The sequence below is a fragment of the Bubalus bubalis genome, chromosome 17 (genome assembly GCF_019923935.1).
Source record: "Bubalus bubalis isolate 160015118507 breed Murrah chromosome 17, NDDB_SH_1, whole genome shotgun sequence".
NCBI classification, from domain to species: Eukaryota; Metazoa; Chordata; class Mammalia; order Artiodactyla; family Bovidae; genus Bubalus; species Bubalus bubalis.
In genome coordinates, this window is record NC_059173.1 from 21,761,723 (window position 1) to 21,871,387 (window position 109,665).

The 109,665-nt window shown below is 46.8% G+C and overlaps 3 protein-coding genes and 6 non-coding genes across 12 annotated transcripts; 3 read left to right on the forward strand and 6 right to left on the reverse strand.

Moving 5' to 3' along the window:
* Positions 1 to 6,015: 6,015 nt before the first annotated feature.
* Positions 6,016 to 9,452, reverse strand: UBC (ubiquitin C). Its single transcript, XM_006049999.3, has 2 exons — positions 9,296 to 9,452; positions 6,016 to 8,373 (listed from the first exon to the last, which is right to left on the reverse strand). The coding sequence occupies exon 2, from the start codon at positions 8,368 to 8,370 to the stop codon at positions 6,070 to 6,072; it is 2,301 nt and encodes a 766-aa protein (XP_006050061.3). The 5' UTR covers positions 8,371 to 8,373; positions 9,296 to 9,452; the 3' UTR covers positions 6,016 to 6,069.
* A 6,624-nt stretch (positions 9,453 to 16,076) lies between these two features.
* Positions 16,077 to 16,148, reverse strand: TRNAA-UGC. Its single transcript has one exon. It is a non-coding gene; the product is annotated as a tRNA-Ala (tRNA).
* Positions 16,149 to 20,455: 4,307 nt separating this feature from the next.
* On the reverse strand, positions 20,456 to 20,527 carry TRNAD-GUC. Its single transcript has one exon. It is a non-coding gene; the product is annotated as a tRNA-Asp (tRNA).
* Positions 20,528 to 21,036: 509 nt separating this feature from the next.
* Positions 21,037 to 21,109, reverse strand: TRNAF-GAA. The gene has a single exon. It is a non-coding gene; the product is annotated as a tRNA-Phe (tRNA).
* A 2,252-nt stretch (positions 21,110 to 23,361) lies between these two features.
* Positions 23,362 to 23,433, reverse strand: TRNAD-GUC. Its single transcript has one exon. It is a non-coding gene; the product is annotated as a tRNA-Asp (tRNA).
* Positions 23,434 to 23,695: 262 nt separating this feature from the next.
* On the forward strand, positions 23,696 to 23,767 carry TRNAA-UGC. Its single transcript has one exon. It is a non-coding gene; the product is annotated as a tRNA-Ala (tRNA).
* A 4,918-nt stretch (positions 23,768 to 28,685) lies between these two features.
* Positions 28,686 to 59,790, reverse strand: DHX37 (DEAH-box helicase 37). 3 transcript variants are annotated; one of them, XM_006050000.4, is made up of 27 exons: positions 59,564 to 59,788; positions 56,368 to 56,537; positions 53,340 to 53,452; positions 51,714 to 52,056; positions 48,690 to 48,838; positions 47,755 to 47,847; positions 46,478 to 46,574; positions 45,473 to 45,586; positions 42,183 to 42,284; positions 41,884 to 41,998; positions 41,184 to 41,279; positions 40,897 to 40,979; positions 39,930 to 40,077; positions 39,394 to 39,470; positions 38,836 to 39,068; positions 36,907 to 37,018; positions 35,332 to 35,438; positions 35,053 to 35,241; positions 34,468 to 34,592; positions 34,257 to 34,373; positions 32,840 to 33,012; positions 31,780 to 31,894; positions 31,519 to 31,656; positions 31,227 to 31,321; positions 31,060 to 31,133; positions 29,338 to 29,435; positions 28,686 to 29,182 (listed from the first exon to the last, which is right to left on the reverse strand). In XM_006050000.4, the coding sequence occupies exons 1-27, from the start codon at positions 59,667 to 59,669 to the stop codon at positions 29,097 to 29,099; spliced, it is 3,468 nt and encodes a 1,155-aa protein (XP_006050062.3). In that variant the 5' UTR covers positions 59,670 to 59,788; the 3' UTR covers positions 28,686 to 29,096. The 3 variants fall into 3 exon arrangements, 2 of the variants coding, with proteins under 2 accessions (XP_006050062.3, XP_044786225.2); XM_044930290.2 differs by having other exon boundaries at positions 42,183 to 42,332; XR_006545582.2 differs by having other exon boundaries at positions 29,144 to 29,182; positions 31,227 to 31,335; positions 42,183 to 42,332; positions 59,564 to 59,790.
* On the forward strand, positions 42,577 to 42,649 carry TRNAR-UCU. The gene has a single exon. It is a non-coding gene; the product is annotated as a tRNA-Arg (tRNA).
* A 3,418-nt stretch (positions 59,791 to 63,208) lies between the features above and the next one.
* Positions 63,209 to 84,698, forward strand: LOC102389942 (BRI3 binding protein). Of its 2 annotated transcripts, XM_025267813.2 has the most exons (4): positions 63,209 to 63,564; positions 75,690 to 75,792; positions 83,404 to 83,487; positions 83,887 to 84,698. In XM_025267813.2, exons 1-4 carry the CDS (start codon positions 63,361 to 63,363, stop codon positions 84,306 to 84,308), a joined length of 813 nt encoding a protein of 270 aa, XP_025123598.2. In that variant the 5' UTR covers positions 63,209 to 63,360; the 3' UTR covers positions 84,309 to 84,698. The 2 variants fall into 2 exon arrangements, with proteins under 2 accessions (XP_025123598.2, XP_025123599.2); XM_025267814.2 differs by lacking the exon at positions 83,404 to 83,487 and having other exon boundaries at positions 63,212 to 63,564.
* Positions 84,699 to 109,665: the final 24,967 nt, after the last annotated feature.

Below are 109,665 nucleotides of genomic sequence, written 5' to 3' on the forward strand. Positions count from 1 at the left end.
TTGACTTTCATTTATCTACACCAAAGAGTTATGCCTGTGACTTCCCTGAAGCTGTTCATTCTCCTAAATGCGTGACCTGGCTGACTATTCCTGAGGCCCAGAGCTTGCTGCAATGGCTCCACCACCCAGCCCAGCAAGGAGGTAAAATGCTTCTTCTTGGAACTGGACCCGTATTCAGACATTTTAGGTTCTTAGCACTGAGAGCCAAGGTCAGAGCAATAAAACAGAAAAAGCCTCAATCTTCATGGTGCTTCCACGGGGATCTGAGAGCACAATGGTTAAGAGTGGGCAATTCCACTCCTGGGTCTATATCTGAAAAAACCAAAGACACTAATTCAAAAAGATACACACACCCCAATGTTCATAGCAGCTTTACAATGGCCAAAATACGGAAGCAACCTAAGTGCCCATCAACTGATGAATGGATCAAGATGTGGTATACTATATATATACAATGGAATGCTCTTCAGCCATAAAAGCAATGAAATAATGCCATTTGCAATTACATGGATGAACTTGGAGGGCATTGTGCTAAGTGAAATAAGTCAGACAAAGACAAACACTGTATGTTATCACTTATATGTGGAATCTAAAAAAATATAACAAACTAATGAATAAAATCAAAAAGAGGCAGATTCACAGATACAGAGAACAAATTAGTGGTTACCAGTAGGGAGGGAAGGGAGGAAGAATATGTGGATGATAAGAGAGGTACAAACTATTGGGTATAAGACAGGCTCAAGGACGTATTGTATAACACAGGGAATATAGCCAATATTTCATAATTATAAATGGGAACCTTTAAAAATTGCATAAACATTTAAAAATACCAAAAAAGTCAGTATAAATATGTAACAGGAAAAAAAAAAAAGAGCATGGAACTGGAGCCAGACTGTCTGGTGCCCTCCCTTTACCTCCTATGCCTCAGTTTCTGCATCAATAAAATCTGGAACACATTTCTTGTCTTCCAATTTGCCTTTGCCGCAGAGTCACTAAGAAGTTTCAGATTGAGGGACTTTCTTGATGGTTCAGCAGTTAAGACATCCTTTTCCAATGCAGGGTGTGCGGGTTCAATCCTTGGTTGTGGAACTAAGATTCCTCACACCTCATAACCAAAAACAACAAAATGAAATAAAACAGAAGCAGTATTGTAACAAATCAATATACTTTAAAAATGGTCCATATCATAAAAAGCTTTTAAAGAAAATTTCAGATTGAAGTGAGCCCAGTGCATGGTGAGGACTGAGTTATCAGTATCCTAACAGGTAGGGGATCTTACCAGACATTCAACTGGTGACTTGGCAATGAGAGAGTGGATTCTTAACCACTGGACCACCAAGGAATTTCCCTTCTCTTAATCTAGAACAACCCTATGCTTTTTTTCCAAAGACAGACTTTGAAGAACCAGGCCAGCTGACTTAATAAATGTCTCCCATTCTGGATTTGTCTGTTTTCTCATGCATGTGGACCATTCTGAAAGATATATAATAGAACACATTTACTGTCTTCAAATTTGCACATCTCCACCTTTCATCTTATCATTTCAGCTAGTACCTCTTCCATGTCTTCTTGTTCCAGCCAAAGCCTTAATCTCTTCTTTCCATCCATCCAGTCCCTCCCAATGAGGAGGAGTGGGCAGGGAGTGTGGAGGGATCAGCATTTCCTTTAAAGCCTGTATGACAAGTCTGTTCTGCATTGTATATTACCCTGTAGGAAGTCCACTTACCAGTTCCCCTTTCCTGGTATTTTTGGGGGTTTCTGAGGAATACTTATACTTTCCACAAGTCTGTGCTGATAGTCACTTGTTTCTCTGCCAGCCTCCTGCCCCAGGAAATTCTGCCAGTGACCTCTTGCCATCCTATATGTGGCTTCTCTGAGAAGCTACTTAATCTCTCTGTGCTGTCCCAGGAACCCAGCTCTTTCCTCACCACAGCCAAGGATAAAGATTTTAAGTCAGAGATAGGGTAATGGTGGTATATTAGGAAAAGGGAACAGCTGGAATGAAACAAAGTGGAAAATGTCAGAGAGCATATGGAAAAAAAGAAAGTGACCAGCAGTTAAGAGAAGCAGGCAGAAGAGTATTTTAAGGGGTCAGACCTGATGAGATGCTGTAAGAAACGGAGTCTATGTTGAATAACAGCTACGTTAGATGCTGTGGAATCATTCCAGCTGAAATCGAAAAAGAGATGGCTTCAGGACTGGCAGAAAAAGGATAAAGTAAAAGGAAATGGAAGAACAGTAAGTTAACTTTTACTGATGAGTAAGCAACCTTCTGAGAAATAGAGAAGTATTAAAAGCACAAATTGCCTGGCCAACCACAACCGCTTGAGGGCGTTGCAAGCTACATGACTAAACCAAAAATCTGTCCCCGTAGCTCCCTCTTCCGGCAGATAGGCGCTACACACTAAGGATGATATCACTTTAAAAAGCGCTTGCCAATCAATACACATACCTCTGTGAGAACCGTATTTATAATAATGCGACGAGGATTTTGTTGTGCTTTCAGACAAAAAAAGGAGTATTAAAAAATATGAGCCACTCATTTTTCTTCGGCTTTATTCAACATTCACATGATCGCATCTATGTAACTGAATCTTTCAGTTCAGTTCAGTCGCTCAGTCGTGTCCGACTCTTTGCGACCCCATGAATCGCAGCACGCCAGGCCTCCCTGTCCATCACCAACTCCCGGAGTTCACTCAAACTCACGTCCATTGAGTCGGTGATGCCATCCAGCCATCTCATCCTCTGTCGTCTCCTTCTCCTCCTGCCCCCAATCCATCCCAGCATCACAGTCTTTTCCAATGAGTCAGCTCTTTGCATGAGGTGGCCAAAGTGCTGGAGTTTCAGCTTTGGCATCATTCCTTCCAATGAACACCCAGGGCTGATCTCCTTTAGGATGGACTGGTTGGATCTCCTTGCAATCCAAGCTCTCAGGAGTCTTCCTCAACACCACAGGTCAAAAGCATCAATTCTTTGGTGCTCAGCTTTCTTCCCAGTCCAACTCTCACATTCCATACATGACCACAGGAAAAACCATAGCCTTGACTAGACAACCTTTGTTGGCAAAGTAATGTCTTTGCTTTTCAATATGCTATCTAGGTTTTACATAGTATTAACTCATGTGTGAAACCTCACTTTGGGGTACTTTTGGATTTAGCAATCATCCAACTTTCAGAAACTGAACAAGTCTAACATTTCTGTTCTCTAACTAGAGACTAGATCCCTTGATATTAGAAATGCTTCTCATTCATCACCTTATCATTATTGTTCCCCACAAGCTTATATTTGTTGGAGAGTCCTGTAAATATTCACTGGGGATTGTGTTGCTCTTGTGGTCTTTGAGAAAATTACATGAAAAGTGTATTTTTCCTTTATACAGAATGAAAGGATGTAAGAGCTCTATCAAACTATAAAAGATATAAAGTGAAAAAGCATGGTGCAAGAGACTGTAAACCAGTTTATACCTTTTGTGTATACAGTGTGTGTATATATATATATATACACACACACAATTATACACATTTCCCTGTGTATAAAGAGAAATTAGTAGTTGCTTGTTGTACATGCATGGGGAAACTCTGAAAGTATATATATATACTAGGGCAGGTGGAGAACTGGGAGAAAAAAGTGGAAGATCTTGCACTATATACTGTTTATATATCTATAACACATGCAAGTATTATTTACTCAAAAAAGTAGGAAAAAATGACAATGGTATTTATAAAACTGTTGACTGATTTTTAAATTATCACCAAGAACTTCATTAAATAGAAATCTTGATTTTATACTGTCCAAGTATTAGCATGTGAAAAATACATGTATAAGGATATACTTCACCAGGATCTTAACAGCAAAAACCTAGAAATAAATGTTGGTGGGCAGGTTAAGTAAATCATAGGGCATCTATACAATTGAATACTAGAATATTAAATAGAATGACAGCAATATTGATATGCTGTCACAGAAAGATGTCCACAATTGCCTAGTTAAAAAAATAGCTGAGAAACACTGTGAATGGTCCTACTTGTATTTGTACACATGTATACATATATATGCATATACGTATTTACTACACAGGAGTCCAAAATACCACCAAACTTTTAGTTATCCCTAGCAGACTTCCCTGACAATCCAGTGGTTACAATTCTCTGCTTCCACTTCAGGGGGCACAGGTTCAACCCCTAGTTGAGGAAGTAAGATTCCCACATGCTGGAGTGGTCCAAAAAATGTCATTAACTGCTAAGATGTAGGTAACTAGTCAAGAATCCGACTGCCAACACAGGAGACATGGATCCCCTGGAGTAGGAAACGACAACCCACGCCAGTGTTCTTGCCTGGAAAGTTGCATGACAAGACTGGCAGGCTTCAGTCCATGGGTTTGCAGAGTCTGACACAACTGAGCACACACACACACTTTGGGACTTACATGGGCTACCTTTGACTTTGTAAAACACGTGCGTAAACATTTTAACTATAAACAATAAGAGGCAAATATACCAATTTCCACCCGCCCCCCCAATAAGCTTATATGGAACTTTCAGTTTCTACATCAATTTTAATGTTTGCACTAACCTGTACTTGTTTTTCGAAACTTTTCAAGTATTTACATTTGTGATGAGCAATTTCCTTCATTAAACTTGACAGGAGCCACTGTGTTCTTCCATCTCTACAGTAAGCATCCCCACCCTGCAATACCCACATAGCTTTATTAGACTTATGCTTTATTGCTCCAGAGCCAGGACCCTTCCAACTGCAGTGCACGTGTCCCAGTGAAATGACCCAGCCCCACCTTCTCCAGTGCTAACTAGCCATTGACACACTCATACTTGAAGACAAAGAACTCATCATTTCATAACACTGATGGAGGAATCGTGCAAAACCTATCCCACAGAATGGCCATTTTCAAGATGCTATTAAAGTTTCCCCCCTAGTTATAACCACTCATTTTCAATGAGTAACACAACTATACAAAACCTATTCACATAGTGACTAGATGTGGTTACAGGTCTATTCATATTGACCAGATTCACATAGCTGACTGATGTGTGAAGTTCCACATATCCTTGTCATGTTGCTTCTTGACCTATGTATTCATTTGTATGGGTGAGTCATGGAAATCCAATGAAATATACACGCATACATGACAAGTGAAAAACCTCAAGTAATGAATTTGCCTAAGATTTACAAATTTACCAAATGGCATTTCTTGTCCCCCATACCTAGGCCTTACTTGGCTATCTCAGTAACACAAATTTTTCTCTGCACAGATTCTACATGTGCATACCCTATATGTGGGAGAGTGGAAGAGAAATTGGAGTAAATTTGTTCTTTGGAGTAAACAACCTCTTAAACTCCTTCAATGTGTCTGATTTCAGCAGTGCCTACCCACCCGCTCCTTCCACCTTTCAAAAACCTTTGGCTCTCGTTATGACTTAAAAGTATACTAACAGCACCTATTTGGTGAATGTCACTACTATAGAACACCAAGAGCCAACTGCTTCACCCAGCACAATTAAGCTGTATATAAATAAAATCTTAACACAGCAAAAATGACAGTAGCTTTAATTACTAAATCCCAAACTTTCTAGCATGAAGTCTAATGAGATTATGCCACATCTTTTTCAAAAATCTGGTCAAACGATTTTCTAGGCACCTCAAGGTGAACCTGCAACTATGTACTAAAGGTGATTTTTCTGCAGGCTCTCTTCCACCATTCCCACCCTCTTTTTAATACCATCTCCCTGCTGGTATTCCAGAAACTTTCCCACTCTTAAGCACAACTCCCAAACGTGTGCTTTTAAAAATCAGTAGCTTATAAGTAAATCTACCTATGAGTGTACATATAGAGAATTCTAACTACAACCTCCAAATTTTTTATTTATACTCACTCACTACAGTTCTAATTAAGGCCATGTTTTCTTGACATTTCTTACCTCCAGGTTACTACTAAAACATCTGGTAGACCAAAAACCTTGAACTCTAACCCATCCCTAACTAAATAAATAAATTACACTATTTGGAATGCAACAACTTTATTGAAAGAAAAGTGCAATGTAATTTATCGAAAGCTTAAAAGGGAGAACTTAAAACACCTCCCCTTAAGCGCAGGACCAAGTGCAGAGTGGACTCTTTCTGGATGTTGTAGTCAGACAGGGTGCGGCCATCTTCCAGCTGTTTCCCGGCAAAGATCAGCCTCTGCTGGTCTGGGGGGATGCCCTCTTTGTCTTGGATCTTGGCCTTGACGTTCTCGATGGTGTCACTGGGCTCCACCTCCAGGGTGATGGTCTTGCCGGTCAAGGTCTTCACAAAGATCTGCATCCCACCTCTGAGGCGGAGGACCAGGTGCAGAGTGGACTCCTTCTGGATGTTGTAGTCAGACAGGGTGCGGCCATCTTCCAGCTGTTTCCCGGCAAAGATCAGCCTCTGCTGGTCTGGGGGGATGCCCTCTTTGTCTTGGATTTTGGCCTTGACGTTCTCGATGGTGTCACTGGGCTCCACCTCCAGGGTGATGGTCTTGCCGGTCAAGGTCTTCACGAAGATCTGCATCCCACCTCTGAGGCGGAGGACCAGGTGCAGAGTGGACTCTTTCTGGATATTGTAGTCAGACAGGGTGCGCCCATCTTCCAGCTGTTTCCCGGCAAAGATCAGCCTCTGCTGGTCTGGGGGGATGCCCTCTTTGTCTTGGATCTTGGCCTTGACGTTCTCGATGGTGTCACTGGGCTCCACCTCCAGGGTGATGGTCTTGCCGGTCAAGGTCTTCACGAAGATCTGCATCCCACCTCTGAGGCGGAGGACCAGGTGCAGAGTGGACTCCTTCTGGATGTTGTAGTCAGACAGGGTGCGCCCATCTTCCAGCTGTTTCCCGGCAAAGATCAGCCTCTGCTGGTCTGGGGGGATGCCCTCTTTGTCTTGGATCTTGGCCTTGACGTTCTCGATGGTGTCACTGGGCTCCACCTCCAGGGTGATGGTCTTGCCGGTCAAGGTCTTCACGAAGATCTGCATCCCACCTCTGAGGCGGAGGACCAGGTGCAGAGTGGACTCCTTCTGGATGTTGTAGTCAGACAGGGTGCGGCCATCTTCCAGCTGTTTCCCGGCAAAGATCAGCCTCTGCTGGTCTGGGGGGATGCCCTCTTTGTCTTGGATCTTGGCCTTGACGTTCTCGATGGTGTCACTGGGCTCCACCTCCAGGGTGATGGTCTTGCCGGTCAAGGTCTTCACAAAGATCTGCATCCCACCTCTGAGGCGGAGGACCAGGTGCAGAGTGGACTCCTTCTGGATGTTGTAGTCAGACAGGGTGCGCCCATCTTCCAGCTGTTTCCCGGCAAAGATCAGCCTCTGCTGGTCTGGGGGGATGCCCTCTTTGTCTTGGATCTTGGCCTTGACGTTCTCGATGGTGTCACTGGGCTCCACCTCCAGGGTGATGGTCTTGCCGGTCAAGGTCTTCACGAAGATCTGCATCCCACCTCTGAGGCGGAGGACCAGGTGCAGAGTGGACTCCTTCTGGATGTTGTAGTCAGACAGGGTGCGCCCATCTTCCAGCTGTTTCCCGGCAAAGATCAGCCTCTGCTGGTCTGGGGGGATGCCCTCTTTGTCTTGGATCTTGGCCTTGACGTTCTCAATGGTGTCACTGGGCTCCACCTCCAGGGTGATGGTCTTGCCGGTCAAGGTCTTCACGAAAATCTGCATCCCACCTCTGAGGCGGAGGACCAGGTGCAGAGTGGACTCTTTCTGGATATTGTAGTCAGACAGGGTGCGCCCATCTTCCAGCTGTTTCCCGGCAAAGATCAGCCTCTGCTGGTCTGGGGGGATGCCCTCTTTGTCTTGGATCTTGGCCTTGACGTTCTCGATGGTGTCACTGGGCTCCACCTCCAGGGTGATGGTCTTGCCGGTCAAGGTCTTCACGAAGATCTGCATCCCACCTCTGAGGCGGAGGACCAGGTGCAGAGTGGACTCTTTCTGGATGTTGTAGTCAGACAGGGTGCGGCCATCTTCCAGCTGTTTCCCGGCAAAGATCAGCCTCTGCTGGTCTGGGGGGATGCCCTCTTTGTCTTGGATCTTGGCCTTGACGTTCTCGATGGTGTCACTGGGCTCCACCTCCAGGGTGATGGTCTTGCCGGTCAAGGTCTTCACGAAGATCTGCATCCCACCTCTGAGGCGGAGGACCAGGTGCAGAGTGGACTCTTTCTGGATGTTGTAGTCAGACAGGGTGCGGCCATCTTCCAGCTGTTTCCCGGCAAAGATCAGCCTCTGCTGGTCTGGGGGGATGCCTTCTTTTTCTTGTATCTTCCCCTTGACATTCTCGATGGTGTCACTGGGCTCCACCTCCAGAGTGATGGTTTTACCAGTGAGGGTCTTCACAAAGATCTGCATTGTCTGTTGGAACAAAAAAGTAACACAAAAAAGAGCCCCACCATTTAGCAGTTAATTCACGGCTCAACCAACGCCTAATGTTAAAAACTTCACTACGTACCAGCCAAACAACTAACTTGCCCAACAACTCACAAGCTTAACAAGCTCAAAAACAGTTTCAGGTACTTGAGAGAAAAGCAGGGAAGCCTGACCCAAATCAATTCATGGGCCTCACTTATCCTCCCCCCTCACTGGATGTCTGTCCTTTGTCAACACTGCAGCGTCCACCCCAGGCCCAAACCCTGTGTCCCAAGACGAGTAAACACGTCCCCACATACACGACGAGAGATGGCCCCACCCTAGATTATGAGCCCACAGAAGGGCTGATGTCTCCTAACTGCGGTGGCCAGCGCGTCCCCTCCCCCATCGCGGGCGTAGGACGGCTCAGTGGCGTCTGCAGTAAGTAGCCCCCGAAAGACAAGAAAGCTTGTCGTGCTGTAGCCCACAGGCTTGCAGAGTAGGACACGACTGAGCGACTGAACACCACCACCACCACTGCGACAGGAAATCGAGTAGTCGCACCTGTCAAACCGTGACCTAATATTCGACTCCCTCACACGTCACCCAACCCGCGTCCCACAGAAAGCTGAATCCCGCCGCCATGGAGAGATCACGGGCCTCTCGCGTTCACTTGACACTCACAGTCCCTTCCCCACCCCCCATCCTCGCGTCCCACCTCAGAACCAGCTTCAGAGCCTGCCTTCTCCCACTGAGAGATCAGGAACGGCCGCCATTTTGCCCCGTTCCTACCCCTCAGGGCCACCCTGCTGCTCGCGCGCCCGGGGGAACTGTAGGCCCCGTATGCCCCTCGGCCCGCGGTGGGCCGGTGAACCACCCGCGTCCCCAGCGGCTGCGCGGCCGCAAGACCCCCGGGACCCCTCCTCACCAATTAGTGGTGGTGGCAGCAGCGAACACAGAAGAACGAAAACTGAACTCCCGGTCCGGACGCAACTGCCTGCGCCACACCCGGGGCTTCCTTATATAGTCATGGGTAACCCCACCCCCCCCATGGATTCTTCCGCAAAAAGCCAGGAAGGGACTACTTTTCGCAGGCCTCCCACCCTCTAAAGAGAAAAGCAGTCCCCAAGAATCGACTCATTCTTCTCTTAAGATGCTCTCTTATGAAGACTGGGGCTTTGGGACCGATTCTGCTAGGGAGCGGGCGGCCGTCCTGAGCGGCCGAGCGGAGGGATCAGCTCGTTCGTTGAACAGTAGACAACGGAAGCAGCCGGACCTCGATTTGCCCGGAAGTAGGCGGGGAGCGGCAGGCGCGAAAACCCGGCACGGATTTATCTGGGCGTCCGGAATGGGCTGTCCAGCCAACCGGACCCGTTGCCCCCTCCTCTCAGACCGGACGGGCCCCGCCGTTCGCGAGACCCGCCCTAGGCGGACAGTGGTCCCGTCAAGCGCCTCACGCCAAGCCAGGGTCCGGATCCCCAGGCGCGGACGCCTCCCTGCCCCTCCCCCCACCTCGCGAATAAAGAGGGGTCTTTATTCTGGATCTACTTTAGACAACGACAGTATTTCCCTAACCCCCTTATCTTCAGCCCGTCGCGAGGCCTCCCCCGGGGTCCAGCCCCCAACTTATGGCGGCCGAGCCCGTCCCCCACCGGGCGGGCACCGGGACAAGGTGAATGACTCGGCAAATATCAGGGCTATGGTCTAAAGCCCGCCTCAGACAGGTCGTCAGAACCCTCAGGAATTCCTCCGAACAGGAATGAAAAATAAGTTTCCAAGGGAGAAATCCCTATGGCGGGTGTACATTGAATTTTGAAAAGAAAAGCACAAATTCCACACAGCTGTGTAAAACTCTTTGAGCTGGACCTGGAAGCTGATAGAACTTTCCAGATTGCTCTTTAGGCTTCCTGGTTTGTGCTTCATTTGTAAACAGGGAGGCGTCAGGATTTGAATTCTGTTGATATTTATTTGAACTCAGAAATCAAAAATCAAACCTGTTTAAGCCCAAGACTTTAAAAAGATATTAATTGAATCTAAGTCCTGTTTATTCCTGGGGGTGAAATTAATATCCCAAACATAAAACTTAATTCTATAGGCAAATTTCATTTGGGTAAAAGGATTACGATTTTTTTTTGTTTTTTATGACAATGTATTTTGTGATTGATTTCTATGTCATTTCTGTAGCAGATTTTTAAACGTATTTAAACCATATGAATATGATGAAACCTTAAAACACTTTAACATGTTTACATGAAATTTACAGTGAAAAATCTTCCTCCTGTCTGCAATTCCCCAGCTACTGTTCTTTCTGGACTCTTCTAGAATATTTCCTATTTCTATAAATGAGAGGAGAGTGTTTTTAAGTTTTTACCACTAACGCCTTCAAAAATATATGTATATAGAAAAAGAGGCAACCAACTAAAATATTCTGCCGTTAGGAAAAGACTGCATTCCTGCATTACATAATTTAAAGATTATACATAAAATGGGAATAAAAACAAAACTGGTATATATTTTCTTTGGTAATCCATATATATGTAGTTACGAAAAAGATTCAAGCAGTTTTCTAAACAGCCTGTGTCAATTTTTAACATTTTTCAGGATGAGTTTATTACTGGGAAGTTAAAATGTCACTTTTCATGTTAGTAGACCCTAGGGACTAAGAGACAAAGTTGGTGATTAAATAGTTAATCCCCTAAGGGGTTATAAGAGGAAAGAGTAAGGGAGATCCTTATAAATTAAGGGGTCTTTCACTCAAGAAAGCAGCTATACTTAACCACGAGAGCAAGCAGGCTTTCTCAGCAATAAAACCATGCAACAGAAGCATCAGGCAGGCCCCCAAACCAATGAAACAATGGTAGAATGAGACCCCATCCTGCCCACTGAGCTCAATAACATTGATTCCTAGGACATGCTCCTCTGGGCACACTAAAAAAATATAAAGAAAGGGTGACATTATACTGAAACCTGACATGTTTTACCATTTTTAGTATATGTTACCACCTTTTTTTGCTCATCTCTATCATGCCATGACCATCCTGACTCGACCACGTAGGGATAAGAAAACTACACTGCCCAATATGGAGGAGGAACTGATGATGGAAGCTTTATGTCTATGTGAGAATGAGGAAGATGGTTTTCTCCCCCTCCCCAATTTTCTTTTGATTATAAAACTGTAGCCCACTAAGTACCTGGCGTGCAGCACCTCTCACCCAGCCACTTGTAAGCCTTACAATCATCTTAGTCTAATAATTCACTTTTTATTTATCACTTTGCCTCTCACCAAATTTTTTTCTGTACTGAAACTTACAGAACTGGAGCTCCTTGGAGCCCCTTCTCCCTGCAAACCACATTTCTGTGGTTTCACAATGACTTCTAATACATATTTCTGTGAAAGGTATTTCTAAATTTTTGGAAAGGGGATTTAAAGGAACAAAACATTGAGGCTCTAAGTTTTTGTTTTTGTTCCCTCCCTGCCAGGCTCCCTAAATTTCAGAAAGAAATTTACAGAGGAACAAAAAGGTGAGGTTCTTTCTCAGATGACCAGGCCTGGCTTCAAACCACACCCTGTTTGCTTTGGGCTGTTCCTTTGCTGCAAGCCTTGTGATTCATGCTGTTTAAAGCCTGAGTCACAAATTTCTTTTAGAATCCAAAAGGTACAGAGAAAAACAGGCCTGACTTCAAAGACATGGGAGGAAAGAAGGATAAAGAGGAGAGAGAAGAGAGGCTCAAAGGAGGGGGAGGGGAGGGGAGGGGGGAATAGGTCAAGGGTTATCTCCAAAGAGAAAACTATATTCTTATGAACTGAAAACACGGATGTTGCTCTATCAGAAGAGTTCTCTGCAATACCCTTGCAGTCTCTAATTTAAGTCTAATTGTGGGTTTGGTTGAAGCAAATAGAAATAAAAATTTGCCCAAGGTCTAGCCCTGAGGTAAGAGGGAGGGGAGAGAAAAATGACCTCTCCAAAGACAGGTGGCTGCCATTTCTCCAGAGCGGTAGTTTTCAACCATGAGAGATTTGGCCCCTGGGTGGACATTTGACAATGTCTAGAGACCTTTTTTTTTTTTGGCCCAGCCCTAGGCTTGTAGCATCTCAGTTCTCCAACCAGGGATTGAAACCAGGCCACAGCAGTGAAAGCACAAGTTCTAACCACTGGACTTCCAGGGAATTCGCAGGAGCCATTTTTGGTGGTCACACTATGCTACTGAGGTTGAGGGGTGCCCCTGATATCTAGTGAGAAAGGCCAGGGATGCTGCTAAACAATCTGCAGTGAACATTCCCCCACAATACAGAATTAACTTGGCCCCCAGTGTCAGTAATCCACTGTGTTGACAAACCGTGCTCTACAGAGGATTATTGTTGTTGTTGTTACAACTGCTTTTCTTTTTGCTGAGAAGGGCTCCCAAGATTTAAATGTCCCACTTGGATTCAGTAATCCAAGTCACGCTCCTAAAATCCCCTGACCTAGAAAGCAATGTGCTAGAACATGCCAGAAGCAGGATGAGTCACTGGATCCATTTTCAGTTTCTTCCACCCACTTATCCGTCCTTTGCAAGCACCCCAGAAAGGATTGCTTCAGAGCTGGCACCAATGGAAGAGTGACAGAGGCCCAGCAACAAGGCAGAATTGGCAGGCAGGCACGAGCATGTGATGAGCTGAGCTCACAAAGGGCCTGGGTGTTGGGCTGCAGGAGATTGGACTGCCTGCCTTTCCTCCTTTCCCCAACAGATTCAGTTCCCCTTGAAGGTCACAACACTGTATGGGACTTAACTCAGCATCATGAGAATGTCCACAAAATAACCAACAAACATTTTCCTCCCAAGAGAGAGGGTGAAATCAGAGAGCTAGATGGGAAAGTTTTGCCTTGCAGTGCCATCAGTTATATAACCATAAAAGGAAGTCAAGGAAACCTGCTGCTTGGGGAAAAAAAAGAAGCCCTAGAGACTCTGTTCCTTTCCCTGCATACATGTGTGTATTTGCATTGTGTGGGCAGAACACAATCTTGCCCAGCTTCAAAACAACCCATTTCATAACCCACCAGTGAGAAAATCATACTGAAGTTCCAGTCCCCAATTTTGCCTAGTATAGGAATGTTAAGCAGTTAGTTAACTTATTGGGTCTTTGCTTTGTTTTGTGTTTTAATTTGTCGTTTTTAGATTGTGGCAAAATACACACAAAATATATCCTCTTAACCACTTTTAAGTGTACAAGTCAGTAGTGTTAAGTATATTGTAGGGGAGGAAAAATTATTTTCCTTTTACCCTTCTGAGTTCTTAGCCAAAACACCTGTAAAACGAAAGATTTAGCAAGAGATATTAAAGACAAAAAAACAATAGTTTATTAACATGCACACCTCGTGTATGTTAGGGAGATACTCCAGAGGGAAAATGTGTCACTCAGAGAGGAGACTTTAGAATTTAGGCTTACATACCATTTTAACAGGCTTCCCAGGTGTCTCGGATGGTAAAGAATCTGCCAGCAGTGCTGGAGACCGGAGTTTGATCCCTGGGTCAGGAGAATCACCTGGAGAAGGCAATGACAACCCATTTCAGTATCCTTGCCTGGAGAATTCCATTCAAGAGGAGCCTGAGAGGCTACAGTCCATGCGGTCCCAAAGCAACTAACACACGCACATCCTCTTAATATAGAAAGGTCTCTTAAGGGAGAGTAAATGATTTTTACTGGGAGAACAGAAGACTAGATAGAGATATGATAGTTTGTGACAAATTTCAGTGTCATTTTAGTCTCTCCTATGTCAAAAGCCAATCTTCTCTGGTTAGTTAAACTCTTGGTAAGAGGATCTAGGACCACTGAGTTCCTTTTGAAGGATCTGTGTTTGGGCAGATAAGGGGAGTTCAGTGAAAACCTTGCTTTGCTGTTTTTCAAGTGCCAATAGCTCAAAATAATATCAAAGGAACATATTTTCGGGTGGTATATTCTGCTACCCTTCAATTTTCAGTTCACGTGCAACCATCACCACCATCTGTCTCCACTCTTCATCTTGCAAGACTGAAACTCCGTACTCATTAAACACTAACGCTAATCCTTCACGCCCAATCCTTGGCCACCATCATTCCTTCTGTCTCCATGAATTTGACTGGTTTTTTGTTTGTTTTTTACTCCTGGCAGAGTGTACGCAGGGATGTTAGTTCCCTGACCAGGGTTGAAACCCCTGTCCCCTGCAGTGGAAGGATGGAGTCTTACCCAGAGGACCATAAGGGCAGTCCCATGAATGTGGCTACTTTTGGTACCTCAGAAAAAGGGCTTTGATTTTTTTTAAATTGTGAAACCAGATCTAATGATTGGAAAACATTTTTTTCCCCAAAGATTCAAGACATCTTTTCTAGAAAGCTCCATTTCCCAGCACAAGCCTTGTTCTTTCTTCCTTATGGTGTTTTTTTCTTTATCATTGTGCCATTAGAAATATTTAATCATAAGATACACAATAAAACAGAAGCATATGATTCATTTTGTGTGAGGTCTGATAACTTTAATCTCAACTTTTTTTTTATCTCTTAAAACCTTGTTGACATTTAGGGAGAAATAACCTTCATGGAATTTCCTTACAAAGAGAAGCTGTCACTGGTATTTCACGCCCCAACTGGTGAGTCATTTCATGATTTCAGTTTCATCTCAAAACATGAGGGCTGTGCAGAGTCAGATCCCACCAGCTCTAAGCTGAGCTGTTCTTATGATTTAAAATATGAGGTCAGATCAAATGAGAGAAAGGATTTGATGGCTGACAAATTCGTTATTACTGCAAAGAACTGCCAACCCCACAGAGTGCAACAGGATCCCTTCTTTTAATAAAATAGCTTTTATTTTTAATGATAAAATACAGTGTACAAATATAGGTTGAAAAGGTTTGTGCACCACAGCCATTCATGCATTCATCTGTGGCCTGTTAGGGAGGAAGCGGGAAGCAAAATGCCACCTCCTCGAACTGCTGGTTTCCTTTTGGGTGGCTGCCTTTGAAAAATGGTTGTTACTGAGAGCAGAAAAAAGGGCAAAGGCCAGCACAATTGCTCAGAACTTTGAAGGACTTCCAAGCTTGCCGTCTCACGGCCTGGAATGAGTCACCAGGCCTCTAACTGCAGTCAAATGCCAGGAAGCAGGGGTAAACTCCCTAAATGACTGTTCTCACTTTTGCCGTGGTTTCAGTCATCACCTTAGGTTTTGCCTTGACATGTTTCTTGTAACTGTTTCCTTTTGCCTCTTCTAACAAAATTACTTTGGGAGTGTTAGGGAGTTAAGCAAGGGGAGGTCACATCTATTGTAAAAATCTCATTTTCACGTAGTGACTGGAGGAGTAATCAGTTCAGTCCCTCAGTCCTGTCCAACTCTTTGCGACCCCATGGACTGCAGGACGCCAGACTTCCCTGTCCTTCACCATCTCCCAGAGTTTGCTCAAACTCATGTCCATTGAGTCCGTGATGCCATCCAACCATCTCGTCCTCTGTCATCCCCTTATCCTCCTGCCTTCAGTCATTCCCAGCATCAGGGTCTTTTCTAATGAGTCAATTTTTCGCATCAAGTGGCCAAAGTATTGGAGTTTCAGCATCAGTCCTTCAAATGAATATTCAGGGCTGATCCTTTAGGATTGACTGTAATACTGCCTGTTATAATCACGTCTGAGGTGTTTGTATGGTGAACACCTGCATAACTTGAAGTAAAAGGAAATCACGAAAAAGAAAAAAGGAAACTGTCGTGGAGATGCCGGGGATCGAACCCGGGGCCTCATACATGCAAAGCATGCGCTCTACCACTGAGCTACATCCCCCTCCCTCCTTAATGTGGCTTCCGTAATTCTCTGCTATAGTCTATTCTTTAGATCTTTTTTTTTTTTTCAAATAAACGTTTGTATATTTATATGGGTGTTCCAGTTTAGCAAAAACAAACCAAAATAAATCCAGACTTGACTTTTATGTTTCTGAACTAGGCCTGTGGTTCATAGCTCTGCAGCCAAAATTCTGATACCGGCACCAAGGAACAAAGGGAGACAGACCTATTCGTGAATGTTGCTCCTCACAATCAGAAAAGAAGGAAAGGAAAATAAAGAGTTTCTTTCCAACGAATAAGGACTTGCCCCCACTGTACCCCCACCCAGAAATCTCTGGTTTCTTGTTCTTTACAATCATTCCAACTTTCGGTGACTTATATTTTTATCTATGTATAACTGAAAAAGAATATATATATGTATGACCAAATCACTTTGCTATACATTTGAAACTAACACAGCACTGTAAATTAACTATACTTCGATGAAAATGGAGTGTCCTTCAAGTCAACAAGTTGCCATTCACCGGTTAGGTGAGAGACAAGGAGAATGCAGAAAACTGAGGCTTCTTCACCTTTTCCCACCAGCACTTGAGATTTCCTGGCAGAAAGAGTCACAATGATGTGCAGAACACACCTGAAAATACCCTGCTACCTCAGTCCTCAACTGATCATCTCTCTTCAAGTCTGTGGATACCTGAACCTCTTCACAGCAAAGTCCAAATGACCTGGTACCCAGGACACTGGAGCCAGCAGCTGTGATTTCATTACCTTACCTCTCTGGGCCTCCTCTGTGAAATGGATATTTGAATAGTAACTACTTCATAGAGTGATTGTGACCATTGAATGAGTTACACAGAGAAGGTTGATCTTTTTAATTATTTTTTCATTTTTATTTTTATTTTGACTCCAGAAACAATTTGTATTGGGTTATAGCCAATTGACAATGTTGTGTTAGTTTCCGGTGAACAGTGAAGGGAGGCCACCTTACATGTACCCATTCTCCCCCAAAGTTCCCTCCCGTCCAGGCCGGCACATAACATTGAAGAGAGCTCCATGTGCTGTACAATAGGCTTTTGATTGTTATCCATTTAAAATATATACTGTGTACATGACCTTCCCAAACTCCCTAACTATCCCTTCCCTGTGGCAACCATGAGTTCATTTTCTAAGTTTGAATCTCTTTCTGTTCTGTGAGTAAGTTCACTTGTATCATTTCTTTTTATATTCCACATATAAGGGATGTCAAATGACATGTCTCCTTCACACAGAGAAGGTTTAAAACAGTGCCTGGTAGAAGACCCGTACCCTAAAATGCCAGTTCTCATTATTAAAAATGCTGTTATATGAACTCCAGCAAAGGCCTATTGCTTTGCATAATCACCCCATGTGTGGACTGATGCTTTGCTGATGCTGTTTGGTGAAACAGAGAAAGAACAGGAGGGCACTGGGGTGAGGTGTGGAATGGAGCTCTGTAGAAAGCCATCGTCTGACCTTATTCCCGTAGCTCAAGGGGACAACCACAAGAGCGACCTTACCTGCAGAATGGAAGAGGATGATGGCTTAGGCGGAGGTATTCTGGACCTGGCTTGGAAGCCAGTTGAGGGGTTGTAGGAGAAGGCAATGGCACCCCACTCCAGTACTCTTTTTTTTTTTTTTTTAAACTTGACATAATTGTATTAGTTTTGCCAAACATCAAAATGAATCCGCCACAGGTATACATGTGTTCCCCATCGTGAACCCTCCTCCCTCCTCCCTCCCCATACCATCCCTCTGGGTCGTCCCAGTGCACCAGCCCCAAGCATCCAGTATCGTGCATCGAACCTGGACTGGCAACTCGTTTCATACATGATATTATACATGTTTCAATGCCATTCTCCCAAATCTTCCCACCCTCTCCCTCTCCCACAGAGTCCATAAGACTGTTCTATACATCAGTGTCTCTTTTGCTGTCTCGAACACAGGTTTATTGTTACCATCTTTCTAAATTCCATATATATGCGTTAGTATACTGTATTGGTGTTTTTCTTTCTGGCTTACTTCACTCTGTATAATAGGCTCCAGTTTCATCCACCTCATTAGAACTGATTCAAATGTATTCTTTTTAATGGCTGAGTTATACTCCATTGTGTATATGTACCATAGCTTTCTTATCCATTCATCTGCTGATGGACATCTAGGTTGCTTCCATGTCCTGGCTATTTTAAACAGTGCTGCGATGAACATTGGGGTACACGTGTCTCTTTCCCTTCTGGTTTCCTCAGTGTGTATGCCCAGCAGTGGGATTGCTGGATCATAAGGCAGTTCTATTTTCAGTTTTTTAAGGAATCTCCACACTGTTCTCCATAGTGGCTGTACTAGTTTGCATTCCCACCAACAGTGTAAGAGGGTTCCCTTTTCTCCACACCCTCTCCAGCATTTATTACTTGTAGACTTTTGGATCGCAGCCATTCTGACTGGTGTGAAATGGTACCTCATAGTGGTTTTGATTTGCATTTCTCTGATAATGAGTCTCCAGTACTCTTGTCTGGAAAATCCCATGGACGGAGGAGCCTGGTAGGCTGCAGTCCATGAGGTTGCTAAGAGTCGGACATGACTGAGCGACTTTACTTTAACTTTTCACTTTCATGCACTGGAGAAGGAAATGGCAACCCACTCCAGTATTGTTGCCTGGAGAATCCCAGGGACGGGGGAGCCTGGTGGACTGCCATCTGTGGGGTCACACAGAGTCAGACATGACAGGCAACTTAGCAGCAGCAGCAGTCAGTTCAGTAGGTGTCCCTGAGTGCTCTGCTCCAGACAAGCCCTATCACGTTTCCTCTCTGTGTAAAACTTAGAATCAAATCCATACTCCTAACTGTGGCCTTTAAGGCTCTCAGTGATCTGGCATCTCCGTGATCTGGCATCTGGGGGCCCCTGCCCCGCCAGTATCCCTCCCTTACTCCCCTCCTCCTCTCTGGGAGAACTCTAGCCACACACCTGTCTTTGCTGTTCCTCAGGCAGATCAGACTCCCTGCACCTCAGGGCGTTTGCACTTGCCATTCTCTTGGCTTGGAAAGCAGATACAATCATGATCATCTTTTTCTCACTGTCAGGGTCCTCAGAAAGGCCTTCCTGACTACCTCTCTGAAAGGATCTGTGGGGACATCCCTGGCGGTCCAGTCCTTAAGACTTTGCCCTCCTACTTCAGGGGGGTGAGTTCGATCTCTGGTCGAGGCAATAAGATGCCTCCTGATGTGCTGGTGGCCAAAAAAAAATTTTTTTTAGGTTTTTAATAAAGGCACCCATGAATCCTTTGCATTCACTTTGATTTGTTTTGTTTTTCTTCATAGTATATATCCGTCTCAGTACCTGTTTTTACACTGTTTGTTTATCGTCTGTGTCCCTGACTTGGTAGGTTCATGAGAGCGGAGCCTCCTCTGTCTTGCTTTCTGCTCTAACTTCTGTGCCATGAACAGTGCCTGACCGACAACTACTCAGTAGATAGTCATAGAATTAGCGTGGGGGAAAAAAAATGAACAGACAAATAAATGAATGAAGACTAGGAGCCTGGGGAGAATGATAGCTATATTTAAAAAGTTCAGTCTGCAAGTGAATTAAGACGAGAAAACAGTTCGGTTTAGAGTCACTCTGTTTCAAATCCATTAACATTTTCTGAAGGCCAACCTCTGGGCCGGCGCAAGACCTAAGAAGATGAAATATTTGCAGCAGAGTGAGCATCTTCTCGGAGAAGGCAATGGCACCCCACTCCGGTACGCTTGCCTGGAAAATCCCATGGACGGAGGAGTCTGGTAGGCTGCAGTCCATGGGGTCGCTAAGAGTGGGACACGACTGAGCGACTTCACTTTCACTTTACGCTTTCATGCATTGGAGAAGGAAATGGCAACGCACTCCAATGTTCTTGCCTGGAGAATCCCAGGGACGGGGGAGCCTGGTGGGCTGCCGTCTGTGGGGTCGCACAGAGTCGGACACGACGAAGCGACTTAGCAGCAGCAGAGCATCTTCTGGTTTTAGAGGGAAACAGTTTTATTTGGGGAAACCATTATATAAACCAAACACTTGATAGCCGCGTTGTGGCATGCCGGAAATGGAAAATTCCGCTTCAATGTGAGAACTTTTTCTTGTAACCAAGGGAAGAAGTGAGGGCGCTCGTGGGTGACTGTGACCAAGTAATAAGACAACCCCCCGACCAAATCTCGCTTGCTTGCCAGGTTTATATTTTTAGAGAAGAGTAAGGAATTTTTATGAAAGTCGAAGAAGTGACTTGAAAGAGAAATGAAAATAAAATACAGGCGATAGAAAATAAGCTGCCTCCCCGTCGGGGAATCGAACCCCGGTCTCCCGCGTGACAGGCGGGGATACTCACCACTATACTAACGAGGACTAGCTCTAGCAATAGCTTTTCAGCTCAGCCCTTAAAGGTATACTTGGAGTTCCTTAGCGTTCCTTAACTAGTGACATGTTCTAAACGGTTAAATATCTCATCTTTTCTTACAAAATACAAAAAGGCAAAGTTCCACTTCATTTAATTCCGTCTTAAAGAGTCCGTTTCCTCCTCGGCTCATGATTTAGTCGCGAGGGTTCTGAGAACAGAAATTAATAAGCAGCAAAAAATAACCCGCAAAAAGTAACCAACAGACGTCAATAAACGTCTAACAGAGGTAGTTTATGAAATGAAAGAAATGGAGTCAAGTAATTCTTGGACTTGGATTTTTCCAGTCGGAGAAGTGCGAGGAAGTTCCCATATCGTCTGGCTTCCCTTTGATAGTACTCGAAGCTGTTTTAAACAAAGAAAATGAAATCCTTTTATTAATTCGAAAGAATCATTTCGTCTTGTGTTCCTTCGATACAAGAGGAAGGGGGGGTGGGGGGGGCGGAAAAACAAACATCGCTGCCGAAACCCGGGATCGAACCAGGGACCTTTAGATCTTCAGTCTAACGCTCTCCCAACTGAGCTATTTCGGCTACTGGCGGCGTTAGGTTGCATTTCTTCCCTCCTCGTGATCTAAGGGCCCGCGTCATCGACCAGGAGATCCCCTGCTGGGGGACCTGGATCAGCTGGAATGCACGCATTTCAGGATTGCCCCGCACCTACCCCCTCTCGTCCTTCAAGGTCGTCGCTTCCGAGAAGCTTTCCCTGATCACGCCTCCCACCACTACCCCAGCCCTGTATAGTTGACTATTAGCCTAGGTACTGTTTTCCTTGTCCATCATCTGTGGCTTCCCTTCCCCAGCTAGAATGACAGATCCATGACGGGCAGAGGAGTCATCAGCCTCGGTCACTGCTGTATCGCTTAAGGCCGACAACAGTGCCAGGCACTTAATAGGTGCCTAAAAATATTAGTTGAATCTTACCTTTCTCAGAGTTCCGCTTTCTCAGGATCTCTTCTCTGAGCAAAAGAGTAAGGTCTCCCCTTGGGTGCAGCTCCCGGAGCAGCCCAAGGCACAGCAAGGATGCTGACCACGCCAAGGCGTGGGGATGCCCTATGGGCCAGATTGTGGCTTTCTCGCGGCAGTAAGTGACTCAAATCCAGACTCTAAGCATAGCCACCTCACCCGTGACACCTGCTCAGCTTAAAGGCACCAAGAAATCAGCAGGTCTGCATCCAGGTTCGGCTCTCCCTGCTTCCCTGCCCTCTGGGAGATGGGTGGGTGGGGAGTACTGTTTGGGAGAGGTTGAGCAAGTGGGTAGGTCCTTCATGATGTGAAGTCTTTTAATAAGTGTTTGCGAAGCACTTAATATCTATGTGATCCAGTCACAAATACGGTAACAAAATAGCTCCTTGTGATAGGAATGTTAAGAAGCAAAATAAATGGTAGTGAGGGGGTGGAATACCTGGTTATGGGGGCAGTAAGAGGAAGGGAATGCTGGGAAGACTTGGAGAATGAAGAGCCCGCTGAGGAAGAGCCTCTGGGGTAGAGGCAACAGCTGATGCAAAGGCCCTGGGGCTGAAAGAGTCCGGCTATTTGTAGGAATGGAAAGGAAGCCAGTATGGAAGAGGCAAAGAGGGTGAGGGGGCAGAAGGTAGGAGGCAAGAAGAAAGAAGTGGACAGAGGCCAGGTCTTGCCCGCCTTGAAGGCCATGGTAAAGGGTTTGTACTTTCTTCTGTGTGGGAAAGCCTCTGGGGATAGAGTGATATTATTTATGTCTTAAAGTCTCCCTTGGCTTTCTTGTGGAGAATGGACAGGAGGGACTCAAGTGGCAGCAAGGAGACCAGTGAGATGCTGACAGCTCAGAATAAACAATACACCAAAGCAGCATCTCTAGAATTCCTTCAGGAGAGAGGGGATATGGCAGGAGACCCTACTGCTGCTTTTCACGAAAGCATAGTAGTGTATCAACTTGATAAAAATCCAGTATGGAAGAAAGGAAGGAAGGAAGGGAAGGAGAGTGAAAAAATTCACGGAAGTACAGAATTTTGGAAAGGCAGAGTCACTCCCACCTTATCCCAGTTTCCCCAGAAGTAACCAGTGTCTAGACCAGATTGTGATTTATGTGAGCTTAGACAAGTTACTGGACCCTTTCTCTGTGCCTGCATTTGATCTGTTTAATATCATAAACTGACCCCCACCGGACTTGCTGTGAGGACTAAATGAGTGCACACCTACTAAGCGCTTCTGCATACTATCCTGTACACGATAGGAGCTATATACTGTGCGCTCTAGTTGTCATTAATTGTGACCAGATCAGAAATGTAACTAAGACGACATTGCTAATCAACTATACTTCAATATAAGATTTTGTTAAAATTTTATCCAGATTTATTAAGATATAATTATTTAACATTGTGTAAATTTATGGTGTCCAATATGATTAGATACATTTATATAGTCGGAAATTAACCACAGTACAGTTTTTCATTATCTGACACAATAACCATTTCTTTTTTTTGGTCATGATAGCATGTGAAATCTGTTCTCTGAGCAATTTTCATTTTAAACTATAGTCATAATGATGTGTTAAAATAAATTTTCTTAAACATACAAATATGAATACACTCACTGCAAATTTATTCTTACATAAAAGAGAGCTTATGCTACCTCTGGTTGAGTACCAAGCCCTTTTCGCTATGTTCTTGGGGCCACGGACATTCTTCGAGATTTACACGTGCTGGTCACAAATGGGATTAGCATGGTTTCGTTTAATTTACCTGTATGTCGTACAGTGTTTAAGAAGACCTTTTGGAGATTTTAGTGAATTAAAACATCTTGTTAGCCTCCCCGTCGGGGAATCGAACCCCGGTCTCCCGCGTGACAGGCGGGGATACTCACCACTATACTAACGAGGATGCAACTTATTCGATATTCTCCAGCCGGACCCATAAAGAAATACTCTTCTTCCGCTGCCACATCTACTCCGCGCTACGATCTCCACCCGCTCAGTGCTGGGCGTCCCTGGCTAGTGGGCTCCCCGGGATGTGGACCTATTTGAATTGGTAAAGGCACTCACGGACTGAATTCTGAGTGTCCAGAACGAACGCAATGTTTGGGAAAAGAGGAGAAAATGCGATTTTCTATATCCTCATTCCAAGAACAGAGTATTCGAGGAAAGGGGATGTAGCTCAGTGGTAGAGCGCATGCTTTGCATGTATGAGGCCCCGGGTTCAATCCCCGGCATCTCCACATTTTCTTTCTCTGTTGTTTTTTTTTTTAACCACCTCCTCTGGATCAGTCACACAGCAAACCAGGAAAGGGGACCTAAATTCTCCGTACCATCTGACTTAAGAAGTGGGCTTCATTGGAGAGGGCTGCTGCTGCTAAGTTGCTTCAGTCGTGTCCGACTCTGTGCGACACCATAGACGGCAGCCCACCAGGCTCCGCCGTCCCTGGGATTCTCCAGGCAAGAACACTGGAGTGGGTTGCCATTTCCTTCTCCAATGCATGAAAGTGAAAAGTCATGTCTGACTCTTCGCGACCCCATGGACTACCAGGCTCCTCCGTCTATGGGATTTTCCAGGCAAGAGTACTGGAGTGGGGTGCCATTGCCTTCTCCATTGGAGAGGGCAGTACTAGTCAAATGCCCCTGGTCTCAATCACAGATGCCCCTGTCCTCTCCCCTGAAGATTCCCATTCAGGTCAGCAGGGAGCCTGCGGTTTTAAACTAACACTCCTAGTGATTCGGGTCATCAAGCAGTTAGAAAACACTAACTTTCTAAGGAGGGCTTTGCAACTGGCCATTCATTCATTCAAGGACTCCTAAGCACCTAGTGCAAAGAAAAGTGGACACACTGAGCACCTACTGTGTGCTCCGGTAGTATCAATTACCCTTGTATCCCCAGATACGGCATGCAAGATTTCACACCCCTCCCAGACTTGGTATTCCAGTTTAGGAAGCTAGCAATAAGCAAGGAGCAGTGAATCTTATGAAGACAGTAATAGTGATGACATGGAGACAAAAGGGGGAGGATGTGGGAGCTGTCATAGATAAAGTGTGTGTGGCCAGACACTGTCTGCAGAAACAGAGGGCATAGCAGATGCAAAGGCCCTGAGGTTGAGAGCAGTGGGGGATGGAATTTGCCTTCAGTGAATGAGAGTAGGAGAGAGTTCACTTCCACTGTATAATTGTAAGGGATTTGATTTAGGTCATATCTGAATGGCCTAGTGGTTTTCCCTACTTTCTTCAATTTAAGTCTGAATTTTGCAATAAGGAGTTCATGATCTGAGCCACAGTCAGATCCCAGTCTTGTTTTTCTTGACTTTGTAGAGCTTCTCTTGGCTCCTGTGGGTAAAGAATCCATCTGTGTGCAATGCAGGAGAAGCAGGCAGACATGAGATGGGTCCCCAGGTCAGAAAGATCTCCTGGAGGAGGGCATGGCAACACACTCCTGTATTCTTGCCTGGAGAATCTCATGGACGGAGGAGCCTGGTGGGCTACAATTCATAGGGTTGCAAAGAGTCAGACAAAAAAAAAAAAGAGTCAGACATGACTGAAGTGAGTGACTATGCATAGAACTTCTCTACCTTTGGCTGCAAAGAATATAATCAATCTGATTTTGGTATTGACCATCTGGTGATGTCCATGTGTAGAGTCCTCTCTTGTGTTGTTGGAAGAAGGTATTTCTTATTGACCAGTGTGTTCTCTTGGCAAAATTATGCTAGCCTTGGCCTTGCTTCATTTTGTATTCCAAGGCCAAACTTGCTGGTTACTCCAGGTATTGCTTGACTTTCTACTTTTGCATTCCATTCCCCTATGATGAAAAGAGGATTTTTTCTTGGTGTTAGTTCTAGAAGATCCTGTAGGTCTTCATAGAACCATTCAACTGCAGCTTCTTCAGCATTAGTAGTTGGAGCATAGACTTGGATTACTGTGATATTAAATGCTTTGCTTTGAAAACAAACCGAGATCGTTCTGTTGTTTTTGAGATTGCACCAAAAACTGCATTTTGAACTCTTTTGTTGATTATGAGGCCTACTCCATTTCTTCTAAGGATCCTTGCCCACAGTAATAGATATAATAATCATCCACTATTTGTCACAGTGGAATTGACAAATAGTTTCAAGGGATTAGCTCTGATAGAGTGGCTGAAGAACCATAGACAGAGGTTCATAACATTGCACAGGAGGCAGTGATCAAAACAATCCCCAAGAAATAGAAATGCAAAAAGGCAAATTGGCTGTCTGATGGGGCCTTACAAATAGCTGAGAAAAGAAGAGAAGTGAAAGGCAAAGGAGAAAAGAAAAGATATAGCCATCTGAATGCAGAGTTTCAAAGAATAGCAAGGAGAGATAAGAAAGCCTTCCTAAGTGAACAATGCAAAGAAATAGAGGAAAACAACAGAATGGGAAAGACGAGAATACTGGAATGGGTTGTCATTTCCTTCTCCAAGGACAAGAAAGTTAGAGATACCAAGGGAACATTTCATGCAAAGATAGGCACAATAAAGGATAGAAATGGTATGGACCTAGTAGAAACAGAAGAGATTAAGAAGAGGTGGCAAGAATACACAGAACTAAACAAAAAAGATCTTAATGACCCAGATCACCACGATGGTATGATCATTCACTTAGAGTCAGACATCCTGGAGTGATAAGTCAAATGGGCCTTAGGAAGCATCACTACAAACAAAGCTAGTGGAGGTGATGGAATTCCAGCTGAGCTATTTCAAGTCCTAAAAGATGATGCTGTTAAAATGTTGCACTCAATATGCCAACAAATTTGGAAAACTCAGCAGTGGCCACAGAACTGGAAAAGGTCATTTTTCATTTCGATCCCAAAGAAGGGCAATGCCAAAGAATGTTCAAACTATCGCATAATTGCACTCATTTCACATGCTAGCAAGGTCATGTTCAAAATCCTCCAAGCTAGGCTTCAACAGTATATGAACAGAGAACTTGTAAAGGCAGAGGAACCAGAGATCAAATTGCCAACATCAGTTGCATCATAGAGAAAGCAAGAGAACTCCAGAAAAACATCTACTTCTGCTTCATTGACTATGTTAAACCCTTTGACTGTATGGGTCACAACAAACTGTGGAAAATTCTTCGAGATGGGAATACCAGACCACTTTACCTGCCTCTTGAGAAATCTGTATGCAGGTCAGGAAGCAACAATTACAACTAGACATGGAATAACAGACTGTTTCCAAATTGGGAAAGGAGTACGTCAGGGCTGCATATTGTCATCCTGCTTATTTAACTTGTATGCAGAATACATCATGAGAAATGCTGGCCTGGATAAAGCACAAGCTGGAATCAAGACTGTCGGGAGAAATATCAATAACCTGATATGTAGATGACATTACCCTTATGACAGAGAGCAAAGAGGAACTAAAGAGCCTCATGATGAAGGTGAAAGAGGAGAGTGGAAAGCTGGCTTAAAACTCAACATTCAATAAAACAAAGATCATGGCATCTGGTCCCATCACTTCATGGCAAATAGATGCGGAAACAATGGAAACAGTGACAGACTTTATTTTCTTGGGCTCCAAAATCACCGTGAATGGTGACAGTAGTCATGAAATTAAAACACTTGTTCCTCGGAAGGAAAGCTATGACAAACCTAGACAGCATATTACAAAGTGGAGATATCCATATAGTCAAAGCTCTAGTTTTTCCAGTAGTCATGTATGAATGTGAAAGTTGGACCATAAAGAAGGCTGAGTGCCAAAGAATTGATGTTTTCAAACTGTAGTGTTGGAGAAGACTCTTGAGAGTCCCTTGGACTGCAAGATCAAACCAGTCGATTTCAAAGGAAATCAGTCCTGAGTATACTTTGGAAGGACTGATGCTGAAGCTGAAACTCCAATACTTTGGCCACCTGATACGAAGAACTGACTCATTGGAAAAGACCCTGATGCTGGGAAAGATTGAGGGCAGGAGGAGAAGGGGACGACAGAGGATGAGATGGTTGATGGCATCACCTACTCGATGGACATGAGTTTGAGCAAGCTCCAGGAGATGGTGAAAGACAGGGGAAGTCTGGCATGTCTGTGACCCATTGGGTCACAGAGACTTGGACACAGCTGAGCGACTAAACAACAGAAGAGGGTTGACTCTTCCAACACACTGAAAGACCTGTTGCAGGGGAAGAATGTGATATGTTTTAAATGGCTCCCTCTGGCTGCCATGTGGAAAATTGATCATAGTTGGGCAGAGGGGACCTGAGACCAGCCAGGAAGCCACTGCCACGGCCAAGTGGGAGCTGGTGGTGGCATCCTGGCAGTGGAGGTGGGGGTGGCCCAGTAGTGGAAGTGGAGAGAGCAAGGGGCAGATCCTGGAAGTGAACCAAGAGACAGACCTGGCAGATGGCTTAGATGTGGGCAGAGGAGTAGAGACCTCCTGGTTGGGGAACACTAGGGCCATGCTCGGAGAAGGCAGTGGCACCCCACTCCGGTACTCTTGCCTGGAAAATCCCATGGATGGAGGAGCCTGGTAGGCTGCAGTCCATGGGGTCGCGAAGAGTCAGACATGACTGAGCGACTTCACTTTCACTTTTCACTTTCATGCACTGCAGAAGGAAATGGCAACCCACTCCAGTGTTCTTGCCTGGAGAATCCCAGGGACGGCGGAGCCTGGTGGGCTGCCATCTGTGGGGTCGTACAGAGTCGGACACGACTGAAGTGACTTAGCAGGGCCATGCTGTGGAGAAAGTGAATAGCTTTGGAAATATTAACCCCCATGTATCTTGGTTGTTTTGTCTTATGTATATATATTATGGAATGTATGTGTTTATTTTTTGGCTGCACTGCAAGTCTTGCAGGATCTTAGTTCCCTGACCAGAGATCAAACCTGGGGCCCAGCAGTGAAAGTGCAGAGTGCTAACCACTGAACCACCAGGAAATTCCCGAATTTATGTGTTTCTATTAGTGCAAGTTGATTCAGGGCAAAAACCTAAGTAAAAGAAAAATGATCAACTTCTATAGGCTCACTGTGCCCTGTATCACCACTAAGACGTTTGTGAGCATTTACCCAGACTAGTTTCCACATGTGTGCATGCATGTGTTGAGTGTATAAGCACGCGCAGGCAGGATGTTCCCAGGCCCCTCCCCCCCGCCCCCACCAATTTGGAGATTCACCAAAAGAACTCACTAGATTCAGTATATAGCTGTTGTCAGTTAGGATTTATTACACAGCAATGTAGACGGCGGGGAGCTGACCCCGCCAGCTCCACAGGAGCCAGCTGGAGCCCTGGGGGCCCTCCCTGGCTGCGGCAGGGGAGGGGCTTGCACCATACCGGCAGGGAACAAAGAGCCCTGCTGCTCTACAAGGGACTAATGTAGTCCACAGAGCATGTTTAAAACGGGACCAGCGTGGGAGATAAAACCATTATCCATTTTGTAATAAACAGTTAAAAAAGTCACCCTGGGTTGGACTGCCCAGGATGGCAGCAAGTTGTGCCCAGGATTGAGCCAAGAGGGTGTCCCAGGGCTCCACCTGTTTCCTGGGTGCAGTCTGGATTCAGGGCGGCCACAGTGGACCCTGATGGCTGCCAGGCCCCCTTGGCCTGCACGCATCAGTGGTCACGGGTGGGTGGCCAGGCTTTCTCAACATCAGCGTGCACGGCCTGTGGGAGCCACTCAAGGTACTCAGTCAGCAGGTCTGCAGAGAAGAGAGGGAGGGCGGTCAGAGTGGCTCTGTGCCTGCCCGCCAGTTGCAGGGCAGACCCTCCCACCAGCCCCAGGTCCCCTGGGTGGCCCCATCCCATCTTCCCCCCAACCCTCTTGCTGTGGGACACCTGCCCTGATCAGGCTCACATTTGGGGTTTTTGCTCCAAGCCACCAGCAAGGCATCTCGGCAGTTGGCTTTCTTGGCAACAAGGGCTCTCAGGAGGCTCTCTGTCCTGGGCTGCAGCCTGTGGATGGGATGCAGGACATGGAGCATCTTGAAGTCCACTGCCAGGCCAGCCCTGCCCATGAGGTCTCCTTCCCTCCATCTCACTAGGGGTGCCGGGTGGATGAAAGGATCTAGACTCCATCACCTCCTACCACTTGCCTCTGATCCACCCACCCAGGCTGCTTCTGTACTTGCTGCTCATCCCATTTAGAACCTTCCTCCAGACCTCTGCCTCCCTCACAGCCCTGCCTCCCCTGAACCTACTCAGTCAGGCTTTCCTTTTCTTTCCCTGCCCGGTGCCTCATTCCCATGTCCTGCTCTGTCCCTTCATGGCTGGGCCACCACCTGCCCCTTGTACTAGTTGTTCAACCTCCCTGCACTGGAACATCGCACAGGACATGGTCGTGGCTCGATCCCAGCATGAGAACACCGCCGGCACAGAGTGGATGCTCAAAACCAAGTGCTGGTGAATGACCTAGTAGGCAGGGGCTCCTGGAACAGCCCCATCCTGAATCCCCGGGGGGTGCAGGTGTGTGTGCCTCAGGCCCCTTGCCTGGTCTGGGGTGCCAGCCTCAGGAAGAAGGAGGCAGCTTCTTTGGACTGGTCCATGGGCAGAAAGAAGAAAAAGACAGGAGTGTGTGTGCTTAGTCGCTCAGTCGTGTCTGACTGCGACCCCATGGACTACAGCTGGCCAGGCTCCTCTGTCCATGGGGATTCTCCAGGCAAGAATGCTGGAGTGGGTTGCTATTCCCTTCTCCAACGGATCTTCCCAACCTAGGGATCAAACCCAGGTTTCCTGCTTTGCAGGCGGATTCTTTATCATCTGAGCCACCAGGGAAGCCTTGAGAGAGGAGCAGGCAAAAGCAGAGACCAGGAGGAAGGGCAGGAGTAAGATGATGGGTGGGATCGGGGTGGCTTCATGCTCAGTGGGCAGAAGCCCCCAGGGGCACAGGTGTACTGGGTGCCTCCTGCTCAGACCTGGCAGCTCTATAATAGGCTGACTTGTTTAGTCATTAAGTCGTGTCTGACTCTCTGCAACCCCATGAACTGAAGCCCACTGGGTTCCTCTACCCATGGGATTCTCCAGGCAAGATTACTGAAGAGGGTTGCCATTTCCCTCTCCAGGAAATCTTCCCGACCCAGGGACTGTCTCCAGCATTGCAGGCAGATTCTTTACCACTGAGCCATCTGGGAAGCAAACAGGTTGGCTAGTATCTCCCCCAAAGACCATGTCTGCCTAGAACCTCAGTATGTAACCTTATTTGGAAAGAAGGTCTTTGCAGATGTAATTAAAACAAGGTCAAATGGGAGAGAGTGGACCCTGGATCTGATAACCTGAGAAGACACAGAGACGAGGGAAAGCCATGGGAAGAGAGAGGGAGAGACCAGAGGAATGTGGTGGCCAAGGAGTGCCTGGAACCACGAGGGGTGGGAAGAGGCCAGGAGGATCCTCCTCTGGAGCCTTCAGAGGGAGCACAGCCCTGCTGACATCCCAACTTTGAACTTCTAACCTCCAGGATTATGAGAGAATACACGTCTGCTGCTTTAAGCCCCTCAGTGGGTAGGGATCTGTTATGGCAGCCCCAAGACACAGCTCCTCCACCACCACCTGCCTGCTCCGATGCTCCCAGGGAAGCCCATACCTGGCCCATGTCTTCAGCATCGTGCTGGGGCTGGACAGCAAACAGCCCTTGTATGAGGCCAGCTTGGGGAAGACCTGGGGAGAGATCACAGGATGGTGGGGAATCCAGGGCTCATATCCTGCCCATGGTGCCAAGGAAGAGGCCAAGGGAGTTGCTGGGCTGCCTACCTGCCCCTCCAGCAGAACCCGGGCAAAGTGTTTGTAGCAGTCAAGGCCTTCTGGAAAATCCACCTGGACAGCCGGGAGCGGCCAGCCAACGCGATCTGGAGCACAGGAGCTGGTGAGCGAGGGGCCGCGATGGATCCCCATGGCTCTCCGCTCAGTCCCATCCCCACCCATCTGCAGGGTCCTGCAGCCTGGGATGACACTGCCCAGGACGCAGACACTTCCCAGGGCACACAGGATGGGGAACCACGTGTCCACTGGAGCCCAAGGGCACTGGGAAGTCACCCTGACTCACAGAACACGCTGGCCCGGTGACACAGCATCCGGCCCTTCTCGGGGCAGTAGGCGGGGGGCGGCTCCTCCAGGGGCTTGTCAAACTGGCAGTAAGAAGGCAGCAGGACCGGGATCCACTGCATGTCCACGGTCGATACACCTGGGGGCCCGGAAGATAGGGATGAGGTCTCAGCAAGGGGCTTGTGGGCTCTCCCCACACAGGTCCGGTGACACAGCTCACCAGAGCAAGGGGGTCAGGTGAGGGTCCAGCCAGTTGCACTACCTTTCATGTACATCTTAGTGGTCTCCACGATCTCCTGGTAGACCACAAACTCAGGGAGCTCCTTGAAGAGCACAGAACTGGGGTGGATGAAGACAGGGTCGTCGAGGAGGGGGGTCTGCAAGAGAGATGGTAGGTGGGTATGAGTTTGGGAGATACATGAGCAGCGAGTGAGGCTGACCCCTGTGAATTCAGTTACATCCTCGGCCAGAAAAGCAGGACAGCATCCATCAAACGACAAATGGCTATACCAGCAGGGTGTGTCCACTGATGGAGCGGGTAGCCTGCTGGGAGAGGTACAGACACAGGCCACAGTTATGACCCGCCCAAAATGGGAGACTGAGCTAAAAAAGTCAGTGTGAAAGGCCACACAGGGCAGGATCCCATTCATGGGAAACGTGTTAGAACAGCAAATCCATGTAGACGGAAAGCAGACTCAAGGGGTGTGGATACACCTGTGGTGGATTCATGTTGATGTATGGCAAAACCAATACAATATTGTAAAGTAATTAGCCTCCAATTAAAATAAATAAATTTAAATTAAAAAAAAAAGGGGGGGTGTGGAGATTCAGGGAAAATGTGGAGTGATACAGTGATGGGTACAGGGTGTCTTTTTTGGGGTGATAAAAATGTTTTGAAATTAACTATGGTAAAAAAAAAAAAAAAAAGAAATTAACTATGGTAATGGTTACACAACTCTGTGAATAGACCAGAAACCTCTGAATTGTACATTTTACAGTGGCGAGTATGGGATGTGCTTTCTGTCTCTGTTCAATGAAGCTGGGGGGAAGCTCACGCCCAAAGGGAGAAGCGGCTGCATTGTCATTTTACCTTGGTCCTAGGTGGGAACTTTCCCAGGGACGGTGGGACCAGTGACCAAGGACGAGAGGCCCACCCAGAGCCAAGGGTCCCCCCAGCTGCTGCTCACAGGCATCCTGACACTGTCCAGAGCCAGGGGTCTTAAGTGCCCAGGCTGCTAGGACACGAGACAGATGGGAGGATGAGCAGGGCAGGGGCCCTGGGCACGACTGCCCTGCTGGCCATTCCCGGGCCAGTGGCAAACCTTGTAGGCGTTCTTCCACTTGTCGTCTACCAGGTCCTCGCTCTGGACTTTGCGGGCCAGGTGGTCACCCAGGCCGGCTGTCACAATCTGCCGCAGGTAGGTCACCTGGTTCTCGTTAGGCGGCTGCATCTTAGGGTCCACGAAGAGCCCGGCCTCAGGGCACATGGTGTTGACTGAGAAGGGAGCCAGGTGTCAGTACAGCCGGGCCCGGGGCTGGCTCTGCCTGGCCTCAGCCACTTGTGTATCTAGGCCCCTGTGCACAGAGGTTGCCGGGAGACAAGGCCCCCAGTGGGACAGAAACAGCTGCTCACACGTCTGCTCCTTCCTTGGGACAAAACCCCAGTTTCCTTGTGGGCAGCAGACTATGCTGAGACAGCCTGCACTCGCCTCCCTGTCAGCCTCGGGGCAGGGAGCACACCCACCCAGGAGACCCAGTGCACGAGCCATGCTCTCTGAGGACAATGTGGAGACAGACCATCTCTCCCGAGTGCCCTGTGCTGCAGGGCCCTGGCGTGAGACCCAGGGCGAGGCTTCCTCCTTCCACATAAGAAGGATCTGAAGCCCACTGTGCAGCAGGGAGGAGATGGGGCTTTGGGCCTTGCTGTTTGCATGCGAGGGAGCAGAAGGGTGAAAACAAGAAGGACCAGGAAGGCAGGAGGGAAGAGTGGGCTTGTGGATCTTAGTTCCCTGACCAGGGATGGAACCTGTGCCCCTTGCAGCAGAAGCCCCAAGTCCTAACTGCTGGACTGCCAGGGAATTCCAGGGCTTTCTGTTATGAGGTTTGCAATGTAAATCTGTCTTCTCTAGAAAACCTTCAGTGAAACCCAAGTTGTTTAACTTAAAAAAGAAAGAAGGAAAAAAGGGGAAGGAAGCAGATCCCTGGGCTGGACAAAGATCTGCCACCCACGCCAGGCCCTGATGTGGCTTCAAACAGGTCTGGTCCTCACTGTTCAGACTAAAGGGGGGTGGAAAGTGGAGGGCTGAACCACCACCTGCTCCCCAACTTCAACAAGAGGGGCCCCTTCCACTGCTGGAGAAACAAACCAGGATTGGACCCTACTTGAGAGTAGAGACCCCTGGATGTGGCCACTGGGCAGGTGCAGCCAGCAGCTGGTCCACACTAGACCTGGGACAGAGGGCAATGAGAGAGACATCATCAAGGAAAAGATGAGATTGACAGACAACCTGATGAGAGACAGTCCAGTATCACTGCCCTGCTCGTGTGTGTGTCCTCAGAGGATCACAGAAGTGCCGCACACTACAGTAAATTTTACTGAATATGTGAATCCGCAAATACTGAATCTATGCATAAGGAGAACCGACTATATGTAGATGACATTGCTCAGAATGTCAACAGGGTCAAGTTCTCTGCCGGGTGTTGCCCAAGGATGGGAGGAGGCCGGAGGGTGGGGGGTACCTGCGGTGGTCAGCTGGCCCCGCAGGCGCCGGATCTCCATCATGGCCTTGTACCGCAGTCCGTTGGCCTCGCAGAACTGGGGTGAGCAGCCTGAGTACTCGCAGGCTCCCACGGCGCCTGTGCAAAGAGGAGGGGAGCGCTTGCTTGCTGCCCCACCCCGCCCTCCCACCCTCCCCACCACCCCCAGGCCACGCCCACGTTGGGCACTCACCCAGCAGTACCATGAGGTCTCCAAGCTTCAGAGAAGCTCCTTGCCCTGCCCAGATCCTCTTCATCTGAGCCACGCGGGCCCGCTTGCCCTTCAGTCTGGCGAGCTCCTCGTCACTGGCGGCTGGCCTACGAGCACACGCCACTTGGGCTTTTTGCCCTGATGCTTGGGCCATAGGGGCAGGGGACCTGCCAGTTACTCAGAGCGGGCCCAGAAAATGCCTGGTGGGGTCTCTGATCACCATGATCGTGGTCTTGGGAACTCCCTGGAGGACCAGTGGTTATGACTCTAGGTTTCCACTGCAGGGGGCACAGGTTCGTTCAATCCCTGGTCAGGCAACTAAGATCCTACAAGCCTTGTGGCAGGGCAAAAATAAAAAACAAACCACACACCCCCTTCCCCCCAACCCAGAGATCTGTAAAGACTGGAACACTGGCAGGGAGCAGGGAGAATGCAGATTTCATATAAGACCACTCACTGAGTCAGTTATGTCCCAGGAGGCTGGATTTCACAGCATTGCTCAGCCCATGGTGGGCTCCCCCAACCCACGCACCCCGATCCCTGAATGCCCGTCCCACAGCCCCCAACCTGTCCAGCTCTTCGAACAGCTCCCGGACGGTCATGGCGGCCACAATGGTGATGGCGTAGGGCAGGCAGCCATGTTGCCTGCTTAGCGCCAGCATCTTGGCATAGCGTGGCGCCACAGGGAACGTGGCCATGGTCCTGCCCAGCTCGGTGATGGGGCAGCTCAGCCGGGACCTCTGCAGCTGCTTCACCCTGGAGGATGGAGGGTCACCTCGGAGAGGGGTCAGAGCCGAGAATGGGGCAGGAGCTGGGCTCCCTGCTTCCCTCAAGTCCCTCCCCTACCTTTCTGTTTTTGGGGGAGCCTGCAGGGCACCCAGTGCAATCAGCAGCTCCTCAGCAGCCATGAGGGCCTCCATGGAGGGGGGTGTCGGAAAGGGGAAGTTGATGACCTAGGACACAGGGAGCCGTGGTGGGAGACATGTGAATGCAGTGGAGGGCTGGAGGAGGGGGCGAGGGCAGGTCTGGCAAGGGGATGGGGCTCCCACTGCCTACCCTCCAAGCACCACTCATGCTCAGAACATGGGACATGGGGGCCTGGGCACACTCAAAGTCCCTGTGCCAGGGGAACTCCAAAGGCCCTCTTTGTTCATTCAGTCACATCATCTCTTACCCAAGAGCATGTACTGAGCACTTCGTGTGCACCAGGGGCTGTTCCTGGTGACAGAGGTTGATAAAACAAGACAAGGGCTGAACTGGGATATTGGGATTGACATGGAAACACTACTGATACTATGCATAAAATAGCTAACTAACAAAAACCTACTGTATAGCAGAGGGAGGGAATTCTACTCAGTGCTCTGTGGTGACCTAAATGGGAAGGAAATCCAAGCAAGACGGGAGATACATATACATATAGTTGATTCACTTTGCTGTACAGCAGAAATAAACACAGCACTGTAAAGCAACTACACGCCAATAAAAACAAAATGAAAAAAATAATAAAAACAAGACAAGGGCTCTGGCCCCACTGAGCTTTCATTCCAGATGAACAGTGAGTATACACGTGAATCAACAGTCTCACGGAGAAAATGTGCCCAGACAATGAGATGATCAGGGAACAGAGAGTGACCAGCCTCAGGGATCGCCTGAGGGTTGCTTAGAAAGAGTGACCAAGTCAAAACCAGTGTTCAGATAAATAGTTGTACACAAATGTTCAAGGCAGCATTAGTTGTAGGGGCCAAAAGGTGAGAACAACCCAAATGTCCATCAACAGGTTCTTTGACAGTGAAAAAAAAAAACCCAAACATACTAATGTAATGAAAAGCATGATCCTCTCTTTTATGATGTTATCTTACTGTGAACTGAATTGATTGATAAATGAATTTTAAATTGGCTAAAACAAACAAACAAAAATCCACAACGTTGACTGAAAGAAGTCAGATAAGAAAGAATAAGTATCAAAGGATTCTATTTTTATGAAATGTCCAAAATGTAAATTCCACAGAGATTAAAAAGTAGACTCATGGTTGCCAGGGGCTTAAGGGAGGAAGGCTTGGGAGTGACAGCTGATGGGGAGGGGGTTTCTCTGCCTACACCACCCCTCTGGGAGCAGGGGAGAGGCGAGTGACCCTTCCCCTAGAGGACCAAGTGGGCAGAACATCCCTTGAGCCGCAAGGTCACTGACCGCCCTCTCCTCAGAAGGCACAGTACTGGGAAGGTGGGGGTCTCACAAGAGACCACCAGGGAGGGGCTGGGTGAGCACCACAAGGCTCAGCTCTCAGGGCCACAGGGAATGGGGAACAGCCCGGGAAAGGGGAACAGACCATGAGGGGGCTCAGGCTGCCCCAAAACACCAGCCTGAACCCTGGGACAATGGCAGGTCAGTGGCATGAGGGCAGGGCTGTGGCTACAACTGACCTTTTCGATGTTGAGAGCTTTCATCTGAAGGATCAAATCCTCCACCGGCCTCCGGGTGATTTCAGGAGGGGGGTACTTCTCAAAGTCACCGAAAACTGCAGATGAGTAGAGTCTGAGCAGAGGGAAGTATCAGAGATTTTAAAAAAAGGAAGTAAAAAAAGAGACTCAGCCAAACTACCTGGGGTTGAATCTTGACTCCACCACCTTACTAGGCAAGGTATGTACCCTCTTCCTGCCTCACTTGCCTTACCTGTGAGATGGGCTAACACAGCAGCTACCCCATCGAGACTGGGAAAGATACTTTATTATTTAAAATTATTATTCATTTATTTGGCTGCGGCGTGCAACATGTGGGATCCTAGTTCCCTGAGCAGGGATCGAACCTGCGGCCCCTGCACGGGGAGCGTGGTGTCACCACTGAACCACCAGCGAAGTCCCCAGTGAAGGTACTTTAGGTGTCACACAGAGTGTTTACAACTGTGCCTGGCACATGGCACTCAACTACTTTATTTCTTACTACTTTTCTTTGCATAGTTTCTCAATTTTCTTTCTTTTTTTTTTGTATTTTAAAGCAAGGTTGAAAAGAACGGTGTAGTTAGTTATTGGAAAAAAAAAAACCAAAAACCCAGCACATAAACTGGGAGAAAATTATCTGCCAATGATACCTCTGACAAGGATCTAACATCAGGATCATCAGGGAATACTTACAACTCACCAATCAAAACACAAACATGACTGAAAAATACACAACACGTACAAATGGCCTATAAGCATGTGAAAAGATGCTCACTGTCATTAGAGAAATGCAAACCAAGACCACTGCGAGATACCACCTTGTACTTTCATTTTCATGAAGTGGAAAATAGCAAGCATTGGAGAGACGTGGAGAAATTAGAACCTTCACACACTGCTGGTGGGAATATAAAATGGGGTGCCTGCTGTGGAAACAGTCTGGCGTGTTCCTCAAAATGTCAGAATCACCACATAACTGTGAGATTCTACTCCCTAGGTATTTACCCGAGAGACATGGAAACAGACATTCAAATACTTGTACATGAGTGTTCACAGCGGCACCATTCACAAGGGCCAAAATGTGGACGCAGTCCAAGTGTCTATCAGCTGATGAACAGGCATGGGAAATGTGGGCCATCCAATGTGCAACAGAATGTCGTTCTGCCATTAAAAGTAACGAAGCACTGACACAGGCTGTGGACGAACCTTGAAAACATGATGTGGGGTGAAAGAAGTCACATACAAAAGGTGACATACCGTCTGATTTCCTTTACAGGAAATGTCCGGAATGATCAGATCCATACAGGCAGGAAGGAGATAGTGGTTGCCAGATCCTGGGGGGTGGGGATGGTAGGGAGGTGTGGGGAGAAACTGATTACTGGGTATTGGGTTTCTTTTGCAGTGATGAGAATATGTGAAAGTGAATAGTAGTGGGACTTCTCTGGTGGTCCAGTGCCTAAGGCTCCACATTCCCAGTACAGGGGGCCCAGGTTCATTCTCTGGTCAGGGAACTACATCCGACACGCCACAACTAAGACCCGGAACAGCAAAATAAATAAATAAATAAAAATACACTTTTTTAAAAAAGAAAATTAATAATGGTGATGGTTGTACAACTCTGAATATATTAAAATCCACAGAATTGCACATTTCAAAATGGTGAGCTTTATGCCATGGGAATCTGATGTCAATAAAGCTATTAATAAAATAAAAACAAAGGTGCTAATAAACACAGGGCCTGCTATCAGTAGCGGAATAATGAATAATGCAAGTGCCTGAAAGCCAACAGGAAAGGGTGTGTAAACCCCAAGGAAGGACACAGTCTCCAGTGGGACATGGGACCCCCTTTCCCCGGACGAGGGTGGGTGACCACTGCACAGTAGCCCAAGGACACTGGGGGGCGCCAGGGAGCCCCACCTGTAGCAGTGGCCAGGCTCTGTCCGGCCCGCGCGGCCTGCCCGCTGATCAGCTGAGGCCTGGGAGACCCAGGTGACGCGGAAGGAGGACACGCCAGTGACACGGTCGTAGTGCCGCTTCTTGACCTTTCCACAGTCTACCACGTACTTGATGCCTGGGATGGTCAGGGACGTCTCGGCTACGTTGGTGGCCACGACACAGAGCCGTGTCCCCTCTGGGGGAGGTTGGAAGACCTAGGATGGACGGGAGGGTGGCAGCAAGAAAACTGATCACTGTCTTGCCAGTCAGGGAAGAAATCATGGGACTGAGGTCAGAGGAAGTCAGCAGGAAGGGCAGGGCCCAGAGGTGACGAGGTTGATAGGTTCTCTCCTTGCCTACAGCCACTGCTCCCAAACTGAACGTGGGCATGCTCTCCAAGTAGGAGACCCCAAGACCCTTTCAAAAGCCTGGAGTGTTGATCTAACAGCTGATGGGGAGGTGACCCAGGGCCTGACCCGCCCCCATCTCAACGTCCTAGGAACCCCTGCTGGGCATCCATCCCAGAGCCCACCCGGTTACCTGCGCCTGCTTCTCCGGGGCCAGCAGCGAGTACAGAGGGAGCACGTGGAGGGGGAGCGAGGCATCTGGCTGCTCACCTGCAGGGGCAGCAGAGGTCGGCTGTATCTTGTGCCCCCAGCTACTGGCACCCCTGCCTGCTCTGCCAGAGAGGCTCCCCTGCAGCTCCACTGCCAGGGCTCAACCCCGGGCACTGGCAGAGAGGGTGGGCACACTGCATTCTCTCCTCGGGAAAGCCCCCAGTCCTGCATGGGGATCCCTAAGGGCTTGATCTCAGCCCCTCTGACCCCCGACTGCCTGCAAAGCCAAGCCTGGGAGCGTCGCCCCCATGACAACCAGCACAAGAGCTATTTGAAGGCCTCCTCTGTGCTCCGTGGTTTCAGGAGCTCAGGAGACAGCAAAGGGTGGAGCAGGCAGAAACCCCAGCTCCCCTGCGGGTCATCCCCAGGGATGATTCCTCGCTCGATCCCAGCCCGTGCAGCAGGAACCAGCGGCCTGGGGCTCAACAGGCAGTGAGCCGAGTCCCTGCCAGGTCCCACCTCCGTCCGCTCCGTGGTCCCCTAAGTCCAGGTCCAGGTCGGAGCCCAGGGCCTCCTCCTCCTCGTCGTCCATTTCTGCCTCCCTATCCTCATCGCCTTCGCCCGCTGGCAGCACCGAGTAACTGTCCAAGCTGATCTGGGGCAGCGTCTATGGTAAACAAGACATCAGTATAGAGGGCTGCAGGTGGAGATTGGTGTCGCGAGCAGAGTCCGAGGCCACATGACCCCAGGCTGGTCACATACTACCCCTGCCTCAGTGTCATCTGGGAGTCAGGGGTGGTCACAGGACTGCTTGCAGGGCTGCCCTGAGGATGCAGAGCTAACACACGTGAAGCCCTGAGACCGCTGCCTAGCACGGTGTAGAAGCAATAGTGAAGTCGTGCAAATGCCCTGGGGGTGAAAGCCCCCAGTGCCCGGCCCGCCCACCCCCAGCTCTCCAGCAAACCCCAAGGGCTGCTTTCTCTGTCCCACCCATCCTGGGCATTTCTGCAGGCCCTGCTCAAGGCCCCAGGGCTGGGCCTTCCAGAAGCTTCCTCCCAGCCCCCAGCATAGGGAGCCTGGAATGTGAAATCCCAGCCCACCCTCCAGCCCCTGAAGCGGTACCAGCCAACCACTCTCTCTTCAGCAAGAAGGTTCTAGATCCCTGCTGCCCAACAAGGTCACCAGCAGCCCTGGGGGCCCACTGGGCACCCGAAAAGTATCTAAAATGACCAAGGAATTGAATCTTAATTTTATTTGGGGTTTTTTCTGGCTATGCTGTGTGGATTGCAGGATCTTAGCTTCCTGATCAGGGATTGAACCCAGGCTCTCAGTAGTTAAAATACTGAATCCCAACCACTGAATCACCAGGGAACGCCCTTATGTAGTTTTAATTAACTTTACATCTGTGCAGGTGCACTGGGCTGGTGCCTACCACGCGGACAAGGCAGCTTCAGAGCCTGGGCTGCCTTTTCTGGCCTCTACGTACCATGGCCTGGGCCTTCTTCGCCCGTGCCCGTGACTTCTTAAACCTCCTTGTTTCTTCTACTGAATCTCTTTGATCGTCCTTTTCTGGGAAAAGATGAACCAATTAGGAAGAAAGATATCTCCAGGCTCATGCCAGGTAAGCAGGATCCATCATTCACTGTCCAGGGTCATTGATCACCATTCACAGGGAAGGGAGGGCAAGCAAGGGACTGGCTCCTTTAGGGAGGCTTCAAAGGCCAGGCCGCCTGCCCCCAGCCTCTTCGGTGATGGGCTTGCACTTGGGGTTACCTGGGGGCCTGTGTCTGGTGAGGGGGAAGGCTCTTCTCAGCCTGCGGCACAGCGCGTGCACCTCCGCCTGCCCCGTGAGGAACACCAGGATGCCGCCTGCAGGAAGAACCAGACCCGCCGTGACCCACTTGTTCACGTGGCAGACGTGGCCTTGGTGATGACCGTGTGCCAGGCCCTCATCTGAGAGCTGGGGCGCAAGGAAGCGCTGGTCAAATCAAGGCTGCAGAGGCCCACACGAGCAACGGGATGAGCTGGGACGAGGAGCTAAACCTATACCATGGAAACAGGCATTGAATCCCTGGACATGAGCACTGGGAAAGCAGGTCTACTCCCAGGAAGTGGGCGCAACCCAAGTATCCATCACCTGGTAAATGGATAAATGGAACTACCAGAGTATGTGCCATGGGGATGTGGCAAGAACTGTGAGGGCGGGGGTCAGGAGGGACACTCAGGTGAAACACACCTGTCCACTTGCTCCGTATCTGTGGGGACAAAAGGCACTCACAGCCCCACTGTCTGGTTAGTCCCTGAAGCCTCGCTATCCTTGGGGCAGAACAAGGCAGGGCAGGTGCAGTGAGTGCCCCGGGACCACTGCAGACACTGAGGTACAGAGAGGCCAAGTGCTACCCCGAGCCCCCACTGCCTGCACCTCCGGGTCTGGAAGGGGAGGACCCCTCGCCCCACCCCGCCAGGGTCTCACCTGCGGGCAGCATGCGATGGATCTTGCAGACCTTCCGGAAGCACTCCCCACTGTAGTCTTCCAGTGGCGTCCGCTTGTTGAAGTGCACTGTCACCGGGAACTGCCGGGACTCGACCTACCGGGAGGCACTGGGTTGGGGGTGGGGGATGACCTGAGCCAGGCCTGAGCCCTCCCCCTTCCTTGAACTCTGACCATGAAGGCTGCTACCATCCCAACCCACAGGCAACCCCAAGCTCTGCTGTGGCTGACAGAGGGGCCCTCCTCCCCCGGCAGCCCTCAGACCCTGGCCTGGATGGTACCTTGATGACCGGGGGTGGCTGGGTGAAGAGCCGCTGGTTCTGGGTGAAGTCCTCCACTCGCAGCGTGGCCGACATGATGAGCAGCTTCAGCGGTAGGTGCCTCTGGGGAACGAGAGACCGGGGACCCACGGCCACCCGGGGCCAGGAACACTGACGGTGGGGTCAGGGGAGACTTCTGCCCTCTGGGGAACAAGAGACCGGGGACCCACGGCCACCTGGGGCCAGGAAAACTGACGGCAGGGTCGGGGGAGACTTCTGCCCTCCTGGTCTCATCTCCAGCCCCACAAACCTGCTCCTCAGCCCCTCTTCTGGATGCCAAAGATCCAAGAAAAAGTTGAAGTGGATGGTAGTGGCCTGTTAAAGGAGCCCTTAAGATTCCCCCCCATGAGGGACTTCCCTGGCAGTCCAGTGGTTAGGACTCAGCACTTCTACTGCTGAGGACCAGGGTTCAATCCCTGGTCGGGGAACTAAGCAGTGTGTCATGGGGAAAAAACAAAGGCTTAAAAAAAAAGATTCCCGAGTAAGCTCTGATGACGTTATGCGAGACAGGAGGGCTGAGCTTGGGGTCCACCCCACACACGGGAACAGTGGGTATGGCTGCTGTCAGTCCCCGCCCGACATCATGACTGTCTGTCTGTCCCCAAAATGGACAAGGAGGCGCAGCCTGACTCAGGGATGGGTGCAGTGGGTGTGCCTGGTTTTCAGCCTTTTCAGCAGCACCTGCTGTGCCCTTCATGGTGGGCTCTGCTCTCAAGCCCGTGGAAGCTGTCTCCTGAAGCTTGTAAACTGCAAACCCCGGAAGTTCAGTGTCTTTGGTAAACAAAAGCCAAGGTGAGAGGCACAGTGCAGACCAAAGGTTCTGCCTCCTCCCCAACACAACCTCCCCTGTCTGGCCCCACCGCATGCACCTCTATGACCCCATGCGTCTCCTGTTCTTCCCACCTCACTCGCTCCGCTTTGCCACCCTCAGCTGCCTGACCATCCTCAACGCACAAATCAAAACCACAGTGAGATGCTGCTAGAATGGTTGAGGACTAAAAACATGCAAAATGTCAAGTGTGGGTGAGGATGTGGAAGGCAGCCTGTACACTGTGGGCGAGAACACGGGAGGCGTGACCACTGCAGAAGCCAGTCTGGAGTGGCTCAGATGATTACATGAGGAGCCCCTGTGGGACCCAGCAACCCTGCCCCTGGGACAGGCCCAAGAGAAAGGAAACACGGCCCTTAGACAGACATTCACAAGAGATGGAAAGTGGGAAGAGCCCAAGTCTCCAACGGTAGATGAATGGGTATATGAAATGTGGTCCAGCCACACAATAGATGATGATTCGGCCATAAAAAGGAATGAAGCACTGACACACGTGACAATGGGGATAAACTCTGAAAACGTGCTAAGTGAAAGAAGCCAACCACAGAAGGCCACATGCTGGGACCGCCCTGGTGGTCCAGTGGCCAAGACTCTGCTCCCAATGCAGGGGGTCTGGGTTTGGACCCTGATCAGAGAACTGGATCCTGCACACGGCAACCAAGATCAGAGATCTTGCATGCCACAACTATGACCTGGCGCAGCCAAATAAATAAATTAAAAAAAAACACACATACTGTGTGATTTCATTTATGTGAAACATATGGAATAGATAAATCCACAGAGATGGGAAATAGACTATGGATACCTTGAGATGGGAGAGTGGGGGAGGACCATGGAGATAGCTAACAGGTTTCTTTTCAGGGTGATGAAAATATTTTAAAGTTGACTGCAGTGATGGCATATAACTCTGAATATGCTAAACCCACTGAATTGCACACATTAAATGCATCAATTACATAAAGTTAACAAAAAAACCCCCAAATGAAAACCCGACACAAGCCCTACACCTGCCCCAGGGCCTTTGCACCTGCTTTTCTTGACATTTATAATCTCCTCCTCTCAGCAGCTGCTTCTCACTCCTTCCCTTCCTCCAACCCCCTACTCAAAGGCCACACTCTCTGTGAGTCTCATCACACTACCAACCCTCTACCTTCTGCCTGATTTTGCTCCCTCTTCCTGGTTTTGTCCACCGGGAATTCACAGGCTTCTGAGTGGCTTACTGCCAACTGCCTTCACTAAAATGGAAACCCCATGAGGGCAGGAACCTGTTTTGTTCACTGAGAGCTGATCGGTGCCTGGCACACAGCACACACAGAACTGATGTCTGATGACATCAGCAAAGGAGGAAGGCACGTGGGGTGAAGTCTGGGGGAACCAGGCGCAGCCTTCCAGAGCCCTCTCCTGGGCGGTCACACAGGACATGCTTCATTCCCCCAGCAATGAGTTGTGATAACACGTATGACTGTCCTCTACCAGGATGCCTGTAGACACTCAGCGCCCAGGGTTCTTCGTTGGGGGTTGGTCACGTGGGCACTCTCTGCCTGGTACCTGCCAAATTCTAGACTCCCTGAAGGAAAGCAGTTGTCAGCATGAACTGTGTAGTTTGTACAGACAGTCCAGGCCCAGGGAGCCCCTTTTATCCATCAGGGAGAGGTGGGAGCCCCCCTGAAATCCAGGATCCCAGATACCAGCCAGGGACATTTGTAGGGACAGCAGCCTCGTCATCTAAGAAGGGGGTATAAAAAAGCATCAACTTCTCAGTGGGACTGGTGGGAACTGTTCCATGGCACCCCATCCTAGCACAGCATCCCTTTGACGACCATCCCTGCCCAATCGAGGGATGGGGCAGGTGGAGGGAAAAATTGACCCCAAGCTGGGCGCAGGGTGTCTCACAGCACATGGAGTATATGGGCTTGGTGGCTGGCCCCACCAGTTCTGTGGATTTCAAAGACCTGGCTGGTGTCTTAAAGCCAGATGCAATGGGGTCTGGCTAAGTGCATGCATGCTCAATCATGTCCAGCTCTTTGTAGCCCCATGGACTATAGCCCGCCAGGCTCCTCTGTCCATTGAATACTGGAGTGGGTTGCCATTTCTTTCTCCAAAGGATCATCCTGACCCAGGGATCAAACCTGCATCTCCTGCACTGGCAAGTGGGTTCTTTACCACTCAGCCAGTCAGGAAGCCCACAGTGTCGCCTGGCCCACCATGAACTCTTTGCTTGAGCCTCTTGCTCTGACAGAGGGAAAAGTAACAGATGACGAGGAGGCTGAACCTAGGGTTGGAATCTGTTTATACCAAGACCCAGAGCCCCGGCTCCTGGCCTGGAGGAGGCTGTTCTAGGAGACCCTCTCACGGCAGCAGTCCGGGTGTGGATGGGCGTGGGCTGAGTGGGCCTCGGGGTCCCCCGGCACCTCCTGCCTACCTTCTCCCGGAGACACACGATGCGGGACAGGAGGCCGATGAGGATGTCAGTGTACACGCTCCTCTCGTGGGCCTCGTCGATGATCACCACCTTGTACTTCAGCAGCAGGAAGTCCTAGGGAGGAGTGGGGAGGAGGTCCAGGGATGAGGACGGCCACCTGGGCTGGAGCACCCCAGGATGAGTGTGCCTCCCAAAGCACCCACTCAATGAACCCCTTTGGTAGCTGGCATGGATTCAAGAGCACTTGGCCTGCAGGGGGTCGTCGCCTATGACCCCAGGCCTATTTCTTCATCTGTAAAATGGGACAAGAGGACCCATCTCAAGGGGTCATGGAGAAGTTTCGATGACAATTACTGTTTGTAAAGCAGACAACACAGAGCCTGGGGCCTGGCAGAGAAACTGCTAGAGAAAAGGCAGCTGTGATCTATTAGAGCCGAGCTACCAATGCGGGTGGTAGGGAGGCAGGCAGGAAACAGGGACCAGGGGATGTTGGGTGGGGACCAGGGGAAACAGGGCAGCACACGCCACACAGACAGGGGCCATCAGACCCCAAAACACACTCACAGCCGCCTTCACAGTGATCTTGGCTGGCCTCGAGGCAGAGGAGGCAGGAGTCACCTCTGCCCTCCCCAGAGACCCCTGCCTAGGGGAACCTCAGACAGCCAGTGGGTAGTAGTGTGCTTTTGGCTAATGCATAAAGTCTGTGAACCAAACTGCAACAAACATACAAGCTCACATGTAATGAACACCTATTAGGTGTTCTGCTAAAGTGTCTTCATGCTTCACATGATTTAAAGCAATTAGGAGGAAAGTACCAGCTTGCAGATCAAGAAACCAAGGCCCAGAGAGGTTAAGTAACTTATTCAAGGTCACACAGCAACACAACAGTAAATGCAGTGCTTTGCCAAAATTTGTCATGCTGGCTGCTCACACCCTGGGTGACATCCTAGCTTCCCACCCTTACGCTTAGCAGCCTTGTTCTGTGACATGAGAAAAGCAACCAACCTTCTGGATTTCCTTGAGCAAGACCCCATCAGTCATGAACTTGATTCTGGTCTCTTCGGTCACGTTTCCTTCATATCGGATCTGGTAGGAGACGACCCTGCAGGCACAAGCTCCGGATCAGTCCCCTAGAGCTGCAGCTGCTCGGGGTGGTGGCTACTCCAAGGAGACCAGCAGAGCAGGCCTGGTCCCTCTAGGCAGGCGGCTAAGGGTAGGGCCCACCAGCTCACCTACCAAGGCCCAGACACTGGGCCACTCTGCCTCCCTCTCTAGGACCCTGGCCTCCAGTGTGAGGGCTGAGGGGAGCTCACAGACAAGTCCAGAGCATATTAATCACACATGCACACAGATCTTGGCTGGAGCCTGATGTAAACAATCAACTCTAAACACTTTTCAGGAGGCAACCCAGGAAATGGGAACACAGAAGGAACACACTCAGAAGTTAGGACATACTTTTTAGTGATGGTTATAGTACTACAATTATGTTTATAGTTGTCTTTAAAAAAAAAAGTTACAGGGAATTTCCTGGTGGTCCTAGGGCTTCCCTGGTGGCTCAGACGGTAAAGAGTCCACCTGCAATGCAGGAGACCCAGGTTCAGTCCCTGGGTTAGGAAGATCCCCTGGAGGAGGGCATGGCAACCCATTCCAGTATTCTTGCCTGGAGAATCCCCATGGACAGAGGAGACTGGTGGGCTACAGTCCATGAGGTCGCAAAGAGTCAGACAAGACTGAGCAACAGGCACCCTGGTGGTCCAGTGTTTAGGACTCCGAGCTTCCACTGCAGAGGCCCAGGTTCAGTCCTCATTTGGGAAACTAAGATCCCCAAGCTACGAGGGGCAGCCAAAAACAAACAAAAATCCCCCAAACAGAGTCTTGATCTTTCAGACCTACACGATGAAATATTGAGGCTGAGATGATAAGACATCTGAAACTTGCTCCCCAAGAACTGAGGGAGAGCATGGGGCACAGATGAAACAGAGCTGGTCATGAGGTGACAATTCCTGAAACCGGGTCTCGGGTACATGGGGGCTCGTTATACTAGTCTTTCCACTTTTGCATGTGGTTGGAAACTTAACACTAACGAGTTAAATAGAGAGGATGAAAGAAAGTGGGGGCAGCTTTGTGTATACTATAAATGTCAAGATATGCAATGAAATGGCATAGGAAAGATACTGACATCTGTGAACAGCCTCCAGGGTGAACGAGGGCGTGTGTCATGGCTCAGCTCGGTGGGCCTGGAGGGCTACCTTCAACCCTCCCCCATGAAGCAGAGCACTCACCGTGGCGACAGATTCATCTCCTTGGCTACTCGCTGGGACATGGCCACGGCGGCCACTCGGCGGGGCTCCGTGACGCCGATGATGCTGTTGTCGCTGTGAGGGGGAGAAGGCAGGGCTGAATTTCAGGCAGGAAGGAGCTGAGCCAGCAGGCCCGAGGCTGCTGTCCCTACAAATGTCCCTGGCTGGTGTCTGGGATCCTGGATTTCAGGGGGGCTCCCACCTCTCCCTGATGGATAAAAGGGGCTCCCTGGGCCTGGACTGTCTGTACAAACTACACGGTTCATGCTGACAACTGCTTTCCTTCAGGGAGCCTAGAATTTGGCAGGTACCAGGCAGAGAGTGCCCACGTGACCAACCCCCAACGAAGAACCCTGGGCGTTGAGTGTCTACAGGCATCCTGGTAGAGGACAGTCATACGTGTTATCACAACTCATTGCTGGGGGAATGAAGCATGTCCTGTGTGACCGCCCAGGAGAGGGCTCTGGGAGGCTGCGCCTGGTTCCCCCAGACTTCACCCCACGTGCCTTCCTCCTTTGCTGATGGAACATTGTGTCCTTCACTGTAGGACCTGGAGTCTTCCAAGAAAATTGCTGAACTTGGGGGCGGTCTTGGGGACCTCAACATACACGGGTCAAAAGGGCTAACAGGAGACGACACACCGCCGCTCCCACTAGGAACTGATCTAAGTGTTTTACACAAATCCAGTCATTTCATCTACATAACAACCCTGTGAAGTAGGTAGCAATGATGGGCCCCCATCTCACAGCTGAGGCAACTGAGGCCCAGAGAGCTTAAGGAGCTTGCCCCAAGTCATACAGCATGTCAACCACAGAACTGGAATCAGATCTCCAGGAGCCCGTGCTCCTAACAACTTCGGGGAACCACGTCCACTGTCAGCTGAGAGACCTGCGGGGGACCCTGTGGCCAGCCCCCACCTGCTGTAGCCTGCTTCGTAGAGAAACTGCGGCACCTGGGTGGTCTTCCCGCTGCCGGTCTCACCACATATGATGACGATAGGGTGCTCAGCCACTGCCTCCATGATCACTTGTTCTTCAGAGAGAATCGGGAGCTTCAGCCGCTCTTCCTGGTGAGAGAGAGGAAGTCAGAACTCAGGGAATGGGGGGTAGAGGGGGGTTGCAGCTGCTGCAGAAGGGCAGACGGGATGAGGGGTCTTTGCTCAAAGCAAGATTATACAGGTGATGTGGTTCCTACAAAGGCAGAAGCTGGCACCCAGTCAAGGGGGAACAGGTGGGCCCCTCTGGAGGATGCAAGCCTTGACGGCTGGGGAGGGGGCCAGAGACATGGGTTGGGTCCTTCGGAATGTCACACCCGGCATCCAAAGGGTCAGCCTGGTGCAGAGAAGCCCCTGTGCGGCACAAGAACCCTCCGCTGCTGCTGGGGGGAGTTCACACTTATGGAAGAGTCAATTCAGCAAACAACCGGGTGCTAATTTTACCAAAATTCAGGATGTGAGACACAGCATCACATCCTAGGTGTGATTCTGCTAGGTACTCACACATGAGTGTATGCACATGCACACACAAGTATTACATAGTGAGGGAGGGGTTTTGTGAACCCCTGCTTGCTCTGATTATGTGTGAAGCATGCCTAATTTTAAAACTTCTGTTCTCTACTTCTATTGGTTAAAAAAAGCAGCACTGGCCATCTCATGACCCCGTGATGGCTGTGACCTCCAGTTTGCAAACCCTGTCCCCCAAAGTTTTGTATCTGTGATGACGAGAAAAGGACAAGAAAATGTAAAGCAGCAGAGAAGATGGGAGCAAAAAGCAAGAACATCTCAAATGTCCAGCCGGAGATGACTACTTAAACCGAGCTCTATTCAAGTAGAGGAATACTCTATAGCAGTTTCAAAACCGAAACCAAACCAAATGGACCTCAGTGACATACATCTTCACAGATAAGTAAATCCCAGGAACGTAATGCTGATTAACAAAAAAACAAAGCGCAGGAAAACATATATGATACAAGGCCACTTACAAACCTAGGCTCAGGAATACACTTGTGGAAAAACCACAGCGAAAGGCCAAGGGAGGAACCCCGGGGGGCACCAGGGACCCTGGATGGTGGAGCCTGGGTCGCTGAATCAGTGTGTGGACCAGAATCCCATACCTCTCACTTGCCAGTGGATAGCATCAGGCTCTGACATCACCTACAAGGAAACCTTTGTGGCGTGAAGCCAGTGGCACTTCAAAGTCTGTTACAGCAGTGAGCCCACCCTAATTCTTTATATGTGTCCAGGGAATTTGTAATTTCCTCGATTCTGTCTTATTGCAGCAAAAATTTGAAGCCCTTGGACGGACCAGGGTCAAAAGCCCTTGGATGGACCAGTGTTACAGCTCAGTTTTATTCAGAAAGTAAAGAAAAATACATCCTCAAGGCGTGAGGGCATGCAACCCAAAAGACAAGAAGAGAAGAGAGGCCCCCAGCCCAATTTTGGCTCTTCTTTTTATATGTGTTTTCCTCCTCCCTCTGGGCCTGCCCTATGTAAACTGGGCTAGCCAGAAGTGCCATTTGTTTTACCTGAGGTCTTCACTCTGGTCCTCGGACCTTCCTTTGTTCTATTTTCATGGGCTTTTCCCTTCCTTGTCTTTTTGCCACCGCCATTCTGGACTCCTTTTTCCTATTCTAACTACCTAACATATATAAGCATACAAATGTACCTGTGACCGGAATTGCAATCTCATTAAACTGTGTACGTTAAGTTGCTTCAGTTGTGTCCAACTCCTTGCGACCCTATGGACTGTAGCCCACCAGGCTCCTCTGTCCAGGGATTCTCCAGGCAAGAATACTGGAGTGGGTTGCTGTGCCTTCCTTCAGGGGATCTCTCCGATCCAGGGATCAAACTTGCGTCTTTTACATTTCCTGCATTGGCAGGTGGGTTCTTTACCACTAGCACCACCTGGGAAGCCCTCTCAGTAAACTACTACTTTTCGTATCGAACAGTGACTATTTTCTATTCTTTTCCATTAAAAAAAAAAAAAGCTGGTCACAGCCCACATGTTTCCACAATCTAATCTGTGGTTTGAAACTGCTACTCTGAGACCCATGAGCCCTCTGCCTCAGGGCCTTTGCTTAGGCAGTTCTCAGTATGGGATGGCCCCCCTGTTCTCAGCTGGTCACCGAGCTCTTATCTCAGAAGATACTTTCCCTGATGAGCCTATGTACTCCCGCACTGCCCCTTCATGGTACCCGATCTTCCCCTCTGTGGCTCTTGTCCCTCCCCTTGTGTGACACTGTGTTGTCTATCTTGGTCTCGTCTGCTGGACTGAAAGCTCCAGAGGCTGTAGACTGCTCTACTTCCTGGGCTGGCGGGTGGACGGAGTAACCACCATCTACAATGGGCCAAACCCTGAGGCATCACCAACCTCAAAGCAGTCTCATTAAATGACTTATTCTTAATTGGAACAATGTACTAATATTTTCTATTCTATTCTTCCATGGGCCTTGAGCTTCCTGTCCCTTAATCTTGTTGTCGTGACAACCCAGTAAGACAGTCACTTTACCAGACAAGGAAACCAAGTGCAGAGAGGTGGAACCCTTGTGAGTAGACAGGTACCCCCATTCCACAGATCAAGAAAACGGGGCCCAGGAACGAGCTGGGCGGTGGAGCGATCAGCACTCCGTTCCAGGCCAACTGACTCCATAGCCTAAGCTCTTGTCCCGAGGAGTGGATACTTGGGCCAGGACCCGTGGTCAGAGGCTGCAGGTGACAGAGACCAGAAGATGAGAAAGGCAGCTGACACCCACCACATGCCAGGCACTCATTCATCACCCTGACAAGGCGGGTACAGCTATCCCCCTTTTCCAGACGATGAAACCTAGACGCAGAAGGCAACGCAACCTGCTCAGATCCTGAGATGCCTTCTCGCTGTACCCACAGCCCCTCACTGTACTGACCTGATCCCCTAAGCGCTCCATCAAACACGGGAGCGACCAACCTGCATTTCGGGGGAGCGGTTCACGGGGATGAAGACTGCGGGCTTCGATGGGGGCCTGGCCAGGGCAGAGGCTGCCGCGGGAGTAGCTGCTGGAGGGGCAGGAGTCTCAGCTGGGCCGCTGGGCACTGGGCTCTGGCCCCTGGCCCCAGATGGAGCTGGTGGCACGTGCGCTGGGGCCGACCCTGCGCTGGCCTCTGACCGATTGTCTGTTGGGGCCTCCTCGGGTTCAGAGTCCACTGAGGATTCAGACTCCTCTTCGGCCTCCTGGCGGCGGCGCTTCCGGTGGGCCCCACTGAGGCTGCTGATCTTCTCTGGACCCTGGGCTGCCACATCATCCAGTTTCCTGCAGGGAAGGCCAGAAATCAGGCTCTAGGATGGGCCAGCCAACCTGAGGCAGCTCTGGGTTGCTGAAGGCTCCTCAGCGGGACTCAGGGGCCACATCCCTTCCTGCCTCAGGGCCTTTGCACCCGCTGTCCATGGTCCCTGCAGGTAACTTCTCCCTCACTTGACTCAAAGGTCACCTCTCAGGAAGACTTCCCCTGACTGCAGCCTCAATCACCTCTCCCACTGCCTCCATCCTCTTCTGCTCTTTTCTGCGGAGCAATTACAGCACTAGATTTACATGTCTCTATCTAACTACTGCCCGTCTCCCCACTATCAGAACGTAAGCTCCTCATGGGAAGAGACTTAATTTTTGTGCACTGCTCTATTTCTAGGGCCCAGAGGAGAGCCTGAGACGCAGTTTGCATTCAACAAGCAGTCATTAAATGCGCCACAAGTCTTATGGGACGGTACTGGAAATAAACACGGTGGGCCAAGTGTGAGAGAGCAGGGAGCAGGGGCCTGAGCTGAGGGAACACATGGGCCCCACCTAAGGCCAGCTGCCCTGTGGGAATGCCAGCTGGTGTGGCCACATCCTTCAACGGGTCAAGACTGGGGCAGGAAGGGGAACCCAGGATTTTAACATGAAATCTCCTAATTCTTAAATATTGACTGTGGAAGTGTCTGTCTTCCCCAAATTCGTGGCCACCCAGATACTCAAAATGTGATCTTATGAATGGGGTGTTTGCAGATGTCATGAAGATGAGGTCAAACTGAGTTAGGGTGGGCCCTAAATCCAGTGCCTGGTGTCCTTATAAGAAGAGAAAACAGAGACCCAGACCCAGACAGAAGAAGGCCATGGAAGACTGAGAGACATGGAGGACACTACAGTGGCACACAGATTGGGGTGATGTGGGCTGCAGAGCACCCAGGACTGCTGGCACCACCAGAAGCTGGGGCACAGAACGGAACAGATTCTCTGGCCTCTGGCAGGAAACAACCCCAACGACACTTTGACTTCGGACTTCTGGCCGTCAGAGCCACGAGAACAAATTTCTCTTGTGTTAAGCTACCTGGTTTGTGGTGCCTGGTTACTGAAGCTCTAGAAGACCCACACGTGGGCAAAAGATTGCAGCATATTAAGCAGCATGTGAGGTCTCTACCCATTGGACGTATTTTAGCACATGGGTCATTACAAACGTATTTTCTCATAACTCCAGAAGACCCCATGACTCCCAAGACATTCCCCCGCCCTAGGAGTCCTGGAGGGAGGAACGGGCTTCTGAGAGGAACCTGGTGTCTTACTCTTTGGTGTGGTACATGCGTTCTCCAGTGCCCAGCTTGGACGTGGTGTAGAAGAGTCTCATCTCAGCTTCTGAAACCTGGACTTCACTCAATTTCTGTAGCATCTCAGCTCGCTGGGGAAGAAACGAGTGTGTTATACATTTGGCATCATGAGCCTCTTTAGAAGGGAAGTTGAGACTCTAAATAAATTTACAGCATCTCTAACACCCACAGTCTTTTTTAAACCAAAGGCTGAACTTCAATTGCCTGGCATCACAGTGTTCTTAACGTTGACAGACATGTGAGCTTGGGGTGGCTTCTCGTCCCCTTACAGAATCTGTGGTTGGATAAACAAGGTTCTCTTTGCCCCATGGTGTGTCATAAGAGATTATCGACTAGCCAGATGCCCATCAAAGGGAGATGGAATAAATAAAGTAGGGCCCATCTGTATAATGCAAGACTCCCCGGCAGTTAGTACAAGAGAGGAATAGCTCTTTGTGTGATGGGAAGTAGTCCCCACGCTATCTGGAATAAAGCAGTGAAAGGTGGGCCCAGTTGGCTTCCTTCCTCTGGGTGAACGAGTCACGAGTATTTGTTTCACTATTCTTGAAATTATACAGATACTTTAATATGTGCTCATATATGTGTATATATGTACACACACATATATACACACATGCACAAATTTCTTAATTGAGAAAAGAAAAAACAATGTACAAAACAGCAAGCAAAGATGCTCGCAGGGTTAAAAACAGCACACACTCACAGGACAGTGAGTCCTCCCCTGGATGAAGAGCTCCAGGGGCTGATGGCAGAGCTGCTAATGGCAGGCCTGTGTGTGTCCTCTGGTGGTCACAGCACCCTGTGTGGTCACCCTGTCAGAAAGACTAAGGAGGGATGGGAGAGAGGTTCAAGAGGGAGGGGATATATGTATACTTATAACTGATTCACGATGGTATACAGCAGAAACTAACACAGCATTATAAAGCAATTATATTCCAATTTAAAAAGACTGTCAGGAAGCAGTCTCCTGAAGTTTCTTGGTCTCAACACACTAGCATTTAGAGTCAGATAATTTTTTGATGTTCTGGGCACTGCAGGCTATTTAATAGCATCCCAGGCCTCTACCCTGCAGAATGCTAGTAGCATCCTCCAAATCGTTACAACTCCAAAAGTCTCCAGACTTGGCCAAATGGTCTCAGTGGGGGCAAAACTGTCTCTGTTGAGTCACTGCCCCAGACCCAAATACCAATTTATAGGAAACTGGACAGTGGAAGAATACTTTTTAAATTACACAGATAAAAAAACTTAATCCAGACCATGGGAAAGTTTTTGAGACAAACAAACCAATCTCTGCAACAAATGATATGGGGGAAAGACAAGAGATGGGGTGGGGAGCGCAATGAAATGGTGCAAAGTTTGACTATTTACTGGATATTTGATGGTGTTTTGAAAAAATCTGGATGTGTTAAAGGCACTGCAGTTATTGGAAATGGTCTTTATTTTAGAGATGCAAACGAAATATTCAGGGATACAATGCTACATAATGGGTTGAATGGTGGCCCTTCAAAAAGATACATCCATGTCCCAGTGCATGCTAAGTTGCTTCATTCATGTCCTACTCTTTGCGATCCCATGGACTGAAGCCTGCTAGGCTCTTCTGTCCATGGAGATTCTCCAGGCAAGAATACTGGAGTGGGTTGCCATGCACTGCTCCAGAGGATCTTCTGAACTCAGAGATCACACGCAAGTCTCTTATGTTTCCTGCACTGGCAGGCGTGTTCTTTACCACTAGCGCCACCTGGGAAGCCTGTGTCCCAGGATGGGATCTTATTCAAGTTAAGGGTAATTAAGGATCTCAAGATGAGATACTGGATTAACCAGGTGAGTCCTAAATTCAAAGACAAGTGTCCTTATCAGAGATACACAGAGGAGAGACACACAGGGGAGCAGCCCATGTGAAGATGCGGGCAGAGAATGCAGTGATGTGGCCACAAGCCAAGGAAACCTGGAGCCACCAGGGTTTGGAAGAAGCCAGGTACTGCCCTCCCCTGGAACCTTCAGGAGGCGCATAGCCCTGCCCACCCTTTGATTTCAGACTTCTGGCTTCCAGATCAGCAAGAGAACCCATTTCCATTGTTTAAGACACCCAGCTGGTGGTCATTTGTCAGGATAGCCAAAGAAACAGTACAGACTGAGGCTGCCTGGGCTCTGATCTACGAGGTAGGAAACTGACTGGCCGTGGAGATGATTGAGGTTGACCATGGGCTCGACAACTGTTGAAGTTGGTGACTGGTAGGTACACGGGAGCTCGTGACCCTAATGTCTCTACTTTTATATATGCTAGAATTTCTCAATATAAAATATTCTCCTTAAAAAAATATTAAGTAAAAAAGGTCAAAACTCTCTAGGATAAAGTTTAAAAAATAAACAAAATGAATGCAGGGAGGAGAATAAACAGTGAGCACATTGATCGACTGACTCCTGGTTCAACAAACATGGTATCTACAAACCTGAACCCATTCCAGACTGACAGACACCCCAGAAGCATGTCCTCCTTCGAGGGCTGGAAGGTTCTGATTCTGCGTGTCCCACAAGGGGCATTAGTTATATGTGGCTATTTGCATTTACATTAATTAAAACCAAATCACATTAAAAATTCAATTTCCCTGCAACTTCCCTGGTGGTCCAGTGCCTGGACATGCTCCCAATGCAGGGGGCCTGGGTTCGATCCCTGGTCAGGGAATTAGATCCCACATGCTGCAACTAAAGATCCTGCATTCTGCAACTAAGACTGGGTGCAGCCAAATAAATACATTAAAAAAAAAAAAAATCAATCCCTCAGTCTGACTGGCCACATCTCAAGTACTCAACAGCCACACATGGCTGGTGACCACCATATTGGATGCTGCAGACAAAGAACTTGTCCTTCATTCCAGAAAGTTCTATCTGACGGTCCTATTGAAAAGATCATGTCAGGGGACACAGACCCCTTCCCTCCCCATCCCTTGCCAGTCTGCAGGGCTGAGTACAGACATAGCATGCATACCTGGCTCTTCTTCTCCTTCTGGTCTAAGATTCTCTGCAGCATCTTCCGTTCTTTCTTGGTCAGCGGCTTCTTCTCCTTCTTGGACAGGGGAGGGGCTTTGGTCTTTTTCTTCTTCTTCCCGGGAAGGACAAGAGCGTTGCTTGCATCGACTCCTTTCAACGTGTCCTTATCTGAAAAGATATGCTCGCCTGACCCACAGCCCTGGAGGCTAGATAGCGAGGATGCCTAGGGTCTCAAGAGGCTATCTTAATGCTGTTTTCCTCCGGGGGGGCCCTTCTGCCCTCTGTGAGAGCCATCCAAGCACCTGCACAAGAACGGGGATGTAGGCCCGCCGCACCTTCACTACACTGTCCATCCAGCACCTGCCACAGGCCAGCCTCCGCCATGAGTCAGGTACCTCCACCCTTGTGTTTTGGGAAGACAGGAGGTAGAGCAAGGAGGGAATAAACTACACCAGTGCGTTCCTCCCAGTAGGGTCCTGCTTTCAGAGAGCCTGTGAGATCAAAACCACTTTTACAATAACTCTAAAAGATACTCTCTTCCGGGTGTACAGTGAACTAAGTACTGAGCTTGTGTTATATCTATTTTTAAATGTCGGCGTTTTTGGGAATTCTCTGGTGGCCCAGTGGTTAAGACACCATGCTTTCACCGCAAGGGGTGCAAATCCATTCCTGGTTGAGGAACTAAAATCCCACGTCACAACTAAGCTCGTGTGCTGCAGCTGCTGAGCCCACGTGCCACAACAAGAGAAGCCCGTGTGCTACAGTAAAGATCCACTGAAGCCAAAACTCAATCAAAAAAAAAAAAAAAAAAACCCAAACCCCTAAATCTCTGTTTTAATTTCTACTATGATAAATTTCGATAGACAGAACTCACACTAACAAAAGCACTTTGGGGTCTTCAATGTTTAAGAACATTAAAAAATGTCCTTAGAGGAAAATATTTGAGAACCATTGTGCCATAGGAAGGAAAAAGGGGGGACATGCTAAAAATAAAAATAAGAAAGAGGGTAACAACATTGGATCAGTGATCAGAGAAGGCTCTCTGCAGAAGGCAAGCTGCTTTATAATCTTATAAGGTCCCTCTGGCCCCTAAAAGTCTCAAGGATAAATGGAGATGTCTTGTTCTAGGGTGAGAAACTTTTCCCAAATCTTTGGGTCTAAAAGACCTCAGGCTCCTCTGCGTTCACTTCGCTGTCAGCCTATCTCACCTCCTGAGCTGCCGCTGCTGTTACAATGAACAGTGCCCATCACAGGACAGGTCAGTACAGACACAGCCTGTCTTCACTTTTCAAAGCATTCTCAGTTACAAATATATTCTCCCAAACTACCACCCCCATGAACAAGTATGTAACTGCTGGACCCATGTGACAGCTGAGAAAATTAAGGCACGGAGATGTCAGGTGAGTTACTTCAACTCCCAGCCAATCCCTGCAACTTCTGAGGAGGGAATTCAGATTCCAGATTCCCACCTTGACAATCTTTCCCGTAACTTCACTTCCTTCAGGGTCCAAGAGGAGAGTGTGGAAGAGGAGGCTAGTTAGTGGGTGAAGTGAAGTAGGCTTCCCCATTGGGCCCGGTTCTCCCTCCCTCCACCTCCAGAATCTAGGCTCACTCTTCCCTAATGCCTAAATCAGCTTGAGATTCAGGAATCCTATACAAGCAGCCGGATGAGTTTAACTTTGGAGTGTGTTCAATTTCAAGGGCCAGCAAGACAACTGAACTCACTCAATAATTTCATCCTCAACTCTCCTGCGAAACTGGACCCATCAAGGCCACTGATGGCCTCCCTGGTGTTACATCCAGGGGTCCTTCTCTCCCTCCCTGACCCCACAGCAACATGACACAAATGGTGGGTCTTCTTCATGGTCCCTGGACAACCACACTCCCAAGGGTCTCCTCCCACCTCACTGGGCTAAACTCACTGCTCAGTGAGAGCTGGTCCAGTCTTCAGACTTAAATAAATATCTATACACAGTGATGATTCCAAACTGCTATCTCCCCTGGACTTGCCTCTTCTAAGCATCTGAGTCAACAGCTGCCTGACTATCCCTCTACTTGGATATATAACAGGGCCCCCAAAACACACATATCCAAAACCAAGCTCTTGGCCTCTTCCCAAGCTGGCCCCTCCCCGCCTTCTCCAGCTGCCAGCCACTGGACCCCACACCTGGGATTCATTCTTGACATCTCCTTTGTTCTTGTGCACAGTCAGCCAGCAAATCCTATTAGCTCCATCTTCCAAATACATCTTGAATTCAACCACCTCTCACACCCTCGGCTGCTGCCGCCCCAGACCAAGCATCAACTTCTGCCGTACTGACTGTACTCGGCAGCCTCCTATCCAATCGCCCTGATTCTTTGCCCTCTACTGCTCTTCCTCAACACAGCAACAGAGTTATGCTGTTAAAACCTAAGCCCATGCCTTGTTCCTCCTCTGCTCTAACCCCTGCAGGCCCACTGTCCTCACCATGACCCACCAGGTCCTACCCATCCTGCCCCCACTTAATATTTCATCTCCACTCAGCCATTCTGATGGCCCTCAGGTCTTAAGGATCCAATGCTTTCTCAATGGGGTCTTCCCCCTCTACCGCACAAAACTCTGCAACTCACCAAACACCTCTTGTACTTTATCTGTTTAGTATGAATGTATGCAAAATGTTCTATATATTCTATGTTTTTCTTTACTTGTCTCTTCCCAAAAGCATATAAACTGTGCACGACAGGGATTTTTTTCCGCCTTAATCTCATCTTCTGTTACTCTCCTAGACTGGCACACCAGTCTTCCCTAACAAAACGGAGGAGTCTTAGCAAAAATGTCATGCAGCCTAGAGCTAAACAGACAGATCTGGGCTGAAAAATACAAACTTAGAAGTCGTTGGTAGGGAGGTTATAATTGATGCCATCAAAATGAATGGAATTACCTTATTTTCTTGTCCAAATTCCCCACGTTGCTATACTACGACCACACTGGAAAGAAACTCCAGGTATTGTTCCAAACTCAGTTAAAACGAAAACTGTCACCATTCCCCCTTTCTTTGGATCATCTGAGGTGGGAGGCCTCACTCCGGGAGCCTTCCGGAGTCGCAGACACAGGACATAGTCCGGGCGTCCTTCAGCCCCACTGGCCAGCTCTGGCCCCAAGGCCCTGGTTGGTCTCTCACCCGAAACCCAGCCCCTGTCCAGGGCCTTCTTACCCTCCAGTTCCAGCCGCACGGGGGGCGGCTCGGGAGGGCCTTTAGAGGTGCCGGGGGCCGCCTGCTGGCGCCCCTTGATGTTGTACCTCCGGCGCAGCTTCCCCATGGCGCCCGAACTCCTGCTCCTGAAGGTAGGGTAGCAAGACCCGAGCACTTCTAAACCCAACTCACGTGGGCCCCCACCAAGGTTCAGGACGGAAAACTTCCGGGCTACGCTCTCGCGAGAGCTGGTACTAACACATCTCCTGCGGGCGGGGCTAGAGGCGGGGTCACCTTAAAAACCTAGGCCGCTGGGGGCGGAGCGAGGCGGGGCCAAGTTAGGGAGGGGCGGGGCCTGAGGTGCCCAAGAGTCTTCTGTTTAAGCCCAGGGCCGTTCGCAGGAATGTGGTTTGAGCCTCTAAATCTGAATTATCTACTAATATTAATTTGGGAATGAGAGTGTTTTGTCGGCTTTAAAAATATAACCTACTCCTAATACAGTCTTCTTCTCTCTTTTTTTGGCTTATCTGTACTTTCTGCTATTCTTACAAGCAACATTATTTGTGTAAAAAAAGGCATTAAATATTTTCATTACAAAGACAGAAAAAGTAAAAGAAGGCATCAATTAGACAACTTTGCATTTTCATGACCACATCACATTTTCTGCATTGCACTCGGAAATATTGTATTTTCTGAATTCTGTAATTATTTTGTGAATAGAACAGCTATGCTGTGTCTTCACTAACTCAACATTCAAAAAACTAAGATCGTGGCATCCAATCCCATCACTTCATGGCAAATAGATGGGGAAACAGTGGAAACAATGACAGACTTTATTTTCTTGGGCTCCAAAATCACTGCAGATGATGACTGCAGTCACAAAATTAAAAGATGCTTGCTTCTTAGAAGAAAAGTTATGACCAGCCTAGGCAGCATATTAAAAAGCAGAGACATTACTTTGCCGACAGAGGTCCATATAGTCAAAGCTATGGTTTTTCCAGTAGTCATGTATGGATGTGAGAGTTGGACCATAAAGAAAACTGAGTGCCGAAAGGAGAAGACTCTTGAGAATCCCTTGGACTGCAAGGAGATCAAACCAGTCAATCCTAAAGGAAATCAGTCCTGAATATTCATTGGAAGGACTGATACTGAAGCTCAAGCTCCAATAATTTGGCCACCTGATGCGAAGAATTGACACATTGAAAAAGACCCTGATGCTGAGAAAGATTGAAGACAGGAGGAGAAGGGGACGCCAGAGGATGAGATGGTTGGATGGAATCACCGACTCAGTGGACGTGAGTTTGAGCAAGCTTTGGGAATTGGTGATGGAGAGAGAGGCCTGGCATGATGCAGTCCATGGGGTCATGAAGAGTCAGACATGACTGAGTGAACTGAACTGATTGTGTCTCCATTTTTTTCTATTAAAAGCATAAATGGTTAAGGCTAAATAAATTATATCATCAAAAAAAAGTGAAGGCACTAGAAGTTATTTTAGAATTTTAGAGAGGATAAAGTTATTTTCAAGAGTTAAAGTCATTGCTCCAGGAAAAGCATTTGAATAACCCAGAACAGCAGCTGGCTGCCAAGTAGGTAAGTAAGAGTTGTCGAAGGTAAGAATGAATGATAACTGTGATTAATCTGGACAAGCTCCCCTCTTCTTCAGAAAAGCAAAAACAAATCCCACAAACACACAGGTGGAGCATGAAAGGATTTTGATAGCATACATATGAACATTCTTTTAATTAATTAAAAAGGATTTGGGGGAAAAGTTATAATGAGCAAATCAAACTTGTATTTTCATGGATTTTATTGCTTAGGATAATAGCAGTCTAAGTTTCTTCTTTAAACGTGCTTATTTAGGTAAATAAAATGTTATTATTAGGTAGGTAATAGTACATTCTCTTATATTTTCTTCTAAAATATTATATACCAAAGGATTACCTCCAGAAGATATAAAGAACATTCTATAAAGTAAAAAGAAAAAGGAAAATACACAACAGCATGGATCTCATAAATATAATGTTGAACAAAAGAAGCCAACCACAAAAGATCATATTTTATGATCCAATTCACAGAAGTTCAAAAACAGGCAAAATGAATCCCCTAAATTTTGGAGGGGGTGTAGTGAACAGGAGAGGGCAAAGGAAGCCTTTTGGCAAAACTGATAATGTTCCTTTTCTTGACCTGGGTGCTGGTCACCTTGTGTGTTGTTTAAATTCATAGAGAAGCACCTATGACTGAGTATTTTTCTGCTTGTGTGCCGCTCAGTTGTGTCTGACTCTTCGCGACCCCATGGACTGTAGCCCACTGGACTCCTCTGTCCATGGGATTCTCCAGGCAAGAGTGCTGAAGTGGGTAGCCATTCCCTTCTCCAGGGGATCTTCCCAACCCAGGGATTGAACCCTAGTTCTGAATTGCAGGCAGATTCTTTACCACCTGAACCACTAGGGTGTCTTGTATACTGTACTTCATTTTAAAAAGTTTACTTTAAATAAAATATATTTTTTATGATGATGAAATATACACCAGTGAATATATGAAAACCTCACCAGAAATCTAGAAAAATGTAAGTTCAAAACAAGATACAGGGACTTCCCTGGTGGTCTAGTGGCTAAGACTTCATACTTCCAATGCAAAGGGACCTGGGTTTGATTCCTGGTCAGAGAACTAGATCTCACATGCTGCAAGTCAGAGTTCGCATGCTGCAGTTGAAAGATCCTGCCTGCCACAATGAAGTCCTGGTGCAGCCAAATAAATGAATAAAGTAAATATTTAAAAAGATAACTTTTCACTCTGGGTTGACAAAAGTTAAGTTTTATTTTTATATCATTTACTTATTGAAGAAACTAAGGTTGTTTATCCTGTTGAACGTTCCACATTCTGACTTTAGCTTCTGCTGTTTCTAATTTTTCTGCTTCCATCCCCCATGTTTCCTGTAAACTGTGAGTTAGATGTGGAGGTCACATCAAGTTAGGGTCCAAAGTGTTTTGGGAAGAATCCATCACACAGGTGGCTTTGGTACTTCTACCACCAAGACTGGTGGGTCCAGGCCCCTCCATTTTCAAGTTTTCCACCAACATGTCACCTTTGTGTTTCAGTCTGTTGATGATCATGGCCTGGATCCATCATTTCACTAAGGGGTGCAAACTTATTTTCTAATCTCTCTCACTCCCTTTTCATTTACTACCTGGATTTCCTAAAAAGAACTTCCCGTTCTCAACTATTTTCTGAGTCTGAAATAGAGTTCGTTCAAGAAGGGCAGGAGCGAGTGCTTAATGCTTTTCTTTTAAACATTTCAGAATGAATGAGTAAGCTGGTGCCCCTGCCATCGGCAAAAGTGGCCAATTATTGGGTGTTATAAATTCAACGATATGCAAAATATATATAATTCATATTTCCCGAGCAATGGTAGTCATTGTTCCTGTTGGGGCTGTTTCACCTCTAAAATCTTGGGTTGCTTTTTATAGAAAAGTTTAAGATAAAGTTTTGGGTTTTTTTAAAGGAAAGATTTATTAAAGGCCCACCAGGTCACAGAGGGCTTGCGGGGGGAGGGCGGCGTGGAGATCGGTAACCTGCCAGCTGTCCCGCGCTCCCGCCAGGTCCTCCGCAGGTCCCGCGTCCGGGGGCGGGGCAAGGCGTAGGCAGGGCCGTCGCGCCTTTGCGCGCGGGGCGGGGCAGGTGGCGCGGCGGCGGCGGCGCGCGGGCAGAGGTGCGGCGCGCGGCCCCCTAGCGCGCCAACGCGATCCCCGCCGGAGCCGCGGCGTGCCACCGTGCGGCCCTCATCCTTCTTCCTGACCCGACATCCCGCCGGCTCCAGGATGGGCGCGCGCGCTTCGGGAGGACCCCGGGCCCGGACAGGGTTCCTGCTGCTGCTGCTTCTGCTCGGGCTGGTGGCCCCGAGCGCGCAGGGGGCGCGGAGCCGCGGCGGCACCGAGAAGAACAGCTACCGCCGCACGGTCAACACCTTCTCGCAGAGCGTCAGCAGCCTGTTCGGCGAGGACAACGTGCGCGCTGCTCAGAAGGTGGGCGCTGGGCCCGCGCCCGCGGTCACCTTGCCTCGGCCGCCGCGCACCTGGCGCCCAGGGCCCTCCTGGGCCGTGCGCGGCCTCCGGGGCTGCAGGCCGGCCGGGGCTCAGAAAGAGGGAGGCCCGGGTCTGGGGCGGGGGGTCCGGGCCTGCCGCCTGTGGCCCGAGTCGGGCCGGGCCAGCGTCGTGTCTGGGGGCGAGTTCCGGCGCAGGTCTAGTGCGCAGGGCCTCGGCGCGCCCTGTGTTCCATGCGGTACTTCTCCTTGAACCTTGCTCCAGGGGGCACTCGGTCCGGGCCTGCCCTCGGCAACTCTGACGCCGCCGCGCCTCTCATTCATTCATTCAACACGTTTGAATGAGCGCCTACTGTGAGCCAGGCACCGTGGCGGCTGCCCAGGGGGCGCCCTGCTCGCCGGCGCCCTCTCCCCACGCTGCTGCGCTCTCCCCAGCAACCCCGAATTTCCTGTAGCCTTAACGCCGACCCACTTCCCCTGAGCACCTTAGGCCCTCCTCCTTCTGCTTTGAAGATATTTAGGCTTTTTATTACTTTACTGTTATTTTTTTAAGAATGAGAGTAATGCAGTCTGCTCCGTTGCTTTGGCAACCTGGCACAGTAACCCTTTTAAGCACCTACTGTGTTCTGGGCCTCTCACTTGGAGCGTTTTATTTACTTTGGAGCTGTTGAGGAGCCCCTGGCCCCTGGGGATGGTGTTGAGCGCTCCGGAGAAGCCCTTTCTCTCGCTGCTCTGCCCTCGGCAGCTGGGTGAGCCACTGGGGGTTAAAAAGTCCACCGAGCAAGGGGAAGTGAATAAGGGGGACGGTTGCATGTGGTCAGGCGGTTCCTGGAATACAGCCCATACTGTTTCTTCTCTTAAGCGCTTTGCTCTGCACCAGCCCTGGGCTTTTGGAGTGGAGAAAAGTTCCACCTCTGACTGGATGGCTTCAGGCAAGTGGCTTCACTTTTTTGAGGCTCAGTCTCTTTATTCCTTCAATGGGGATAGTAATCATATCCTCTTGTAATTATGAATTGTAGGTCCCTTCTTGGCCCAGAGTCATGGCTGAATCAGTGTCAGATACTGTTGTTAGTTATATTCTGGCCAAGGCTCAAATCTCGGTTGCTTAGCCCTGCTGGCAGCGCTTTCAGGTTTTAAAAAAATGTTTTCTGCTGCTTGAGATGAAGGGGAAAGAAAACATTAAACCCCAAATCAGACTGACTGAACATTCTAAGTGGATGAGATGAAATATAGGTTAATTTGTTAGGAAAGCTGTTAACTTCTGACCGTCCTCTCCTTTGGGTGTTCTGAGAGGCCGTGAAGGTTGTTGGTAATGGGGCGGGGGAATATCTCTTTGTAGCTGGCTACAGAGGGAGAGCATAGAACAACTGAGTGCAGAGAAGTGGCCTCCAGACTGCCTGAGTATGCAGGGTGAATCTGCACCTCCCTCCTGCTGTGTCCCTTAGCCATTTGAAGGCAGAAATCATTTGTTTTACAGCAAAAAGACCTTCCCTTGTGGCTCAACTGGTAAAGAATCCACCTGCAATATGGGAGACCTGGGTTCGATCCCTTGGTTTGGAAGATCCCCTGGAGAAGGGAAAGGCTACCTACTCCGGTATTCTGGCCTGGAGATCCCATGGACTTCCATGGGGTCACAAAGAGTTGGACACGGCTAAGCTACTTTCACTCGCTCACAGCAAAAAGAAGTCTGGCCTTTTTGGGGGAGGGTTAAGCACAAGCCACCATGTCTAGGCTGATTATTCTATCTGGGAATCTGAGATTCATAGACATGAAATACAAAGTAGATATTTAGGGGTTCAGATGTGGGTTGGTATCAATAAGACAGCTGTATTCTAGCAAAGTATCTGAGAATCTTGAAATCAGAATTCCTTTCGAGGTAAACCAAGGTTTGTGCTTTCAATAGAGATGACCATAATACTAACTGCTGATAAGTCACTTTAGTCCTGTCCGACTCTGTGTGACCCCATAGACAGCAGCCCACCAGGCTCCCCTGTCCCTGGGATTCTCCAGGCAAGAACACTGGAGTGGGTCGCCATTTCCTTCTCCAGTGCACGAAAGTGAAAAGTGAAAGTGAAGTTGCTCAGTTGTATCCGACTGTTAGTGACCCTATGGACTGCAGCCTACCAGGCTCCTCCATCCATGGAATTTTCCAGGTGGTAAAGAACCCATCTGCTAATGCAGGAGACATGAGAGACATGGCTTCGATTCCTGTGTCAGGAAGATCTCCTGGAGAAGGGAATGGCAACCCACTCTAGTATTCTTGCCTGGAGAATTCCATGGATAGAGGAGCCTGGCAGGCTACAGTCCATGGGGTCGCGTAGAGTCAGAGATGACTGACGCAACTTAACACGAACATTTGTTTAAAATACACCTCCTTTTTTCTGGCCAAGCATCATGAGGGATCTTAGTTCTCCAACCAGAGATCAAACCCATGCCCCCTGCAGTGGAAGTGCAGAGTTTTAACCACTGAACTGCTGGGGAAATCCATGCCTTTTTTTTTTTAAAGATCCAATTGGCTTTAATCAGCAATTTGTGAATTGGGCAACATCCTTTCTAGCATATAAGTGCTCCCTGTTCTAAGTTCTTTTATAAATAGAATAACTCACTTCATCCTTAGAACAGGCCTATAAGGTTGGTACTGTTAATATTTCCATTTTACAGATAGGGAAACTGAGGCACAGAGTGGTAAAGTGACTGGCTTCAGTTCAGCCTGGGTGGCAGAGCCAGGATTTGAATCCAGGCACCATGGGGCTTTCCGGGTGGTGCAGTGGTAAACAATCCACCTGTCAATGGAGGAGATGCAGGTTCGATCCCTGGGTAAGGAAGATCCCCTGGAGTAGGAAATGGCAACCCACTCCAGTATTCTTGCCCGGAGAATCCCATGGAAAGAGGAACCTGGAGGGCTCCAAAGAGTTGGACACGATGGAGTATGCACGCACATATGTACACAGTAGGTCTGGAGTCCACGCTGGTACCTTCACTGGTCTTTTGGTGTCACGACCCTCCCTGAGCCCCTCAATCAGTGCAGCATCCAAAATGAGGCTCCCTAACATTTCCTGTGGAATGTAGCTTAGACCAGCCAGGTTTGGGGAAATTGCTCTGTTAATTATAATTAAAGGAAAACTGAATCTGCTAGCAACTAGTTTTCAACAAGCCAGACCTTCTTAGTGGGTTGTAAAGTTTGAGGGTATTTAATGAAACACTCTATGTTCTATCTAGGAATTGTCTAAAATTAACCCTAGCCCTTCTGGTTCAGAGCCTAGGCCTTGCTCTCCCACAGACTTGGGTTCGAATCCCATCTCTGCTTCTTACTAGCTCTGTGACCTTGGGCTGGTTGCTTGACCTCTGTGTGTCTCCTTTGTGCAAAGGAGATAAATTGGCAGGTTGAATGTGACTTGTCATGGTGTACAATACCAGGCACTGAATAAGTATTTAGTAAAATGGTAGAAGATATAAGAAGGATTCATCTGGTGTGTGTAGTATAAAGATGTACCCTCATTTAACTAACTCCTCCTGATGGTCCATGTTTTGTTAGTTTCTGATTGGATTGGATTGGCCACTCCAACCCTAGCTGCAGTAAAGGTTTTCCTATCTAAATTTTTGGGAGTGCGCATATACAAGTGCATCTGTAAATTGTTAGAAATTCAATTGCTGAGCCAGAGGGTCTGTGTATTAAAACAATTTTAATTGAAATATAATTAGTGCACTTTTGTGTGTTAAGTATACAGTGAAATGAATTGTCATATACCAAACATGCCCATGTGACCCACACGTCGAACTGGAAGTATAGGGGTCCAATCCCCTAGCCCCAAGATAACCTCTGTCCTAACTCTGACAACATAAACTAGCTTTGTCTGCCGTGTCCTTTATGCACAGTTCCAGTTCATATACATTTTGAGTACTGAGAGGCGTTACTGAAATGTTTACCAGTTATACCAGTTTCCATTCTTGTCATACATGTGACGGCTGTTTTCCAACACCTCTCCAACGAGGTGTCAGTAAACTATTTGGTTTTATTATTTTATTGTGAGATAGACGATCTTTTTACTTTTTCGGAATCCAGTGGCATCTTTACTGGGAACTGATATTTGTTTTTCTTTACCATTACTGAAACTGTTAATCTTTTTCTTTTTAAGAGGTTGGCATTTTTTTTTTTTGCTTTGTAAGAAAATATTTCGAGCAGAATAACTTTGACACTTTCCAGTCTCCCCCCCCCCCACCAACATTTTAACAGCTTTATTGAGGTGTCATCGACATAGACTACACACATTTGAAGTGGGACAAAAGTGTACGCGTTGGTAAATTTTGACACATGGATACACCCCTGAAAACATGACCATCATCAAAATAATGTTGTCTGACTTTTTCTTTGAAAAGCTGGAAGAATTGAATAAGTTAACAGTGAGACACTCTACCTGGGATAACCATATTCTCCCCAAACTGTTTCTTTTTCTCTACAAACAGACACACATACATTTTTATTTTTTTTTTGAAAGTAAATTGTGGACATGATGATATTTTCTCCTCAGTTCAGTTCAGTCACTCAGTCGTGTCCAACTCTTTGCAACCCCATGAATCGCAGCATGACAGGCCTCCCTGTCCATCACCAACTCCCAGAGTTCACTCAAACTCACATACATCGAATCGGTGATGCCATCCAGCCATCTCATCCTCTGTTGTCCCCTTTTCCTCCTGCCCCCAATCCCTCCCAGCATCAGAGTCTTTTCCAATGAGTCAACTCTTTGCATGAGGTGGCCAAAGTACTGGAGTTTGAGCTTTAGCATCATTCCTTCCAATGAACACCCAGGGCTGATCTCCTTTAGGATGGACTGGTTGGATCTCCTTGCAGTCCAGGGGACTCTCAAGAGTCTTGTCCAACACCACAGTTGAAAAGTATCAATTCTTCGGCACTCAGCTTTCTTCACAGTCTAACTCTCACATCCATACATGACCACTGGAAAACCATAGCCTTGACTAGACGGACCTTTGTTGGCAAAGTAATGTCTCTGCTTTTCAATATGCTATCTAGGTGGTCATAACTTTTCTTCCAAGGAGTAAACATCTTTTAATTTCATGGCTGCAGTCACCGTCTTCAGTGATCAGAACCTAATACCATGGCCCCTTCACCCCAAAACTTAAATTTAGTTCAATAACATTTTGTAATATACAGCCCATATTCACATTTCCTTTATAGCTTAAAAAAAAATACAGCACCCAATCAACAGCTCATTGCAATTGGTTTTAATGCCTCTTTAGTTCCTTTTAATCTATCAAAGTCCCTTTACCCTTTTGGGAATGGGAGTCGGGGGTGCTTTTATGACATTGATGTTTATGTCTTTTTCTTAACAGCTTTATTGAGCTATAATTCAGATACTATACAATTCATTCACTGAAAGTTCAGTGGCTTTTATTATACTCAGCGGGGTTGTACATCACCACATTCTGTACATTTTACCACATTTCTATACATCACCACAATCAGTTTTGAACATTTTCATCACTCCTCCCCGCCTTAAAGAAACCCTAAATTTCTTAGCGGTCACCTCATCTCCCCAAATCCCTGGCAGCCCATAATCTTCTTTGTTCTTACGGATTTGCGTATGTATTCTGGACATTTCCTGTAAATGGAGTCAGCCAGTAGATGGTCTTTTGCATCTTGCTTCTTTCACGCAACATCTTGATTTCAAGGTTCATCCATTTTGAAGCTTTTGTCAGTATTTCATTCCTTCTTAGGGTTTTCCTTTGATCCATTTATCAGTTAATGGTCATTTGGGTGGTTTCCACTTGTTGGCTACTATGAATAGTGCTGCTCTGAACATTCATGTGCAAGTTTTTCCATGAATATATGTTTATTTTGGAGTATGTACCTAGGCATGGAATTTCTGGGCTTCTCTCGTGGCTCAGACGGTAAAGAATCTGCCTCCAATGCGGGACCCCTGGGTTCCATCCCTGAGTTGGGAAGATCCCCTGGAGGAGGGCATTGCAACCCACTCCAGTATTCTGGCCTGGAGAATTCCATGGACAGTCCATGGGGTCGCAGAGAGTTGGGCAACTGAGTAAGCACACGGCACATGGCAGCTCTGACATCTCAAGGAGTTTCTGTTCAGCTGGGCCATTTGACGTTCCCATCAGCAGTAGAGAAGAATTCCAGTTTCTCCCCATCCGCGCCAACATAAGTTCTTGTCTTCCCCACCACCCCTTGGATATATTTAATTCAATTTATTTTTAATTGAAATATAGTCAATTTACAATATTATACTAGATTCAGGTGTACAACCCAATGATTCAATACCTTTGGACTATACACCATTTATAGCTATTATAATAGGTTATCAGCTATATTCCCTGTGCTATGCAGTATATTCTTGTGACTTTTTATACATAGTAGTATCTCTTAGACATGTACCCCTATCTTGTCCATCCCCCTTCTTCCCTTTCCCTGCTGGTAACCGCTAGTTTGTTCTCTGTATCTGTGAGTCTGCCTCTTTTTCATTATATTCATTACTTTGTTATATTTTTTAGATTCCCCGCAAAGTGTTATCATACAGTAGTTGTCTTTCTCTTTGGCCTTGCCTCACAGCATGTCAGATCCTAGTTCCCCAACCAGGACCTGCACCCCGTGCAGTGGAAGCTCAGAGTTGTAACCACTGAACCACCAGGGACATCTCATTATTTGTCTTTCTCTCTCTGACTTATTTCACTAAGCAGAGTACCCTCCAGGTCCATTCAAGTTGTTGCAAATGGTGAAATTTCATTCTTTTTTATGACTGATTAGTATTCTGGTTTGTGTGTATGTTTATGTATATCACATCTTTCTCCATTCACCTGTTGACGGTTGTCTGTCTTTTTGAGTGTAACCATTCTAGTGGGACTGACATGGTTTCTCCCTGTGGTTTATCTTACTTTTTGGCCTCACCATATATCACATGGTACCTTAGTTACCCAGCCAGGGATCGAACCCCTGCCTCCTGCATTGGAAGCATGGAATCTTAACCACCGGACCACCAGAAAAGTCCCTCTCCCTGTGGTTTTGACACCCAGTTGGTTTTTCAGTTGTCCCATGATGCATCTAATCTGTTTCCTCAGGGTTAGATTGAGGACCTAGCATTCCAGTAAGAATTCTACCTGAGGGCCTTGTGTCTTTAAGAGGGCAGCACGTCAGGACATATGGTGTCATCTAGTCCCATTGCTTTGACCCACCCTCCCAGAGGTGCCTTTTCCCCTTTGTAATTCACTCCTGATCCTCATGTGTGTTCCAGCACTTCAGTTCCCATTAACTTTGTCTTACTTCCTGTTCCTCAGATCCTTAGGCAACCTCTAAACTGCTCCTTTGCTGCTTTTCTTATGAAAATGCTTGGGCGCCAGTTTAAATGTGCTTGGGGGTAATGGGGGTGAGGAGAGTTTAGGACGCCCTCCAGATTTAGGATGGGGTGATGAAATGCTGAGCTGGAGTAATTGTGTCTTCTCCCTTGGACTGGCTGCGGCTGCGGGCCTCCTGAGTTGGCTCACTTGAATCTTTTTCATTTTAGCTTTTCATCCTGAATATTGCCCAGGAAGCACAAAGGGAGAAAGAATCGTATGATGAACCCCTATACCCTTCACCCAGTTTTGACATTCTTATTGTGTCTCTTCCCCCATCCAAAAAATGTTTGAAGCCTGGCATAGTGTTTTAAAACTAATCCAAGACATATTGGTTCACTTTTGAATATTTCAGTCTCTGTCTTTAACAAACAAACATTTTGCAAAAATGTTCTCCACAATACCATCGTCACAGCTCCTGACAATTTTTTAATAACCATCCCAAGTCCATTTTTCTATTTCCCTGACCAACTCAAAACATCTTTATGCAAAAGGAATTGGGATCCAGTTTCCTGACCAGGGATCGAACCTGGGCCACCACTGTGAAAATCCAAATCCTAACCACTAGACCACCAGTGAATGCCCAAGTTTGGTTTGGTTTGGTTTGTTTAATTCTATTATTAAATTTTTGAATTGAGGTATAGTTGATGTACAGTAGTATATGATTGTACAATGCTGTACAGTCTTGATTTCCCGGTGTACAACATTCACACTTTTTATAGGTTATACTTCATTTATAGTTACTATAAAATATTGGATATATTTTATAGGTTGTAGAAAAAACATACAACCTGTGCCGTTGGTTTGGCTTTTCACCTATTTCTGTGAACTGCTTTAGGCTCTGGGCTTTTCTGAACCTCACCTTAGTCTGTAGGGCTGCCGTGAGGAAGGGCCACAGTCTGGCTAGTTTACCCAGAAATATCATCTGGAAGTTCTGGAAGCGGGAAACCTGAGATCAAGGTGTAAACCAGGCTGCTGCTTTCTGAGGCCTCTCGCTCCATGGCTCATGGATGGCTGTCTTCTCCCTGTGTCCTCACGTAATCTTTTCTCTGTGCATGTCTGTGTCCCCATTTTCTTTTTTTCTTTTTCCTTTCAACAATTTTTTTTATTGGAGTATGGTTGGTTTACAATGTTGAGTTAGTTTCAGGTGTACAGCAGAGATTCAGTTAAACATGGGCATGGTGGTGCCTGACTCTTTGCAGCCCCTTGGACTGTAGCTCACCAGGCTTCTTTGTCCATGGGATTTCCTGGGCAAGAATACTGGAGTGGGTTCATTTTCTTTCTTTTTTTAAAAAAAATTTTTTCCCCATCAAATGCAGTGTTAACTTTTTTTTTGCCACGCTGCACAGCATGCGGGATCTTAGTTCTCTGACCAGGGACTGAACCCGCGCCCGTAGCACTGACCACACAGAGTTCTAACCACTGGGGGACCTGCAGGGAACCTCCCATCTCTTCTTGTAGGGACCCCAGTCCTGTTGGATCCAGGTCCTCCACATTGGCCTCATTTCACCTTCACTGAGATTTGGAGGAACTCAGTGCTGCCCACAGCACCCCCTCAGGGCTCCTGTGTCTTCACACAGACAGGGAGCCAAGGACTAACTTGCTGGAGCAGAAGCCACAGTGAGCGGTGCCAGCCCCAGGGGGCAGAGTGTTCCCACCCACCCAGTCCAAAAGGCCCACGATGAGCCTTTCCATGTATCACCCTTTCCTGCCCCGGCTGGTCTCCAAGGTGGGCCTCACTTTTCCTCTGAGCACAGCCAGGTCCTGTTTGGGCCTGTGGGTTTCCCAACACCTGCCCAAAGACAGTTGTTTGGTGGGAAGGAAATGAATCCCTTTGGAAAGAGGACTGGACCTCCAACCTTACTGGGTGCGCTGGGTTGCCACCCAGCCATCCTCAGATCTGACACAGGCAACCTAAGGGGTCCCCACATCGTTTTGTTTTTTTTTTTTAATTTAATATTTATTTATTGGGCTGCACTGGGTCTTAGTTGTGGCACATGGGATCTTTAGTCGCAGCATTCAAACTCAGTTACGGCATCTGGGATCTAGTTCCCTGACCAGGGAATAAACTCGAGCCCCCTTGCATTGGGAGGAGGGACTCTTATCCACCGGTGGACAGGGAAGTTCCCTAATGTCCATTCTTCCTTAGTCCCATTTTACAGCTGAGAAAACTGAGGCACAGAGAAGGTCAGCGGCAGCAGAAGCTGTAATGTCCCTTCCTCCCAAAATAGCTACTTTTTCACACCCTTTCTAGGGGAGCTGGTGCCCTTGAAAGGCCTGCTAGTTTTTTTCCCAAGTGCCCCAGGGAGTCCTTTCCCTTTTCCTCCACTTGAACAAAATGTAAAAATTGCTACCTATGGACAAATGGGCACAAATTGTGATGCTTTTAAAGAATAACGAGAGGAGGAACAAAGCGTGGAGAACCCTGGAAGGGAATGCTATTTGGCAAGAAAGAGGAATTAAGTACTGATTCACGCTGCCACATGGGTGAAGCCTGACATTATTATTTTGAGTGCAAGAAGCCAGGCACAAAAGGTCACGGATTGCCTGATTTCATTTGTACAGAAAGTCCAGGAAAGGCAAAACCGTGGAGACGGGAAGAAGATTAGTGGTTGCCTAGGCTGAGGGGGAGAAGGCGCTGGCAACCCACTCCGGTACTCTTGCCTGGAAACTCCCATGGACAGAGGAGCCTGGTAGGCTGCAGTCCATGGGGTCGCTAAGAGTCGGACATGACTGAGCGATTTCACTTTCACTTTTCACTTTCATGCATTGGAGAAGGAAATGGCAGCCCATTCCAGTGTTCTTGCCTGGAGAATCCCAGGGACGGGGGAGCCTGGTGGGCTGCCATCTGTGGGGTCGCACAGAGTGGGACACGACTGACGTGACTTAGCAGCAGCAGGCTGAGGGGAGGAGGGAATGAGGAGTGGCTGCAGTTGGGGACAAGACTCCTTTTGGGGTGATGAAGATGTTCTAAAATTCAATTATGGGGGATTTTTTAAAAACAACATTGAATCATGCATTTTAAAGACGAGAACTTTATGGTATGGGAATGATACGTCAGTGGAACTCTCTAACAAAAAAAAGAATTATAACTAAACGGACACCAGTGTGTCTTCTCTCCAGGGGATGGTACGTTCTCCAAAATGCCCCCACCACGTACCCCTGTCCAAGAGAGGTCCAGGGACCCTTTTTTCTCCCTGACATAAATACTTCCTTCTGTCATTCCCACATGATTTTTTTTTTTAATGTCAACTGTTCCATTGTTATTATTTTTTATTCTTTCATGTAAAAATTTTTTCTTTTAAAATAGAGATATAGTTGAGGACTTCCCTGGTGCTCCAGTGGTTAAGAATCCACCTGCCAATGCAGAGGACATGGGTTCCACCCCTGGTCCAATAAGATTCCACATGCCACATGGCAACTAAGCTTGAGTGCTACAACAAAGATGAAATGCAGCCAATAAATAAATAAAGGAAGTATAGTTGATCTGCAGTGCTAGTATCCTTCCAGTTTTCAGATAGCAACTTATTGAGGAATAATTCATATATTAATACTATACAGTCCTTCCATTTAAAGTGTATAATTTAGTAGGTGGGGGGTGGGGTCATTTTATCTTTTGGTCACACTGCAGGGCAGGCAGGATCCTAGTTCCCTGACCAGGAATCAAACCCTGGACCCCCTGCATTGGCAGCTCAGAGTCGTCTTATCTTCTGGACTACCAGGAAGTCCCTGTCTGTGGCATTCTTCACCTGGGCATATAAAGGAAGATCCATAAGCGAGTGGTAACAGTGCTGTCTCTGGATGGGGATTCAGGTTGTAGGAAGTGAGACTTTATACCATATCGCTATACCATGCAGCTATACCATGTGTATAGCATATCGCTTAAAGTGATATGAAGCTGCACCTTGTGTTCATACTGGGAGAGCTACTGCAGCCCTCTGAGGCCCCCTGGTCCTTAAAACTGGGATGGAGGTGCGTCTCTATCGTTTGCATGTGCCCGCGACGTGACGATGGGAACAACTGTGAGAACCGCCGTTCTCGCCCTTTAGAATTGCTCCCATGCAGCAGCGCCCAGCCTCCGGGTGAAATAGGTTGGTTGCCTTCACCTTCACCATTTAGAAAGGAGAATTCAGGCAGGGACTTTGACAAGAGTCAGCAGAGGGCTCTGGGAGTAATCAGAAGTGTAGTGAGCACCTTTGCAGAGGGCTTCTGGCTTCTCCGATGGATCCCTCCACCTGTAGAAAGAAGACTTTTTTTTTTTTTTAATATTGATAATTTTTGGCTCTGCTGGGTCTTTGTTGCTGCAGGCAGCTCTTCTCTAGTTGCGAGAGCTGGGGCTACTCTAGTTGCAGTGTGCAGGCTTCTCATTGCAGTGGCTTCTCTTTTTGCAGAGTACGGGCTCTAGGGCTCCTGGGCTTCAGTTGTTGTGGCACACCAGCTTTGTTGCCCCACAGCATGTGGGATCTTCCCAGACCAGGGATCGAACCCATGTCCCCTGCATTGGCAGGTGGGTTCTCAACCACTGGACCACCAGGGAAGTCCAGGAGGGAGATTTGACCATATTCACTTGGTTCTTGGCGCCCCAAGCTAGTCCTATGCTCCATTAATCCGCAGGGCGATTTGGCCAAGCCCTGGGGTTGGCCTTTGTCATCAGCTGGCTGAGTTTTCTCATTCAACTGTAAACTTGGCCAGACTAGGAAGAAGGAAGCTGTGGCCGAGTTGGTAATGACTTTTCTCTCATTTCTGCAGTTCCTGACAAGGCTAACCGAGAGGTTCGTGCTGGGAGTGGACATGTTTGTGGAAACCGTTTGGAAAGTTTGGGCAGAGCTCTTGGAAGTTCTTGGACTCGACGGTAGGTGTTGGGGGGCATTCATTTGAAGGCAGTGTTTCATTCTGGTGCTTCTCAAATTATAGGAGTGGTATCCAGGGTGGGTGGTGCAGGAGAAGACTACAGGGGTGGAGGGGATACAAAAGAACCTATTTTATTATCGTAGTTATGTTTGTAAGTAGCTGGGATTCCCAGATGCTACTTAGAAGGTGTAGGTGGGTATTGCCAACTTGTCTGTCCCTAGGCTTCCCTGTTGGCTCAGATGGTAAAGAATCTGCCTGCAATTCAGGAGACCTGGCTTTAATCCCTGGGTCAGGAAGATCCCCTGGAGAAGGGGATGACAGCCCACTCCAGTAATCTTGCCTGGAGAATCCCATGGACAGAGGAACCTGGTGGGCTACAGTCCATGGGATTGCCAAGAGTCTGACACGACTGTCACTCAGGCAAACCTTGGGGACTGGAGGTGGAGTCTCTGGGTGGTCGGGGTCTGTAACAAACTACTCCAGTTACTCAGACAGGAAGCGATTTAATACAGAGAATGAGGTGCTCACAGAATCATCGGAAGGAGCAATCTGTGATTCCTAGGAAGTCAATGTGCTGGTCCAGGAATTAGGAGGCAGCTGCTGGAACCCTTTGAGTTCAAGCTCATGGCCCTGGTCCAGGCTGCTGCCTCTCTCCAGGAAGCCTGCAGCAATCTGTGTCAGGGTCACCAAGACCACCCCCCCGCCCCCAGGTCCCATGCATCTCTAGAAGGACTCCCAGGGCCCAGCATTTGTTGGTACCCTCAGCTGTGATGGTTACAGGGAAGGACACACAGCAGTCAGCAAAGGGAAAGACATGTGGGGTGAAGTCTGGGGAACCAGGCACAGGCTCCCAGAGGCCTCTCCAGGATGGGAGTGGGAGTGTCACACAGGACGCACTTTGTTCCCCATGTGAGGTGTCCTCAACCAGGGACATCCAGTCGAGACTCAGCACCCAGGGTATTTATTGAGGGGCTGGTCATGTAGGTACCCTCTGCCTCATACCTTCTAAATTCCAGACTCCTGGAAGGAAAGCAGATATCAGCATGAACCACATTGTTTGCAAAACCTCCAGGCCCAGATTGAACTCAGTTCTGACCCTGCCTCCCTGGAGGTAGCATCTGATCCTACGGGTCAAAGGCTTAGTCCCACAGTTGCCCCCACTTCAGACACTCGTCCAGGTTGTCACCAGTGCTTCCGACCGGCTGGTATAGATCAAGAGTACCAATGACCCGTCCCCACCTTGGGTTCAAGTAACTTGCTCGAGCTGCTTGTGGAACCCAGGAAACCTGTTTACTCAGTAGATAACTTTTTTTATGATAGGATGTAATCCAGGAACAGCCAGGTGAAGGAGATGCATGGGGCAGGGTTTCTGGGCAGGACTCGGAGCTTCCATGGTCCGAGTTCTGTTGACTCATTGGCCACTGGTGATCGATTCAACCTTCACCTCCTCCCAAGAGGTCAGGAGGGTCAATCGAAAGGCTCAACCCTCTAATAACCAAGTTGGTTCCCTTGGCAACCAGCCTACATTTTTAGAGGCTTTTCAGAACCACCTGATTAACAAACACAGGTATGTGTGAAAGGGGTTGTGAATTATCAAGACACCTTTATTGCTCTTATCACTTAGGAAATTGCAAGGGTTTTAGGAGCCTGTGCCAGAAATGGGGATGGAGGCCACTTATTTCTTATGCATCCCAATCTCACACTCCAGAAATCCAAGTTCCCAGATGCTGGCCAAGGGCCCAACTTGCAAACCTTTCTGGAAAGTGGCCTTAGGCCTGCTGGCTGAGCGCTTTCCTGCTTATCTCCTAACAGGGTCCCTTCTCAACAAATCAGCTAGAGTGATTTTTTTTTTTATTACTTCTTTTTTGGTTAGTGATTTTAAAAAAACAAAACATAAAAGTCAGATTAAGTCACTCTTGTTAAAACTGCCCAGTGATTTCCTGATGCACTTTCAATTGACAAAGTTCACACCAAGGATGCTGCCTAGCCCCTGGACATACCCAGCTTGACGCCTTCCAGTCTCTGTGTGTTCCCTGCTGGGGACGATCTTCCCAGCTCTTTGCCTGCTCCCGTCTTTCCCATGCTTGGTTCTCTGGTAAATGGCACCTCTTCCAAGCAGCCCCTCCTAACCACCTTGTGTGAGGAACCTCATGCTCAGTTCTCACACTCACATTCTTCCACCTCCTATCCTCCTCCCACGTGTGTGTGTTTGTTACTCATCTCCCCTCTGAGATCCGTGAGCAAGGTCTTGCGTGCCTTCTCCAGGCTGCAACCTTGGCCCCGGCTCTGCCCCTGGTACAAAAAGGCCCATTGTCAGTAAGAGTTGGAGGCCTGTCGGCCCCACTGCTTCACTGCTTTGGTGAATTGAGTTGTGTCCCTCTCCAAAAGTGCCCCTCAAGACCCCCACACCTGTGAATGTGAACTTACTGGGGAATGAAGTCTCTGCAGATGTAATCAAGCTGAGGTGAGGTCATCCTAGGTTAGTGTGGGCCTTCAATCCAACGTCTGGTATCCTTATAAGAAGACGAAGGGACTTCCTTGGTGGTCCAATGGATGAGACTCCGAGCTCCCAATGCAGGGGTCCCCGGTTTGATCCCTGGTCAGGGAACTGGATCCCACATGCCGAATCTAAAGATCACGCATGTCCCAATGAAGATCGAAGATCCCGTATGCTGCAACTGAGACCTGACGCAGCCAAATAATAAATAAAAATATTTTTTAAAAAGAGGGAAATTTGGACAGAGACACAGACACACAGAGATGATGGCCATGTGAATGTGAAAACGGAGACAGAGAAGGAGGGGTGCAGTCAATGAGCCAGGGACCAGCTGGAGCCACTTGAGTCAGAAGGGGCAGGGAGAGAGCCTCCCCTGGAGCTTTAGCTGGAGTGCAGCCCCACCCACACCTTGACTTCAGAATTCTGGCCCCCAGAACAGTGAGGCTCCATTCCTGTTGCTTGAAGCCACCACGTCTGGTCATTTGTTACAGAAGCCCGAGGAGACCAATATACTCTCTGAGTTCCACGCACCGTCTCTTTGAATCCACCCACCACCCCCAACCCTCTCCATTGGCCCTGACATTCCCACCTTACAGATCAGAGACCGAGGCCTTGGAGTTGAGCTGGCTGCTGGCCCAAACCCATACCCTGGTACGCGCCCACTGTCATCCCCTCCATCCCTGGGAACCCACCCTCCGGCTTTGAACCACCGAATTCAGTCTCTGAGAGGCCTTAGGCAGAGAATCAGAGGCAGCAGCATCGCCATTTGAGAGGCTGCTGTGCAGCTCCAAGCCCCCTGGGGCTACGGAGGGCCCCTCCTGGGACTCCGGCTGAGTCAACACGGAACCTGGCTCCTGCAATTGAGTGCAATCCCGCTTGGAATCCATTTTCACCGCCTGCCCAGATCATTAAACTCTCGGTATTTCCATCCCTGACCAATGAGCCCTGGAGAAACAAACCTGACTGCAAGAAATTGCACTTGGCTTGAAATCAAAGACTGGAGTCAAGTCAGCCTCCTGGTCGGGGAACTAGATCCCACATGGTAAAACTAAAGATCCCGCATGCTGCAGTGAAGATCAAAGATCAAAGAGTTCTTCCACAGCCAAGAGGCCCTGAATACTCATGTTCATGAGAAGGGTGGCTGGCACATTCGGAGGTGAAAGAACTCACTTCTGTGTTGTGGTATTTTTCCCCTTGATGCATTAAGTTCCAAAACATCTGAAGACCTCTGGAGTCTGTGTCTTACCCTGAGATGTTTGAAGGTGTAAAAGGTTTTGCAGGAAACTGGACTCCAGAGTTGGATTTTCTGGTACAGAATGCATCCATGAGCATAATCCTTTAATTGCCTGCTTCGGAATGTTTCAAGGTACTGGTTAAAATGGCAAGTCCTTAGCCTGGAGTGGTTCCGTAGAAATAGAATGCCAGCCACATATGTGACATTAAACGTTCTAATTGCCACGTTAAAAAGGTAAAAAGAAACCAGTGGAATGAATAAGGTGTTTTGGTTAACCCAATAGATTAAAAATATTGCCATCTTGGTACTTCTCTGGAACCTGCACGCTTCCACTGGAGGGAGTGTGGGTTTGATACAAGCCACCAGCACAGCCACAAGAAAAAAAAAGTGTCATCTCATCTTGGAATCGATAGGAAATTATTAACGAGGTGTCTTACATTTTGGGGCATACGAATGTCTTGGAAATCTAGTCTGTATTTGGCCCAGCACATCTCAGTTCACACTTGCCATGTTTCCCGGGCTCAGTGTCCACCATAATGACAGCACGGTTAGCTCCACCCTTGATCTCCTGGCTGAAGACACTTTTCTGGGAAATAGCATCCAGAGTCAGAAGGAAGGATTTCAGTCTCCCATCGTCAAGTTGTTGACTTTCTCTGAAGCCTTGGAGCCCTTGTGACATTGTGACAAAACGGGGGAAGTAGGGATTCCTTTTGGAGGCTGCCTCAGGACAGGGCAGGGACTGGGTGGCTCTGTCAGCCAGACTCTACCTTGGAATACTGGCTCCACTGTGCCCTAGGCGTGCGACTGAAAAAGGTTCCTGGACCAAATTCCAAAGTGTGTGTGTGTGTGTGTGTGTGTGTGTGTGTGTGTGTGTGTGTGTAGGCTTCCCCCCACCAGCTAGCAATGTGCAGATACCATGGGGTGACAGAGAATTCAACTCAGTTCTGACACTGTCTACCTAGAGGCAGAATCAGACTCCACAGGCAAAGGACTCAGTCCCACAAGACCACCCTCCACTTCGGATGCCCAGCATGAGTCCAGGTCATCACCCGTGCTTCTGAGCAACCGGCTGCAAACTAGCAGTTCCCATGACCTCCTTCTCCTGCTCAGTTAATTTGCTAGAGCAGGGACTTCCTTGGTGGTCCAGTGGCTAAGAGTCTGCACTTTCTCTGCAGAGGGTAAGGGTTCAATCCCTGGTCAGGGAACTAGATCCTACATGCTGCAACTAAGTTTGCCTGCCACAACTAAAGATTTTGCATTCTTCAATGAAAATCGGAGATTCCCTGTGCCACAGCTAAGGCCCAGTGCAGCCAAATAAGTAAATAAAAATATATTTTTAAGAAACATGGAGCTTAAAACAGTATAGTATTGGCATAAAAACAGACACATAGACCAGTGGAGCTGAGAAATAAAGTCATGCACATAGGGTTAGCTGGTATTTGACAAAGCCAAGCATGCTTAACGGAGGAAAGACAATGTCTTCAGTAAGTGGTGCTGGGAAAACATTCACATGTAAGAGAATGGAATTAGATCTGTTTCACACCACTCATAAAAATTAACTTGAAACGGATTAAATACTTAAATGTGAGACCAGAAACCATAAAACTCCTGGAAGAAAACAAGCAGTCAGCTCTTTGACCTTGTCCTTGGCAGTGATTTTCTGGATTTGACACCAAAAGCAAAAATAAACAAGCGGGACTACATCAAGTAGAGAGTTTCTGCACATCCAAAGAAACGATCAACAAAATGAACTTACAGAATGGAAAAATATTTGCAAACATATCTGTTAAGGAGTTTATATCCAAAATAGATAAAGAACTCACATAACTCAATAGCAAAAAAAAAGAAAAAAAAAAAAAAGGACAAAAGGGAATTCCCAGATGGTCTAGCGGTTAGGACTCTGAGCTTTCACTGCCGAGGGTGCGGGTTCAATCCTTGATCAGGGAACGGAGATCTCGCGTGCTACATGGTGTAGCCAGGAAAAGAAAAGGGTGGGGGGATGACAAGGGGCCTGGATAAACATTGTTTCCAAAAAAAGGAAACACATGAATATGAATGTTTTCATATTTATGAAAAAAAGGAAACATATTCCTTCTATATGAATGGTCAACAGGTACATGAAAAGGTACTGTATTACCAGTAATTCAGCATTGCTAGTCATTAGGGAAATGCAAATCAAAACCACAGTGAAATGTTAATTTGGTTATTAGAATGACTGTTATCAAAAAGATAAGAGAGAACAAATGTTGCTGAGGATGTGGAGAAGTTGGAACCCTTGGGCCCTGTTGGTGGGAATGTAAATTAGTCCACCACTGTGGAAAACAGTATGGAGGTTCCTCTTAAAAGCAGAGAACTTCCCTGGTGGTGCAGTGGATAAGAATCTGCCTGCCAGTGCAGGGGACACAGGTTCCATCCCTGGTCCGAAAAGATTCCACATGCCTTGGAGCAACTAAGCCAGTGGGCCACAACTACCAAAGCCCACATGCCCTGTAGCCTGTGCTCTGCAACAAGAGAAGGCACCACGATGAAAAGCCCGCACACTGCAGCCCAAGAGGAGTCCCCGCTCGCCACAGCCAAAGAAAGCTTGCATGCAGCATCCGAGATCCAGCACAGCCAAAAATAAATCAGTAAAATTAAAAAAAAAATTAAAAGTAGAACTACCATACGATCCAGCAGTTCTACTTCTGGGAATATATCTGAAGGAAACAAAAATACTACATCAAAGAAATAACTACACCATCACTGCCAGCCCCCACCCCACCCTGTCCCTGGCCATGTGCATTGCAGCATTACTTAGAATAGCTAGGACATGGAATCAACCTAAGTGTTCACTGACAGGTAAATGGATAAAGCAATTTTGGTGTGTCTATATACGATGGAGTATTCTTCAGCCATAAAACAGGAAATCCTACCATTTGCAACCACATGGATGGACCTTGAGGGCATTAAGCTAAGTGAAATAAGTCAGAGAAAAGCAGATACTGTATAATCTCACTTATATATAGAATCTTAAAAAAAAAAAAAAGACTCATAAATTGAGAGATCAGATTTGTGGTTGCCAGAGACAGTGAATGGAAAATAGGGGAATTGGAGGAAGATGGTAAAGAGGTACAAACTGCAGTTACAGGATAAATGAATCCTGGGGGTGTAATGTGCAGTGTGATGCCTGTATTTAACCCTGCTGTGCAGTATAGTTGAAATTTATTAGAGTTAGGAGATCCTCAAAGTTCTCGGGAAAAGGAAAACATTTTTTTTCTATCTGTGAGATGATGGACATTTTTCTGTTTTGCTTATATATTTTTAATTGCAACACATTTGCTTTACACTATTGTGGAGATGATGGATAGTAACAAAACTGATTTTGATCATTTCACAATATAAGTCAAGTCATTCTGTATACCATGAACTTAAATAGTGCTGTATGTCAGTTATGTCTCAATAAACAAGGGAGAGAAAGTTGCATGCTGAAGTATGATGTGTGCCTCTTTCGAAGGGTTTGATTTAAAAAAAAGGGGGGATTATGTGACTAGAGATGGAGCAAAATGTTAACCGTTGTTAAACCTAGATGATTTCGATAGGAGTATTTATATTATCATCCTTTTAACTTTTCTGTTTGAAAATTTTCTTAAGTCGGGCACACAGAAGATGCATGTTCTTCATTTCACTCCATTCTTAAGATGGAACTTCATGTGTGGGTACCAGTTACGATTAGGTTTGGCTGTGAGTAACAGAGACCCCCAAATTACAGCAGCTTATACAAGATGGAAGCTTATATTTCTCTTATGTGAAAAGTTCACAGGTAGGTGGCTAGGCAGGTAGGTGGCTTTGCAGCACATTCTCCTCAGGTCCGAGGCCCCTTCCATCTTATTGCTCCCCAATAGGTGACTTCCCTTCCCTCATGACCCAAGACAGCTGCTCCTATACCAGCCATCGCATCCACATTCCAGCAGGCAGAAGAAGAAGAGGTAAAGGGCCTATTCCCACTACTTTTAGGAAGCCATCCCAAAACATTTCTGCCCACCTCTCCTTGACCAAAACTTAGTTATGTAGCTAGCTTCAAGGGAGGCTGGGAAACACCCTTCTCCTAGGCAGCTGTGTGCCCAGCCTAATGCTGGGTATGGAAGACAGGAAGGAAGGCAGCTGAAGGCCAGTGTGCAGGCTCTGCCCTACCTGAAAAGTATTTTAAACCCATGATAGAACAGTGTTGCCCTGTCTTCTCCCAGGGTTCTATACCCAGGCAGCCAGCTTTAGTTTCTCAGGGTGTGGAAGAGGCCCAGCCAGTGAGCTGAGCCACCCAGCCCAGCTCACAGAGAAGCCCCTTGACTCCCTGTAACCAGCCACTGTCCCTCTGTTCTGTCCTGCAGTCTCGAACCTGTCCCAGTACTTCAACCCCAGCTCGGTGGCCAGCAGCCCCGCCCGGGCCCTCCTGCTGGTGGGTGTCGTTCTCCTGGCCTACTGGTTCCTGTCTCTGACCCTGGGCTTCACCTTCAGCGCCCTGCACATGGTGTTTGGCCGCTTCTTCTGGGTGGTACGGGTCATTCTGTTCTCCATGTCCTGCGTGTACATCCTGCACAAGTATGAGGGCGAGCCTGAGAATGCTGTGCTGCCCTTGTGTTTCGTGGTGGCCATCTACTTCATGACTGGGCCCATGGGCTTCTACTGGCGAGGCGGCCCCAGTGGCCCCAGCATGGAGGAGAAGCTGGAACAACTGGAGAACCAGGTCAGACTGCTCAACATCCGCCTCACCCGTGTGCTGGAGAGTCTTGACCGCCCCAACAGCAAGTGACAACCAGCCAGCCGGCCGGCTCCCCCTCCACCAGCGCCCTCTCTCCGGAAACAAAAAAGAAGAAGAAAAAAAAGAACGCCAAACCCAAAACAATCTTAATAAACATGCCTGAGCAAGAGAGGGGCGCTTTGTGAGGGTGTTTGCGGCCACGTGTCAACTCTTAGGACATCTTCCGGGAGGAATTGACAAGATCGTTGTTGTAGGACTACCCACCAAGTGTCATTAGTGGAAACAAATATTTTTTAAACAAAGGATATAACCATATTAGCTGTACAGTAAGAGAAGTTTATCTGTGCATAGAGCATAAAGTTAATTTTTTCAAGCATTTAAATACATCTTTTGTAAGGTTTTTTAATAAAGGCAGATTGAGTTGAGTTTATTAAAACTTTACACAGAGGGGAAGAAATTGCTAATTCGACCTTTTGGGAAAGTTTCAAGGCAAGTGTTTGCTTTTGCAGCACAGGGATTGGTGGGTGAGGTCTGTGTGCATTCTTTTCATGTTCCAAAGCTGTGACCTTCATTTCATGTTTTTGGTTGATGTTGATTTGATGAATCGTGTTGCTTCTGAATGTGGACTCTTGGGTTTCAAGGTTGGAACTCAATGTCTTTGAGATCCTCGATGATTCAACCAAGCCCCCATCAATCGGATTTCTGAATGAAGAAGTCATTATTTGTAGAAAACCTAAGATTCCCTCTCCTTTCTGTACTTTGATGTATTTTAACCTCCACATTTTCTAAAGGAAAATTCAAGAACCAGACAAAGAAATATCATTGGAGTTTGATACCAAGAACTGCCTGAGTGAGCATCGAAGCTCATTCAGGTATCTAATTTGAGTCCTAATTTTACCATTGGCCAGCTAGGGGCATATAGGAAAGCTACACTCTCCAGGGTTTTTTGTATACTTATTTCATTTTGGTTTTTGGTTGACTCAGGACCTTAGAAGGAAAATCAACCATAGCAGCTAATAACCTTTCAAGTCTGTTGCTGCTTATAAAGCATTCTCAGGAACAATAAGCAGAAACCCACAAGACTTGGCGAAGGTACGATTTATTCTATCTGAAATTTTTACAATATATGTGTTAGGTGCTTTTGGTTTGGAATCTGTGGTGGCTTCATTGTAGGTGGTCTCTAGTGGTGAAGAGAACTACCTGGGGGGCAGACAGCTGTGGGGGTCCTGAACAAAGTGGGCTTTGCAAGGCTTGGATCAGGCACTAGTGGAGATGCCCCTTTCTGGGTACCAAACAAGCGCAGGAAATCAAGGAAAGGATGACCCAGGTTTTGCTACTAGGCTTCATGACTGTCTCCATCGGCCTTCCTTGCTCACCTGTGTATCCTGGCAGCCCTCTCACAGAGCCCCTGTACACAGGTTTGCAGAGACCCCTGTCAAATAGGGTAGAACCAAGACTTTCTGGTCCAGGTATCCTTTCAGAGAAAACTCAGCTGCCTGCCAGCTCTTCCTGTGCTGCTTTATTTGAGGTTGCAAGTACCTGGAAAAGAGAAGCAGATGTTTTTCAAGAATGTTTATGAAACTTCTGTTTTTAAGGTGCACATCAACAGGACCCAAACTCGCTTGCATTTGCAGCTCACTTCTTGAAATTATGTACATGTCCTCTAGAATTTGCTTGGGCAAATCTTTATCCATGGGCATTGGAAACCCCTTGGTTTCTGCATTGAAGCCGTTCCAGTTTTGTCAATGGCACCTCACTCCAGTACTCTTGCCTGGAAAATCCCACGGACGGAGGAGTCTGGTAGGCTGCAGTCCATGGGGTCGCTAAGAGTCGGACACGACTGAGTGACTTCACTTTGACTTTTCACTTTCATGCATTGGAGAAGGAAATGGCAACCCACTCCAGTACTCTTGCCTGGAGAATCCCATGGACGCAGGAGCCTGGTGGGCTGCCATCTATGGGGTCGCACAGAGTCGGACATGACTGAAGCGACTTAGCAGCAGCAGCAGCAGCAGATACTTAGAGACAGATCTGTTTTCACACAGGGTATAGAGAACTCCAGGGAGGTCATGTTTGCCTTCTTTCCCCTTGTGCATTTGGCTTCTATGTTTCTGGCATGTTTGGGTGTTTGCTTTGCTCATGTTAGGCAGTGGGATAATTGACATTCTCTGCACAAAGATTTTAAGTTTTAAATTACTGTGTGGGTACAACATCCACCCTTCTCTCCTCCACCCTCACAGCTGGAAACCTGAAGGAACTGTGCTGTCTTGAGACCCTGGCAGAAAAATCATTTTAACTTCTAGTAAATTGAGGAAGGCTCACATATTTGAGTACTGGTAGACTGAGGCCTCATCATCAACTGGAAATTATTGTTAAGAATATATACACCTTGGGATTTCCCTGTGGCCCAGGGGTTAAGAATCTGCCTGGCAATGCAAGGACATGGGTTCAATTGCTGGTCCAGGAAGATTCCACATGCTGTGAGGCGACTAAGCCCATGTGCCGCAATTAAGACACAATGCAACCAAATATGTGAATAAATAAATATTAAAAATAATATGCACCTTGTTTTCTGGATTGGCTAAGTGTAGGCTATGAAGCCAATTGAACAATCTGATACACCCAAATGAAAGATGTCTTTATTTTTAACAAAAGTTAATTAGTTGCTTAAGAGTATCACTTCAGGGTAGAATAGTCCTTGAAATTCTGATGGAAGTCACGGAGGTTAGATATGCGTAACTCCTGTCTTTTAATGCATAAATTCAACTTTTGCTTGGACGTCCTCTTATCCTCAGATAGTTTGGTTTTTTTTTTTTTCTTCTTTCCATGGAAGCTTGTAGGATAATTGACCTCCCCCAGGACCCCTCATCTCCTTTTTTCTCTCTTTTTGTACATGAGAAATGTATTTTTGTATCATATCTCATACCTTGAAGAGAATTTTTTTTTTATATCTTCAGGGCTGTAGAATATATTAGTGTAACATCATTCAATGTGATATGAAAACATCCCGACGAAAACTACTGTGAATCTCTCTTATAGTTAAAACTCAGTTTTTTAGATATCTTCAAGTTCATCAGTGTTAATTTCCCAATGCTTCAATATCACAGTAAATACCAAGAGCAGAAAAGAGCCCAGAAAAGAAAAAGAATCTGTTATCTCCACCTTGCTGGATTTCCGTGGATATTTTGGGATCAATGTTTGGAGCAATCTCTTCCTTGACATCCTGGCAAAGATGCTTTTGTGGCACATCAGCCTTTCATATTTTCCATTTTTGTATTTTCCAATACCAATCAGCATTACTTGCCTTCTGGGGATTTTTTTGGTTTGCTTCCTTTTTTTTTTTTTTCCCCAACCCCATATCATTTCTTGTAGCAAAATGCAACAACAGAATTTCCTGAAAGCTGGCCTTGTGAATTGTGCCAGGGTCTTTAATTTATGAAGGGGACCGAGTGACATCATGGAGAGAGGTTAGTGCCTTTGAAAGAGATATTAAATACCCATAGTTGCCCAGAGACAACAGGCACACCATGCCTCTCAAGACCACAGGGAGCCTGTCACACATGGGCTCAAGAAGCAGACAGGAGAGCAGGATCTGTGCCCTGCTGACTGGCGGGGGGTAGCTAGTTGGAGACATTGCCTGTTGGCACTAAGGGTGAACATGCAGGGTGGCGTGGGAGGGTTGTGAAAGGACTTTTGTACACCCACCCACCAGGGATGGCTTGTGGGGAAGATGTAAACCACTTTGGTGGCGTTTCAGTAGCCTTCTAGAGAGGTTAGGAATACGACGTCAGACGTCCAGTGCAGAATCTAAAGCATGGACAAGACACCTTCTCACTATCGGGAATCCTGCTTTATTTTATCCTCTTGCTTCCTGCTACATTTTGTTTTTCCTTTTTTTTTTCTTTCCGGCTGCACTGCATAGCTCATGGGACCTTAGTTTCCCACTCAGGGATGGAACTTGGGTCCTCTGCAGTGAAAGCATGGCATCCTAACCATTGGACTGCCAAAGAATTCCCTCTGCTACTTCTTAAGATGCTTTTGAGCAAGGCTATCTGCCTTATAGGCTGATACCCGATCACTTCTCCTGATGGGTTTTTAATTGACTGACTGAAACAAAAAGCCAGCTCTTGCCATCACTTCTCGGCCTTTTGGCTAAGATCAAGTGTAGTATGGGGGCTTCCCTAGTGGCTTAGTGGTAAAGAATCCTCTTGCCGGTGCAGGAGATGCACGAGTTGCAGGTTCGATCCCTGGTTCAGCAAGATCCCCTGGAGTAGGAAATGGCAACCCACTCCAGTATTCTTGCCTGGAAAATCCCGTGGACAGAGAAGCCTGGTAGGCTACAGTCCATGGGGTCACAAAGGGGACGCAACTGAGCACACACACAGCCATCATCTAGCTCACTTTAACAGGCATTTCTGGGGACTTCCCTGGCAGTCCAGTGGTTGAGACTCCATGCTTCCAATGCAGGGGACATGGGTTCAATCCCTGATGGGGGAAATAACATGGCCAAAAAAATAGAAGGAATTTCCAAGACCTAAAGGTGTCACCCGCCTCCCCCAGCTTTTTTTGGATAATAAATCACTATTCTGCAACATTTTTTATTTATGGCCATTTGAGTACTTCAACCTTTGCTCCTTATTGTGAATAATAGAAGCATATACTTTTGCAGGATCTAACACAGTAGCCTTCAAATTAGACTTGGACAACCATCAATGTGATAAATAGGATCTGGAATAAACAAAGCTTGTCCAGCCTATTGAAATCTGCACTCTGCTCTTCACTGATTCCTTGATAAGTAGGAGATACACCAGGACCAGTGTTTCCCTGGTGGTGGTATGAAAACCTGATTGCCCTTTGCACCATCTACTGAAAATCTGTGGCAGCTAGTGGTGTTATCAACCATATGTTCTAATGTCTTTTTGCAGATTTAAAGATTTTATTGTAGTGTCAATTTAATATCCGCATGTGTGTTAACTCTTTGAATACTGTAATTGATTTCTTTGTGATGGTGTTGGTGATTAGTGCTCACTTAAAATCCAGCTTAGCACTTATTTCCCTCTTCTCAACTGGAAATCGTATTTGTAAGGTATGGTACCCATGATCCACAGTGTATTCATGAGTCAACTTCACATTTCGTGTATATGGTTATACATTTTACATGGCATTTAATTTGATATTCTGAATCCATCTGATTTTAATATAGTGGTGTGTGCGTGTGCCTATGTGGCGTGTGCTCACTTTAGTTTCATGAGCTTGGGAAACTGATTCTACAAATATCATAAATAAGCATAAATGTATAAGGCTTATTTTTTTGGCAAAGCAATCCGTACATTTCTCTTATTTATTAAATCACTGGCTTTGGTGTTACTTAGAGATATTTGTAGACCAATTTCAGAACAGAATTAAAATATTGTGAAGATTACATCTTAATAAATGTTTATTGTACTTTTGGTGTACAGACTTCTTAAGTATATTTCGTTACTTCCAACCAAGCCTGTGTGCAGTTTTTCCAATCCTGACATGTTATGCTGATTCCATGATCCTGTTCCCCAGTCTGAAGAGTGGTCATACCATCTTGAATTCAATTGTTTAACTGGAGGTAGGGTTGCCAGATAAAATACAAGATACCTGTCTATTTGTCAGATAGACAACAAATACTTTTCTAGTGTGTGTGCCCTGCAGTATTTAGGACACACAACAAAGGGAGAAAAAAAAAAGAGCTGTTGCTTATCTGAAATTCAAATGCAATGGGGTGTCCTTTATTTTTATTTGCTAATTCAGGCAATGCTAGCAGGGTATAGCAACTGATGTATGCCTCTCCACCTGACCCTGAACTGAGATGCTTTCATGGGCGCTAAAAATTATTTCCTTAGCATTAGCCAACATTCAGGAACAAATGTTCCCACAGTTAAGACCCGCAGTTCCCCAGAGACAACAGGCATACCATGCCATGTGAGACCACAGGTGACATTAAATGCACTTATCAGTGGAGTGTATTGCTCCTGAGAATATTTATATTGCAAAGAAAATCTCACAGTGGTCTCCAGAAGACAGTTTGAGGCTAGTCATTGTGACATTACCTGGACGCCTGCTGGCTGGCCTAGCTGGGAGAGAGAACACCTCAAAAGCCGGGATTCCACATCATGAAAGACAATGTAGCAATGAGCCGCAGCATCAGTGCTGGGTGAGAAAGTAGGGACCAGAAGGAGAAATGCTAATATCACGCATTTGAGTGAGTTAATATGTGTGGTTCATCATTTTGCAAGAGCACACATCTTTTTAAAATAAAGATCCATGCACCCTAATATTCATAGCAGCACTGGTCACAATAGCCAAGACATGGAAGCAACCTGAGTGCCATCAACAGATGAATGGAGAAAGAAGATACGGTACATATATACAATGGGATATTACTCAGCCATAAAAAAGAACGAAACCATGCCAATTGCAGCAACATGGATAGAACTAGAGATTATCACACTGACTGAAGTAAGACAGAGAAAGACAAATGTATGGTAGCACATATATGTGGAATCTTAATATTAAAAATTATATAAATGAAGTTATTTACAAAACAGAAACAGACCCACAGATTTCAAAATCAAATTTATGGTTACCAAGGGGGAGGTATGGGGGGGGAGTGGTAAATCAGAAGATTGGGACTAACATATACTCACTATTATTTATAAAATAGATAGGGACTTAGTTCTCTGGTGGTCTAGTGGTTAGTTTTTTAGTGTTTTCACTGCTGTGGCTGAGGTTCAATAACTGAGATCCCACAAGCTGTGAGGTGCGGCCAAAAAATAAAATAGATGACTAGTAAGGACCTAGTGTATGGCACAGGGAACCCTACTCAATATTCTGTAATAACCTGTATGGGAAAAGAATCTGAAAAAGGATGTATGTGAGTATTTGTACAGCTGATTCACTTTGCCGTGCACCTGAGATTAACACGACATTGTGAAGCAACTATATTCCAATTAAAAAAATTTTTAATGGAGCTACTAAAATATTTTATTTAAATAGGCTGCATGGCATGTGGGATCTTACGTCCCCTGACCAGGAAGCCTGCAGAAGCCTGCAGTGGAAGTGTGTAGAGTCTTAACCACTGGACCAACAGGAAAGTCCCTACCTGGAAATTTAAACTGCACATGTGGCTTGCATTTGTGGCTTTCATTAGTGAATTATATCATTGAATTATATTAATATAAATAGTGCCAGAATACGGCCAGCATGAATCACTCAGGTTCTTGTGCTCATGACATTGAAGCATCTTCGTAGTAATGCCTGGCTCTGTGAGCTTATGTGGTCCCCAGGGAGGGGAGAAATGTGAGCTTAGGGATCTTTATGCAAGACATGGGCTTCTCCAGTGGCTCAGACCGTAAAGAATCTGCCTACAAAGCAGGAGACCTGGGTTTGATCCCTGGATCAGGAAAATCCCCTGGAGAAGGAAATGACAACTCACACCAGTATTTTTGCCTAGAGAATTCCATGGACAGACGAGCCTGGTAAGCTACGGTCCATAGGGTCACAAAGAGTTGGACACTACTTAGCAAGTTAAAACAGGTTCAATGCCAGACACAGAGCCTCAAGTCATATTTGTTGGGAAAAAAATGAATCTCATAATTCAGGACAGTATTTCATCTGTACAATACAAACTATACTTGAGTCTGTGTCTAGAAATGGTCTCATTGTGGGATAATCTACCCTGATAACAAGACAATTAAATGCACCATCAGGTTTCCCAGCTTGATAGTAGTCTTCTGTTCTGCAAACCACTGTCAAATGGCCAGAGGATCAGATAAAGAGAAGGCTGGAGGATTTCCAATTATAGAGCTAGAATTAGACAAATGCAGGTGTGCGTGGCAGGGGAGGGTAGCCCTAGGGAGTGATGATGTGATAGTTCAGTTCAGTCGCTCAGTTGTGTCCAATTCTGGGCAAGCCCATGGAAGCAGCATGCCAGGCTTCCCTGTTCATCACTAATTCCCACTGCTGCTGCTGCTGCTAAGTCGCTTCAGTCATGTCCGACTCTGCGACCCCATAGACGGCAGCCCACCAGGCTCCTCTGTCCATGGGATTTTCCAGGCAAGAGTACTGGAGTGGGTTGCCATTGCCTTCTCTGACCAACTCCTGGAGCTTGCTCAAAATCATGTCCATCAAGTCAGTGATACCATCCAACCATCTCATCCTCTGTTGTTCCCTTCTGCCTTCAATCTTGCGCAGCCTCAGGGCTTTTTTCCAATGAGTCAGTTCTTCGCATCAGGTGGCCAAAGTATTGGAGCTTCAGCTTCAACATCAGTCCTTCTAATGAATATTTAGGACTGATCTCTTTTAGGATGGACTGGTTGGATCTCCTTGCAGTCCAAGGGACTCTCAAGAGTCTTCTCCAACACCACAGTTCAAAAGCATCAATTCTTTGGCACTCAGCTTTCTTCACAGTCCAACTCTCACATCCATACATGACCACTGGAGAAACCATAGCCTTGACTAGACGGACCTTTGTTGGCAAAGTAATGACTCTGCTTTTTAACATGCTGTCTAGTTTGGTCATAACTTTCCTTCCAAGGAGTAGGCGTCTTTTAATTTCATGGCTGCAGTCACCATCTGCAGTGATTTTGGAGCCCAATAAAATAAAGTCTGCCACTGTTTCCACTGTTTCTATTTGCCATGAAGTGATGTGACCAGAAGTCATGATCTTAGTTTTCTGAATGTTGAATTTTAAGCCAACTTTTTCACTCTCCTCTTTCACTTTCATCAAGAGGCTTTTTAGTTCTTCTTCACTTTCTGCCATAAGGGTGGTGTCATCTGCATATCTGAGGTGATTGATATTTCTCCTGGCAATCTTGATTCCAGCTTGCGCTTCATCCAGCCCAGCGTTTCTCATGATGTACTCTGCATAGAAGTTAAATAAGCAGGGTGACAATATACAGCCTTGACGTACTCCTTCTCCTATTTGGAACCAGTCTGTTGTTCCATGAACAGAACCTTGTGCACCAGGACACAGGAGAAAGGAACAGTGACCCCACAGGAGACTTGCCTGTGGGTGTCCGGGAGTCCTGGCAAAGGCGTGGGTCGGTGGTGGCCTGTTGCAGGGTTGGGGGCATGGACTGGGGCAATACTTGCCTGGGATCTTTTGAGGGAGGTTACCATTATCTTCATTACCTCCACCATAGTTTGGTAAATAGCAGGGAGGGAAAACAGCTCCACAGTCAACAGAAAATTGGATTAAAGATTTACTGAGCATGGCCCCGCCTATCAGAACAAGACCCAGTATCTCCCTCAGTCTATCCCATCAGGAAGCTTTCATAAGGCTTTTATCCTTCTCCATCAGAGGGCAGACAGACTGAAAACCACCATCACAGAAAACTAACCAGTCTAATCACATGGAGCACAGTCTTGTCTAACTAAATGAAACTATGAGCCATGCCGTGTAGGGCCATCCAAGACGGATGGGTCATGGTAGAGAGATCTGACAGAATGTGGTTCACTGGAGAAGGGAATGGCAAACTACTTCAGAATTCCTGCCTTGAGATTCCCATGAACAGTATGAAAAGGCAAGAAGATAGGACAATGAAAGATGAACTTCCCAGGTGGGTAGTTGCCCAGTATGCTACTAGAGATCTGTGGAATAATAACTCCAGAAAGAATGAACAGATGGAGCCAAAGCAAAAACAACACCCAGTTGTGGATGTGACTGGTGATGGAAGCAAGGTCCGATGCTGCAAAGAGCAATATTACATAGTTTTCCCTTAGATGAGTTCTTAAGACCAAGGGTCCCACAGGTTGACATGAAAGGTAACAGGAGAGATGATGATGACACGGCCACCTTAAGTGACAGTGGTGATTCTGACAAACAGGCCTTCTGTGTTTCAGTTCTGCTCCACCTGCACTGGCTTCGTGAAGCTGCATTCTCTCTCTGCCAGCAGAGATGAAGATTCTGCTGTTTTCCTTAAGTGAGACATTGTTGTTGAGTCGCCAAGTCATATCCGCCTCTTTTCCACCCCATGGACTGCAGCACAGAGGCCTCCCTGTCCCTCACTATCTCCCAGAGTTTGCCCAAGTTCATGTCCATTGAATTGGTGACGCTGTCCAGCCATCTCATCCTCTGTCAGTCAATCCTAAAGGAAATCAACCCTAAATATTCATTGGAAGGACTGATGCTGAAGCTGAAGCTCCGATACTTTGGCCACCTGACGCAAACAGCCGACTCATTGGAAAAGACCCTGTTGCTGGGAAGCATCAAAGGCAAAGTGAAACATTAGAGATTTGTAAAAATGGAAAACAATGCCATTCTTCTAATTTTTTTTTTTTTGTTTAGCAAAGTGTAATTATTTTTCAAAAAATACGTTGTTTACAGTACTACGGAATGAACTTATCATCTATTTTTAAAAGTTTTTTTTAATGTGGACCATTTTCAAAGTTTTTATTGAATTTGTTACAGTATTGCTTCTGTTTTATGTTTTGATTTTTTTTCTTTTTTTCCCCTTTGGCTGGGAGACTTGTGGGATCTTAATTCCCTGACCAGGTATTGAACCTGCATCCCCTGCACTGAAAGGTGAAGTCTTAACCACTGGACTGACAGGGAAGTCCCTATTATATTTAAATAAATATATTGGATTAGCCAAAAAGTTTGTTCAGGTTTTTCTATATGATTTTCTACACAGAAAAACCCAAAAGAAATTTGGTCAACACTGTGTGTGTGTGTGTGTGTGTGTGTGCATGTGCGTGCGTGTGTAGGTTCTCAGTTTTTATTCTAATTTGGTAATTATTTCTAATTTGATTGTTAATTCTGATAGATTCTAATTCTAATTAATAAAGCACAAAACCAAAACCTTTTGGGGTCTTCAGTAAGTCAAAGTGTATATATATATATATATATATATATATATATATATATATATAAAGCTCCTTGCCTTAGTCTGGGCATCTATAACAAAAATACCATCAATTGGGTGGCTTGAACATTTATTTCTCACAGTCTGGAAACTGAGATGTCTGAGATAAAGTCACCCATAGATGTGGTGTCTGGTGAGAACCTGCTTCCTGGTTCAGAAAAGGCTGTCTTCTGTGTCCTCACATGGTAGGAAAAAAGCAAGCTAGCTCTTCTTATAAGGGCACTAATCCCATTCATGAGGGCTCCACCTGCATGACCTACTCACCTCACAAAGCCCATCACATTGGGGGTTGTGTTTCAATATATGAATTTGGAGGAGCACAGACATTTCATCTTTAGCAGTCCTGAAACCAAAAAGTTTGAGACCTGCTGGCAAAGGTAAGTAATCAGGGACTTCCCTGGTGATGCAGTGGCTAACTCTTCTTGCTCCCAAAGCAGGGGGGCCTGGGTTCCATCTCTGGTTAGGGAACTAGATCCCACGTGCTACAACTGAAGATCCCAAATGCTGAAACTAAGACCTGGTGTGCCCAAATAAATAAATAAAAATTTTAAATAATAATAATAAAATAAAAATTTCTTTAAAGATAAGTAATCACATAGTACACAGTTCAGAGGAACAGAAGGGGGTTGGGTGAACAATATCTAGTGGTCTTGCTCCCATGACTGTCACATTCTCCTCCCCAAGGCAAACCCGTTCTTCAGTTTCTTGTGACTCACGCAAGGGAGAGCCAAGGACTACAGGAACATGTATGTATGTACCATTATCTAACTAACAATAGCACATTATATACACTTTCTGAACCTTGTTTTTTTTTTTTTTTTTTTTTTGTACATATATCTCAGAGTTCTGTACCATTCTTTGGTGTATTTTTATGGATATACCACAGTGTATTTAACCATTCCTTTATTGATGGACATGAAGAATGTCAATAAATTTGTTCTGATCAACAGAAGCTGCACTTGTTCAATTTGACTTATTGACCTTAAGTCCCCATACTAGGGACTTCCCTGGTGGTCCAGTGGCTATGAGTCCAAGATCCCATTGCAGGGGCCTTGGGTTCAATCCCTGATCAGGGAACTAGATCCCACATGCTATATCTAAAAGATCATGCATGCTGCAACTGACTTGATGCAGCCAAATAAATATTTTTTAAAAGTCCCCATTGTGTTTCTATGACTTTTATGCAAGTGGTTGCACTTAGTGCAACTATACCACTTTGTAACATTAATATATAACACAACAAAATATTATTATATAATAGAATAGAATAGAATGTCATTAAGTATTTGGTTTTGCCTATAGTCTTCTAGGAACCAGGTTGTTAATTTCATTATACCCATCTTTCCCTTGCTGCAGAAAATTTGAAACCAATCTATGGAGATTGAATGAAAAGGTGCATTTACATCATTAGTCTAATGGATAAACTTGCTTCCCATTCCCCCCGTCCCCCCACACTTTATTTGTCCTACCTATGCCCATTGTGAGAAGGCAATGGCACCCCACTCCAGTACTCTTGCTTGGAAAATCCCATGGACGGAGGAGCCTGGTAGGCTGCAGTCCACGGGGTCGAGAAGAGTCGTACACGACTGCGCGACTTCACTTCCACTTTTCACTTTCATGCATTGGAGAAGGCAATGGCAACCCACTCCAGTGTTCTTGCCTGGAGAATCCCAGGGACGGGGGACCGCCTGGTGGGCTGCCGTCTATGGGGTCGCACAGAGTCGGACACGACTGAAACGATTTAGCAGCAGTAGCAGCAGCATGCCCATTGTAATGCAATGAGGATAGCATTATTAGCCAGAGTGAAATAAGAGCAGTAGTGTTTAATTCCAGGGATCCCTAAGGTGGGCCAAGTTCATTTGGGGCCCAGGTTACTGTTCAGTGGTGTAGGTGGAGTAGGATGTTATTTGTTCTGTGGCAGAGGTACGCATGCCCATGTCCTGTCTCTGGTTGAGTGTTTGAACTGGATGTTGATTAAATCATAAAATGTCAGCATTGGAAAATGTAAATCATATACCATGCAATAAAAAATGAACAGAATTAGCAAAAGAAACTGCTACAAGAAGCTATCTCATAAGAGAGCATGAAATCAGCATTTGTGTCAACCAACTGGAGTAAGAAAAGGAATCTAAAGAAAGGATGAAATGATCAAACCTGTTCAGGCCTAGATAAGGCCCCAGTCCTTTAGAAGACTGGCCTGAATCTTCAGAAAGGCCCCAGTCAGTCGGAAGAAGACTGTCCCCAACTCTATTTTGTGTTCAATCAGATTTCTGGGTAAAAATGCATCTGTGAATAAATAAATATTGAGTGTCTACAATTTGCCTGCATCATGACAATGGATTCTCTCCTCTCTTACATTTTGTTTCTCAATGTCAAAATTCTTCTGGGAGTGTTTTATTTCAATAATTCCAAGTCTCTGTTTATAAGACTGATTATAAAATAATGCCATCATTAAAAAGGGCAGATTTTAGGACTTCTCTGGTAGTCCAGTGGTTAAAAATCTGCCTGCCAATGCCAGGGTGTGTGTGTTCTCAGTTGCTCAGTCATGTCTGACTCTGTGACCCCATGGACTGTAGCACTGCCCGGCTCCTCTGTCCATGGGATTTCCCAGGCAAGAATACTGGAGTGGGTTGCCATTTCCTACTCCAGGGGATCTTCCCCACAAGGGACTGAACTCGCGTCTCTTATGTCTCTTGCATTGGCAGGTGGATTCTTTACCACTGTGCCAATTCTTTACCACAGAGAAGCCAATGCAGGGGACAGGAGTTCAATCCCTGGTCCTCAAAGATCCCACATGCCCTGGGACAACTAAGCCGGTGCCCCATTACTGCTGATCCTGCGCTCCAGAGCTTGTGCTCTGCAGCAAGAGAAGCTACAGCAACAAGAAGCCTGAAACTGGAGGAAGCGCTCATGTGGTAACAAAGACCCAGGGCCAAAATAAAGCCAAAAATAAAGAAATAATAAAATTTTTAAAAAGAGTTGATTTTAGTAATTGGAGAATTCAAATATAAGCTCTACATAAATATTCTATAATCTATGTTTAGAAAATGTTTAAAAGAACAGAACTGGAGAAAATAACAGAAAAGGAGACATCATTATGTAACCCTACCAGAATTAGAACTATGAGCTTAGGTTAGATTATCTTTTTATTTCTGGAGTTATATGATTGGAGTGTCATTTTCCTCCTTCTTCTACTTTAGTATTTCCAGTCATATTTATATATTTATTATAATTTGGCTCTGGCTCCCATCTTCACAAAAGCCTAGAAGTAGACTGTGTATTTATCTCTAAGAGTGATTTTTTTCTACAGTCACAGATTCACAAGGTTTTCTGTTTAAAGTTGCATTTTTATCGTGCAACTTAATATACTCTCTTACAAGTACATATCGAATCAAAATCTTTAATCCTGAAAGTTTCTTCTAACACAAAACATTGCTCTGTGTAAATATTATAACATTGTTTGGGGACTTCTTTGGCAGTCCAGTGATTGGGACTCTGAGTTTTGCCTGCCAAGGGTGTGGATTCACCTGACTGTGGAACTAGGATCCCGCATACCCTTCGGCACAGCCAAAAAAAAAAAAAACCCCAAAATGAACAAAAATAATAACATTGTCTGAATTAAAATAATTAACATTAATTAAAAGCATTATCTTATTAAATATAAACATTTACATCATAACCCAATTTGAGAATTTCTTCACTTTTTTTCCTATACTAAAAAAAAAAAAAATGTAAGTGGCTTGGTCCTTTTTCAACTTCTGAGTTTGGGTTCAGTTCAGTTCAGTCACTCAGTCATGTCTGACTCTTTGCGACCCCATGAACCGCAGCACGCCAGGCCTCCCTATCCATCACCAACTACCAGAGTCCACCCAAACCCATGTCTGTTGAGTCAGTGATGCCACACAACCAACTCATCCTCTGTTGTCCCCTTCTCCTCCTGCCCTCAATCCCTCCCAGCATCAGGGTCTTTTCAAATGAGTCAGCTCTTTGCATCAGGTGGCCAAAATACTGGAGTTTCAGCTTCAACATCAGTCCTTCCAATGAACGCCCAGGACTGATCTCCTTTAGGATGGACTGGTTGGATCTCCTTGCAGTCCAAGGGACTCTCAAGAGTCTCCAACACCACAGTTCAAAAGCATCAATTCTTCAGCACTCAGCTTTGTTGATAGTCCAACTCTCACATCCATACATAACCACTGGAAAAACCATAACCTTGACTAGACAGACATTTGTTGGTAAAGTAATGTCTCTGCTTTTGAATATGCCATCTAGGTTGGTCAAAACTTTCCTTCCAAGGAGTAAGTGTCTTTTAATTTCATGGCTGCAATCACCATCTGCAGTGATTTTGGAGCCCAGAAAATAAAGTCAGCCACTGTTTCCACTGTTTCCCCATCTATTTCCCATGAAGTGATGGGACCGGATGCCATGATCTTCATTTTCTGAATGTTGAGCTTTAAGCCAACTTTTTCACTCTCTTCTTTCACTTTCATCAAGAGGCTCTTTAGTTCTTCTTCACTTTCTGCCATAAGGGTGGTGTCATCTGCATATCTGAGGTGATTGATATTTCTCCTGGCAATCTTGTTTCCAGCTTGTGCTTCCTCCAGCCCAGAGTTTCTCATGAGGTACTCTGCATATAAGTTAAATAAGCAGGGTGACAATATATAGTCTTAACATACTCCTTTTCCTATTTGGAACCAGTCTGTTGTTCCATGTCCAGTTCTAACTGTTGCTTCCTGACCTGCATACAGGTTTCTCAAGAGGCGGGGTCAGGTGGTCTGGTATTCCCATCTCTTTCAAAATTTTCCACACTTTTGTGATTCACACAGTCAAAGGCTTTGGCATAGTCAATAAAGCAGAAATAGATGTTTTTCTGGAACTCTGTTGCTTCTTCAAAGATCCAGTGGATGTTTGCAATTTGATCTCTGGTTCTTCTGCCTTTTCTAAAACCAGCTTAAACATCTGGAAGTTCACGGTTCACGTTTCAAATTTTGGACAATTTTAAGCATTACTTTACTAGTATGTGAGATGAGGGCAATTGTGCAGTAGTTTGAACATTCTTTGGCATTGCCTTTCTTTGGGATTGGAATGAAAACTGACCTTTTCCAGTCCTGTGGCCACTGCTGAGTTTTCCAAGTTTGCTGGCATATTGAGTGTAGCACTTTCACAGCATCATCTTTCAGGATTTGGAATAGCTCAACTGGAATTCCATCACCTCCACTAGCTTTGTTTTTAGTGATGCTTCCTAAGGCCCACTTGACTTCACATTCCAGGATGTCTGGTTCTAGGTGAGTGATCACACTATCGTGATTTTCTGGGTCATGAAGATCTTTTTTGTACAGTTCTGTGTATTCTTGCCACCTCTTTTTAATACCCTCTGCTTCTGTTAGGTCCCTACCATTTCTGTCCTTTATTGAGCCCATCTTTGCATGAAATGTTCCCTTGGTATCTCTAATTTTCCTGAAGAGATCTCTAATCTTTCCCATTCTGTTGCTTTCTTCTATTTCTTTGCATTGATCGCTGAGGAAGGCTTTCTTATCTCTCCTTGCTATTCTTTGGAACTCTGCATTCAGATGCTTATATCTTTCATTTCCTCCTGTACTTTTCACTTCCCTTCTTTTCACAGCTATTTGTAAGGCCTCCCCAGACAGCCATTTTGCTTTTTTTGCATTTCTTTTTCTTGGGGATGGTCTTGATTCCTGTCTCCTGTACAATGTCACGAACCTCCGTCCATAGTTCATCAGGCACTCTGTCTATCAGATCTAGTCCCTTAAATCTATTTCTCACTTCCATGTATAATCATAAGGGATTTGATTTAGGTCATACCTGAATGGTCTAGTGGTTTTCTCCACTTTTCTTCAATTTCAGTCTGAATTTGGCAATAAGGAGTTCATGATCTGAGCCACAGTCAGCTCCTGGTCTTGTTTTTGCTGACTGTATAGAGCTTCTCCATCTTTGGCTGCAAAGAATATAATCAATGTGATTTCAGTGTCGACCATCTGGTGATGTCCATGTGTAGAGTCTTCTCTCGTGTTGTTGGAAGAGGGTGTTTGCTATGACCAGTGCGTTCTCTTGGCAAAACTCTATTAGCCTTTGCTCTGCTTCATTCTGTACTCCAAGGCCAAATTTGTCTGTTACTCCAGGTGTTTCTTGACTTCCTACTTTTGCAATCCAGTCCCCTATAATGAAAAGGAAATCTTTTTTGGGTGTTAGTTCTAGAAGGTCTTGTAGGTCTTCATAGAACTGTTCAACTTCAGCTTCTTCAGAATTACTGGTCGGGGCATAGACTTGGATTACTGTGATATTGAATGTATTACTATTGAGTGTATTACTATTTAAAGAAGAAATGCTCCATAAATTTTGAAATAATGAATTCCTGTAAGGTGAAGCAGGAATTCAATCATTTTTCTAAGGTGTTGTCCTGGGGGCTTTGTGGCATTCTGCAGTGAAGGTATTACGTCTCCAACAAGACACAGCATTGGTTTGAATTGTCATGTTTTGGGATCCAACCACAATCACTTTCACAAGATCTCACAGATCCTCAGACCTCACCGCAAGGCAGCACAACCTAAGAAATGGACTGGCCACACACATATCATGGTCTTGCGCTGAAGAAACAAATTGATAGCTTCTCACAACCAAGTCTTCAGGAGGGGTAATGAGTCTGGTGGGGCCAACTGAGGCAGTTGTTGTTTAGTCTCTCAATTGTGTCCGACTCTTTGTGACCCCATGGACTGCAGCATGCCAGGCTTCCCTGTCCTTCATCATCTCCCAGAGCTTGCTCAAACTCATGGCCATTGAGTCAGTGATGCCATCCAACCATCTCATCCTCTGTCATCCCCTTTTCCTTCTGCCCTCAATCCTTACCAGCATCAGGATCTTTTCTAATGAGTCGGCTCTTCACATCAGGTGGCCAGAATATTGGAGCTTGAGCTTAAGCTTCAGCATCAGTCCTTCCAATGAATATTCAGGATTGATTTCCTTTAGGATTGACTGGTTTGATCTCCTTGCAGTCCAAGGGACTCTCAAGAGTCTTCTTCAACACCACAGTTCAAAAGGATCAATTCTTTGGCTCTCAGCCTTCTTTATGGCCCAACTCTCACATCCATACATTCAGTTCAGTTCAGTTCAATTGCTCTGTCTTTGCGACCCCATGAATTGCAGCATGCCAGGTCTCCCTGTCCATCACCAACTCCCGGAGTTCACTCAAACTCACGTCCATCGAGTCGGTGATGCCATCCAGCCATCTCATCCTCTGTCGTCCCCTTCTCCTCCTGCCCCCAATCCCTCCCAGCATCAGAGTCTTTTCCAATGAGTCAACTCTTCGCATGAGGTGGCCAAAGTACTGGAAGCATGAGGTGGCCAAAGTACTGGAGTTTCATCCATACATTACTATTGGTAAAACCATAGCTTTGACTAGACCGACCTTTGTCGGCAAAGTAATGTCTCTGCTTTTTAATATGCCGAGGCAAGGAGATGTGAAATCTCCTTGTAGGCACCTGTGTTTGTGGAATCCAGTCTTCAGGTCCCATACCTGTGCTTGCCCCATAGCCAAGTAGAGAGGATGGTTGATAAGGTGCCTCCTGGTAAAAATCACAAAGCTCCAATACTTTGGCCACCTGATGCAAAGAACTGACTCACTGGGAAAGACCCTGATACTGGGAAAGATTGAGGACAGGAGAAGGAGATGACAGAGGATGAGATGGTTGGATGGCATCACTGACTGAAAGAAAATGAATTTGAGCAAGCTCCGGGAGATAGTGAAGGACAAAGAAGCCTGGCGAGCTGCAGTCCATGGGGTCGCAGAGTCGGACACGACTGAGCAATTGAACAACAAGGATCACAACTATAATTCTAAAGTATCCAAATGTTAACTCAGGCCATGTCCACATCAAAAGTAGCCCCCTCCTCACCTCCGCCCTCAGCCGCTCTCTGTTCTGTGACTTTATTACATTTGGACATTTCTCACTAACTTGAGTTACCTGATGAATTTGTTCACTTTCTTCCCTCCCGACTTGGTCGGGTTCCCTCTGATTTCCCAAGTGCATTGAGTCTCGCAAATATTAGGAGCCCTCTATAAGCATCTGCACGTCTCGTGAAAGAATAAGCGTGTCCCAGACAGTTTAGAAGCAAACCCTTCCTTTACTCGAGGCTGTGACTCAGTGAGGTTAACGGTGAATATTTCGGGACTGGGGGAGACAAACAGTTGGTGCAGGGTGACCGGCCTGAGACAGGTTGTCAAGGTGACAGCACTCCGCCTTAGCGGTCAAGGATGACCCCGCCCCCCTGCCCAGCGCCAATTGGGCACGCCTTTTTCTGAATCCCCTTTACAATTGGCTGAGAGGCGTGGCCTCGATGCAACGGAACGCCTTGCGATTGGTTGGAGCTCAAGGCCCGCCTTTCTCAGTGATACCGACTGAGCTGATGTGAGACCAGCTCCCAGACAGCCAATCAGTGTGGGAGTTAAGTGTGGTTCGTGCTTGCAGCCTGGATCCTTCCGCGGCCGCCGGGCGCGGGCTCTTGGAAGGGCGGGTCTTGCTGGCCCAGGGTTAGTGGAGGGTCACGGGGCGTGGAGGCGCATCTGGCGAGGTTATCCTGGAAGAAGCGTACACGAACGCAGTCGTGCCAAACAGAAAAAAAGAGCAGAGCCGGACAGCTTTATCCAGAGTGTCCTTTCCCTCCTTCTAAGTACCCCCTCCATCAAACTCTTTCCTGGCATCCTAAAAAATTTAAAATCAAAACCAAAAGAATCTTGACTATATAAGTAAAAAGATCGCTAATAAAAATAAATGAAAGATTTAAGTTGTCCGATATTGCCAAAAGAAATGCCCAATAGAGACATAATATAGACAGACAAATTCTGAACCCTCAATTCTGAATCTGTCCATAAGTGTTTATTGAGCCGCTTCTTTCTTCCCAGAACCGATGGGCAAGAACCAAGTACTGCTCTGGAGCTTGCTGAAGGCACACCAAGGACTTCCTTTCACAATGTGATTAGTGCTGTGGGTGGAGGAAAAAAACGGCCATGGGGTGGAGAATCTGGGCGGTATTTTGAATTGTAACCACCAACAAGGAAATGGGGTAACGTGAAGGGGAAAGGTTTCCAAGCAAAGGGCAGCCTCCTGGAGGCCTTTTACTGTGCTCACAGGAGACTGTATAAAAAAAGGGAAGGGAAATCTGTGTGTGTGAAAATAAGATTGCTCTGCAAAAAATAAATTTATAATATAAAAATAAATTTTAGAAGATTTATCTCCATCTTTCACACCATCTAGCCCACTCCTTCAACATTTGCGGTGTTGAATACACTAGAGACTGTTTTGCATGAAATTTGGTCCTTTTCCTTGGAAGCCTGGTTTCTGAAGAATGAACTTTGCAAATACATAAGGAGCCAAATCAAGCCACAAGGTGGAAAGTCACCTCCTCTGGTCACCATTTCTTGCCCTGTTAAAAACAGTCTAGAAAGGAAACCATAGGAAGTCTTGGATGACTTGTAGGGCTGGTCTAAATCGTGGGTTAAATGAGGCTTCTTCTTGTCAGAATACCTCTTTCACCAGAAGCACTCAGCTAATACGGATTAAGACTGTCTTAAAACCCTTGTAGACAGTGAATCTCTGGGTTGTGGATGGTGTTGAGTGACTGAATGTCGTACAGAAAGCACAAGAAAGTGGCCCATGTCCTCTGTTTCCCGTGAGCCTACAGTGGTAGAGATCAATGAGCTGTAAGGGACGTTTGTGTTCATGTGACGCATTTCCTGCATGCCTGCCATGTGCCAACACAAGGAGAAAGCTCCCTGCTTTCAAGGAACCTCGTGGACATGGGGGAAGACAGAAGATAAAAAAGTAAAAAAATTAATAATCAGAATAAGGGACTTCCCTGGTGGTCCAGTGGTTAAGATTCCACCTTGCCATGCAAGGGATGCAGTTTTATTCCTGATCAGGGAACTAAGATCCCACAGGCCTCAGAGCAACTAAGCCCCTGGGCCACAACTAGAGAGTCCATGTGTCCGTAACAAAAGATCCCTTGTGATGCAACGAAGACCCCATGTGCCACAACTGAGACCCAACACAGCCAAATAAATAAATACATACTTAAAAAAAAAATCAGAATGGTTTTGTCTTAGACTATGAAGAAAGCAGAATAAAATAATCTGTAGCTGGGCAAAGAGTGGGAGGAAGGTTTATTGAATTGTTGGCTGCCTGGGGAAGGCCTTTTGCAGGGAATGACATGTGAACTAATAACAAATATTTATGTCAAGTGATCCCAGAAGTGGTCCGATTCATCCAAAACCAATTTGCCAAAAACCAGTGTGCCAAATAAGCAGTTTACTGGATTTGCAGAAATGAGTAGATGCACGAATTTATCGGAAAATTGGTGACTTTATGAAAAAGTCACTGATAAAATTTCATCCCATTCTCCTATTCACAATTTTTCTAACCAAATAAGACTTACATCTTCCTAGGCTTCAGTGCATGCCTCTTGGAAATTCCCTGGCGGTCCAGTGGTTGAGACTCCATGCTTCCAGTCCAGAGGGCACGGGTTTGATCCCTGGTCAGGAGAACTAGGATCCCACTAGCTGCATGGTGTGGTGTGGAAAAAAATATAAACGTATCATCTTTGTTTACCCATCCATGATCTGGCTCCCCTTGAGAATGTCAGCTCCACAAGGTTACATCACAACATATATCCACCCACCTTTCATTTCTTTTATATGTATTTGCCCTTCTTCGAGTCAGCTCAGTTCAGTTGCTCTTTGCGACCCCATGGACTGCAGCATGCCAGGCCTCCCTGTCCTTCACCAACTCCCGGAGCTTGCTCAAACTTATGTCCATTGAGACAGTGATGCCATCCAACCATCTCATCCTCTGTCGTCCCCTTCTCCTCCTGCCTTCAATCTTTCCCAGGATCAGGGTCTTCTCCACTGAGTCAGTTCTTTGCATCAGGTGGCCAAAGTATAGGAGTTTCAGCTTCAGCATCAGTCCTTCCAATGAATATTCAGGACTGATTTCTTTTAGGATGGACTGGTTGGATCTCCTTGTAGTAGAAGGGACTCTCAAGAATCTTTTCCAACACCACAGTTCAAAAGCATCAATTCTTCGCTGCTAAACTTTCTTTATAGTCCAAGTCTCACATCCATACATGCTGCTGCTGCTGCTGCTGCTAAGTCGCTTCAGTAGTGTCCGACTCTGTGCGACCCCATAGACAGCAGCCCACCAGGCTCCCCCGTCCCTGGGATTCTCCAGGCAAGAACACTGGAGTGGGTTGCCATTTCCTTCTCCAATGCATGAAAGTGAGAAGTGAAAGTGAAGTCGCTCAGTCGTGTCCGACTCTTAGCGACCCCATGGACTGCAGCCCAACAGGCTCCTCCGTCCATGGGATTTTCCAGGCAAGAGTACTGGAGTGGGGTGCCATTGCCTTCTCCGATCCATACATGACTACTGGAAAAACCATAGCCTTGACTAGATGGACCTTTGTTGGCAAAGTAATGTCTCTGCTTTTTAACATGCTGTCTAGGTTGGTCATAGCTTTTCTTCTAAGGAGCAAGCATCTTTTAATTTCATGGCTGCAGTTGCCATCTGCAGTGATTTTGGAGCCCCTCAAAATAAAGTCTCACTGTTTCCACTGTTTCCCCATCTATTTGCCATGAAGTGATGGGACCTGATGCTATGATCTTCGTTTTCTGGATGTTGAGTTTTAAGCCAGCTTTTTCACTCTCTTCTTTCACTTTCATCAAGAGGCTCTTTACTTTGTTTTCTGTCATAAGGGTGGTGTCATCTGCGTATATGAGGTTATTGATATTTCTGAATCTTGATTCCAGCTTGTGCTTCATCCAGCCCGACATTTCACATGATGTACTCTGCATATAAGTTAAATAGTTAGGGTGACAATATACAGCCTTGACATACTCCTTTCCCGATTCTGAACCAGTCTCTTGTTCCTTGTCCAGTTCTAACTGTTGCTTCTTGACCTACATACAGATTTCTCAGGAGGCAGGTAAGGTGGTCTGGTATTCCCACCTCTTTCAGAATTTTCCACAGTTTGTTGTGATCCACACAGTAAAGCTTTGGCATAGTCAAAGCAGAAGTAGATGTTTTTCTGGAACTCTCTTGCTTTCTTGATGATCCAACAGATGTTGGCAATTTGATCTCTGGTTCCTCTGCTTTTTCTAAATCCAGCTTGAGCATCTGAAAGTTCATGGTTCACATACTGTTGAAGCCTGGCTTGGAGAATTTTGGGCATTACTTTGCTAATGTGTGAGATGAATGCAATTGTGCAGTAGTTTGAGCATTCTTTGGTATTGCTTTTCTTTGGGATTGAAATGAAAACTGACCTTTTCCAGTCCTGTGGCCACTGCTGAGTTTTCCAAATTTGCTGGCATATTGAGTGCAGCACTTTCACAGTGTTATCTTCCAGGATTTGAAATAGCTCAACTGGAATTCCATCACCTCCAATAGCATTGCTTGTAGTGATGCTTCCTAAGGCCCACTTGACTTTGCATTCCAGGATGTCTAGCTCTAGGTGGGTGATCACACCATCGTGGTTATCTGGGTCATGAAGATATTTTTTTTGTATAAGTTCTTCTGTGTATTCTTGCCACCTCTTTTTAATACCCTCTGCTTCTGTTAGGTCCGTACCATTTCTGTCCTTTATTGTGCCCATGTTCACATGAAATGTTCCTTTAGTATCTTGAATTTTCTTAAAGAGATCTCTAGTCTTTCCCATTCTATTGTTTTCTTCTATTTCTTCTTCAAAATGTACGTCAAATTCAACGTCTCCATGAAAGCTTTCAGTTCTGAAGGAAATCATGAAAAAAGTGCTTACCTGGCACTTTTACATGAGGAAAATACTGCAAAATAATATTACCAATTTCTTAAAAATGTGTCCTTCATCTGATATTATTCACAGTTTCTGTGGTCATTTTCAGAATAGTGATTTAATCCAACTACAATGCAGTTTAATAAAAATATTTAGAAAAAATTTTTTTGAAATTTAGGAATAGTTATGTAAGTTCCTAATAAATAGCAATGTATTATTTTAAAAATCAGTAATCATAGCAAATAATCATTCTTTGCATGAAGATTTAATTTTCTGGGAATGGAAAATTGTTATGAAAATTTGTAACCAATAAAAAGTGATCAAGATCTTAAAAAAAATCAAACAAACAGATTTTATGGCTTCATCTTCCTTTCCTAAAAAATACTTATTTATTTGGCTGCACTGGGCCTTAGTTGCAGCACACAGGATCTTTAGTTGTGGCACGTGGGATCTAGTTTCCTAAGCAGGGATCGAACCTGGGTCCCCAGCACTGGGAGTGAGGAGTCTTAGCCACTGGACCACGAGGGAAGTCCTAGTCTTCATGTTCTTTTTTTTTTTTTGGCAATATAAATACATTTATTTATTTCTTGAAAGTGAAAGTGAAGTCGCTCAGTCGTGTCCGACTCTTTGCTAATCCATGGACAGGTTCCTCTGTCCATGGGATTTCCCAGGCAAGAATACTGGAGTGGGTTGCCATTTCCTTCTCCAGTCTTCATGTTCTTGAATTAGCTTCAGTGAGTAAGAATATAGTCTTCTGATTTTTCCTTGAATATAGAAAAAATGCTTCATGAACATATTTTCATTTAGTCTATTGAGGAACATCCAGCCAGAGAAACTTGAGTGTTAGCCTTGAGGTTCCTCATCTCATTCTAGCCCCTGAGTCTTGTGTCAGGGGTGCTGGGATATGCTGTGATTGCCCTGTTCAGTATCTTCGCTCCTGGCCCATCCCATTCTAGGCTTTTGTGTGGGTCAAAACCAGTTTGTAGAAGACCTAATTCCATGTCCAATTGTGCCAGTGGAAATCTTCCTTTCTAGGCTGCGGGAAAGAGAAGGCTTGAACTGGAGGGTTCTGCACATGGATGGACATTTGGAATGGACATTTACATACACTATGATCCTTCATATATTTATTCTGTGTATCTTTATGGAGCATCCTCAGGGTGCCAGGTTATGATACTGAACAAATCTGACAAAGACCCTGACCTTGTGGAGCGAAGATTCTCAAGGGGAGCCAGATCATGGATGGGTAAACAAAGATGGTAAGGCTTTGTTTCTTTTTTTTTTTTTTTTTTTGCCACGTCATGCAGCATGTGGAATCCTAGTTCCCTGACCAGGGATCAAACCCATGCCCCCTGCACTGGAAGTGTGGAGTCTCAATCACTGGACTTCCAGGTAATTTCCAAAGATGATACATTTTAACACTGCAAGCAATAACTGAATACATTCTCCCTATTAAAAGAGGAACACAGGAGACAAGATTACAGCGTCTTTCAACATCTCTTCTGTGGATTCCATCAGGTGACTTTCTCACTATTTACTTAGTCCTTTATCTGGTGAGAATCTTGGACTATGGCCACATCTTCTTCTCTCCTCTCTCCTGGGTGCTGGAGAGGAGGTAGAGAGGTTGAACTTTGGGTGATCATGTAAGGCACATCTGGGTACCATTTACCTGATTTCCACAGACCCATGGGTGGGTGGGGATG

What these genes read in the sequence shown, in the direction of transcription:
- LOC102389942 (XM_025267813.2), top strand. Translation starts at nt 63,361, where the DNA reads ATGGGCGCGCGCGCTTCGGGAGGACCCCGGGCCCGGACAGGGTTCCTG. An exon ending in GGAAGTTCTTGGACTCGACG is followed by an intron (nt 75,793 to 83,403) that starts GTAGGTGTTGGG and finishes GCTCCCCAATAG; the next exon opens with GTGACTTCCCTTCCCTCATG. An exon ending in AGCAGGCAGAAGAAGAAGAG is followed by an intron (nt 83,488 to 83,886) that starts GTAAAGGGCCTA and finishes TCTGTCCTGCAG; the next exon opens with TCTCGAACCTGTCCCAGTAC.
- UBC (XM_006049999.3), bottom strand. Translation starts at nt 8,370, where the DNA reads ATGCAGATCTTTGTGAAGACCCTCACTGGTAAAACCATCACTCTGGAG.
- DHX37 (XM_044930290.2), bottom strand. Translation starts at nt 59,669, where the DNA reads ATGGGGAAGCTGCGCCGGAGGTACAACATCAAGGGGCGCCAGCAGGCG. An exon ending in TACGAAGCAGGCTACAGCAG is followed by an intron (nt 47,848 to 48,689) that starts GTGGGGGCTGGC and finishes TCCCCCTCACAG; the next exon opens with CGACAACAGCATCATCGGCG. An exon ending in CACTAAGATGTACATGAAAG is followed by an intron (nt 31,657 to 31,779) that starts GTAGTGCAACTG and finishes CCGGGCCCCCAG; the next exon opens with GTGTATCGACCGTGGACATG.